Source organism: Camponotus vicinus, unplaced genomic scaffold (assembly GCF_025532165.1).
Source record: "Camponotus vicinus isolate PSW18456_S1 unplaced genomic scaffold, iyCamVici1.0 SCAF_10, whole genome shotgun sequence".
NCBI classification, from domain to species: Eukaryota; Metazoa; Arthropoda; class Insecta; order Hymenoptera; family Formicidae; genus Camponotus; species Camponotus vicinus.
Genome location: NW_028141946.1, coordinates 7,334,178 through 7,446,669, shown reverse-complemented (window position 1 = coordinate 7,446,669; position 112,492 = coordinate 7,334,178). Strand labels below are relative to the sequence as shown.

Sequence of the window (112,492 nt, the reverse complement as noted above, 5' to 3'; positions counted from 1 at the left end):
CTGCCTGCCTACCTACCTCCCTGTCTGCAAGAAGGAAATTGGAACAGGCGTGGGAGAGAGAGAGAAAGAGGGAGAGCGTCTGTGTGTGTCCATGTATGTGTGTCGAGACCTACTTTGCACCGCACCGCCGGTCAGAGAAGTTGCTGCCTGTTGCTACTGACGCCGACCATTGCGTACTGATTTTAGGCGATCGCTCGTTTCGAGCATCGAGCATCCGCGACGACAATCGATATCACTTTCGCTATGCGAGAGCTCGCCGGGTTAACAGCGAAATACGCAATTTCCCGCTTGCCAGGAATGAATAAAGCGAAGCAATTTTTCGGACGCACATTCCGCCGCAATTTGCATCGTGCGCAGATTAATCTCACATTTTTTTATCAGCTAAACTGCGTAATCTGACAAATTATATCGCGGATTAATCGGTCTAAAAAAATGTTCGAGTCATCACGTGTCGATTTTTTTTTATCAAGATATTTGTATTCTGCTGCTTTTATGTACTCGGAATTATATGAGAATATCCTGCATAATCGTCGTGTAAATTTTATGAAATATTATATCATTATGCATGCAAATCAAATTCATTTCATCATATGTTGCAAGTGATCTTTGTACTATTGTGGGCTGCAAAGGGCAATCTCCTACTCCCTCACACGGCTAAGCGCCGCAGGCATGATTGCAGCCACTTCGTCGACGTCACTTGTTACTCGGTAAGAGGATCTTCGACCCTCGTTTTACCGCATGATGTTCCCTAAAGAAACTACATAAAATCGCTCTTCTTATACGGCGGCCAACTTAACTCCTACATCTCCATGGCCGGAGATATGAACTGGGTTTATTACTTAAATATCGAGATCGATATAGGCCTCCTAAGCGACAAAAAAGTGCACTTTAGGCGATAGAATAATTTAAATAACTTTTGTATTTTTCTCTCAAGTAACTTACGACGTTTGGAGGACGTTATTTATTGCAATGTCATGTATCAGATATTTGTTACTTGAATAGTGGCTGAAGAAACCAAATTTATTCTTGCTAAAAGTTAAAACATTTTAATGGCATATTTTTATTCAACTTCATAATTTATTATGAGATAAATATAAATTTATTATGAGATAGATATTGTTGTTACAGAAAAATTTAAATTTTTACGTCAACTCTAATGCCAATGCAATTATGCGAGAGACTATAATATAAATGTCAAATTTAAATCACTCATTTGTACTATTATTAAATCTTTTGTCTGCAACATTTTATTTGTTTTTCATTGGCAATTTTAAATATACCACAAATCCCTGGGTAAATTATTATCGCTATCGGTGAATCGAAAATACTTTAATATTACGTTGATGCTGAATAAATTAATCCTACATAAGGCTTTAAATGCACAAATCGCGATGTTCCTAATTAATCAAAAGTTAAAAGTGTACAACTATGCACTAATTAATAGCAATATGAGTATGTAATATCATTTACAAATCGTCGAAAATCAATTCGATATGAATACTCTCGATACAATATCGGAAGTTGCTTTTGCTTTTTTGCGATTTTGATAACTCTGTAAATCGTAGAAACGCAAGCTGGTCAGAAATAACTAACTGAGAGATTTATAGACATATTTTTTTATACTAATGCGATAAATTTGTTTCAATTTATTCCTCGTTACGTAGTTCTCGTGTTTTAGCAAAATTACACGTATACGTCCCGTGCAATATTGATAGTTTTCAGCATTCATGGAAAATTATCGTATTCACGAATTCCATGGAAAGTAAATCGGAGCGTTTGATTTGATATCCTGTTGTTTAACGTTACTACCAATATCACATATCGCAATAAATGTGTTATTTTCCGTCACGCTCGAATAAGCCGAAAAAATGTGTCCGTAAATGGTGTACTCGTATAAAACAATGGAAAATTCATGTGAAATGTAATTTATCGAATACGATATACGATACATTGTATTAATTTATGCCGCTTGGGAACTATAACAAAATAAAATAATATTTGCTACATTGCGATGAATTCTTTTCATTGCTCTTAGCCTGATTATTTGTTTCCGCGTTTCCTCTTTGTTTTTCGTATGCGTGAAAAAAATTTTTGTCTCTACCAAAAAATGCATGTCCGGAAACATGTATCGGATATCACCGTATCGAGATAAAGATCGTTCTTTGGATTTGTATTTCGTTTGTATGCTGATATGGCACCGCATCGATCGTTCATGCTGTCACTGTTTTCCACCGACTCCTTTCGATGCTTTTATTACTTCTCGCGTGTAATTAAAGATAAACGCGTTTCTTCTCGAATTTTTATCGGACGAGAGGGAAGAAGGAATATAATTCTTTCTAATAAATAGATTATATAGTAATAAATAATAATAATAATATAATAAAAAGTTATAGATTATAAAGAATTTTTAATATTAAAAATAGAAATGAAAATTCTATCTTTATTTGTAAACATCATGTAACTGATTGTTTTATAACAATGATTCTACCATGAGTTTTTCTAATAAAAAAAGAAAAGAAGAAAAAAGAAATAAAAGAGAATTTCACAATGTGAATAAGACAAAAAGGGCGATTCAATAATTAAATGGAAGTCAAGAGCGTAAAACCCCTCTTGAGGTTTGCCCGAGTGTTCTGACATATGGTAGTACTTGGATTGATTCTTTTCCTGCTCGATGAGAGTCCACTATGCCAATCACTCATTCTGTCAATCTCGCAGCAGATCGCTCGATATTTCTATTATATATCCGTATACAAGAAAAATCGCAAAATGGCACGATACAGAGAAAAAAAGGAGATACAAAGAGAGGAAACGCGAAATAAGGAACAAGTTTTACCCTCGTGGCGATCAGATTTTTGTGCTTTCTTTATGTTAAATATATAATTTTCCTCCGGAAGATTACATATATATCGATTATTCTATAAAAATAGTTAAATTTTATCTATGTTTTTTTAGATTTAAGTTTTTCCAGATTTAAAGATATTTATTTTCTACTATATTTATATATATTGTCTAATATATATGATACTTTTTATCAAATTTAAAAGTATTTATCTATCGTATTAATAGTTTAAAAGCTGCTTAGTTTTAAAAATTTATTATACACATATTATACAATTATTATACATATATATATATATATATATATATTTGATACGGAAAGTTATATATACATATATATATATATATATATATATATATATATATGTATATATAACTTTCCGTATTATTCAAAAGTTTCTTTATATTATTAAGAATCTTTATATAAATTGTGTATATATATGAAATTATAAATGTGTGTATATGTGTATTATAATATATATGTGTATTGTATTTTTCTGCAAATTATAGCTCATGAAACGTTGCTATTTGTATTATTGCAAAAGTAAGCAATATCCTAGAAAAACAATTCAACGAAAATGTCCAGCTCGCTCGAAGGACTAGTTATATACGAGTAAGAGATTGATTATCCTTTACGACTACTTTTAGGATCACGGCACAACGTCTACAGGTTAGCAGCGTGCACTCGGCTGATGAAAAATCTACGCGCGTATCTTTATCCTTCAACATATCCAATTTCGTACATGCTGTTTTATCGATTTCGTTATTATTTATAATATTAAAGGAAAAAGCTGGAAAAAAGATCAGATTAAGGTCGCTTATCGGATTACAATTAAGGTCGCTTTTAAGTAGAGCGCTTTTTTCACAAGAATCCTCGAGAGAGCTATGTTTCGATGATTTTCCTAAAAATAAATAAAATAAGATAAAATTTTGTTCTTATATTTCAAATTCTCTTCTTTGTATTTTGTTTGGAAATTTTTATATCTTTATACTATAAATCTTATTGTTAGCTTGAAACTTAAAATCAAATACGCAAGTTTGTTCGCTTTACTTTTCTTTTCTTTGTGAATCTTTTTGCTTTGATTTCTAAAAGCTATTTGTAAATATCACATATTTCTAAATAATTTTCTCGTATCTTTCTTTTATTTTAAATATTTATATAATAATGTTCTTTTTGAATATTCACAAAAACATTTTACATGAGTAATATATATATTTATATTTATATAAATTTAATATATATATATATTTTCACTTTCTCTTTTTATCGTATTCATCGGATATCAATTTCAGAAATAGCAAAATTGTATTATCGCTTATATTTATACCAAGATAAAGAATTTTCCAAATCCAATTGTCTTGATATTTTACGTTCACATGAGCCGCAAATTTCAAGTCTTATGATTCCATTTCTCTCTCGTGTGTTTGTATCTCTTATCATATTTTGCACCGCATCTTGATCACAATTAAAAATAAAAAGATTGCTAGTGTACGTTATATTCGTTCGTTTTCATACAATTCGAAAGTGCATTCTCTAAAATGCCTATCAATTTTTAATGAAAATTATTCATAACTTATTCCGAAAGGTACTTGTCACAGATGTTCGCACCCGATTATTCATTGCTAGTTAGCTGACGTCGCAATAGGCTTAAAAATGCATCGCGATAAATTTTTTATAAATTTTGATAATATCGCGAAATTATGGTTGCTGGACATAAAACCATAAAATTGCGCCGAAGGGATGAAAGAGACAATGCGGTATTTTTTTGTCGATTTTATGATAGAGCGTGCAGTTCGATGCACAAAGTCGCGAGAAATGCATCATCTCGACTGCAATTCAATTTTGTAATGTATATAAAGCTACTCTTCTGCCCCGAAGGTGCTTCACGTCGAGGAGTAGCATCACTAACCACGTTAATATCGGTTTCTAGGGGCAATTGAGCGAGCTTCGCTGTTGTACGCTGCCACTTGATGATAGGGGAAGAGAGAGAGGGAGGCAAGGAAGAAGGGTCCATCTAAATATAACATTCCAGCGAGAGCTCGCGTGTATCGAGGTAAACCTGGATAATATCGATCTTCGAATTCGCGCTTGCAACGCACGGTACTTGCGAAAATACAATATCTACCGAGAGAACATGGAGGGAAAGTAAATATCTACTGTAGGTAGTCAGATGCTTTTCCGGCTGACGATGACAGCAGAAGCTGACTGTATGAGCAGAAGATTGCATTACTTGATTGCATAACTCTCAGTACATATTGAAAGTGAGAGTTTGAAAGTTTGAGTACTTGTACATATGTAATTGTATGTATCATTTTTGAAATTAAAAAGCAAATATAAAGATTACATAGAAAATGTAATAAAGAAAATATTAGAATGGATTATATTTTAATAGAAAGTATAACGAAACGAATAAATGATAAGAAGTTTATTATTTATTAATGTATACATTTTATTTTAATGTAATCAAGTATATCTTTTTTATATTCTTTTAAGATATATATGGTTCATAATAGCATATTGATGAATAATTATTAAAGTTTCGTGACATTAAATAAAATTGTGTAATAATTTATTAAGCTCAGAAATATTAGAGATAAATAAAACATTTTAACATGACTAAAACAGATAATTTTAATATATTGTGTTATGAAAATAATCATAAAATATTATTTAAAAAGGTTATTTAAAGAGATTACAATAAAAAATATAAATATATGAAAGTATCTTAATATGAAAAAGTATATATATACAGGGTGAGTTTTATTTCGTGTGTCAATCTTTTTATCATGCGGGAAATTATCGACTGCATAATAAATTGATCGGTACATAAATGTCAATTATTTGGATCGATCGTATCAAAGGCTCGAATATAATGTGTAAAATTAAAGCAAATTAAAAGCTGAACTTATGTAATATGTATTTATTATTATTATTATTATTAAAGCTACGTATTTATTATTATTATTATTATTATTATTATTGTACACATTATATTCGAATCTTCGATACGGTCGATCAAAAAAATTGACATTTATGTACCGATCAATTTATTATGCAGTCGATAATCTCCCGCATGATAAAAAGATTGACACACGAAATAAAACTCACCCTGTATATATATATATATATATTATTTCCAATATGTAAAGATTAAAAATTAATAATTACAGACATAAGAAAATATAAATATTTATTTCTTTTATTATCGCTTATTAAATTATACACAAAACTAACAATAAAATAGTTAAAATATTTTAAAATTAAGAATAAAAATATTCAATGATTTTTAAAATATGGATTTTATATTATTCTATTTTACTCTTATCACATAAATTAAATTTTAAACCTAAATTTTGTAGGACTTGACTTTATTTATGTATCTATATATTTATTATGATGTATTGTCAGTTCTCGATTGTCTGTACTTATATATATAAGTAATTATGATATAAAAACACAAAAAGTAATGTTTTATAATTTAATATTTATTATTTATATTTTTAATATTATATTACCTAAAACTGTTTATATATTCGTATTCTTTGATTTATAATAAATTATATTTTGCACTTTTATTGTTCAAATTTGTTCAAATAATTTTGTATAATCAAAATAATAAAATAAAAAAATCTTTAATAATATAAAATCTGTCTTCGTTCGTTTACTATTTTTAATATAGAGTTTGTATGTTAAATTATAATATAAAAATATATTTTTTTAATGAGAATATAATTTATAAAACATGGTAGTGAAGGATTCTCGATAACTATAGGAGCATAAAGATATAAAATTAATTATATTATGCACTGCAATTATAGCATTAAGTTTTATATATTTTTTATAAATAATATATTTTATCCTTTTATGGCGGTTGTATTAATGAATAAATTCGCTTATAAATATATAATCCATATTATATTATACCATACCATATTATGTATCATTATATTGTCATTTATAAGATTATATTTTATAAATATAAAACTATAATCAGATGATTTTAGTTTCTTTTGTAAAGAATTATAAAAAAAAGATAAAATTTTATAATAATAAATTAGAATAAATAATATATGTATAATAATTTGCACTGATATTTTAAAAAACATATTGCCCTTGTCTACAAATATAATACATTGATATGTTTTATTATAACAAATAAATATATATAGTCGAAATACAGATATGATAGAATTTACAAATATAGCAGACATCCGAAACCAATGATGTTATTATTTATCGATAGCGAAGAATATTTTCTTTTCTTCTGATGATAAATATGCGACGTAGGCTCATATTATGTGGCACATTATAATTATTATTCCTATCGTAATGCAATTTTTTCAATAACATAACGATATACCTAAATCTCATCCTATAAAAACCAATCTTATGTAATTTATTATGTAAAATGGCACTTCTTGATACAAAGAATTATTCAATTCAAAATTTCATTTCATATTCAATTCAAATTTCGTAAAACGAAATCAAATATAACAGAATACTCTGTGATATCATAATGTCAATATATCATTGACATTAAATTTAATATTTTGAGGTAAAAATTTATTTCCGTTGTAGAGATTTATTACAATAATTTTTCTACATTGATTGGAGAACTTCTAATGCTGTGAGATGTCGCTACCAGTATGTAAATCACATTTTATCTGTGTTTATTTTGTGTAATAAACAATCGCATTTATTTCTGATTCAGTTTCATCAATAATAAGATCTACATATGAATGTAAGTAACTTTATGGCGAATGTCATAAATTTCTCTTTACTTTCTCAGTCAATGAAACGAAAGTAATAGAAGGAATTGAACACAAAAAATTCTTTATTCCGAATTAAAATAGTTGAAAATATTTTTTGTAATTGTCATGCAATCGATATAATGTAATGTAATGCTCGCATTGAAGCTCGTTACATTTTTTCGAAAAGCAATATGCATGATATATTGCAGAAATTGGAGATGAGAACTTACATGTAAAATTAGGATGAGATTAAAATGACTTGCGATTTTTCTAAATCTGAGTAATATAAATTGACTTTAAAAAATAATGGATTAAAAATAAAAAGGGTGATTTAAAAAAAATTTTTCATGCACTATAGACTTTTGCATAGTTTGACAATAAACTGTAACGTATCATCGCATACTATTAATAATTTGATTTAATAAATAATTAAAAAAAAGAAGCAAACAATAGTAGATGATGAATTATTAATCTTTTTCTTTGTAATAATCTATTAAATATTAAAGTTACTATTTTCCATGATTTAAAACGAATTATTATTATTTAAAAATCTTTGATAATATATCACGTAAATTTTTTAATTTTACACTAGCATCGATTATAATAGAAAATATTATAAAATATCTTCTGTATCTAAGTATTTATTAAGAAGTTATGTCTGGCTTATTTTGATTATAACATTCATTAATATTTATCAATTATGCATTTTTTTCAATTTAACAAAACAAATTTTAAAACGTCTTCAAATAATATATATTTATTGTATTTTTAATAAATAGAAACTCGTTATAAAAAATATATTTTTTGCGGAAAAAACGTTAAAACCAATAAAATATCTTAACTTTAAGAGATTGAATTTAAAAAAATTAAAACTATAATTGAATTATTTATTTATTTTTATATTAGTGTAAAAAAATGCCATGAGATATATTATAATATATTAAAACTGAGTCAATTCTCACGATTTAACATTACAATGGTGAATAACCACTTGTTGACGCATATATTACATGTCCTCGAAAGGAAAAAAAAATAAAAACTCGAAAATAATTATAAAAATTCGTAGAACATCTATCTTCTTAATAAAATTGTATAGATCAGTCTCGTAATTTTAATAAAATCATCTATATTCCAATCGAGATTCCCTGCGCGATCACTTGTTACAGAAAAACGCATGTTACAGAAAAAAAATTATAAGAAGCTGAACGATGTATAAATCATAACAAAAAATCGAAAACTCCATCAACTTCTGAATATTTTTGCATAGATAGTTCAATTTTATTCATAAACAATAATTTATAAGGCTTTATAAATAAAAACTTATAATTGAGAACTTAAAATCAACATTTTGTAATATAAATAAAACAATTCATTGTGTGTGCATCATTATTTAATTATGTTTTAATAATTAAATTGTTTTAGTCTGTTTGTAACAATTTTGGAATTAATTGCTTCTATTATATTTTTTGAAAATTATCTTTCTTGTTAACAAATCGATAATTTTTCTTTTCATATTTGTGAGAGAGAAAGAGGATTTCTATTCCTAGATCAAAACGATATATTGCTTCTTTTGAATCCTCTCATTATTCTTCGCTTTGTCTCATTTACCTGGCACTGCTCCACGAAATGTTAGTATTAGAAACGTCACTCTAGCATGCACATGACGAATTACTAGTGCAATTATAGGGTAACTATACACGCGCGTCTCACATGTAGATTAAAAATAAGTTATCACGTCACGATCTGCTATTCGGATAAGAAAATGCGTGTCAAATTAATTCCCCTAATTTTTTATGCTCATGTGCGTAAATGGAGACTTAAGAGTGTTACACTTAAATAGGAATGTAAAAAGCATCCCGCTAAAACCATTTCGTAGAACATTTTATGAACGTTAAAATTTACGTAGAGATAAAATTTACACTGTTTTGCAGTTAAATATAGAACTTGAAAAAATTAAATGAAATTCATTTTCAAAAGTGTGTATATATATCCGTTATTTACAATAGTTTTTAATGAATATTATCACAATCATTAAATTTACTTTAGTTTGATTAAAATAGTATAATTGTTATGTTGTTAATGATTATGTTAATTTTAAAAATATAGGAAATTATTTGAGGAAATAATTTATATACTGTACGCATAAATACAAAATGCTTATTTCTAATTTTACATCTATCAACCTTAAAAAGAAGAAATACAGTTTCACATATTAATATTTATAGTAACAGATATTGATATTATTATCAATAATAATTTATAAACATTATTGCTCTAATAATAATATAATATTGTTAATTAATAAATATATCAAAATGTATTTCTTCAACTATTTTATTATTAAAAGACAAGGAAAGAAATGATAAATATAATTATGATATACATATATGCATGAGGACTTTATTAAAAGCTTTCAAAAATTAACGTAAGCTAAATCGACAATAGTAAAATGTATGAAAGACCAATTCCTAATTATATCATTGATAGAAAAGCCTAGTACAATGCTATCGAGAAACCTTCGCTTAAAATGTCGCGTCGGAAAGGAACAAAAAGAGGTTTCAGTCACCCCCGCACGTGTACGTACAATCCCCTTAATAGAGGCTCGCGACGCGGATCGAAGTCGTGCATGTCGAAGGTTCTCGAGATCGCATCTGTTCACGAAAGTGCTCTCACGTGATACCGCTGTAATGTCATACATCGCAACGTAATACATGTAATATGTACGATCCGTTGTATGTATAAGATTGTCCGTATCGGACGATCTTAATATCCGCGCTTTCAGTATATCGAATTCTTAAAACGAGATTGTGATGCGTTTATAAATCTTCGCGATATTGAAGAATCATAAATATTTTCATTATACATTTAATTGAATGTCTGGTTTACCTGGCTTGGAGCAAACATCGTGTACGTTAGACTCTCTTTCTTATACAGAACCAAATTAATTAATAAGTTTTTTATTTTTTATTCATTATTATGAATCTAGTTTGCGTGTTATTGATAATACAGTAATTAATAAGAGAATTTCCATGGATTTTTAATAGAAATGCATTCTGCGCATTTCGCGAGAATAACAAAGAGGCAGTGAAAGTTACAAAGATGTATTTGCTTCCTCAAGGATCGGAAATTTTTCACTGTATTGTAGACGCGTAAATATGGAGTGAAACAAATAGAGATAGTTACGTATACGCGCATATACATCAGTTACCCCAGTTTCTATAAATTGTCGTTTACATATGGATTCTTGGACTAAATTGAAATTGATGTTTTTCTCATCAAAAGTGAAGATGGGCCACCAATAATTGTCGAATTGTCGAGCGATTAAAAATCTGAAAATCTAAACTTCCTAGAAATGACAAATAGTTCTTCCTTTATAATTTCAAATAAATTTTAATTATCCCAATTTTTTAGAAAGATAATAAAATTTGCTATTAAAAAATTGTGAAATAAATTATGTTCAATCGATTCGTAATCACGGAAATATTGAAATTGATTCAAGAATTAAAAATTCGAATTGCTATGTAATTTTTTATTGCATCAATAAAATAAAGTCTCATCTTCTGAGATTAATTTTTGGCTACGTCTCTGCTACACATATCTCGTACTTGCGTAAATAGTTATTTATATATTCTAAGACTGTATTAATTATATATGTGATTACACTTTATCTAAATATATATATTTTAATCGAAACAATTTATTTCACTTCACATAAGTTTATTTAATGTCTAATATTTGTCTGTATATTTTTTTAAACATATATTTCAGAAAAATAAAAGATTGATTAAACTTGAAAACTTGTTTATAACTCATATTATCTGATGATTATAAGTGATATCATATATTTAATGATAAAGTTATATAAAAAAATGATTATGTGCACTTTTTTTAATTGGATTATCTACCTATCAACAACAATTACTTTTTCGAAAGATTTATGAAATTAGATTTATTCGATACGTTCAAAGATTGAAGATTATACACGCTCGTCTGTCGCATAATCATTGAATACATTAAGAATAAAAGTTTGCTCCTAGAGCATATTTTCAGAAATATGCGCATATATTATTAATATTTTTTATCAAATGCTTCTTGTTGCATGTATCACGTGGCACAGTTTTTCTCGCTGGCATAACGTATATAATTTATTAGATTTTGAAAGTGTGAAGAAATAAGGAGCGCGAATCTTACTTACTGTTACCAATGTACAAAGTTATTCGTATAATACAAGGTGTATGTAGCACAGCTCCGAGAAATATAAAAAGAGATAAAAAGAAACCACAGATCCTTCTTTCCTGGCAAACATTTTTACGACAAACACGCACCTCTGACGTGCGGTGTGACGAGGTTTTTCGTGCGCCAGACACTCGTAATTACATTTGCTTAAGATCCAATCCGATTAAAGAAAAAAAAAAAGAGAAAAATACAACTCCACTGGCGATGTGACCTTTCTTTCTCGAGGATGGCAAACGAGATTATCGAAGATTAAATATCGGGAATATATTTCGATAATAATTCGAGTTAAAATATATAGAATTAAATTAATAAAATTAAATTAAATCTCTTAAAAAGAAAGATTGTACGCTAATTTGCGCACAAATTTTTTTTAATCGATAAATAATACATATAATAATACATATAATTATACATATATACAAGTTTTTTTAAACTTCTAAATAATATACATAAAAGTGTTTTATTATTATATACATATATATTTAAAATTAGATTAATTAATAATATTATTGCGTATGTGTGTAATATAATTATATGTAATATTATTAATATAATTATAATTGTGAACAATGTAAATAGTTGATTGAACTCGAGTTCGTTAAACTGATTAAAACAATGCTCGTAGCATCGTCACGATTTGCATAATCGCTATCCGGAATCATCGCAACGTAACGCGATTCAACTTGACACGAAAACCGACGAATTAAAATCACACTGGAATGTCATTAAAATACGGCATGTTGAGTAGGAACGTTCACATTTCGCGGTAGTTTGCATTATTATAACCAAGCTCGGGGATTAATTCTCAAGCGATGACATCTCAGAATGGAATATCAACGAATATGTGTCGTATTTTTAAAAGAAAAATGATGGGTAAAATTTTTTCAAATAAATTTTTCACATCATTTTTCAAGCATGAGAAATTACAATATTAGTTCACTCTGGAGATGATTTACAATTAGATCGCAAATTTCGCCGTCAGAGCGAGATGTTAATTACTTAGCATGCCACGTATACCCTTGAGATACCTCAATTATTATTAAATCTATGTGATTTTACCTTGAGCCTCAAAAATATATTACATATACTATCATAAATCGATATTACATTTTATACATCGGTCAGATTTCGATACTTGAAAAAGGTAATATCGAACGAAAAGTACCGATGCGCTTACGAGAGATTAACGAGTTACATCACGTAACATAAATTGATTTCATGCAATTGTTTCGTCTGACCGATCCGCGTGATCGTTTTTATTCATTGTCTAATCCTGCCAGCCGATTTAATATTATTTCGAAACTATGATAAATTTAGATGTTTTTTTTTAAACAAGCTCACGAATCTCCCGACATAACGGAGAGAGATGCGTGCGGGCATGAAGAGACTTTTCGGAGGTATTTCGCAAGGTAGATTTTTGCGCTCGTCTCTGTCTCTCTCTCTCGCTTTATATCTCGTGCGACTGTATTGGATGTCGTAGGAATTTTCGAGGGCCGAGGTGACGGCGGCGGTGCTTCTTACGTTGGCGCGATAAAACGCGCTTCAAAGGAGGAGGCTGAGGAGCCTGGTGGGGCCCGGGATTGACGTCATTCAATGACGTCAAGCAGGACCGTGCTGAAAGCTCGCAGGAGCCATGCTCGTATCGAGCTGCGGTTGCGAGAAAGGAAGAGAAAGGTATCCTTTCGTCGAGTGTCTTCGGTCTTTCTTGTTAAGTAGAATGTGTAAAATATTTTTGCATCATAATATAAATATCGATCGATGATATCGGCAAAAAATATCAGGAAAATATTTATTTTTTACATATTTATAAGATAGCTTTACCTATGCTTTTTTCAGAGAAAAAAAGTTTAAAATTATAATATAATATACTGAAATTGTGAAGACAGTAGATGATGAATTTTTAATTTCAAAAAGAAACTCGAATCTTTTTATTTTTCTAATATAAATTCTCTCTCTCTCTCTCTCTCTCTCTTTAATATAATTTTACAAATAATAATTTTAATAATTTTATATATGTGTTTAGAGAATAATTTCGATAATTATGCAATGCAAATATACATCTACATGCACAGACATTAAATGCATAAATACACATATTTTATAGATTGTAAGAATCCCTAAGAATAGATTGCTGTAAATCACTATTAAGCACAGGAAACGAGCAGTATAAAACGAAGAGGTCAATACCGCGCCAATTTAATCGTCGTTTAAAGAAAATTGATATCTACAATCGCAACTAGCGTGTAACGCTAACTAAAGCGTCGCTTTTAATTCCAGCCCAGTTAATCCGCTGCTATTCTCGTTTCCCCCTACTCCCTCCTCTCGTAATAAAAAATAGAAGTTTTGAACAGAGCCGCGCTTCCGCTCGTTTCGCGCTTTGTTCCCGACATCGCGGGGGATTTATAGCGCTCTTTAGGAAAGTCTTTCAATCTCTCGCGTGCTCGGGTCGCGCTTTTTCGCGCGACAAGCCGCTCGAGTAATTGAACATCATGTGATCGATCTATCCGCGAGAGGCTGTGCTTTATTTATTCAACGCAAATCGAGTGTTTATACCGAGCCGATACTTGACGTCTCACGAACGAATCACGCGCGCGCGACCACGCGGATGCAACGTGCGGGCTAAAATTCTCCTAGTCGCTCGCCGAGCGTTTGCATTTGCGATGCGACGTCGCCGGGCACGATGCCGCTGTCTCCTCGATCGCGTCGATGTCAAGGCGATGATTCACGAAATTATTGCCGCGACGGAGCCGTGCGTTTCCTCGCAGCGGAAATAGCCGGTGATAGGCACGGGTGTGAATTCCGTTTGTTATTTTGCGAATGGGACAGTTCTAAAATCGTAGGACTAAAGACGTGAGATCTAACACGCGGAATGAGAAATTAGAAAGAGAAAAAGAGAGAGAAAGATAAAGAAAACGTCTGTTATTTAAATTAAAAAGAAACAAGCATCGTTGTATTATATTTTATACATAATTATATACATAATTTACTACTATGCGATTCTTGTACATAAGATGGAATAAATTAAAACAATTAAGAGATTATCTCTTAAAATGAAAAAGAAAGAATTTGGATAAAAAATAAATTCGAACTAATACTAGAACATATATGTAATAATAAGAAATAATACGAAGAATAATTATTTATTATTTATTATATTTTTTTAATTATCTCTTCTTTAATTATCGAGATACATCATAAGTAACTCTAATTTACATATATTAATTTGCATATATTTCTTTACATTTTAAATAAAAATATAATTTCATCAATTATATTATATATTATATTATATATTATATTATATTATATATTTATTTTTATATTATATATTTATCTCATATATTTTTTATTTTTATTAGCTTTAAATTGATAGAAATAAATTTCTAGATTATATTTTTTGAGAATTTTATATTAAAAGTTTTTTTTTTATTGAATAAAAAATTCATAGTCTCTTCTAATAATAATATATTCCCATCGAGATAATATTTTTCATATTTTCATATAATTTCGGGAAGGAATTAAATATATATGTAAAAGTAGAATGCACACAAATCAAGGTACATAATGTATATGTATAAATAAGAAAATAATATAGGAAAATAAGAATGAGAAGAGAATAAAATGTGTATCAAATACAGAGTCTGTCATACATCACGCACGGATGCAGTTAAAGGTTAAAGAGTGCGAGCCTGTTGAATGAAAAATATAATAGCTCGCGACCTCGACGTGCAATATTCATTCCAAATTGCCTTCGTAAAAAATATAAAGATGACGTGCAACGAGAACGTGGAAGGCGAACACGTTCATGGTCGCGTTTATTACATAATAATAAGCTGTGTACTTGTGACAGTATATATTACATCAGGCGGAATAGACATTAATAAAGCTTGATTGTTTCTAACATAAAAAACGCTTCGTATTAATCAACTTATAGTAAATTGTGACAATCACTCTAATTTTCTACCGTTGCTAATTAGAAAAATAATCTGCGTCTATTTTTTGTTCCTCGCAATAAATTAAATTATAGACTTAAAAAAGAAACAAGATTGCTTGTAAATGTGTTACAAATATTACAACCGCTAGAGAATATCTTTGCTCCATAATAATTTTATAACAGCAAGTAGCAATAAGTATATAAAACAAAATATATTTTTTTATTACATAGTTATGTAATCAAGGGCAAGTATCATAGAAAAAAAATTTCTTTTTGTTTAAATTTATATTAGTATTATTATTTTATTTTCTTGGTTTTATTATTAATTTCTCATTAAGAAAACCCAAGTCTCATGCATGAGTTGACTCTTATACTAATATCGTTATAAAAAGCGGATGGACTCGATTCTTTGTCGATGATTCAATTACACAAGGTATTTCTCGCGTGCACGTGTGCGAATGTCACGTTTCCATGATTTGCGTCTATTTTTTTTTATCACTCGTTATCATAAGTTTGTATTATACTCTACAGACTTAGTTTCATCGTGACGCACTCCGCACGCATTTACGCAAAAGATACATCGATGCGAGACGCCCAATGTCGCTCAGTCACATTGCAAGAATATTGAATATTCATACACAGGTTCGAATTACAAAACATACTATTAAGCACTGCATATTTTATTCGTGACTTTCGAACGACTCGATATATTCGAAATCAAACACAAAGTCACATTTACAAATTGATCTTAGTTCCGTATATCGTTTGATACTCCTGTATTTAAAATATATATATAAACAATTTGTGAATAGTTCTTTTCTGTTAAAAAATTTTAAATGAAACTTTATATAATGACAATATTTTCTGCAAATATATAATAGATTCTTTTGTGTAATTTTCTCCTCATTTTTAAAAAATATTTTACAACAAATATCTTTCTAATCAATTTTCGAATTTAAAAAATATATTGTAATAAATTCCATAATTTTAAAAGTGGCTGTAATAAATATGTAAGGTATAAGTACTCCGAAAATGATAAATATATGTGTGCGTAAGTTACTATTTGCGTATAAATTGCACGCACCAAAATGAAAATAGCGACCGCACATCGTAGTTAAGTTCAATATCAAGTTGATACTTCAGAGATTAAGTTGTAATTTTACGTGTGCGTCATTGCTGACATAATATAGTGCTTCGAGTCACACAGAGCAAGAAAGTGCACGCGATATTACGAGCAATATTATACCGAAAAGACCGAAATCGAACGTGACGAAAATTTCCGACGTTGTTTGGAAGGAATCTGCGAAGAAAATATCTTATCGTCGGTGAAGCTGGAGATTGCAGGGAAATGTTTACATCAAAGTCCCGTCTGGTACAGTAATTAATATCTCATTGCATAAATATTGACTGTAAGGACGGTTTACATTTTCATCGCATTACAGTTTAACGATTGGCGTAACTACTTCCTATGTTGGCTATTTTGCCTCATCGTGACGTCAAATAAAATCGTAAAGAAATGGTGTCCCCGCAATTTTTTATTCATTGTTATTTTACCACTAATTCCCTTTGCTAATTACCGTTATTTACTATTTCAAGATACGGTTATATGAAGTTTATTTCATCGATCAATACGATCCCGTCGCGTTAGAAGCTGACAATCTCTTCTCGTTTCGCGAGAATAAAAATTTAATTATATAACGAACAAAAACGGTTTGTCAAGCAAGCTCATTATTGGATAACGTGGTGAAAAAGGACAAGAAACGACCGCTTTCAATTGCATAATGCAATGTTGAAAGGCGGAACTATTGTATGGACGCGCGCTCTTGAACACATGCGGAGCCTCTTTTCCTGATTTACTTGGAGCGAATGTAATTGAATCGAGCAAGCAAGCAACAAACGCAGCGTTAGACCAAAAGATTCTATAGATTAAATTGAAATTTCACATTGGGTTTCATCTTTCTTTCTAATTCGCTCTATAATTTTTCTCTATTTTTAATGAATCTCCTAAATTCGACTAAATCGTTTTGATATTTGTGGCAATTTCCGGATAATTTTTGACTTTATTATTAGAAAAAGAAAAAGAGTACAAAAATATATAATTATAATTGACAATTTTAATAAAATTAAAATCATAATATGTATATATAAATGTTTTACATAAAATTGATCCGGTTTGTTTTTTTATTTTCTATATTATGATATGCTTTTATATAGTTATTCATCATTTATAAGTTGCTTGAGAAGTTTTAATTCGCCACAGTTTAATATTTTGACGCGATAATTAAAATTACATATACTGTGTTCAGTATAATTTAAATTATATAATATCGTAATAGCATCTTTTTATATTATTAATTAATTAAATGCGGAATTAATTATACATCATTTTTTCACATCAATTTTCTTAAAACACTCGGTATTATATATCTGTAACAAAAGTTTCGGATGACACAGATATAGAAATAGGACATATCTCTGTATCTGGTCGGCTGTTTTGCGCTACTTTCGCGTAAAACTTTGCGGGGCATCAAAAATCGACAGATTCTCCCACGACTTCAGCGTCTTATTGATTTACCGACATACTCAAAGTTGCTCGCGTGCGAAATCAAGCCAAGAGCGACCTACGACAAATCGAGGTACGTGGGTGGCGAAGGATTTGATAAAGAAAGAGAAAGAGAAAAACGAAAAAAAAGAGAGATTGCGAAATTCAAGTTTTCGCATATTGACAAATATTATCTCATTGCCATCGTCCGACTTATTCATTTGGAATGTCTTTTTTTTATGATGAAAGTCAACCAACAAGGAAGTCGGTTCTCATGGTCTTTCCTTGGCATACTATCGATTCGTCCGACCATGAAAATTCTGATGTCGCGACGAAAAGGACCGTCTCGAGTCGCGACCTACGACAAGAAAAAACGTATGCGTCAGTTGAGTACACGAAGGACGAATTTCTACGCATAATAAGATGCGTGATTAATATTCTTTTATGTGTTCTTTTTAAATATTCTTTGAATTTTGAATAAATGGACGATATGCGTTGTTATATAAAATGTTTTTTAGAAGTGAGAAAAGTGAGAAAGCTTTTTAAGAGTGATGAGAAAAGTTTATTATATTTCATTTTTCATATCATAAAAATTGTTGAGAATAAAATAGCAGATATTCAGCAGATATTCAATAATTCAATTCTACTGTTTTCGAATTTAATTAATTCGAAAACAGCAATTATTAATTCGAATTAATTTTGTTTTTATTTCTATAGAAAGAAGATTATTAATTTTCCTCTAATGTTTCTTTTATAATAACTCGATAGTTTTCGAATATCTCTCTATATCCAGCTTAAATATCTCTCGACATTGCGATGCATTTTAAAGATGTATTTTAAATAAGAAAGGAGACAAAAAGAAGGAAAATAAATTTGATGAATAAATTATATATAAAAAAAATATTTTTTTTTCATTGTAAAAAATTGGAATAATAAAAAAATGCAGTGTACTATATTTAATGCATTTAAAAACACAATTAAAATTGGTGCAATATTATTAATTTGAGGAAAAATTATTATATATGCAACTTGATAAGAGAGATCGAATAACAGCGTATAAAAAAGAATTTAAAATAATAACTTATCGTAAAAGATTATTGTGTAAGAGAGATTTCTCTTTTTGAGAAATAAATCTTTCTTGCGTGTTGAAATTATATTACATTCGATAGAAACTCCACGAATAAAAAGAGTTTTAGAAAATGTATGGAAAGCATGGCTTATGGTTGCTCTCTGAAAAAAGGAGATTCAATATTCTACACCGTTTCTCGAAAATTATACGAAGCATTTGCAAGTAAATAGAATTTTCGAAACTTTGAGAGATATATATCTCGAAATATAATTTTGTTTTGTAAAATGTAGAAAGACAAATTGGGACGCGATGAGATTCAACTAGGGGAACTTCTCGAGTGATCGACCTCTGTGAAACTCACCTGAGGGAAATGTCATCTCGAAATAGAGCTTTATTGCGTGTTCGTAAAAACGTGACTGTGATTTGCGCGGATATAAAAATACAGAAGATATATGAAGCGATTTAAGCAGCGTCGACGACGCATTAGAAGCTTTCCTGACGAAAATGTACGTCTGACGTCAATTTTCTAAAAAAAGAAAAAACTGGAAGAATCGATTGAACTATGGCCAGACACGCGACCATCATCAATTATCTCCAATCTTCTTTGAACCGTTCCATCGACTTGACTGATCGGTAGAAAGAGACTGAGAGCAGTCTACAGTCTACGTACGTTTTAATCGCAATTATTTCATTAATTGGTAAAGACGTCAATTTAATTCTTTGAACACACATAGAATTTACTTCGCTCAAAGCGACCGCCGTCAGATGAAACAAACAAAGGTAAATTGCAAGAATTATTTGCATATACTTCTTGCTTCTGACGTCATAGTCTATTACACATTTGATTAGATATATCGAGAATATATTATAATATATTATTTTTAACGTAAGTTTTATCTAATACATGTACACAACATATCTTATTTTTCATTTCTAATAATTAAAGAAATAATTGCAGTGATACTTAAACTAGACACAATGTACACGTGTGCAGTCTTGCCCGACTTTGTAGACAACCGTTTCGCGTTCCGCCTCGTACTCGCTATAATTTAAGAGATTCACCGTTAAAACGGCGGAACGGTTCTTTTGCACGATCGTATTACATTCGACTCGTAACAGAGAACACCTGCGAATTCGATGAGATAGATGCCGAAACGTGTTTCGTTAAAATTGTATATCACGAAAACACACCACACTTGCGAAAAAAATTTAGAACGTTAATTTTTGGCATATGTCGAACGGCTAAAGTTGAACAAAATTATTATTTTACCGATGCAAATAATTTTGAGATTTATATAAATTTGAAATTATTGAAAACACACGCAAAGTTTCATAAGGAATATGTTTAATTGCTTGAAAATTCATGGACATCTTTTTTGGAAATATTTGTTATTGAATACGATACTTATGTCACAGCATTTCTCTTTCAACAATTATTTAATTATTTACATTACAATTATTTAATTTGTTATATATATAAAATATACTACTTTAGTTATTTATAATACAAATAATTTATTTGTGAGATAAAATATGATATATTTTTATAATGTATTATTATTATTTTTGATAGATATTACATTTTTATATAATATTTAATCTTGACAAATAAATATAATAGATATAGATTATAAAAGCTATCGATTTTCTAACAATAAGTTAAAAGTCTGACTAATTCACAGTTACATCTACTTAGCACGAGTGCTGCTTTAGTAATATACGGACAATACTTCATGTGATTTTTTGTTCCGAGAATTAATTGTAATCTTTGAGGCAGAGTGATATTAGTCTCTACGTCATTAAAGAATAATAAATTGCATCGGGATATAATATAAATATGCTTAAAGAAAAGATATTATTCAGACGTTATATTTTACAGAGACGTTTGCGAATCGCTCGATGCTTGAAATATTACCGGCAAAAGTCAATTGATGTCAATTAGTCCAAACGAAAAATACCATCGCCGCAATCATTGTAAATTATCTCGATCTTCCACGAAACGTAATTTAAAAATTGATGAAAGGAACCGAATTATGTGCATCTGTATGTGTATAATTTTCTATATATAAATCTCCATTCAAAATTCTCCATTATTTTCCTTTCTCTTTAAATCTCCATCTTATTTATCGTTTACTTAACTCTCGCATATTTTATCTGTGTATAATATTCTCGTACGTACTTATATATTTTGCTGATTTAATATTTTCGATATTTATGTTTTAATAAATATTCATATTAAAATTATCCTAAACCGTCAAATTGCATTTGCATAACTATAATTATAATTATCGGCTTTTTCGTAAAATTTGCAAGGATTTCTTGCGAATTTGATTAATTCGTTCCTGGTTCGAAGATCGGAGAGAAACTTTAAGTATAGCTGTACGTTATTCTTGCTTACTTTTCATACAAAAACGTTACGTCCTCGGCGAAATCGGCGTTATGAAAGTAGAAAGGAAAAATCGGCGAAGATGATGTGCGTTTCAACAACATGCCCCGTTTCGCTCTGATGAATGACACTTATGTTAGCGTTATTATAGTTTCTATTTCAGTCGAACGGATTCGATGCAGCACTGACGAACACGAACATCATAATACCGATCGAATCACATGCTCGTTTCCTTCAACCCAAAATACCCTATCTGATAGGAAAATAGAATGAATAATAAAATCTCCCCACGTAAATCACTGTTATTCTCAAAGCGCGTCATCAATATGGATTTATTACGCTACTATCAATCCACGGATATGACTATCATGCGACTATAACGTGTACAAAATGCTTCAGTATCTTTGATTTTACTATCAATAACAGATTCCTCGACCGATGTAAAAAAAATTGGTATTTCTCGATTAAAATTTATCGCCAAGTTAAAGATGCTTCCATGATTTAATCAAATATAAATTTAATTCTACGAGAAATTGATAAATTACATTTATATTTATAAACTATTATGCATAAAATAATACAAAGAATCCAATTCCATGATTTTAATAACTTGCTTCATCATTTCGTAAACAATCATTTGTCTTGCATCACGTAATATGATCGAATTAATAAGATTTATTTTAGAAGACTGATAAATCGCATTTATATCCATACACACATACACACATATATCTGTCAATTAAAATAACATTGAATTATATATAGCATCCTGAAACTTTCCTAAGTTTTAATGACAGTTTTATGAAACTTATACACACAGTTTATATTATCAATATTGCTGAGAATCAATAATAATCGTCGATCATGTGCGAGGACTCTTTAAAAGACGAGATAAACACGAGGAGAGAGAAATCGCGCTCACTCGCGGGAGCAAAACGAGACCGAGAGCCGAGATTAGCAATGTATGCGGGAACATTACTCGGGAAATACATATCGCGTCTCTCATTAGTCGTTCGAGAAAGTGTCTGGCTTTTCGCTCGGCGGTGCATTTTTCATTGTAAACGACCCAGAAATTCGCGGACGTCATACCAACGATTATAATCGCACAAACATAATCCGGTTATTTATAATAGGTCCCGAGATAAAATGCGCGGTGCCGTGCAATTTTTCAATATTAACTCGCTAACTATACGCAAGCCGTAATGTACATATTATGCAATCTACTCTTTATGTAAAGCGCTTCGGGAGGCCTTAGGTCACATAGGACAACGACGTTTTACATTCCATTTTATTGAACCGAAACGTCATTTTCGATCGCGAACTACGGGATTACGCATACATGACTGGTCGGTCACGTGCTATGTGCCGCTACTTGTCGTACAATTATATATACATCGAGAAACAATTAACGATGAGACGGACATGCCGCGCGCGCGCGTACGTGCGTGACGTCAATTGTCGAAGATAACGGCGCGCGGGCGCGAGCGATAGTAATCTCTGTAGTGGTGGGTGTCGGGTGCACCGACGTAGATTACGCGGTGGTGGAGGGAGGGGTGGGGGGAGAGCGGGAGAGAAGTAAAGTATGGGGAGGGAGCGGGGAAGGGGGGGAAACGAGAGAGAAAGAGAGAGAGAGAGGAAGCGAAGGGAGGGGTGGTTCGCTAAGAATGGCCGGGGTGACGGTGTACGAGGGGGCGGCGAGGGCGCCGACACCGCCGGAGCAGCACCGGGGGGGTGGTAACATGGCCGTCGGTCAGTCGGTATCGAACCGCCGAGCCGTGCGGAGCTCCCTACGTTGAGTCTCGCGCGTTGAGGCTCGCGAGAGAGAGCACGGCTCCGCTCAGTTTCGCTTCGTTTCGAGGTGGTGGACGGACCCGCCGGATATCTGGCAGGCGCGCGCGCGCGCCATGACGTCCGGCACTCACCGATGGCTCCCCGCGCACCCCCGGAGCACGTCCTCGTCGCCGTCGTTGCCGCTCGTTTCGTAAAACGCCTTCACCGGGCGACCCCCGTTCTCGCGGGCGATCTTCGATAATTCTCGAGCCAAGAAGGTGAGTAATCGAGGGAGAAAAAAAAGGGGGTTGCCACCCTTAGATCAGCTTCGCGCCATCGTCATTAGATTCGCCCGAGTCTCCAGTGAGATCGTCCGATTGCACCTGCTCGTCGGCGACCTCGTCCGACGCGGGGTTCTCTCTATCCAGGAGTATTGACGACGATCGATCTGGCGGTGACTCTTCTCTCGATAGGTAGGAGGTCGTTGTCGATCTGCGTGACGTCAGTCGAGGATATCTACCGTACTTGTTGCGGCCGGGCTTTTGTACTCCGTCGACGATGAATCCTTGACGCGTGTTCTCTCCTTGAGAACGTCCGTCGCTCTCGCTCTCCCTCTCTCCCCCGTATCTCTTCCTCTCTCCTTCTCTCTCTCTCTCCCTCTTGTTTGTTTCTTCTGTTGCGTCTGCGGTGAGATGTCCTTCCGGGATATCGCGCGCTCTGTCTTCAATGCTGGATCAGCCTTGCGACTCGCGTCAGTGTGACGAATGTGTGATAAGTAATTATCATGTGTTAGACATTCGCCGATATCGTTCGAGATACCTCGCAACTCATACGGTACAAAATAAAAAAAAAATACATCTGTAGGCGTATAAAAAAAATCTTACGCGCGACAGCAAAGGCAATAATTATGGACTTTAAAATCGTGCTCGTCAGACTTTGAAGTGGGACTTTATGAATTTTTATTTTTGGCGCTTGCGCGTCGCGTAATTGCTTGCACAGACACAATATGTTAAAAAAAAGTTTTACATATAATATATAAGTGTTGAGCAGGAAAAGAGAGTCATAAAGGAGACTGCGTAGAGAAATTAAAATTTTAGACAAGGAAAAAAAGACATAATTGGAAAAATGTCATGAAAATGTCGATAATATGAATAATGAGTGTCGTAATTGCAAAATTTTCATACCATGAATTTTCATATCATATCGTGAAAAATTACATTTAATTGCTAATGACTTCTTTTTCAAAAATATTATAACTATTATCTCTCTTTCTCTCCGCTGTTAGTTGTTTGTTCCGATCACTTTTATCTTCATGATTTTATCTTTAACGATTAAAATAATTAAGGAAAAAGCGACACTTGTTGAAAACACATTAAATATGTCAGAAATAACAGATTACAAAAAAATATTCCCCTCTTAAAGTATGCTCCGATTTTTGCAGATTAGTGATAAGACATTGGGAAGAAGAATTAGTTTATAAGAATTTGCAAGAGAGTGGAAAGAAACATCGACGTGAATATGGATACTGGACCTACACAGGGTAAAAAGCAAATCCGCGTGGGATTTTACGATATCGAAGGGACTATCGGCAAAGGCAACTTTGCCGTTGTAAAATTAGCTAGACATCGAATCACGAAAACAGAGGTACGTGTGCACGCGTTTCCTACCATAACAATAATTTCGATATTGTCTAAAGAGATGTGATTTTTTTTTTTAATAGGTGGCTATCAAAATAATCGATAAGACTCAATTAGATCCTACTAATTTAGAAAAAGTTTATAGAGAGGTTGAAATTATGAAGCAATTAGAGCATCCGCATATCGTTAAATTATATCAAGTCATGGAAACGAAGAACATGATTTACATGGTAAGGATGATGAAACTGCCACTAAACAGCTGTTGTGTTTTTTCAACAATGATGACATCATCATCGCTGTTGTAGGTGTGCGAATACGCGAGCAAAGGTGAGATATTCGACTACATCGCGCGATACGGAAGAATGGGAGAGCCCAGAGCACGTGCGACATTTGCCCAGATACTCTCGGCGGTCGAATATTGCCACGTAACGGGTGTGGCGCATCGTGATCTGAAGGCGGAGAACTTACTTCTCGACGCTCAGATGAACGTAAAGATCGCCGATTTTGGCTTCAGTAACAGATTTGCCCCGGGAGAACGATTGAGCACGTGGTGCGGCAGCCCGCCTTATGCCGCTCCCGAAGTTTTCCGAGGAAAGCACTACGCTGGACCCGAAATCGATGTGTGGGTGAGTTTCATCAGAGAAAAATTGTAAAAAAAAAAAAAAAAACAGATTTACATTGACTGCATATTTGAAATAAATCTCATTCTTGTAGAGTCTGGGCGTTGTATTGTATGTGTTGGTGTGTGGCGCGTTGCCCTTTGACGGATCGACTCTTCAATCATTGAGAGATCGCGTGTTAAGTGGCAGATTTAGAATTCCTTACTTTATGAGTACAGGTATTTACTTAAATATATTATACATTTTGTACATTTAATATCTCTATTAATATTTCTTGCTCACGCCGGTCGAATTTCGTATTAAAGATTGTGAAAGCCTAATACGCAAGATGTTAGTATTGGAACCTTCCAAACGATACACCATTCCACAAATTAAGAGACACCGTTGGATGGCGGGAACGGCGGATAGCATTTGTTCAGTGATCGTAACACGGCCATCGTCGTCTATTCAGGAACCAAATGAGCAAATACTTCGATTAATGCACAGCTTAGGAATAGACATTAGTCGTACTAGAGAGGTAAGGAAACATTTCTCGTGCTTCTATAGTTTTTTCTCTCTATGTAAAATTATATAAGAGTACATTTATCTATTTATTTCTAATTAAATCGTATTGTACGCATAATTTTCGAGATAAATGACAGCATTGTCTAGTAAAATCAAAGAGAAATTTTCAGTACATTATAATCACGCATATATACATATATATTGTTTCAATATATTTTAAATTATATCGTATAAATATAAATGTTATCTTTTAACAGTCCTTACGAAACAGCAGCTATGATCATCATGCTGCTATCTATTTCTTACTGCTAGAAAGATTGAAGCAACATCGTGTCAGCAGTACCATTAATAATACCTGCTGGTCTACTGCAAGAACAAAAGAAGATAAATTTAAATCGAGGTATAGACATTCTTTCACTGAGCACATTATTGCACATACATTTTTTTCTTTTAATAGTTTTATTTTAAATGTACCGATTTTTCATGTTAGAAAAATTTGTAACTTCCAATCCTACCAGTCGGAGATGTATGAAAATAATGTATGCCCCTCTTAACTAATCAATTTTTATTTACAGCGATAGCTTAGTGGGACGTTGAACTTTATTGATGGGTGACGCACATATTGAAGATTTTATCAAGACAGGTTGGATTGGAAGCACATATTGCTGTCACTTTATTTTTGGTAACTCCTCATTTCATTTTATTATCTTTTTATTTATCCTTAAATCTCTTAATTAATTTGATTTATTTAAAATCTTGATTTCGTAATTTTTATTTGCTTTGCTTTATTTGTTACCAATGAAAGCACATTCATTATTGGAATTATATGTTTTTCATTATTGGAATTATATATTTATATCATTGTGTGTGATCTCTCTTATATTTTTTCCATATTAATTATATAATACATTGATGGACATAATCTAAAAAAATTTCCTACAAATATATTTGATTATAAATCTACTTATATAATACTTTTAAGTAAACAAAATATATCGATTGTTTTAAATTCCTATATAACGAGATAAAAAAATATATGTCTATGGTAATTTTTTATACCTTAATGACATTTTTTCTAATTAATATGAAAGAAATATTATGATAAATTAAAGTTCATAGATGAAATGATGAGGAGAATGCGCTTTTAATGAATATTTTTTTAATGCTGCTTAGAATGGCGATCCATTCATACAATCATCACAAGAAGCCGCTAATGACAGAACAAATCGCTTCTTTCAAATATCAACGAGACGAATCTTTTCTTTATTTCAGAGCAAGGGAAGATACGGGTAGAGGGAACAAAAGATTTAGCTCGACGAGTTCCTCAACCGATGAAGGTTGTTGTAGCGCGGAGGGCGATTTGGAGGAAGGTCCGAGCGGCGACGAGTTGCGCGAAGCACAGATCAAACTTGAAGAACACCGATTAGGCCTAGATCACGATATCAGTCAACGAATTGACAGCCAGATAGTCAATCGAAGATTAAGTGACTATCAACATCATTTTGATAACCCGCTTATGGATTCTATTGATCCACCCAGTCGAACGACCCTGTTTATGGCGGGCGGCAGCGGTAGCTCGTCATCGGAACTCTTCGAGTCCAGCTTCGATTCTGGCTGCCCGCCAGATTATACGGGGACGAATTGTTTTACGAGCAGCCTACCGTCTTGCACGCCACCACCGCCCAAAAGTCCATCTCCCATCACTGGTAGAATATCCCGGGTCTCTCAAGGACGAAGAGCATCCGATGGTGGACCTAGATTACTCTTCTGTCAACAGAGCGTCGGCGACAGGCCGTCCAAGCAGAGAAGTATTCAAGGTATGCGTCGCGCTTGCTCTTTAATATGCTCTAATTGAGGAGACTGTCTGATGACATGTGGAGTAACGCAGGAACAATAAATCGTTTTCAGATTCGGGAAAAGCTCGAGGTCACTTGGATCTAGTCCATCTTAGACCACCGTCCACATCACCCGATAATCAGCAGCAATTTAAGATGCGCGGCGATTCGGGCACGCAGCTGCAGCTTTTAGTGCAGCAGCGGATGTTGCAGCAAAAGCGTAACTTGTATCATCGGCACAGAGGCGGCGGTAGTCCGACCCCGATCCCAGTTTCAACTACCGGTAGCGGTACCAGCAGACGCGTCGATCACGTACCGAGACAAGACAGCTACAAGCTGGCGCAACGAACCCAGATCTTGCCGCCTCTCTCTCAGGGACATGTCGACAGAGACTTCGATAGAAGCAGGAAACGGGACGAGGAAAGATGGAAGAGTCTACCATCCCGATTGGCAGCGGACTGTCAATTAGCAGAGAGGTCGCTAATATGGAGCCAACAGGTAAATTCATAAAGAAGTTACAGTGTAAGGATAGAAAGGCTAGATCAGGCAAATCTATGATTGAAACGACATGTATAGCTATTGGTGAATTTTTTATAATTGGACTGTGATTTCTACACATTCTCTAGTTGATGGAAATAAAATTAATCGATACGTAATACAAAAAGCTAGAAAATCCTTGTACATAGTTCACTCAATGTAGAAGATAAGATTTTTATTGAGAGTGTCTTGACATTATTGTAAATGCTTTGCATACATTTACAATAATGAACCAATGTACATAATGTTATTTAGTACCTATATAAAAAATGTTATTTAGTACCTGCGGTTTATTAGCACAATTATTTATGTTAAATGCAAATAAATGATTATTTTTCTTTAATTTGGCAGTTATCTTTTATTCTAGTTTGCCTTATACTGCATGAAAAAACCAATCCTTAATATGAAATTACTTATATGTGTAGTTAGTAATTTAAATTTAAACGCACTTCAAGCAAAAAAAATATTTAATCAATTAATTATGCATAAAAATTATTATTGTATAATCATACGCGTGATGGATTTAATTTTTACATGAAACAAATATTCCTTTTTCAGTGCTACACATATGATTAGAATAAAAAATCAGATTTTTACATCTTTCCACATTTGTCGCATCAATGTAATTAAGCAATTGCGTGTTTTTGTACACAACACTTATATCCTGTATAAAATACTTCATTATTATTATATAAAATTGGAGTGTGTCTATATCCCACAACGCTTCCATATTATTTCGCTTAGCACATTTTGTATTCTCATGTGTATATAGATATAAAGATATAGAAAAGAACGAAATTGTATAGACCATGTTATAGAGATATTAAATAATTGATGTAATATATAAAATATATTAGGTGGGCCTTAGCGGGGGCGCATCTTACTTACCACCGGGCAGTGTAGGTGGTTTCTTGTGGCCCACTACCAGCAATCCACATTCAACCATCTTCGAAAATGTAGGGGATCCAATGGAATAAGCCTCCGCTCTATCATTATTAGTAATTATCTCGAGATCTTGCGTATGAAAAGCCAATTGAATTGCATAAACTATTACTCTCAGCAGTATTCCCTCCCTTAGTCTTTCCACGTTGACTTTCATTAACATAGTTGCATATCATTTCGCATCGAATAGAGAGAAATATTAAGATGTATATTATATAAAGAATTTAGTAAAATGTTCATTCTCATCTGTAATAATTATAATACTTCTTTACATACTCAAGATCTCCGATTAGATGTACGGTACATGTTACTGAATGCCAAAGATTTACACTTGTGTGCTTTTTATTGGTCCGAAACGTCGGTGCAAATCAAGTTTGACAAAAGCGCATTAAACATTGTATAAAATGTCTCATATATAAGTTGTTTGCTACAATGCTGTTTTACAAAGTTATCGCTATTGTACTGTATGTTTCTCTGCATGAATAAATATACGGAGAATACGTATATTTAGCATTGAAAAAAAAAAAGTTCTTCATGCAGAGTAATCTTTGTCATACAGTAACACGTGTACCTGCCTTATTAAAATGACTGATATTTTATCGGTCAAATATCCAATTATATCATAGACTGATAATTAAAGCGAAACACCAAGTTCAGTTGAAGAGCGAGTGGCATATGACTTGTTTTACAGCATCCGCTATTGAGAATGCGAGAGAGAGAGAGAGAGAGAGTGAGAGAGTGAGAGAGAGAGAGAGAGAGAAATTGCAAAGTTTCTAATTAACAAATTTGCAAATAGATTTAGAAAGCTTGGAACCTTTTCATTTTTGGAGCCGTTCATGTATACAAAATCAATAACAAAACAATATGTATCGCAATTTACGCAATATAAATCCTTAGAGGATATTCTGTACTGCCAATAAGTGAGAGACATATATGAATGCTCAAGTCGTCGACGAGATATTATAAATATGTTGTAGAGTAAGATATGAAAAACGAAATATCGACGACACACAAAAGACAAGAGCAACATACTGAGATATAATTAAAATTTTTTTAGCAAAGCAAAACAAGTACTATGCCACTTTCGTTTTTCCATTGATTTAATGGAAGAGTGGAAATAAGACGCGCCGGTTAAAAAGATTAGAACATCGTGTTTTCTCAATAAGCGTTCCACTGTACAAAATTAGAGACGTTTTTCTCTTCCACTCTTCATAATGGTGATTATAGGAGATAGAAAATAATAACAGAAAACAATAATATTAGCAGTAAATAGTAATAACGTGTATCAGAAGAGTGCTGCATTCTGAAAAAGATGTTTGAATAAATGATTTATGTGATCGATTTCCTACATAAGCATAAGTTAACTAACATTTTGTATACGTTATCTCTTTCTAGAAATATTTATAGCCATAACATTGCATTAACAGCTGCACTACTTTTATACAAGTGTCTTTCATAAACATCCACCGATACACTCTTTAAATATGATTTCTTCTAAACAGAATATTTTCTATTTCAATAGCTCCGTTTTATGAGCTTTTCGCATAATTATAATTATTAGAAAATGTTGAAGAGAGAAACAATAAGGCCGTTTGTACGTTTGATATGAATACAGCACTTAAAAAAAAACAATATATATACACAGACATATATTATTAGAATCTAGTAATCTAGTCAGTAGTAAGCAATACCGGCCGCGCACAACTGACAACGATTTTACTATTCGAATTTTTCGCTATTTTTTACCCGACAGGAAACAATCAAACTTCGCTCAAAAATCTTTTAATAAGTAAAACATAACTGTTAAGTTAGCCTAATCACAAATTCATTATCCGCAAACGGATTCATCGACACGCAAGATATCCATGAATCTCAGGAATTGAAAATCAACTTTTGGCATTACTTGTCTTTTTTGGACTCGTACAAGTCCTTTGGATTGCATAAGACAAAAACCGGTACAACGTAAGCGTTGTGTTTTATAATAGCAATAAATTAATTTCACTTGTCCGTTGGAGCATTTGCGTAAACTACATGACTCTCGCGGAAGATTTTGCGACAATTATATATGTGATATATACTATTGTTTTATAATATATAAGCTATATTGTTTTAGATAAAAATGTAATATGTTTAGAGATTATGGAAGTAATTATTTGCTATCAAGCACTGACTGCCATATAGACTTGTCATAAAAAAAAAAACTGATCTGAGATAGGTCGCTTATATATGTATACAATATAACAAATTCTGTTTTTCTCATGCTCTTAGCAAAGTGTGCACATAATATCACTTTTAACAGTCATATACGATAGTAAGTAGTTACTTTTTGTAAAAATTGCAAAATTGTGAACGTATGTATACATGCGAGTTATAAATAAAACATATACAGACTGAAATCCATATTAATCTGACTAGAGTATATTCCAGATTCTTTATTTTAACATAAAAGAGAGAAAAATATACACTTATACATTAGAGAATCATAAATACTAAAAAGTAAAAATTCTTACAATGGCTTCTTTTCGTCAAAAATATCACAGCCTGTTTTGCTGGCATTGTCCTTAGCTTGTTTCGGCGTAAGCTTTTCATATTCGCTAGGATTCAGTGGCTCTCCTTTCTCGTCCAACTGATTATTTGCAAAGTCTTCTTCTATTTTTTTAGAATATACTGCATCAAATAAATCTTGTGCAGTAAATTGTGGTTCTGTAAACATCTCTACTTTGTATGACACATATGGTTTCAAAGTGAATCCTTCCAATGAAGGAACAATCAATTCAGGAATCATCTCTGGCACCATAACAAATCTGTCATCTATTTTGTATCCAATATCTCTTGTACCTCTCTCTATAAAATTTATAATTAGTATATGTATGTGTTGATATTTTATTATCTTATGTGTATAATATCTCTAATTTTTCTACTACATGTATATTATAAATTTATTTAATTATTAAGAGACTGCAAGTTTCAAGTAATCAATTTCTTTCCAAGTCATTAGTCTTTTTGTAATCTATTTTGCATATAAAGAATGTACTTTACGTGTGAACTCATATATTTTATTTTTGCATGCATTTATTTACGAAATAATCTCATGAGAAAAAAGATGAAACCAAGTCTGCTTCAAATAATAACATGTTAACTCACTATCTATTGGTATATCAGGATCTGGATTTTTCGCTTGTTGCATTTTAAAATTACGACTGCCTCGTTTATTGTACAGTAGGAATTTTCGAAAATTTCGCTTCCCATGACAAACGCAGGAAGTCGCGATACCACGTCGCAATATCATACACGAGGATGCCATTGATGTCTGCTGGTTAAACAGCGAATTGATAAATACATTGAACACAATTAAATTTAAAAGTTATAGTCTAAGAAAACTATTAATGTTTTTTCAAGAATTGTAGCCTAATATCGTTTAAAAGTAACATTGTGTAAGAAAGGTTAACTTTCACATTGTCAAAGATAGGTCAACTTTTAATTGTCAAAGCATTCAATCGTCTCTGACTTTAGTACTCTCTTTACCTCTTATTAAAGTATATCCTGTGTACTGATGGACAACGTTTTTTTCTTCTCCGAGAAATAAACACTGAATTAAAACTCACGCAACATACTCCACTTAATGCCCACGCTAGCACCACGCAACCGCGAGTGGAGGGGGTAACAGTCATATGAGCGATTCATATGCCGTTACCCCCTCCATTCATAGCGTGGGCATTCATGTCAGAGACTAGAGAGAAGAATGAGACACGTAATAGAGGTGTCATGATCCTCTTTATTAGGGCACATTCACATCTTGGCAGAAAAGCAGAAACCAATCAGAACTCGCGCTGGTAATCACAATTTCTACTTTTTGCCTATCTAATGTATTGCTTACACACTGCTTATTACCTGCTTTTCTGTCAAGGTGTGAGTGCGCCCTTAAATCCTGCGATCTCTGATTTAGACAGTGATGCCAGAATTGCGTCAAGTTGATTAATAGCAGTTAATAATAATAAACAGACTCGACGTTGTCACGTTGCATATATCTTAAACATCTTTTTAAGAGAAAAGAATATATATATAAATTTTCTTTTATAGACAACTATTTATTTAAAATGGATGATCGTAGTAAGCAATTGATGGAAGATGATGTATTAGAAACAAAAAACATATCCAAAACGAACACGTAAGTGAAAATAAATAAATATATTAATATTCTTCCTATATTTTTATCAAAGAAATATTCTATAAATATAAGAATGTTAAATTTATTTCAATATGTTTATATGTACGTACAAATGACAGAAGTGCATCTGTAAAAAGCAATAAGGAGAAAGATGTCAAATCTACAAATTACAGTCACTCATTTTCTGATAAGTTCAAAGTGGAAATGCAAATATTGAAATTATCTGAGGAATCTGAGCAACAGCTTTATGATAGTCTTATACATATTTATGGAAATGTAAATATATATTTCTATTTATTAAACAAATACTATTTATGTTTGTATTGTTCCTTAATTGACATAATTTCTCAATTCTTTGCAGAATTTTAAACTTGTTGATACTGCAGATCTCGAGGACAAAACATCAAATTTAGACAAACAATATTGGATGGAACAAGGTAATTTAGTTGTCAAAGGAATAATAGATTATTCTTCTAAAGATACTACACTAAAGACTCAGGATCAAATAACACAACAATTTGCAACATCTAAATTAGAAAGCTATGGGTACTGTTTCAAAATAATATATTATTATATACTGTTTAAAATAATATTATTGTATCTCTTTATATAATATAAAGGTTATATTTCTTATTTGCAGTTTTCATATTTCACATTGTATACAAGCTTTAACATATACAAAAGGCAATTTGGGAAAATCTTTAGAACTGTTATTTTACAAATACTATGGAATTGAAAATATTCAAAAAAATAAAAATCTTGATATTCCGGATGCTGCTGAATTGTTAGAAAGACAACAGGAAGAAAAGGTAGCACTCGAATCAATTTATGGTGATGCTTTTTTGGAAAAAATAAAAAATTCCATTTGGACAGTACAATTAAAGTTAGATTATTTAACAAATGGTAAACAAATTGAACCAGTAGCAAAAAAACCAGAAGAGAAAAAGCCAGAAAAAAAAGTATGTCAACTTTTTATTCATAATAAGTGCAGATTTAAAGACAAGTGCAGATTTCTACACCAATTACCACAGAAAGTATCCAATGTGCCAATTCTAAAAGATTCATATTTCACGCTAGAGATAAGATTTCCTGAAGGTATACATTCAATTAATTATGTTAATTAAATTATATTATGTAGTTAATCATGTTAGAATTATTTTAAGAAAATAACACACCCATATGACATTAATTAATAAAATTGTAAAATTGCAATATTTTATTTTAATTACAGGGTGTAAATATCCCTATGAACCACCGTATTTTTACTTTTATAAGAACGATGAAATATTTCCACGTCTAAAATGTCTCAGGATAGCAAGAAGATTGCACAATGAAGCCTTGTTATTATCTCTTGATGGCATTCCGTCAATATTTTCTATAATTTCACTATTAGAAAATGAATATGAGATAAAAACTTATTTGGAGGAAGATAAGGAACAATTTTTGCATCAGTATGAAGCATTGTGCCCAAAGAAACAGAAAGAAGAGAAGGAAGAAGAACTGGCTAGTCATTACAAACTTGGTAGCACCAGTAAAAGAAACAGAGATATCTCCTATGAACAGATTATTGAGGAAGATGATTTGATAGAAATAAGTTTTAGGGATAAACAGAAAAATCCTAATTACATAAAAATGCAGAAGACACGAAAAAAATTGCCCGCTTGGGTTAAAACAAGTGAAATTTTGGAAATTATACGTGAAAATCAGATTGTTATCATTTCTGGCGAAACTGGATGTGGCAAAAGCACTCAGGTACATTGCAGTGTTTTTTAAATTAATAAATATCAGAATAGAAAAAAAAAAACAAAAAATTCAGTGAAAATGTTACAGGTACCTCAGTTTATTTTAGATGACTGGATTATTAATAGATCACAGTCAGAGAATAAGTCTCATATTAATATAATATGCACTCAACCGCGAAGAATAAGTGCCATAGGAGTTGCAAAACGAGTGGCAGCTGAGAGAGATGAATCTATAGGAAATACTGTTGGATATCAGATACGTTTGGAGAGTAAAATGTCTAGTAAAACACGACTAACATTTTGCACCATGGGAATACTGTTGCAGAGATTATCGGGGAATCTCGAGTTATCAGATGTGACTCATGTTATAGTTGACGAAGTGCATGAAAGGAGCGCCGAGAGGTAAATGCTCTATATTTCTCTCTTTCTTTCTTTGATTTTTACTTATATCCTATTCTTTTTTCCAGCGATTTCTTACTGATGCTTTTAAAGGAATTATTATCAAAAAGACCGTCTTTGAAAATAATATTGATGAGCGCAACGCTTAAAGCCGACATATTCTCCTCGTATTTTGGAAAAGTACCAGTTCTAAATATCCCGGGAAAAACTTTTCCAGTCGAACAGATTTTCCTTGAAGACGCGCTCGAAAGAACCAAATATGTTCTCGAAGAAAATACTCAGTTCACTCGTAAGATCAAATATGATTGGGATCAGTTTGAAATCGATTTGGAAATGGCTAAATTGAAAATCAGCGAATTGTGCAACGACGCACCCAAAGAATCTATTCAGGACGAAAATTTGACGTTGATGCAACTCATCAATAGATATCCTGGCTGTTCCAAGCAAACGTATAAAAATTTATACATTATGGATCAGGAGAAGATTAATTTTGAATTAATAGAAAAGACTTTAGAATGGGTTGTTTTCGGAAAACATGACTATCCTAAAACTGGTTCTATCTTAGTAAGCATTTGTATTTGCCTATTTATTTCTGACAAATATATATACACATATATTATATTTTTTGTGTAATATTTTCAGGTATTTCTACCAGGTATGAATGATATTCTTGCATTGAAAAATCAATTACATTATAATAATAATTTCTCGCCAAAGAATAAAAAATTTCTTATTGTATCCTTGCACTCGAGTCTTTCTAATGAGGAGCAAAATCTTGTATTTAAGAAGACCGGAGATGTACGCAAAATTGTACTTAGCACAAATCTGGCTGAGACATCTATAACTATAGACGATTGCGTATTCGTGATCGATACGGGAAAGATGAAAGAGGCTAGATTTAATTCAAATCAGAATATGGCAAGTTTAGATACTTGCTGGGTATCACGAGCGAATGCTGTGCAAAGAATGGGTCGTTCTGGTCGAGTAATGCCCGGAGTGTGCATCCATTTGTACACTTCGTGTAGGTATGTATCTTGTAGCATTCTTGTTTTGAATTAATAATCCATAATATGTACATGTATAATATAATAACAGTGCATATATTATAATTTATAGATTCAAATATCACTTTGCTGCTCAACCGATACCAGAAATACTAAGAATTCCCCTAGAACCACTACTTTTACATATTCAGCTTATGCACAAAGGGAAAAAAGTGGATTTATATGAGATATTAGGTAAGGAAATTTCTCTGTGTTTTTATTTGCTCTGTATATATTCGTTATCTATCACAAAAATCTACGCCTTTTTAAACTTTTCCCAACAGGGAAGATGATAGAACCACCAACGATCGACAATATTAGGAGCGCGATAATACGTTTGCAGGATGTCGGCGCTTTTAACTCGGAACCTGTATTAACGCCGCTCGGTCATCATTTAGCCAAACTACCTGTAAATGTGCGAATCGGAAAATTGATACTATACGGCGCCATTTTTTGCTGCTTGGATTCCGCGCTTACTATCGCCGCATGTTTGTCTCATAAAAGTCCGTTTAACGTACCGATCGATATGATAAACAAGATCGATCCTAAGAAAAACTTCTTTACAGCCGAATCGGACCAATTAACCGTCCTTAACGCTTATAAGGTAAACATTAGAAATAAAGTTATTTCTAATTAATCTAATAATTTCGCTTGAGAGACACATTATTTATGTAACTTTTATTCTTCTGTAGAAATGGTTAGCCACGTGTTCACGCAGTACTTATGCTGGTAAAGTATTCGCCGATAAAAATTATTTATCCATACAAACATTGCATCATTTAGCGGATATAAAATATCAATTTTTGGAGTTATTAGTATCGATTGGTTTCGCGCCTATCGATTTACCTAAGAAAAAACCTAAGATTGACAATATCTTAGAGATCACTGGAGTTGAATTAAATGTCAACAATGAAAATTACAAGCTATTGCAGGGTCTTCTCTGCGCTGCATTATATCCTAACATCGTAAAGGTTTTCACACCTGGAAAATCATTTCAAGCGCAATCTACTGGCATGATACCAATGCGGCCCAAACCAAATGAATTAAAATTCAAGACAAGACACGATGGTTTTGTCAAGATTCATCCATCATCTGTGAATTTTCATGTTGGACATTTCATAAATCCGTACTTAGTATTTCAAGAGAAGTTCAAGACTAGTCAAGTTTTCATTAAAGAAGTGTCTATGATTCCAATTCTGTCTTTAATATTATTCTCTAGTTATGAATTACGCACGGAAATGCACGATGGAAGGTATATGCTTTCTCTGGATGATGGTTGGATAATGTTCGCGATGGAATCACACAACGTAAGATTAAAATTGTCATGAAAAAATAAAATGTTTATTTTTAATATGTGATAACTTTGTGTTATACATTTACAGGTGGGCCTACTTTTGCAAAGAATGAGAATAGAATTAGCAAAATTATTAGAGCAAAAAATGCAAGATCCTCTATTGAATCTTTTAAATCATCAACAAGGCAAAAAAATTATATGTACAATTGTAAATATAGTAACAAAAGAATAATAGGCAAGAAAAAAATAGTAACTGTCATTACAAATGTTTTATAAACAGACATGAGGCCTTAAGAAAAAATAAATATTGTATTATATATAACATATATACATATATCATGAAAAGAGAATTTTGATATAATCTGTACAGAAGCTGCTATTTTGACTAATATAGAACATTTTATTTTTTATTAAGGCAATGTATTACAATGCTTCTAACTTTGTCGATTTAGCAATTAGCCAATTTATATTCAAAATTTGTGTATATAATTGCAATAAAAAAAAAATATATTGTACCTGTAATAAAAAAATATCGTTACCAACAAAAATTTTTATTTTAAAATATTGGGATAGTTCTTTAAAAAAAGTTCTAAAGTATCTTTAAATTTAATTATCTACTTCTCTCTTAATTATCTACTTTCTTTTCTTCAAGCGTTTACTTATTACCGTGATTATTTGTTTTGTGCGAAAGAGAAAAATCTCATAAACATATATTACTTCCTATTCCTTACGTATAAAAATTCTATATATTAAATAATTCTATATATACGTACGGAAATTTTATTCGTAAAATTAATTAAAAACTATTTTAACCTACGAGTAGAATTTCCAAATGTCTCTTTCAATATCTTTTATCATGTGACCAATTTTAGTTTTATCATACATGTATGCATCTATGAATGAATAAGTGTATGTATGAATGAGCCTTTTTCTTATGCCATATTGGCAATCTATATATTGAAACAAAAATCTGTTCTGTATTATGTTACATTTTCTCTATTCAATGTGAGATAAAGTTTTGAAGAAAAAAAAAGAAGATCGAAAGAAATATAGAAAATTGTAAGAGACTTATAAAACTAATAATTCAATTATAAGTAGATATACAATAATTTTATAAATAATTAATTTTTAAGAGTAGAAAATTTTATAGAAAGAATTTTTATAAAAATTTTCCCAATTTTTTCTTACTTCAATCATTCATAAATCAAATTAAAAATTTATTTATTTATTTTTTATATCAGATTTATATACAATTAATATAAATAATAATACTTACCATCACAGGTTGCTCCGCCGGTACAGGATGCCTCTCCTAAGCCTGCTCTTCCTCTCAGATCATCAAGGTTGCTGCGTCGATCTATAACATATAAATAGAAGAGTTAAATTGTAATAACATTCAAAATAATTAATATTTCAAAAATTATTGTATACAGAAGATTTTATATACGATGCATATAATAATAGCAGATTAAATAATAAAAGGTAAAATAAAATAATTCTATAGAAGATAAAATAATTCTATAAATTTTAGAGAAATAACTATTAATAATTCTCTAATAATATTGTAAAAGCTTATATCTTTACAAGATTATAGATTTTATATAAAAATCTTTTTCTTTAATTCTCTCTTATTTAAATCATATAAATAAAAAATCAAATTAATAATTAATATTATTTAATTATTCTCTTATTTTAATTAAAATATAATTATTATATTATATATATAAAATAAAGTAAATATTTATTTAATTTCGACAAAAATATTTAATAAATATTCAAAAATGATTTAACAAATATTTGATAAATATTTTACTACATATAAAAATTATTAAATGTTTCATTTATTAAATATATTTTACATATATATAAATATCTTAATTACAATTCTCTCTGTATGTGTGTTATATTTTTGAGATAAAATACACATTTAAATAATGAATAAATTGTTGCTAGTCAACTGGAATAGTGCAGTTTACTGTACCTGTGGCACTTCCGCCGGAAATTGCCTCGCATCAGCGACGAAGTAGAGGAAGATCACAAACCCGCACTCTGTCGGACGAACTTTGGAAGTTGATTCACAGAAAGTTTCGCTTTCGAAACACGAATTCACGGCGCGAAACGCAAACGTGTTAAAATGCAATTTCCCTATGCACGTAATAAATAGAAGATTACAGAATATATTATTACTTTACACATTTAACACTGCACACGCATAATGAGCGAACGAGACGAGCGACGACTTTTGACGGTCACGCGGAGATCGTCGCATATATTATTGTGCGGCCTACACAATATCTAACAAAAACAAGCGTATTTCGTCGCTATTACTTTTTTTCAATTTACAACACGCTAATATACGCGAGTTTCACAAAGAAACAGAGCTCACTTTCGCGTATCTAAGATATCGAAATCTATACCCACTCGAAACTGCCGATTTCAAACCCGGGTACGCAGCGCGGATCGCGATCGACGAAACGTCATTAATAACGAAGATTCGCGACACTCGATACATTCCGACGATCGCCCGTTACTTTAACCGACACTCTCGACAGAAATTTGCACTCGTTATACACTTGTAACGGATAAAATTCGCGATTATTGACGGAACTATCGCGCTCCGTGCGCGAACCGGCACGAGTCGTTGAAAGTGTCATGGCGGTCGAGCGGACATGCGCGCGGCGCGCGGTTGAAAATTTCGTTGCGTTAAAAAACTTCGCGACAAAAAATCGAGTGAGGAATCGTGATGAAAATAAAACATACGTTCTAGTTAACTGTTACGATTAATGACGTTTTATTTTCGGTATTTTTTACAAAGATTTTAAATGCGGATACACGGAAATATGTAAGAAATTTGAGAAAGATCTACATACGTACAATTTGAAATTGGCGCGTATATTTTATTTGAATAATTGTAACACAAGTACAAATAGAATATAAATTTAAATTATACAAATATATGGAAAAAATAATACAAGAGTATATAATAGCGAGAGAAATGGTCATCTTAATATATTTGTTTTAAATTTTTTTTATGAAAATATTTATCTTAATTTTCAAGTTAATATTAGCCTCACGATATTTATACAGGGTGCCCCAGACCACCCGTACACCCCTTTTAAAATGAAAATAAATGGCTTTTGTCAAAAATCGCGAACAATTTTTAAGTAAATCGGGTACGCTCTATCAAATGGTGATATTTTCAACTTTTGATTCCGACCGGAAATACGCCATCCGGATCGGAAGTTGAATTTTTTTAGGGGAACATGGTACTTTTTATTACAGATTCGAATTGTACGTAAAAAAATAAGAAACTTTTGTATCAAACGTTTTTTCTGAAAGTGCCTCTGTCAATCTTAAAATTGACCTTGAAAGTAACTGTGATGATCTTTCAATAATTAATATTTCTATTATTATTACAAAAATCGTTACATGGAATAGGATTTCTTTATTTAATTTACTGCGCTCTACCTCCTCACAAGTGCGTGAGCTCATGCTCAGAGACACCCTGTATAAATAAATGTTTCCCGTCCCGTCTTCTCTCTCTCTCTCTCTCTCTCTCTCTCTCTCTCTCTCTCTCTCTCTCTCTCTCTCTCTCTCTCTCTCTCTCTCTATATATATATATATATATATATATATATATATATATATATATATATATATATATATATATAGATATATTATACAAAATTAATTGGAAAAATTTAAAGCATTGATCGTATATATATACGATCAATGCTTTAAATTTTTACAATTAATTTTGTTAATTAAACAATATACAATTTAATCAAAAATCGATTAAATGATAGGAATTCAAATTATTAAATAATCACTTCGATCATTGCGATCTTTATGGATAATAATTATTATTTTAATACTTAAAATCACAAATATATTTCATCCGTGTTACTTTATCGTTCTACTTGACAATTTAAATATAATTTGGATTATAAGAGAACACGAAGTAAGACAATCGAATTATATATATGCAAATAATTAGTATAACGAAAGGCTCCGTGATAAATTGTTTAATAAATAATCAATTTTAATAAATAAATTAAAATACTACTATAATTTAATATTCTGCGTATATTTTAGCGTATATTTTATAATATATAAAATATTTCGGCAGCGAATTATCGATAACACGGTGTTCGACTTTGGCAATATAAAATGTAAACAGTAGCGCGCTATGTTACGGCTTTGTCATCATTCGCACGGTGACTCTCGAGTAATAAAGTAGCGGTGAGAAACTCTTCGTATATTGTAATTTTTTTACTAAACACGATTACGATTAGTATCGAAACATAATTTGCTATAAATATTAATAAAAATTAATTAATTAAAAATTAATTAACGATATAAAACTGTATCACAACGATAAATCTTTATCGAATCGCAATCATTCATTACTGTGAATAAAAATTAAAACAAGGAATTTGTAAAAGAGAATAAATAAATTAATTATGTTATGATATCGATCATTGATGCTTATTATAATATTTCTTTAACAATATTAGAATTAACAATATTAGAATTAAAATATATTTCGATTAATGAATTAAATATTCTGAATCCTTGTTAATTAAACAATATACAATTTAATCAAGAATCGATTAAGTGATACGAATCCGAAATATTAAATAATCATTTTGATCATTGCGATCTTTACGGACAATAATTATTATTTTAATACTTAAAGTCAAATATATTTCATCCGTGTTGTTTTATCGTTCGACTTGACAATCTAAATATAATTTGGATTATGAGAGAATACAAAGTAAAACAATCGAATTATAGATGCAAATAAATAGCATAATGAAAGGATAAATTGTTTAATAAATAATCAATTTTAATCAATAAATTAAAATACTTCATTAATTTAATATTCCGCGTTAATGTACATTTTATAATATATAAAATATTTTGGCAACGAATTATTGATAACATGGTGTTCGACTTTGGCAATATAAAATATAAACAGTAGCGCGCTATGTTTCGGCTTGTCATCATTCACACGGTGACTCTCGAGTAATAAGATAGTGGTGAGAAACGTTTCGTATTGTATTGTAATTTTTTTACTAAACACGATTACAATTAGTATCGAAACATAATTTGCTTTAAATATTAATATAAATTAATTAATTAAAAATTAATTCCCGACATGAAACTGTATCGCAACTATAAATCTTTATCAAATCGCAATCATTCATTACCGTGATTGAAAATTGAAACAAAATATACATAAATAGGGATAAGAGACTTAATTATGTTATGAACTTTCGATCATTGATGCTTATTATATTTCATTAACAATATTAGAATTAATTATATTTCGACCAATACCTTAAATTTTAACAATCCTTGTTAATTAAACAATGTACAATTTAATCGAGAATCGATTAAATGATAGGAATCCAAAATGTTAAATTATTGCTTCGATCGTTGCGATCTTTACGGACAATAATTATTATTTCAATACCTAGAGTCACAAGTATATTTCATCCGTGTTACTTTATCGTTCCACTTGAAAATCTAAAAATAATTTGGATTATGAGAGAATACAAAGTAAAACAATCAAATTATAGATGCAAATAAATAGCATAACAAAAGGCTCCGTGATAAATTGTTAAAAAATAATTAATTTAAATCAATAAATTAAAATACTTCTATAATTTAATATTCCGCGCGCGAATATTTTATATTACAGAAAATATTTCGGCAACGAGAGAATTATCAATAATACCGTGTTCAACCTTGATAAACAGTATCGCGCTATTGCTAATACCTTACACGGCTTTATTATCATTCGCACAGAACCTTGAGCAATAAAGTAGTGACGTTCCATATATTATCAAATACTTTCTTTCCATAGTCGACCCTGGCGATATAAACAGTACCGCGGTAATGTTCTTGACTTACGATCATTCGCTCAGTGGCTCTTGAGCAGTGAAGTAGTGATGTGAGACGTTTCATATATTATCAAATTCTTTCTCTAAACACAATTGCAAGTGCAACGAGGAACTTTTCAAGATTTAAAATACTTCTATAATTTAATATTCCGCTCGTGTATATTTTATAGTATATAAAATATTTCGACGAATGATCAATAACATAATGTTCGACTTTTACAACGTAAAATAGCGTGCTATTGTTTGTATGTTATGGTTTTGCTATCATTTGCTCGGTGACATTCGAGCAGTAAAATAATGGCAGTAAAACATATATATATATATATATAAATGCTTTGTATGTTAATTAATTGTTAATTAATTAACATACAAAGTAAATTAATTGTAATAAATAATCGTTTAATTAATCTATAAATTGAAAATCTTTTACAATTTAATATTTTCATGTATATGTTATAGTACGTAAAATATTTCGGCAACGAATTATCAATAACACGGTGTTAGACTTTGGCAATATAAACAATAGCGTGCTATTATTAATATGTTACGGCTTTGTTATTATTCGCACGGTGACACTCGAGCAATAAAGTAGTAGTGCGAAACGCTTCGCATATTGTCGAATTTTTTTCTAAACACGATTACGATTAATATCGAAACATAATTTGATATAATTATTAATAATTAGAAATTAATTAACTTATGATAAACGACGAACGATAACTTATGATAAAATTGTATCGCAACGATAAATCCTTATTGAATCGCAATCATTAATTACTGCGAATAAAAATTGAAACGGGAGTACATAAAAGGAGATAAAAGAATTAATTTTGTTATGATCTTTCGATTATTAATGTTTATTAAAATATTTTCCTTAACGATGACCAATTTAAATTTTCTTAATCGGCAATCACTCATAGAATATTTCAACGACGAATTATAACAATAACATAGTATAAGTCGACCTAGGTTGGCGATATAAACAGTATCGCGATAATGTGTTTGACTTACGATCATTCGCACAGTAACTTTGAGCAATAAAGTAGTGACGTTTCATATATTATCAAATTCTTTCTTTCCATAGTCAACCTTGGCGATATAAACAGTACCGCGGTAATGTTTCTGATTTACGATCATTCGCTCAGTGGCTCTTGAGCAATAAAGTAGTGACGTTTCATGTATTATCAAATTCTTCCCTTACATAGTCAATCTTGGCGATATAAACAGTACCGCGGTAATATTTCTGACTTACAATCATTCGCTCAGTGGCTCTTGAGCAGTGAAGTAGTGATGTGAGACGTTCCATATATTATCAAATTCTTTCTCTAAACACAATTGCAAGTGCAACGCGGAACTTTTCGTGTATGAGTGTAAGTGCAACGAGGAATTCAAATGAGTGTAACGAGGATTGAAGTGCCACGAGGAAAAAGCGAAGAAAGCAAAAGAAAAAAGGAAGTCTTGGAAATGGATGGATCAATAAGATATGATGTAAGTCATTAATATTTTAATTATTCATCACATTCATTATTTATTATATTGTTACGTCCCCACGTCCCATCCCCCTGGATGTATTCGCCACCTGTTGAATTCTTTCGGCGAGAAGTACGTCGACGGAAGATCATTTTCGCGCGCGTTGTCAAGATGTTGTTATAAACAACGACGATCAAAGAGTTTGACAATGATCCCAGCTGTCAAGCTGTGCGGACGCGCGTCTATCTGTGATCCGTTTTACAATTATTCTGAATTCTTGTATGTTACTCGTGGTTTATTAAAGTTTTTATATCTTAAACCGCGTTATTATTTGCGCGAGCGTCAGCGTGTGCCGATCGATTGTGTCGCGCGAGTTCGATATATATCGTTCCGCGAACGCAACAATATATAAATTATTTATCAATAGTATTTATTGTTGTATAACAACGATGGTCAGCTGAGTGGAAGAATAGCTGTCAAGCTATCCGGACGCGTTTTACATTACGGGTCGTTATCGCGAGATTTCCCCTGTTATTATTCATTGTTTGTGTATTCTGTGTTTTTAATTAAAGTTCTTAATTTCCATTAAAAGTATGTTGTTATTTTACGCGGTCCGCGAGTGCCCGATTGTGTTGAACGCGCTTCGATATCTCAAAGTCGCCGCCGCGGACGTAACAATATATTCAAAATTTACATATTTCTCGTTTGGTTTTATTTCTTTAATTGTGATTCAATAGTGACTTTAAATTGTAACATAGAAAAAATAGAAAAAAAAAGAAATTTTTTTATTCATCATATTTTTTAAAGTTTATATCTAAAAAATATAAATTATTTTGTAATTACTAACAATTTATAACATTAAAATATATCTACTTAAAAGTAAAAATTAATTGCGCGCAATAATTAGTTTTAAAATCAATTATTTTGAACATTGTTTTATATAATAGATGTTCTCTTATTCTTTATATTTTTATTTATCGTTTATATTTGCGAATTTAAATTTATGTACTATATTACAAAATAAATTTCAAATTATGTATTATATTATATATAAAATTATATATAATATAACCCTCCCATGGGGTACACCTTGTCGCGGTGGGAGGGCTTAGTACTTGGATGGTGCCTTGAGGTTTATCTTAAATTTTTCTATTTATGATAAATCTTAAGGAGCCTGAAGGGGAAGCTAAGTACCCTTTCGCGTCGTCGGTGCCGTCAACGTGTCGCGGACGGCGACGTTTCGTCACCGCGTTTTCGTGTTTAGCATCCTCGCGTTATCGCGTTATCGCGTTTTCAAAATCCCAATTTCGTTTTTGTCAACGAGTTTCTCCTTCCGACGCCAACTAACTGGGATGTTTCATCGAGTTGTTGCTATGCAACGTACTCGCGCCTTGTGCATCGTGGCACTTGGTGATGCCGGCCGCGCAGAACGTATGTCCAGTACGAAATGTGCATGGGCGCGCGGGTTCGAGCTTCGCGCTCGATCGGCTTAGTGATGGACACGCTCTGCTTCGTCAATTGATTTGGCCCGAATCGGTTAGAACTCGATCGATTGTTCGGAATGGTCGTTAATGGGTCCCTTCTCTTTGCTCGTCTACAGCCACACGCACTGCGTGTGTTAACCCTGTCGAGACTCTGTCGAGTGGATTCCCCTAGGCACGATTTTCGCTCGGTAAAAGGGGTTGCCTCCCCATTTTCTAAATTGCTGATTGTTAGCATTTAAAAAATGTGGGTATCCTCTTCTTTTACCGTCTACCAGCCTTGTGTACTGCGCTAGTGATATAGCATCCATGCGGGTCACCTGAAATCGTGCTTAGCGGGTCCAGGTTCGATACGAGATAGGATAATTATGCGCGAAAAAGAACTGGTGAACTTCATTCGCCTCTATTCCGTCAATCGTTTTGTCTTCTTTCCGGTTCGGGCCTAATCTTTGCTCGTTGTATCGTTGCATTTCCGACCTGTTGGCTCGAAGTTGATTCTCGTGAAATGAAATGGGATTTTCGCTCGTACCGAAACCGGGAGTGTCGTTGAAAGTATATATATATTAAATATATACATCGCGCGACCAAATTTTTAATCGTACCGAAATAGTGCGGGAGTGCCGTTCAGTATCGCGCGTAAAATAGCGAAAATAGCGATATAAAAATATCGCTCGTGAGTGCGGGAGTGCCGTTAAAAGTATCGCGCGTCAACAACATGAGAGGAGGAGGAGGCCTGGGAGAGGCATCTTGCATCGGCGGAGCAACCTGATGGTGAATATTTATTATTTGTATAACAATTGTTATAAATCGTATGCACAATAATTCGGTCTTATTATTTAAATGAATTAGAGAAAGAGAAAATTAGAGAGAAAGATTTTTATAAAAGTCATATAAAACTTTCCATTTAAAAAACAGTTTCAAAAATTTATAAAATTTTTCCACATGTGTTTATCTCTGCTTATTATTTTACACATCGGATATAAAATTCCGCGCGATAAAAATTTTTTTAAATATTGATTGCATTTTGTGAACATTAATATAAATGAGTTTTATATTTGTATGTTATAGACAACGTAGCTTCGAAAACAACAACTCCGCTGTTGCGCATCAGTGCCGGTGAGTGAGAAAAACTTTTATTTAACTTTAAGGTAACGGATTCGTAGAGATTGTAGATGTAGATGTAGATGTAGATGTAGATTGAGATTGTAGATTGTAGATTGTAGATTATAGATAAATCCGTTGCCTTAAAATGGATGAGCTAGGATAAATTAAATTAAATAACTTTTAATAAATTCTTTCGAAATGCTTTGCATCCATTGCGAAAATATATTGAAGTATTAATTAAAAAAAGAGAATCAAGGAAAGAAAATTTTTTGTAAAGATTTTGTCTAATTTATTAAATAAAGAACACGCATTAATAATTTTATCAATTTTATCAATTTTTGATGCTACTTTATTCTTATAACGCGCACTTATTTTATTCTAATTTCTTATAGCTCATCCATCGTAGAATTTGTTTGTAGATATTGTTTTTTTAAACTTCACTTTAACTTAATATAAAGCCAAATGATTAATTAATTAAATAATTTGTAATATGATAAAAGTCATACACACACATTAATTTTATATTTTATTAGAAAATATAATATATAGAAATTTGTAGTAATTTGGCTTTATTTCAGTTAAAGTAAAGTTATATTCAAATATTTAACGAGCGATCGTAAAATCGAGCGATCATTACGATGAGCGTGTAATGTTTACGCTCATTTGCCAGTAATTAGTCGGCAAAAGAAGGAATGTTTATCTCCTTTTTCGATCTCTGATTAGAGATCGAGCGAGAAAGTGGCCAGGATCAACGAAAAGTAAGTTCAACTGGCCTGAAGAAAAGCTTTACGTACAATAGTACGTAATGTCGGACATTTATTCACGCGATTAGGGTACGCGGTTAGGGCACACGGAAATGTAATTAGGGCACGTAATTAAAATATACGTGATTAGAGATAGGCTCTCCTCGAATAATTTCACTTAATCGAGAAGTAGGATTGTTAGGATTATTAGGTGATCATTAAGATTTTTTAAATTTTTCTTTCAAGAGAAAGAAGTAGAGGATTGTTAGGGCTATAATGTGATTAATTTAGGTGATTAATATATTATGTATTTTTTAAAGAGTCAGGAAATATAGGGTTAAATAATATTAGGGAAAACGGATTAATAAATATTTCAATAATTATATTATTAATATTAAGAATTTTTAGGTCAATATTTTTTTAAGTGTTTTTTTATAGGTATTTCATTTATTTGAGGATGAAAATTAAATTGTTAACACAAAATAATTTTTATAGTATTTTTATATTTTTAATACGAATTTTTTTGCAAATTTTATGTATAAAATATGAAAAATTTAAAATACAAATTTATATATTAAGATATTTTTTTAGTTTAATATGGATAAATTTAGTATATTTATGATTTTATAAGCCATTTTTTTAAATATAGGAATAGAAAGATTTAAAATAGATAAAGAATGAGTAAAATTTATAGAAAAAAATTTATTATTAAAATTTATGAAAGGTTTTAATTTAAATAATATTTTTAAATAATAATTTTTATAAAATTTATATATTTATATATTTATTTATTTATATATTTATGGTTTTAATTTAAATAATAATTTTTACAAAATTTATATAATTATATACTTGTATATATATTTATGTATATATTTAAGGCTTTAATTTAAATAATAATTTTTATAAAATTTATATATTTATATCTATTATAAGAGTAATTTCATTAATTGTATTTCATTAATTATATTTATATAAATTTATCTAAATAGCTTATATTATTAAAGTTTAATATTGAAGATATTAAGAAAATTATTTTTTTCAGATATTTATGAATATATATTATATATATGTGAATAGAAATTTAATTATATTATATATTATTTTTATAATGAAAATATAATGTTTTATTATAAACTATATAAATTAAAATTTTTGTAATATTCCTTTCAAGAAGTAGGATTGTTAGGGCTATTTTAGGTGATCATTAAAATTTTTTAAATATTACTTTAATGCTAAGGAAAATATATTAAAATTCCAATAATCTTAGGGAATCATCGCTAATCAGTCTTGTCTGGACTATGTAAAAATTTTTAGTAAATTTTATATTATAAAATATTATACATATATTTTGGACATTTTCGTGTAATAAATTATTCCATGTTATAAATTATTTTGTATTACGTTTCAAATTATATTATATTTTACATTAACTTGTGTATTAAACTTTGTATTGAAAGAAAATAAAAAAATAAAATAAAAAAAAATTTTTCCTCCTCGACGGTATCTTCACCTTAACGAAGGCATTTGCCGGGTGAGGGGGTTTGAGTGCTCTAATGAACCTGAGAGCTATGCCGGCGGTAACGTACACCGATATTCATATAGATTATTCTTATATTTAAAATCATCTCTTAAGTGCTTAAGATTTCATTCGGCTAATAAAATGATCGTATAACATTTTCAAGCTTTACTTAAGATGATCTTAAATATAAGAAGATTATGAATATCGGTCGTAGTTACTGGTAGGGTTACCCATGCCGGACAGGTCAAAGGGGAAGAGTCAGATTCGTTCCCTCCTACAGTGAAGTTCCCGACGTTCAATGGATCACTTAACTTTTCTTCGCAGATTGATCTTGCGAAATCTGATGAGAAGCAAGATGTTAATCGTTCTCCATTTTTAAGATCGCTCCTCTTTTTATCGCATATTACTGGTATGTCACCCGCGTATTTGATGGCTTCGATTATTATATTATAAAAGTTATACGCAATTGAATATTTAAAATATTATCGATTTATTTACTCGTCGCGTTTTATCGTGAATTTTAAATTGCGATTTATCTTATAAAAATTCGCAAATAACTCGGTCGGTGAATTGTATATCCGCAAACATTACAGACCTCAAACTGTCTATCGAAATATCTTAGCCTTTGTGTGATAATAATTATTTCGCGTGCGTGTCTATTGAGGACGCTTCAATTATCAAATTACAAAAATTAATACATGTCGCAATTGGATATTCCGAATATTATCGATTTATTTATTCGTCGCGTTTTCTCGTGAATTCAAATCGTGATTTATCTTATAATTTAATCGTTGACTTATACATCGAACCTTTGTTTATCTTTCCACGTCTTTGAATATTGTTTTTAATAGTTCGCGCAAAATGCGTTAGTAGTGCGAATATTTTTTTCTACTATTTAAAAGACGATCAATATTTTTATTAATGACTGTTTTAATCGCGATTATTTACAAATGTGTGATAATTTGAGTGATAATAATGTATCGCGCACGCATCTTGATGATTTCGATTATCATATTATAAAAATTTTTCATTTTATCTTATTTAACTAATCATGCGCGAGATAGGTATCTTATGTGAATCACGGCGTTCATATAAAGTTGCGTGTTAATCGCAAATAAATCGGATAGTGAATTTTATATTCGCAAATATTTCAGACCTCGAATGTCTGTCGAAATATATCTTCGCACTTATATGTGACAGCATAATTATATTGCGCGCGTATCTATTGAGGACTTCGCGATTATTATATTATAAAAATTATACGTATCAAATATTTCGTGTATTATCAATTTATTTATTCGTCGCGTTTTCTCGCGAATTTTAAATCGCGATCTAACTTAATCGCTGACTTACATCGAAACTTTGTCTATCTTTCCACGTGTTTGAATATTGTCTTTTATAGTCTGCGCTAGTAGTGCAAATATTTTTTTCTACTATTTAAATAAACGATAATTTTATTGATGATTAATCGCGACTGTTTAAATCATTATATAAATCTTATTAAACTCTACTAATACATCGACAGTTAGAGATATAGTTAGATATAGTTAAATTATTAGAGAGGGATTTTGATAAAATCATTCGTTCCGTTATTCTCTATTAAACGTGGCGAACAACGCGATTTTTCAATTATATGTTAATTATATTTAAAATTGTAAAGTCTTAAGATTCATTTCATTTCATTTAACTAATCATGCGCGAGATGAAATATGTATTTTCAATATGTATTTTTTTAATCGCGACATTTATATAAAATAGCGTATTAATCGCAAATAAATCGCAAATAAATTCGCAAATATTACAGACCTTAAATGTCTGCCGAAATATCTTCGCACTTGTGTGTGATAGTAATTATATCGCGCGTGTCTATAGCGGCTCCGATTATATTATAAAAATTATACATATCGCAATCGAATATTCCGAATATTGTCGATTTATTTATTTGTCGCGTCTTCTCGCGAATTGTAAATCGTGATTTATCTTCTAAAAATTCGCAAATAAATCAGACAATAAATTCTATATTCGCAAATATTATAGATCTCAAATATCTCGAAATATCTTCGTATTTGTTTGATAATAATTACGTCGCGCGCTGTCTATCGACGGTTTCAATTTTCATATTATACAAAAATTATGCGTATCGTAATCGAATATTCCTAATATTATCGATTTATTTATTCGTTATTTTTTCTCGCGAATTTTAAGTCGTCATTTATCTTGTATTTAAATCATTGATTTATAATCGACGCTTGCTCTATCTTTTCGCGTTTTGAGTATTGATAACCTACATAAAATGCGCCAGTAATGCAAATACTTTTCTCTACAATCAAAGAAACAATAAATAATTTTATTAATGACTCTTTTGATCACGATTATTTACGTTTAAACGTTATTTATATAAAATTAATTTCTATTCTTAAATTCTATTATTGTATGTCAATTATTAATAATAAATATCGCGTAATTCATCATTGCTAATCAGTGTAGTTGTTTGGACTATGTAGAAATTTTTAATAAATTTTATATTATTCATATATTTTGGATACTTTCGTGTAATTCTTTGTAATAAATTAAAATTGTTTTTAAAAAATTAAATTGAATTTAGTTTTCAAAAAGTTTTAAAAATAAAATTTAAATTATCAAAATTATTTCCAAGAAGATTAAACAAATTGTATAATTATAAATGTTCAAGATATATTTTAAAAATTAAAAATATATCATATATATGTGTAAATTAATATATAGCTATAATATTAAGTCCAAATATTAATGCTATTAATATCAAATTATTTATGTTATTAAACATTTGAATAAATCAAGTACATATATTTGATATTGATAACATCATAAATTGTATTTTGTAAATTGTAAATAGTTATAATTGTATATTAATTATAATCTAATATTGATATTTTTAATTATTGACATAGTTTTGTATAAAATACAATTATAACTATAATTATATTACATGAAATTGTATTTACGATTGTAAATTACGTGAATACATTCTTATGTAAATTACACGAAAATTTACCGAAAGTATACGTATAACGATTATATAATATTAATGTAAAAATTCGATGCTAAATTAATGATCGAATATAAGCTTTACAAAATTTGACGAACGCCTTCGTTATAGAATCGCGAGTCAATTATTATAAATTTCATGATATGCTTTCCGTTAGATTTATTTATTTATAAATTCCATATCGCGCGGAACTGAATACTCATATTCATAAAATAAATGAATAAATTATGATTGCGAAAATACCGTGCTTCTTCCGCGTTCTTTTCAGGTTGTTTTCGCGTTGTTTTCGCGTTCTTATACAAAATTATTGTTTTAACAAAAGAATTTTATCGCTGTCCCTCTCGTTAGATAATATTCCTAAATATTGCTAATTAAATATAAAAAAATGTCGAATAAGAGTGTGAAGATTCGATGTGATAAGTCAACGATTAAATATTAGCTTTACAAAATTCATCGCGATCACTTTTGCTATTAAAGAATCGCGAGTTAATTATTATAAATTTAATTATTTGTTTCTTCAGTTATATTTATATTTACGAATTTTGTATCGGAAAATATTCATAAATAAATTAATAAATTACGGTTGCGAAAACACGGTGTTTTCCCGCGTTCTTTTCGCGTTCTTAGACGAGATTGTCGTTGTTTTTTTCGTTAAGTAAACGTTAATGAAAGTTGCCTGGCTCGTACCGCCGAGGAGTCGAAACGATTTTCATCATGGAGAATTATTTCTCATCGGTTCTTGTCAGATCCATTCGCGACGTCTAGTTCAGTGCCCTGTTAAAAATTGAGGATTTCTATTGTAAGATCCCACAATGGCTCTTATGTGGCACGCGCATTTAATGTGTTGAACGCACATTGCGTCGTCGACTTTCCGTCGTCGGTGCCGTCAACGTGTCGCGGTCCGCGGCGTCTCGTTACCGCGTTTTCGCGTTTAGCTTTCTCGCGTCATCGCGTTTTCGCGCTTTCGCGTTGGACATTTTTGTATAAATCCCAATTTCATTATTTTTAACGAGTCTCTACTTCCGATGCCAACTAACTGAGATGTTTCGAGTTTACACACGTTGTTATGCAACGTACTCGCGCTTCGTGCTTCGTCAAGTGATTCGGCCCGAATTGATTAGAACTCGATCGATTGCTCGGAATGGTCGTCAATGGGTCCCTTCTCTTTGCTCGTCTACAGCCACACGCACTGCGTGTGTTAACCCTGTCGAGGAGTCGAGTGGATTCCCCTAGGCACGATTTTCGCTCGGTAAAAGGGGTTGCCTCCCCATTTTCTAAATTGCTGAATGTAAGCATTTAAAAAATGTGGGTATCCTCTTCTTTTGCCGTCTACTAGCCTGGTGTAGCATATAGCAACCGCGGGAGGCATAATATGTCCGGGCGGAGCACCTGAAATCGTGCTTAGCGGGTCCAGGTTCGATACGAGATAGGATAATTATGCGCGAAAAAGAGTTGGTGAACTTCATTTTCCTCTATTTCCGTCAATCGTTTCGTCTTCTTTCCGGTTTGGGCTTAGTCCTTGCTCGTTGTATCGTTGCATTCTCGACCGATTGGCTCGAAACTGATTCTCATAAAAGAAATGGGATTTTCGCTCGTACCGAAACCAGGAGGGCCGTCCAAAGTATATACATATTAAGTATATACATCGCGCGATCAAATATAAAAATTATATGTATCGTGATCAAATATTCCGCATATTATCGACTTATTTATTCGTCGTGTTTTCTCGTGAATTCAAATCGTGATTTATCTTATAAAGATTCACAATTGACTCGGACAGTGAGTACTATATTCGTAAACATTACAGACATCAAATTGTCTGTCGAAATATCTTCGCATTTGTGATAATAATTATATCGCGCGCGATAATAATGCCTATTGAGGGCGCTTTGATTATTATATTATAAAAGATATACATATCGCAATCGGATATTCCGAATATTATCGATTTATTTAGTCGTTGCGTTTTCTCGGGAATTTTAAATCGCGACTTATCTTATAACTTAATATTATCTTAATTTAATCGTTGACTTGTACGTCGAAGCTTTGTCTATCTTTCCACGTGTTTGAATATTGTCTTTTATAGTCTGCGCTAATAGTGCAAATATTTTTCCTACTATTTGAAAAGACGATAATTTTATTAATGATTAATCGCGATTGTTTAAATCATTATATAAATCTTATTAAACTCTACTAATACATCGACAGTTAGAGATATAGTTAGATAGTTAAATTATTAGAGAGGGACTTTGATAAAATTATTCGTTCCGTTATTCTCTATTAAACGTGGCGAACAACGCGATTTTTTAATTATATGTTAATTACATTTAAAATTGTAAAGTCTTAAGATTCATTTTATTTCATTTAACTAATCATGCGCGAGATGCAATATTTATTTTCAACATGTACTTTTTCAATCGCGACATTTATATAAAATAGACATTTATATTAATCGCAAATAAATTTGCAAATATTACAGACCTTAAATGTCTGTGGAAATGTCTTCGCACTTGTGTGTGATAGCAATTATATCGCGCGTGTCTATTAGGGCTCCAATTATGTTATAAAAATTATACATACCGCAATCAAATATTCCGAATATTGTCGATTTATTTATTTGTCGCGTCTTCTTCGGAAATTGTAAATCGCGATATATCTTCTAAAAATTCGCAAATATATCAGACAGTAAATTCTATATCCGCAAATATTATAGATCTCAAATGTCTCAAAATATCTTCGCATTTGTTTGATAATAATTATGTCGCGCGCTGTCTGTTGACGGTTTCGACAAAAATTATGCATATCGTAATCGAATATTCCTAATATTATCGATTTATTTATTCGTTATCGTATTTATCAGTTTTCTCGCGAATTTTAAATCGTTATTGATCTTGTATTTTAATGTATTTTGACTTACATCGAAGCTTGATCTATCTTTTCGCGTTTTGAATAAAATTCTATTACGTCGATTAATAATAATAAATATCGCGTAATTCATCATCGCAAATCAGTTTTGTTTGTAGAACTTTTTAATAAATTTTATAGTATACGTATATTTTAAATACTTTCGTGTAATTCTTTGTAATAAATTATAAAATTTTTAAAAAGTTAAATGAAATTTATTTTTAAAAATGTTTTAAAAATGAAATTTAAATTATCAAAGTTATTTTCAAGAAGATTAAACAAATTGCATAATTGTAAATGTTCAAGATATATTTTAACATGTTATATTTTATTTTAAAAATTAAAAGTTAAATATATAATTTACAGATATATATGATATGTAATATTAAGTCCAAATGTTAATGTTGTCAATATCAAAATATTTATGTTATTAAACATTTGAATAAAACGAATCCATTTATTTGATATTGATAACATCATAAATTCTATTTTGTAAATTGTAATTTGTAAGTAGTAAATTGTGTTTTGTAAATTGTAAATAGTTATAATTGTATATTAATTATAATTTAATATTGATATTTTTAATTATTGACGTAATTGTGTACAAAATACAATTATAACTATAATTATATTATATTAAATTGTATTTAGGATTGTCAATTATATCAATGCATTCTTATGTAAATTACAGGAAAAATGGTCGAAAGTATACGTATAATGATTATATAATAGTAATTTGTTAAATTAACATATTTGTTTCTATAGTACATATTTTTGAAATATTCATAAAAGAGTAACTATTTATATATTCATATCAAAGAATCATTAATAAATTCGGAAAATTTTTATATGAAATGTAAAAATTCGATGCTAAATTAATGATTAAATATAAGCTTTATAAAATATGACGAACGTCTTCGTTATAGAATCGCGAATCAATTATTATAAATTTAATGATATACTTTTCGTTAGATTTATCTATTTATGAATTCCATATCGTGCGGAACTGAATACTCGTATTCGTAAAATAAATGAATAAATTATGATTACGAAAATACCGTGCTTTTTCCGCGTTCTTTTCGCGTTGTTTTCGCGTTCTTATACAAAATTATTGTTTTAACAAAAGAATTTTATCGCTCTCGTTAGATAATATTCCTAAATATTGCTAATTAAATATAAAAAAATATCGAATAAGTGAAGATTCGATGTTATAAGTCAACGATTAAATATTAGCTTCACACAGAATTTAACGATCACCTTCGATATTATAAAATCGCGAGTTAATTATTATGAATTTAATAATTTGTTTTTTCAATTATATTTGTATTTACGAATTTCGTATCGGAAAATATTTATAAATAAATTAATAAATTACGGTTGCGAAAATACCGTGTTTTTCCCTCGTTCTTTTCGCGCTCTTAGACGAGATTGTCGTTGTAATGAAAGAGTCTTATCGATGTTTTTTTCGTTAGGTAAACGTTAATGAAAGTTGCGTGGCTCGTATCGCCGGGGAGTCGAAACGATTTTCATCATGGAGAATTATTTCTTATCGGTTTTTGTAAGATCCATTCGCGACGTCTAGTTCGGTGCTTCGTTAAAAATTGGGAATTTTTATTGTAAGAATGGAACTAATCCCAGGTTTTCCTGGCAATTTCCGACAGCAATGGTTTCGGTAGTCATTCAACGACGAACGTCATACGCTTCTTTAAAGTCGAATTAATTTAAATAATATATATTTAGATGTGAGAGAAATGCATCTATTTTTTTCTTCTCGTTAAAAATGTTCTGTCATTATTAGGATTGGTATTATTATTGTTTAATGCCAGAAAGATTTAATAGTAGATTAAATATGGATATAGCGTTGTGTATAAATATCTATTTTTCAACTAATTTCATATTGTAATTAGTTTTTATTAACTGTTCGATAAAAATGATTACGAACGAATATATTTTATTAATTATTAATTAATTATTTCTAGGTACTGGGGACATTAATATTAGTTTTTAGTTTCTTTTAAGAAACTATTTGCAGGTATTGGACATCCATCGCCATTTTAGAATATTAATTTTTAGATATATACCATTTTATATATATGTATAATAAAATACATGTACAAATTAACGTATCCAAAATATTTTTATAATTTTTATTAATATTATATATTATATATACGCGAAATTATACATGAATGTTACATAAAATGTGCGAATACTTAAAAATTTAGAGACGAATCGAATGGGTACCCTTATATCAGTAAGATATTGATAAAAAGAAAAAAAAATTATTAATTTAAACGTTACAAGAATAAGAATCTAGATAATTAATCTAGAAATTAATTATATATTTAAAATTATTTCATTTATTTTATTTTGAAAACTATTCGAATTGAAATTTTTTAAATCTTGCTGTTATCGGGTTCGATTCGTCTCGCGCGCGCAAACGGTACCCCAAAATTATTGTGTTCGCACATTTAACACAAACTCCAATGATGCATGGATTTTATTATTTATAAATATAATCGTTCGTAATCACATTTCTATAAAAAAATTGCTATATCCATTTAATTTTCAATAAAGAAATATATTTCTTAATAATGAAAGAACATGTTTTCTGACGTGAATATCAATTTCGTGAATTGAAAATAATATCGAGGGATAATTGTCTTTGATTTACTGAAATCATTGCTATCGGGATTTACTGAAATCATTGCTATCGGGAATAGTCCGGAAGATCCAGGATTCGTTCCCTTCTACGATGGAATTCCCGACGTTTAATGGATCACTTAACTTTTCTTCGCAGATTGATGTTGCAAAATCTGATGTAGAAACAAGATGTTAATCGTTCTCCATTTTTAAGATCGCTCCTCTTTTTATCGGATTACCGATCACTCACGTATCTGCAATTTAATATTTTGAATTTTATCGATTTATTTATCGTCTCGTTTTATCGCGAATTTTAAATTGCGATATATCTTATAAAAATTCGCAGTAATTCGGTCGCTGAATTGCATATTCACAAACATTACAGATCTCAAATGATTGTTGAAATATTTTCGATTTTCTATATTTACGTGATAATAATTATATCGCGCACGTGTCTATTGAGAGCTTCGATTATTATATTATAAAAATTATACGTATCGCGATCAAATATTCCGCATATTATCGACTTATTTATTCGTCGCGTTTTCTCGTGAATTTTAAATCGCGATTTATCTTATAATTTAATTGTTGACTTATACATTGAAGCTTTGTTTATCTTTCCACGTCTTTGAATATTGTTTTTAATTGTTCGTGCAAAATGCTGGTAGTGCAAATATTTTCTTTTGTAATTTAAAAGACGATCGATAACTATATTAATGAAAATCATTCGTTCCGTTATTTCCTATTAAACGTGGCCACAACGCGATTTTTAATTATATTTTAAAGCTTATAGAGCTCATTTCTTCTTATTCAGCTAATCATGCGCGAAATAGGATATGTATTTTATTCTCAATCGTGAAATTCGTATAAAGTCGCGTATGTATTAATCGCAAATAAATCGGACAGTGAATTTTATGTTCATAAACAATACGGATCACAAATGTTTGCTAAAATATTTTCGTCTGTCCACATTTGTGTGATAATAATTATATCGCACGCGTGTCTATTGATTCGATTATTATATTATAAAAATTATACGTATCTCGCAATTGAATATTCGATTATTGTCGATTTATTTATTCGTCGCGTTTTCTCGCGAATTTTAAATCGCAATTTATTTTGTAATTTAATCTTTGATTTACATCAAAACTTGTTCTATCTTTACACGTTGTAAATATTTCTTTTCATGGTCTGCACGAAATGCGTAGTATTTATTATTCATTATAATGAATAATAAATATTAAAAATATATTTAAAAAACATTCTCTGCTGGTTGGGAATGTAAATACTTTGTTCTACAATCGAAGAAATGATCAATAATTTTATTAATGACTCTTTTGATCATGATTATTTACGTTTATACGTTATTTATATAAAACTAATTAAATTCTATTATTCTATGTCGATTATTAATAATAAATATCGCGTAATCAATCATCACTAATCAGTCTTGTCTGGTCTATGTAAAAATTTTTAGTAAATTTTATATTATACGTATACTTTGGACACTTTCGTGTAATAAATTTTATTTTGTATTAAGTTTAAAATTATAGTTTATATTAAATTTGTATTATATTTTGTAATACATATTTCTAATGCATTGTATTTTATATATTCTGCATTAAATTTTGTAATATATATATTTGTAATGTAATTATTATTACATTACATAATTTAATATTTTGTAATGTGTTTTTTATGTAATTGCAAATTAATTATAATTTACGTTGTATATATTATAATTATGTAATATATATTTTTTATATGTATTATATATTCTCTGTTTAAGAACTCTATTAAAAAATAAAAATAAATAAAAAAATTTTTCCTCCTCAATTTTTCCTCCCCTGTATCTCCGCATTAACGAAGGCATTTGCCAGGTGAGGAGGTTTCAGTACTCTCATGAACCTGAGAGCTATGCCGGCGGTAACATACGCCGATATTCATATAGTCTATTCTTATATTTAAAATTATTTGGACAACGTATGGACACACATACATACACATATAGGTAAGTAATTTATAAAAATTATTTTTATAAAAATTATTATTTATCATATTTATATATTATTTTCAAAATAATGATTGTTATACTCTGGTGCTACCGGCATTTCGTGCACATAGCACGGAACAAAATCAGAAATTGTGCACATTATATATTACCCTCTGAGAACATTCATGGACTTTGGCTTTATAGTTGATGTCCACGTTTTCAATGTCCATAGAGGGAGTATCGCTTTCAGGGATCACCTAAAAACAGACCATGACCATCTCTCAGTCTTCTCTCTGCCTTTGCGCTAGCGCTGTATCTCTGGGCCTGTTCTTTTTAGCTGCACTGCTGCACTAGTGCAATTAGTTAGAGTGAAAGAAAGTATGTTTGTCTCTTTCCAATTTATTGCACTAGTGCAGCAGTGCAGCTAAAAAGAACAGACCCTCTGAAAGCATGCACCACGTGCACGTGCAGTATGTAATAATACTGTGTCAAAGCTGAATTTAGAGCGATTATCAATGGCTTCTGACGTGAAATACGGTAATGACTTGTTGATAAAAATTTCTATTCATTCCACACTAATCGATATTATTCTGTGAATAAGACTAGAAAAATTGTTGATAATTAATCATAATTAATAATATGAGTCTTATTGATAAAAATATATTGTGTCAATCAATGTTAGATATATGTAAAAACATGTATTGTGTCTAGTATTAACAAATTTTGATCTATACACAAACATTGCAATAAAGTTATTTTGCATTTGTTTGACAGAAAATGGTAAAATATCTTCTCTTAGCATTATTGCTCTGGAATATGATAATTCTAATTCAGATGTGGAGGAGACAGAAGTAGACACTAACAAATCTGAAAATCAATACAAATTTGAAGAACAAGACAAATCTGAAAATCATTACAAATTTGAAGAACAAGACAAATCTGAAAATCAAGAAAAATCAGGAGAGCAAGATAAATCTGAAAGTCAAAACAAATCGAACAATCAAGATACTATACCAATTCCCGAAACTTTGCAGTATCGCACAATTGAAAAAAATATATTATCATCTTGCGAGGAAACTGATAGTGATGATTCTATTTGCAGCTATGATAGCAGCAGCAGTAGCAGTAGCAGTAGTAGCGACAGTAGCAGCAGCGACTACGACTCAGATGATATTAGTATCAATAATAACAACAAGTACTATTATGTTTCTCTAAGAATAAAATTATGACATACATATATTTAATTTTTTTTTTAATATATAGAAATAATAAACACCTGATATATATATATATTTTTAGGGAGAAGAAAGGAAATAAAACAAGCATAGTAAAAAAGAAAAAACAAATAGAAAATGAACTTGATGATCTTCCGCCAATAGAAGATTTAAAAATTAATGTTCCTGAAGTCTTATGTGAGCTTCTGGGTGAAGTAAGCAATATATAAATGTATTTAAACATAATTTTATAGAAATGTAGAAGCTCATAAGATAAAATAATATCATAAAATCAATTATAATTCTTTTTTCATATTTAAAAGTTACATTTTTGTCATTGAATTCAGGTAGATAAAATAGTGGAACAATTGGTAATTGTAAAACCGAAGCCCAATAAGCCTACACTCCATATTGATACAGTTTTATTTATGGAGAAAGGAGGAAGAGCACTCGGTAAAATATTAGATGTGTTTGGTCCTGTGAGCGAAGCGAATTACTGCATTCGCTTCAATAGTTCCGAACACATACAAGAAAACAATATTAAAGTGGGCATGCCAGTTTATTATTGTCCAAATACGCAATATACGTCACTAATCTTCCTACATGAACTACATAAGTCAGTATTTTGAAAAAATATGATACGCAGTGTATACATGATACTCAAGTGAACAATCTTTACTGCAGACTGAATATTCATGATGCGATGGATGATGACGAGCTACCGGAATTTTCAGACGACGAGGAAGAGCGAGCTTACTACGAAATGTTAAAGCAAAAAAATAACAAAGATAATTCTGATGCCGGCACATCACGGAAACGGCAATGTCTGTCGAGTGAGTATTTCTCGAGCTGTTAATATTAATTGAATGACTGAATAATTACTATTGATCGTTCTTCAGGTTTTACTCAAAATAAGCCAACAACTGAATGCCAGTCGAATCATCTATGGAACAGAAATGCCAAATTTCAAAGGAAGAACCAGAAAAGGCAACAGGCATGGAGAAATAATAGTCACTTTAATCTACCACAGAATGGGCCATATTCCTATAACGATTCTTGGTTCCAATATCAACATCAGAGTAACATGCATTGGTCGCCTGTCCCGAGAAACATACATCCCATGTTCAATGGACCAAATGCGGAGTACAGACCGTCATTTAATATATCAGGCTTGTCACCAGTACAGCAATTACAATTCTCGAATAGCTCTAGTGACGCGGAACAATATTCTCAAGGTGCTACACCGAATTCTCAATGCAATAACATGCAATCGCAATATCCGAGGATTCCGTTCGGCGCTTCTCCGAGATTCAATTCTACATTTCCATCCTTTCCGATGAATTATCCTCAACCTCCCAATGCATCATTTTCATGTCTAAATATGCCTTATCCATCTGCGCGACCGCCAATGCATACAAATGCTCCTTGGTCATCTTTACCTCCTCCCCCTCCACCTCCTTCGACAGATTCAACAATCATTGATCGAGAGTCATTTTAATGTAATTTAATTTAATATTGTCTTTATATTTTTTTTACAATTATGTAAGCTTAGATCAGTTTCTAAATGACTGTAAATAAAATACAAATTTACATATAAGTATTTTGTGATAAGCGTGGAATTAAAAATAATAATTATAATTATTTAGCAGATAAAGATGGCACTTTCCATAATCATCAATCATTTGCTTTATTAAAAAGTCATCGTTTTTTAATTTATTTACAATAGGCTCGTTTAATTTCTGTTCTGCTATTGCAATATCATTTTTTATCTCTCTGACGAGTTCCTCTGAAAAAATAAGCAACACAAAATTGTACAGTAATCATAAATTATGCAAGAATGATGATTAATGATAATATTTTTACCTAAAGAAGAGAAATCTCTTTCTGGCCGTATATATCCAGTAATTATTACTTTGATCTCTTTGCCATAAAAGTCATCATGGAATTTATGTAACAGATGAACTTCCTGCAAACAATTAAATATACTATTTTAATTTATGATGATAATAAGGTATAAAACAATAACTTTGAGAGGCAATTTAATCAATGAAAATTTCAACTTCTTAATATTATTTTTCGCACCATTGACTTTTTCTCATTGTTGTAAAAAGGATTCCATCCTATGTTGGTGATCATTTTATAAACTTGCCCATGCAAGGAAGCCCAGCCGTAATAAATTCCAGTATTTAAATCTTCCGGCAAATCGTTGACTACAGATTCTGAGAAATTAGCTAATATAATTGTAAAAACAAAATATTAATTCTTTTATACATTAAGTCCCAATATAAATTTTAACCGTGAACATTAATAGCAATATTTGGATTAAACACGGCGCCATTGATAAGATGTGGAGTGATATACATATATATATGTTTTTAGATATTTTCTGAAATTTAATATTTAATTAAAAAGTGTAAAATATACAAGAGATTAATTGCTATTAAGGTTCAATTAAAAATTATAAAGACATACGGAAAGATAATTTTTTTACATTTCGAATAAAATAAATATTTTTTAAAACCTTTTGAGGAAAGATATAAAGTGCAGGAGGTGCAATTTTAAAGGAGATAGATCTATTGATTTAAAATGCATGTAAGCGTGGATTGTTGTGAAAAATCCTAACCTGGAACAGGGTAATACTACGTATATAACGCGAACGTCAGTTGCAAAATAAGTGAAGAAACAAGATTGAAAATTACAAATATTAAAATTGTAAATGTGAAAATTGTTCGGCTTTTGACAGCAGAGAGAAATAAATTACCACATATCATTATACATCTCGTTATTTAGTATTGATATAATGTGATGAATCCTCGCGCAACATTTTTTTTTTCTTGAGGGTCAGATCGTTTTGACTTCGATACGCATTTGAACGACGATTTCAATGTACTCTTGTCCTAAAAAAATAAGGGATACCCATCGGAATGCCGAGCGCTTTAGAGCCTCTACCGAAGCCTTTGATGACAGTTCCTGACATAAAGTATGATAATGCCTTGCTGCCCATAACTTTCGTTTATTTTGCACTAATCGGTGTTATTCTGCAAATAAGTCGGAAAAAGCTGTTGAGATAAACTAACGATAATTAATATGACATATGACGTGGCATATCCTCATAGAATATATGACATATCAGCACGTTCTGTTATCCGATGCTAGATATTTGCAAACGTATATCATGACCAATCTTAACAAGTTTTAATCTATCTCTTGAAACATCGCATAAAATTTGTTAGATTTTTTAGAGAAAATTTGAAAGACTAGCATTTGTTTAAATTTTTAAACTAAAATCTAAATGAAAGATAATAGTTTGGTGTTTTAGCTATATCTAAACAGCAACACTATGTTAATGTCACAATTTATGTTTTTAATTATTAAAAATTGCAAGCAATCTTTTCTTCAATCAATTTCTTTGTTAATCGATATACTGATACAATAAAAAATTATTTTCTTGTATGAAAATTAAACTACAATTTCTAAAATTTTAAATATCAGTTAATTTAAAATAAATAAATTTTAAAATTAATTTTAAATATTATCAATTGAAATATCACATTACGTAATAAATTACATCTATATCATTACATAAAAAAATCTATCGTTTAATTATACATTTAGTTCTATGTATATATACTTAATATGATTCAATATACCAAAGTCTTACAAGCATTTGCATACTATGGTTCATATTCTGAATCCTCTTTTATCGATAAAAGTGCCTCTAAAAGTGGCTTATAAGTCTTCTGATTGGCTATAAGCCACTTTTAGAGGCACTTTTATCGATAAAAGAAGATTCAGAATATGGACCTATATGTATACATTATTAAGTTATTATAAAGTATTTTTTTGTCGTAAGAACGTACCCGATTTCTTTTGTAATTCTCTTTATTTACTATAAAACTATGTTTTTAACAAATTGCAAGAGAATATATATGCATACGTATATATGAAATATTATTGATCGCTTGAACAATGTTTAATTAACGAATGAATAATTATTAGACAGAAGACAACAAAATCTGTTTCTTAAAACCGACAGATTTCCTTGCGCGATATTTTTTATAATGATTAATATGTACATAAAGGAGGATAATTTAAATTAACATAAGTTTTTTAATTTAAATATCACATATATATATAGAAAATCTTGCAACGACCGAGATGCTCTTATAGCAAAATTATCCATAAAGATTTTACATCTATGCGATACTGATCTTTCTTTTCTTCTTATATTTCATTTCTCTCGATTCAGTTTGCGGCACGGATATTGTGTAATACTACAATCATGCATTCATTTATCACACAAAGTGTGGGGTAGCTTGAGATAATTTTTTTTGTGTTTTTTTTCGTTTTTGAGAATTCTATGTATACATATATATATGTATGTTATCGTAAAAGTAATTACAAAAATCAAATTGTGAATTTGCTAATAAAAACAAAGATAAAATTGTCTACATAAATACGGAAAAAATTAAAAGCAGAATATAATTTTTTTTAAAATTAAAAAGTTGTTCTTTAGTCTAATTTGTTGGTTCTTCAGTTAATAATTATACTAAATAATCATTGTGCTCAATGTTGATATATAAACTTAATCATTCGAGAATAAATAAGCATTATACATATATAAAAAAATTTGATATACTATTATATCTATTTAGAAAATAAAAAAAAAGAAAAAGGAAGATTGTTAAAAACAAAAAGGCGCCGAAAGTTAGCCAATATATTAATGAAACGAGCATGTTTTAGAATTCAAAAAAAAGAATGAAAGAAATAATTGTATTATTTATATCGCAATTATATTATATATCTCACAAATACACGAAACGCAAGCTATAAACGAGCTTGCATCTCCTTTTGCCGGATTTAATCGAGGATTTTTGAATACACTTGATCTCAAACATCACGGATATAACGAGCATTTTTTACTCTTATATAGTGTATACAAGCGAGATATTATAGTTTTTGATAAACTTTGATTCAAACTCAAAGATTGAAACCGTGATATTTATTGATACATTATGTGTAATTTCAATATAAATATATAATATATAAAATATATAATTTCTTGAGTTTTCTCTAACATTGTAGATAAGGAAGAATATATGCAAGTGTCATGTTTTCATGTTTATGCATGAAAGTTTAAATCAAGAATTGAAACCAATATTAATATATATGAGATACTATAAATCCCTTACGCTACATTTCAATTGCCACAAATAAACATAGAGATCATTTTTGTGTTTTTACATCGAAATCGAAATTATACCACTTTCAATCCTTGTTTGAATCTCTATATAAAAAAAATATGTAATATCGCAGATGATATTTTTATCGTGCTTTACACGTATTACGTATGAAAGAACTCTCACGATACGATGCAAAGTTAACGTGTCTTTATTATGTGTGTAAAATGACCCGGCAGCTCTATATCATTTTAACAACGGCGTTATTATTATTATTATTATTATTATTATCATTATTACGATTTCTTTTCAGCTTTCTATTAAATCAGGCTCGATTTAAGCTTTTGCAGGCGCATACATTCACATTCGCGGAGACTATCTGATTCGATGTCTTTTCGAGTTGCTGCATGCGGCGAATAAAAATTTGTTTTCCTTTTCTTCCTTTCTGACGAGTCTTTGATGGTCTTTTCTAGGAAACGCGCGATTTATTTATTATCAATCTAATTTGGAAAGCACAGGTTTCCAGATATAGATTAAACAGATTCACAAGGCATGCCATCTACTACATTATTACTATTACCCTACTTTCGTGTCATTATATTCATCTCATTACTAAAAATAATATAACTAATAATTATATATAATGATATTTATATCACTAATTAATGATCAATTAGCTGAAATGGCCATCCTCTTGTGAGTAGGAATAATTAATAAGTAAATAATGTTTAAATCTATCTCTCTCTTCATAGCTTTAATTTCTAATATTTAATATAAGTGCTTATCGTATCTATGTTCAACAAGGTATCCTCGACAATTATTAACGTAACAACTTGCCAGCAGCGCAAGGACTAAATGTATCTTAATATTTCTCTTCTTCTTTTATTTTCCTCCCTTTCATCTCTTGTGGCCGCAACAGTATAATCTTTTTTTAATTAATCCCAAGGTCAATGAGTTAACAACGCAACATGTTATGCAAGCATTACTGAAATTCTGTAATATCGATTATATTTGGCAAAGCGACATGTAACCTCGCTTATTTTTGCTGTTTGCAGTATATAGGCCCCACGCGCGGAGGCATATTTTTTTTCGTGAATGCATTCCACAGGCATCTAGGCACAACAGATATAAAAGTAGTACACTCAGAAGTATTCAGATATTCTCGTAGCAATCTATTATTTTTAAAATAGCACTATCATATACATCCTAAGATTACGCGCACCAGCGTATATCCTTTTCCCTTCGTTTCATTTATTCGTTTCTCCTTTAACTACAACGAGCCTGTAGTGTTAAAGCAAGTACGTATATTTATATATGTATATATCATTTGCACATAAATGGAAACATTATTTGCAAGATTGTTAACACAACAAGCTCGCATAGCGCGCATAGTATGGGTTACAACATCGAGCATACGTTTATATCTTCGCGATCACATTCCCGCACACACAATCTCTCTCATCAGTATATAAAATCTCTTGTAGAATATACCAAATCCGTTACAACCGCAGTATCCGTAATCATCTCGTTTTACATACCTTATCCGTGTATTATTTTATTGTTGAGACGTAGCAAGAAAGTAGCATCCCAAGGTGTCTCCAGTGTGATGGAGATTCTACGAGTAGTGTATTTAGAGCCCTTTTCGTTTATCGTATGCATATCTTATATAGCAATGTGATTACAGTTCCACTCGCAGCTGTAATTTTCTTTTTCTAATAATGAAGAAATAAATACAACGCATTTCTACGAAAAATGAAAGTTTCTTCTGTAAGCTTCTATGATATCTATATACTGTCTCTTTGAATCGCATGATACGCAGCAGGAAAAAGTAGGGTTTTCTTTTTCTCTATTAAAATAAACAAATACAATGAGATACATGCTAAAATAATAATACGGTTATAGATTTCGCACAATGGGATTCTTGTTGCTAAATTGTTTGCGTTCTTATATCGCCGTTTTCCCCTAGAAAAAAAAACTAACTTCCGATGTTACTACAGCAAAACAAAGGATACATGGGAAGGGTTTGTGGTAGAGACTAGCAATTATTCGGATCTGGTGGCGTGACAAGGTATTCATCGGCGCGTTTATGATCGGACAATGCCCGCATTGTATACGAATCCTGCGGTAAATCGCTCTTCCTTCGTAAAAGCGGCTTTACTTTGTTTACGTTTGTCATTTTCTTCGCCTGTATAGCGAAATGTTCATTAGAAAAAATACCGAAATTCTTAGCCTTACACAAATATAAATTCATACCTCATTAGCTTTAGCTTCGATTTTCTCCAAAGTAAGCGGAGTTTGATCCGTATCACCGTCTTCATCGGGCGGTGAGCTATCTATGTGCTGTGGTGACATATATAATGTATTATTCGTTGTGCTTTTATTTGCCGTATTATAGTTTGGATGCCTCATAGCGAGCGTTTCCACGCGCATCCATGCTTCATCTCGATCTTTCATGAGCTTTCGCTCCCTTTGACGCTCCTATCAAATGTTCAAAACAAGAAAAATAGTTTATTCTAGTCTATTATTTAATCTTTTTATAAAATCAAGTCAATGTAAAATTATATATATGTATATTTCTGAGATCATAATTAAATTCACATTTAATGTTCAATACACTAAATCGTCACTTTTCATTCTATATATATATAATTTTTATTTGATACTAAATATCTGTTTCTGCGATTTATATTTTTTCAATACATACATACATACATATTGTGTGTGTGTGTGTGTCTATATATATATATATATATATATATATATATATATATATATATATATATATATATATATAGACACACACACACACACACAGACACAGCGTGTCCCACCTAGAAGTGGCCATCCCCTTTTATCTTTTAAAATAAAAGAGATAGATCATAACAAATATATATAAAATTAAATGGCTTGAACTGAACTTTATTGTGAGTATAGTGATTGATTACAAAATTTATCTGTATTGAAGAACGGAGAGATATGCATAATTTTTTTATAATAATGTAGATATTTTGATATAATAAAAGGTGTAGCGCTGTTTGAAACGAATATAACGATGTATGATTTAATGTAAATATTTTACATATTATACGAGATTTTCTGGCTTGAAATATCGCGGGCGACGTCCACCATTTCATTTTCGGCCCTGCGATATAGCCAACTTCTGACTCGTGCATTAGAGGTTGACGTATGTCATGTTGTCATTTAATCATGATACTCAGTGTACGAAAAATATAAATAGAAAGCTTATGAATCAATATAATTATGGGACATTTAATAAATTATATGACACATTGGCATAAATCACACAAACGTAAACTTTATAAATAACAAAGTATAGCTTTTTTTTGTGAAATACTTTTTACTAAACATAAAATTTTGATAAATCTTGAAACAAATAATTTTTAAAAATTGTGTGACTTTAACATAATTTTTATTATTAATATTTTAATTAAATTATTAAGATTAATAAACGCGTATACATATTTATTTATTTTGGACATAATATAATATTTTAGATATGGATATTTTATATCCTTAGATGAGGATTTTCTTGAATAAGCAACCTAACAAGTTCAATTAAATCATTATTACGAGGATGTTCTGCATAATGTTGACGTCTTGCAGCATTACTCTCGTGTTCTAATCTTTCAGCCAATCTACATGTAAAATATCGAATTAATAATGTGAAATATGTATAATCTTATAAATGTGCAATGTTTAGTTAAATTTTTGAATTTTTATTTTTTATAAAGTTATTTGTTACCTCCGAAATGATTGTCTTGATGGTGTTGGTATATCATCAGGATATGTTTCTCGGTACATTCGTACCGCAGCTGTACGATTAAAATTAGCACGTATCAAAATTCTTCGCATTCTATTAAATTTATTATTCGCATCCATTGTAATATAAAAGGGTTATAAAATGAAAAAACATTTGAAAACATAAAATGGATATAAACATTTTAAATAAACAAAAACATTCTTTTAATAATGATTTAATGGAACTTGTTAAGTCCTTCGTTAGATTTCCCCATTTCAAAAAAAATCCTAATTTGAGTGTGAGACAAAAAGCCCGACAAACTAAGATTAAAACTTTAATTAAATTTCTATTATTCTGTACATACAGTTTATCTTTTAAAATAAGAATATCAAAATCTTCAATGCATAGAGTATTAAAAAGCTTGCAACTATACCGTATCATTTTGAGGATTATCAGCAATTAATTTTAAGAGATTTCGAAAATCGCAGAATATTTTGTACATAAACTTAACTACAAAAATTAAAAGAAGATCCAGACATTTTTCGGCGAGTATTATTTATATTATGTTATATTAGACTTATTATTATATTATATTATATTTATATGTATTAGATATTATATTATATTGAATCATAAGCTTTCTATTTATATTTTTCGTACACTGAGTATCATGATTAAATGACAACATGACATACGTCAACCTCTAATGCACGAGTCAGAAGTTGGCTATATCGCAGGGCCGAAAATGAAATGGTGGACGTCGCCCGCGATATTTCAAGCCAGAAAATCTCGTATAATATGTAAAATATTTACATTAAATCATACATCGTTATATTCGTTTCAAACAGCGTTACAACTTTTATTATATCAAAATATCTACATTATTATAAAAAAATTACGCAATTATGCTCTCCGTTCTTCAATACAGATAAATTTTGTAATCAATCACTATACTCACAATAAAGTTCAGTTCAAGCCATTTAATTTTATATATATTTGTTATGATCTATCTCTTTTATTTTAAAAGATAAAAGGGGGTGGCCACTTCCAGGTGGGACACGCTGTATATATGTATATGTATTGAAAAAATAAGCCATCAAACATACCTGATAATATTGTGTTGTACATTCATCGAATACTTTTTGATTCATCTCCATAAAAAGTTTCAGAGCGTTGTAAATTAAACCGTGAATTGTCTTGTTCCAGTGGTTACGAGAGTTTCTATAAAAAGCTGGATACATTATCGGTAAGATGACGGAGTAATTGTCCGATATCAAGGACATTATGTATTCGTTATTCCAATAATAGAGAGCCCTTTCTGCCACCTGAAAAAAACGAGCAAAGCACATGGAACGTTGTACAAAACAGGATAACAAAATTGTACGCTTACCTGAAAATGCGGTGACGACACACACTTGGCTAATTGTCTAAACAACGGATCCATGACTTTTTGGAATTCAGCTGGTTCGATGACGTCTAAGATCTCCTCAAGCTCGTTCAAGAACATAACTTCTTTAGGGGAATGTGTTTTTGGCCAGAACTTTAGCAGATTTCTAATTACGGGTTCCGTTAACGACGGATCCTTTTCCAAAAATTGAACGACACAATACGCTAGTTGTGGATGATACACGGATAATGACTTAGCCTTATGCAAGGGTAATAGGACTTTTAACAAAAACACCTTGTGCTCTTCCTTCAACGGTAGAGCAAAGCCGTTTATAATACTGCGAAAAACATACAGAACAATGAATATAATTTACATATTTGCGCATCATATTTTTATTAAGATTATCATTACCTTCCTAAGATTTCAAGCAACTCTGCAATGCCATTGTGATGCTCCGTCTCGTATATAAATCGATAGAAAACATTATTTATCTGTTTCCTAATGTATGCTCTGAGGCCCAGGAATTTTCCATAAATCCTATGGAGGGTTGTCTTGAGAAAATCCCTCTCTCTCGGATCCTCAGAATCGAACAATTCCAAGAGCTGTAGCACAAATTTTTGATCTATATAGCGCCTCGCTATAGATGGCTGGAAGTCCTGTGACTCTAGCAGTCGCAAAAAAAATTCGTAAACAAGCTGTAAGTGCGGCCAAGCTGCCTCCAATGTTGGCTCGTCCTCTTCCGGATCAAATTCTGCGCCGTTAGGATTTGATGATGGAGGTAGCGTCCGGAATAAGTTCACTGCAAACTGAGGATTTTCATGGTTTTAGTAAAATTTTCAATTTTATTTTCAAAGTTAATTTTATTTAAATTATGTTTCCACGTCTTTTTTGAAAATGTAAGACTATATAAATGTCAAAAATATTTTTCATAATATTAGAAATATTTTATATATATAAAATACTCATTCACTGTACATTATTATATTGTGTGATGTTATATTCTTCATAACATATAGTTTATTTCCATTTTTAAATCAAATTTTTTGTAATTTATATAGTTTCTTGCACATTTTCAATTTTCAAAAGATACATGTGTAATTTGCGAAGATGCTTGTACGCGGAATATATTAATTATGTTGCTTACCATGTTTACCGCCTCGGGATATATCGCTTCGGTAATAACATTTTTGTTTTTGGTTACATACTCGACCATCTCGTGGAGGGCAGTGCGCTTTACCTCCTTCCATTTCAAATCTGACAAGGGATCGGACTCGAAGTCGAAGAGGACGCAGCATTGCCGTAGCTTCTGTATAAAAAGTTCCTCTCGTTCGTTTCCCTGTTGCGTTTCTGAAATCAGATAACCAGTGATTAATAGGTCACGCCGTACTTGGCAGCTTTTACGATAAACACAGCGCGATGGATGTATCACGCACCTTGTCGTTATTAATCATATTAGTCTATATGAATATCGATGTGCCAATACGACGTAAGCATATTCGAATATATTCTTTTTGCATCGCCTGTTTCTTTTTCTCGTTTGAATATTTTGCTGGTGAAATAAATAGCTTTTCCATTTGCCTTCTTGACATAAATGAGAAATGATTCTTGAACAAACTTAAATCCCGATAATTTATGTTTCATACTTCAGCGTCAAGATATTATCGACGGAAGTACAAAGTTCTTATTGACGAAATATGATAGAAATCGACAATTTTATCTTGATGTTAAGTAAAATTGTGAAAATGTCGCATATATATAAATATGCAGAATATTAATAGTCCTGGTTTTGAAACAACTTTATGATCCCCAATGGAAGCAAAGTTAGCTTAATAAAATATTTTTGATAATAGTAGGATGATTATATCTGATATAATTTACCATTGATAGAAGTGAAGCACGCGATGATCGATATTCTATTTGCTTTTCTTTGATCTATATAGACAGTTATTGTAGATGTTAATAAATCTGTTTTATTCCTCACGCAAAAGATACGTTATCATAAGGTTGTTTTTATTATCGATATTTGCAGTCGATATTTATGCAGTCGATATTTATGCAAGCTTTAATGGCACATTATAATAAATGCGATAAATTTTTTATCTAAAATCTTAAAAATAATCTCGTTTTGTTGATTAATCAAGCAGGTTTTGCAGGAGAATCGATAACGACCTTCAAAATATCGTGACTGTTGCCGAGAGGCATTATTTATCGCCTACTATTCCTGGTGGTTTCCATAATAGAAATAACGAGATCGATTGCTGGATTTATTACGGTTCGACCATTTCGCGGATGTGTCTCATTCTCAAACAATTTTTGTACTAATTAAAAATGGATTTTATAAAAAAAATAAAGAAAATTGTAAGTATTATTTATTGAAATATAATTCCTCATTACATTAGCAAATCGACAGTGTATTTAAATACCGTATTAATTTTGGAATAAAAAGTTTGAAAATTAAAATGCAAATTTGAAATAAAAAAATTTTGTAATTATTAAAAAATTTTACATGCAATTCGATTTAAATAAAAGTAATTTGCAAAACTGATCCAAACGACGAGGAGAGAGATCTTTACCGATTAGAAGAGGTTGCAAAGGTTGATAGTGCAGCGCGAAGGTAACCGGGTAACCCTTGTTCGAGTCCTGAGGTAACACCGTCGCCAAGGCAAGACCCTGATGAAAACTGGGACTTTTGGGCAGAGCACCGCCCAGAGATGGGCTAATTCCACCGACATGAACCATCGCGCGATACACTATGTATATAGTCAAGATCGCGTTACGATTTTACACTCGCACCTTATTCATTGGCGAATCTCTTCGAATACGTCGAGCTGAGCAGCACAAAGATCCGTTTCTATACCTTTTCATAACAATTTGCAACACTTTATATTCACATACACATACACACAAATACATTTGCCAGGATTGGTCTTCTGATATGTCAAAGTCGCGATCAATAATAATGTTCCCTTCGTGATTTTACTCTTCAATTTCTAAGACTAAAACAATTTTTGTTATTATATATTGAGCTCTTGTAAATATATATGTTACTCTTTTTTTATAAGAAAATGTAATACACTCTGTTAAATTTGCCCTCGATCTTTTCTTCGACTCGGACGGAAACCAATTTCCGGAGAGTGTTTATATTTTTCATTATCCACTTACTCGACGATATTTTATTAGGCCACGACAATTGTCGACCTTTAACGAATCACTTTTACTAGTTTCTCTTATGTTATTTTTCGCATTGCTCGCGCGTGGTTTTGTTTTGCCAAACCATGCAGAAATGTAATTGTATTTCAAGTAAATTAATCTGAATCGCGCGCTTGTTACATACGTTGCAAGAATATTTCCGCACAAAGATTGATAATTTTATGCCAGTAAATATAACATTAAATTATTGTGCACAAAAATTTTATAACTGTACAAAGTAATATGCAATATAAACACGTAAGGTTTGGCAAAATATTATTTTCTGGTAAAAAATGAACTTGATTTATTTTATAATTATTTGTATTCTAATAATATATATTAGGAGTCCATGGCTATTATAAGTATCTTATTCAGAAAGATCAAATTCTCAATAATTTATAAACATGAATTTTTTTCTCGTTAATTTAATGATGATTTTATCAAACTTTCCATACTGTTTCCCGTAAAATTTCCCAAAATTACAAAATCCACGAATCTTTAGTTTTATATTTTATAATTATACACATTATTTCGCGTAATATATGAGAGTATTGAATATTCAATTTAAATATATTATTATTTTTTTATAAAAGTCGTTATATTATTTTTCACCAAGCTTGTTCACAAAATTATTTTTTCAAATCACAAAACTCACCAACTTGTAAATCTTTTAAATAACAAAATTCACTTGCTTTGACTGGAAATTGTCTAAATGATAAAATTCACCAACTTTTGACCGGAATCCGGAACAATTGACCGGAAAATTCCTTTAATTTCACAAGATTCACCAACTTTTTAAATCACTAGAGAAAACTATTAATATCTTAGAATTTTCTTCACTTTCTCTCTATTATTATTTTTTAATGCAATTGTTCAATCATTTCCAAATATTTTTAATATTTTCCATAAATTCCATCCGCCTGGATTAATCCATCTTTTCCAAATCAGCGTCTTCGAAGCCTTCTCGAGCTTCAAAAGTCGATCGCGTCCGCCCTTAATCAGATTTTCCCACGGATTCGTAATAACAACCCCACCGACAGCACCCGGCGTCCGTTCGCCGCTAATTCCCGTCGTTGTTTAACGTTCGCAACAATCTGTTGCTTCGTCCGCGCCAATCGATCGACCAGAGAAAGGCGAGCCTTCTCTCTTCGGGGTGTTCGCGCTGCGAGGCCACCCCTATGAAACACCGGCTAGCACTAGGCGGCGCATTCTCGCGGCTCCCCGGAACCCGGTGACCGCGTTCGTGAGATACGGGAGGTGGGGGGAGGGGATGATCGAGGGGGTGGACGAGAGAGGGCGACGGCAGGGAGATTCGCCTAAGTGGCACCGGCGGTCAATGAACTCGCCGGTCCTCGCCAGGATCTCGCGGGTCATCTCTCGATCGGTCACGGGGTTGATATACCCCCCCCCCTCCCTCTCCCCCTGTCCCGCTCCTCCTCGTCGAGTCCTCTATGCAGGTAGAGCCGTGGAGCCAGGTGGAGCTCTCGCGAGGGTGCGAGCGCCGGTCTCGGCGCGGTTGGAGGAGAAGAGATCAACAAGGGATGCTAAAATGGCTGGCGGGGGCGACGCGACTGTTTACGTTGAGAAAACGGGGAACCAGAATCCGAGCGCCTGCGCGACCCCCGCGGCACGCAATCGATATACTCTGACGTAGGAAGCATTCTCGCACAACCTCGATTGACCGGCATTATATTGGGAAAGGACAGGAGGACCGAATTGTCGTTCTGTTCTCTTCATCTCTCCTCTCGTTTTCGCCCCTTATTCATCTCTCGGTTATTTGTTTGATCATCATTTATATGTCTCTGTTAATTTGCTCGCTTTGCTCTTTGCTCTGAGATTAATTGTCTAGTGGTATAATTATGTGTAGAGTTTCTTGTATAACGATTTCTTCATATCGTCGATTAGGTTGATTTAATATTCAAAGTTATTTACAATTGCATAAGTATCATACGTCATGCGTAAAGAGATATGTTCGTTGTATGACGTGCAAACTTTGTTTTTTCATTTTTATTACAATATAGAATACCGATAACACAAATGTAAAAAACATTGAACTCCAATGTTAATTAGTCGCTTTATCTAACGGAAATAAACGGAAGCATTTTCAAATGAGGTAAATCTTATTTTTCATATTACAAAACGAGCGTGTATGCTTTATTTCTGCATATTATTTAAAATAATGTTTTATATAAATTTGCAATAAAATTATGTAAAGCATTTTACCATTCTATCTAAACTAAGGAAAATAATATTAAAACATTTTTTTAAAATGTAGAATTTACGAGACGCACAAAAATATCCACGCGTAAATATGATTTATATTATCTTCATTTAAAAACAAGCTTCAGATGTAAACAAGAAATTGCAAATATAAACAATAGAGACCTATATCTCAGGTAGGATACACTGCCAAGCTTAGAGTTAATGCGCATATTTCGTGAACTATTTCACGGTGAATGGTGAACTTACCGGACAACAGCGGCAATTTTTGCAATTCCCGATTTTTCGATATATTGAACCTTGAGCTGCTTTGCCGTTTATCCTTTTTAATTACAGGTCCACCGGGTTGATACTTGATTTTATTGATGAGCGTAGGTGGAGGCGGTGCATTGCCCACCGGAGGTCCCCCGGTCATCTTGTTTGCCTGTGGAAGATAAAAAAATATTAGAAATAGATAAAAAATTTGCAAATAGATAATAATAAAATAAACAGATATGTTACGATAATTAATTTGATGTAAAAAAACCTATTATTTTGATTAATGAAAGGTCTTTTTTATTAATCTTTTTCAAACTATTTGTACTTTTGATTGGAAGTTTGTAGATCTGCAATATTCCCCATAAATATCAGTAGATGTTTAATTAAGGCGCGAGTAATTCATTGTAAGCTAAATCAAGCAGGTTTAATGTAAGTTAAATCTGAACAGACCGCCGATGATTAGCGGATTTAATCTGCGGTAACTCGTCTTCTTATTAATTCGAGTCGACCGCAGGTGAACGATCGATCGCGAGCGATAGCACACCGATCAGATTAACGTTACATAAATGGAACGCGAGGAAGCGACGTCGACCTCCATGTACTGATAATCCATACGGTATGATGCGTAAAAAAAGCTGCACGTATACGTGATCTTTTTATATTATAACATTATATTATATTAATATTATATTATATTATATATTAATATTAATATTATATTATAACAGAACTGGAACTGCAAGGTGCCTACATAAATTCATATTCAACGCGATGGAACTGTTTGGACCCAATGTTTATTAAATTAATTTTTCTTTATTAGGAAAAAAATATCGAAGCACAAACAATTTATTAATTGTAATTAATTGATGAACTTTTCGCGAGTAAAATTTCCCGAAGTACACAATAATATTATAATTTTTAAAATGGAAATATTAAATATTTAAATATTTCTATTTAATGCTTTGTTTTGCTGACATATTCATTATCGAGTGCTGACAAGAGTGAAATGAGAGAATACAAAATTTAATTAAATTTCTCTTGGAAAAAGCTCTGAAATAAAATTTTATTATATATACAGAACATATATATATTACATGTTTATACGATCACCGATTATTTTACTCGTTAACAGATGCGGCCGTGAACTTTACGAAAGAGAAAAAACACGTGAACAAACAGCGTTCCTTTTAATCGTCTTTGATCAGAGTTACAAAGTGGGTTATTCGAATGAGCGAGGAAAGTCGCGAACACAAATGCCTTGCTTTACCCTGGATTGCGGCTAAGTCGACCGAACAAATGAACCCCGTTGGCATCCCATAATGAATCCAATCAGATACCCTTCTTCTTGCATGGCGGCTTTATTACAAACCGACCGAGGTAGTTACTAGTTACACGAGCTTTCTTCGCTCACTTTCCCGATCGTTCCGCTTTCGAAGTTTTCGCGCGTAACATCGAATATCTAATTAACAATCACCGATTTTTTTCACGGTATTACTGACACGCCGGCTGTATCAGTACTAAGGATCGGTATTTCGTAATGTGAATTTTAACAAAGCTGTGTAATTTATTCACGAACTTATATAATTTCAAAAATTAGAGAATTATTAAGAAAATTAATTTATTATTAATTTCAGTGAAATATGTTTCTTTTTTTTCTCAAAGAATTAAATAGCTTGAAGCTTGCTCTCGAAATATTCGACGTTGTGCGAATACACGATAAAACATTGCGTAATCAATAAGGCATCTGCGTAGTATTATGGCAGGTAACATGGGCAAATTAAATGCATAATAAAGAGGTGTTACTAAAGCGCAACGTGTGTCCGTAGATAGCGAATAAAAATAGATGCAAATCACGGTCTAATGAACTATTACAGAGTTTACACCGCCACTCATTGGAGTGAATTTGTTTGCTGTTATATCTTCAAAAGAACACGCATGTGCGAACACGTATGCTTGACGAACAAAGAAGGCAATACAATGCATCATCTCCCAGTCAAATCTGGTATCTACTGCTGTAATAATTGTCAGAGAGAGAAAGAGAGAGAACTTAAAAGATGTAAAACCGTAAATGAGCAATATGCACAAGTTGTTTCGTGACGAAGTGATGTAATAAACTTCTATCGGACAATGCATTATCTTTCGAAACGTTGAAAAGCTTATTATCCAAGAAACATTAAAAGAAACTAATTGTCCATAAAAACATTGTTTTCAAAAATGGTATAATATAAATAATTAAATTATGATTAAAAAAATTAGAATTTATTAAAAATGATATATAATTCAAAATATAAAAATATTCAACGTTATATGTATGTGAATATATGATCCTCTTAAACAATTTTTCTTAAAAAATTCTAATTTATTAAGGATAATTTTCAGTTTATTCCAGTAATAAAAAAATAACCGGGATATATATATTTATTGATTTGAATCAAGAATATAATAATTTCACCGTATTTACCTTGGGCAATATAACGTGTTAATAAACTGTCATTCTTTGCAGCGTATTGTGCTTTGAGGTAAATTAAATCTCGCCGATTGATTGATTTCACATACAAACAAATAATGATTTAAAATGAATGCTTTTACACGAGAAAAGATTGATCGGTATTAAAGTTCACGGTCAAAGATTACAAGCTATTGCAGATTCTATTGTAACAAGAATTCCCTCGCTCGAGGGAACCGGGGGACATGCATTTCGCATCTTTTATCTTTCTAATGGCGCTTCTCATTTTCATCAGAAGCCATTCATTATTTCGAATGAATGCGATGCCAATTGCGATAAAATAGAGTGATTATATGGGAGGCTCTGTTTTATGTAAAGCTGCTATCGTTTTCGATTTTAACAAGACAGTTGATTAGTATTAATATGTCGATTTCGATTTCTTGTCTTGTCGAGCTGTATCAGCAGACTTACTTCTTTTAGATATATCATTTTTTTAAATGAAATAAATACATCGTAAGCAATACATCGTGATATTCTCATGAAATTATAATTGTAATAAAATTGAAATACGAAGCTATGTGTGTGTAATTTCTATTTGTTATTGAAAATATAAGTTGTATAATATATTCTTTTCTCAATATTATTGATATTTTCAAATAATATATAAAAATAAGACAATAAAAATTAATAATAAATTTAAAAATAGAAATATACAATGGTAATGCTAATAATCATTAAAATTAAAAAAAGTGATAGAAAAATGATAAGAAAAGAACTATCTTCATACGTAATATGATTAATACTTGATTATAAACTGAATTATGTACAGATCCAAAGTTCAAATTAACTTTTTTAATTTAATATGTCGACCTATTTAAAGACAAGGGTTAAAACAAGTTAAAAGAAGTCGTCGATCTTTGCTCTGATAGACTCATCGATTGGAACGCAATAATCTCTGATACTTGAAGTGTATTATGATACGAGATATTTCGTACTTTTATGTTAATGTTATTTACGTAATGCTCTTCTTGACGTCGCTATAGAAGTAATGCGCATTCTCGATATCGATTGTACATACTTATCTATAAATACTTAATCCCGCACAATTAAACACTGACGTGTTATGCTAAAAAATTGTTATATATCTTTAATTATCGTATCAGTCACGTTTGAAGTATACGCTGATATATAAATATTGAAAAAGATATTGCTTTTCAATCTCATCGCACGTTAAATCGTACAACGAATAAAAAAATTATCTCGCCGAAAAAAATTAATGATAACACTTTGACTTTATTCAATAATGCCTAATAACAATATTCCAGGCAATATACGTAATTATGATATATAGCGTGAATGAATAAAAAATCGAGTCCTTTCTATGACAAACATTGCATCTATTCGACAAATATTTCTCTGAATATTATAGTGTGAATTAAAAGATGCTTATTAATTGGTGCGAGTGATTATATTATAAATGCAGAAAATAATTATAGCGAAGTTAATATTTTATTTCGTTAATAAAGAAAATATTTTTTTTTCAAAACACAAGCATTATAGATAAAAATCCAAACTAATCTATGCAAAAAAGATATAGTTGGAATAGTAATATGAGATAATGTAATAAAATATTCAAAGAAAAAATATATAAAAGAACTCAACATTTTTTGAGTTTTTACTCTACATTTTTACTCGATAATAAATTCATCATAAATGTCAACGAATTAAAAATTTGTCGAATATTCAACGAGCAAATACGCATCGTTCGGAATAGACTCCAAGGGAAACCTGCCTTTTTCCTGAACACGTTCCCGAAGGCGAGACTGCTGAAGGTTTGCATCTTACTCTGCATTCCAGTGCGCGATATATATCCGGAACAATGATCCGTCCAGGGAAGGAATAATTCACTATCGGCACAGCACAGCAGTAACCCGCCCCAGGAAAAACGGTCTTGCGGCGTCAGGACGCAACATGATTCTCGCATTCACGAGGTCCTCCCTTCTCACGTGACGAGAAGAATTTCAATCACACACAGCTGTCGAACAGCCGATTCACCATTTCACGATCCACCGGGAATATCCGCTTTCTTCTCGCCGGCACCTGAGAGTGCATCCCCGAATGCATGCCTAGGAATATTTCGCGAAATTCGAGGAAAACGCTGTGTCGGCTTTTCTCTTTTTTTTTAAATATATTAAATCGATTCTCTCACGGTTGATATCGATATGAAGTCCAACGTAAAGATTTTATTTCTGAAAAAAATCGAGGAAGATGCGACTTGCATTATTAGACTGTACACAGTCGATTCTCGAGCTACATTAGAATCTCCATTCAGTTTAAAATATTTATAAGACAAGTTCTTTTTTGAAAAGAAAAAAAAATTCCGAGTACAATCATTGAAGTGGTAAACTGTGTCAGCGATTATAACGGCGGATGTTACACTGGATCTATTTACGATGACAGTTCTCTTGCAAATAATTTATGCGCGAAAAGGCGGACGTATGTATAAAAATAAGTCCATGAAACAAAATGTCTGGGCGAGAGAGAGAGAGAAGGGGGGAAGGGAGGAAAGAGAGAAATAGACTCCTCTTATCCAAGATTAGAAAAAGCCGCCGCAGTCTTTGCTCCGGCATTTTGCACTCGCGAATATTTTAGTCGACAATCGAGAGTGATGAGAGAGTAAATATTATCCTTCTGTCGGTGGTGATCACGTAATGTTTTGTAACCCAATATTTTCGAATACCGATCTTTAGAAGACGCCTGACACGACGTAATTCACGCGGAATTTTTTTTTCTTAATACCGATAACGTATCGCCCCATCTTTTCGATATTATATTTTTTAAATTAATAAAAATATTCTTTAAATTTTATTTTTCAAGCTAAAAATATTTTTCAATTCAATTTTCTCTTATACATCGATTATTGAATAAATTCTAAGATAATTTTTTGTGATCGTACTAATAATATAATTATTTTTCATATTAATTTTATATCAATTAACTCCATAATAACGGTTCGTTAGTTTACTTTCTCTCGGCATAATTTACTTCATCTTACGACGAATAATAATAACTTCTTCAATAATAAATAAAAATACGTACGTTTCAAATGAACGTAAACTTGTCTCGAGTCTTGTTTATCTTACGCTCATACAAAAAACGGATTAATTCGAACCATTATCGAACGGAAAAAGATCGCGATTCGCGAGAACGACGCTAAAGCAGGCGCGTTTCCTCCGGTCTCAAGGGAATTCGCGGCATCCCCGTGCGCGCGAGAGGAGATATAAATATTCCCCACGCCGCCTGTCCAGCGCGGAATATTCTCGCGAACTGATCTAATCGCGACGCGCACAAAAGACGGGCTGCACTTGGGATTACGCTGCTCGCGGCGCGCCGTAAAGGAGAGAAACGTTACCTTCCCGTCGTCCGGTTTTCATACGAGAAATCCTCGATGGCACTGTTTTCTCTCGCGCGCGCGAGAGAGTTTCTCCGGGTCGGAAACTCGTCCGTCGCGACGCCAGCGATTTGAGGAAGAGAGAGAGAGAGAGATGGAAAAAGAACGAGAAAGAGAGAGAGAGCGATATTTACAGACGATAGACGACAGTCGAGGTGAGCGAGAGAGAAAGAGAGAGAGAGAGAGCGAACGCGAGCGTCGCCGACGTCGCGACGCCCAAGATACGCTTCGCGGAGGCGGCGACGGCGAAGGCGACGGCGACGGCGACGGCGATGGCGATGGCGACGGCGACGGCGACAGCGGCGACGACGGGAGCGCACTGTCAGAGGCGAGCGGCGAGCGTGCACTCGTGACCGAGAATCGCAGCCAGCCGCTTGCGACACTTTCGTATACACACATCGTGGCTTTTGGCGAGCGTGATCGGCTCTCGCGGCACGCCGCCGTCCGATCGACGCCGATCGTTCAAGGCCGCCACGTACGACCTTAACCCTCGCGCCAATTACGAGGAATTACGTTTCATCTCGAGCTCAGATTAGGATGTGTACATACATTCGTATCTATGGTGTCTCGGTCATAATCGAGGTGAGAAGAAACGGAGGAGGTTTCGACTGCTCTTTCTTGCGATTGCGAGAAAGATGCGCTCGCTCTCTGGGGAGGAAAGGTGTACAGAGTTAAAAACGAGATAGGGAAAAAAAGATGAGAATAAGTCGCAGAGGCTCTATCTTTTCATTTTTGTTATAAAAAGAATTATTATTTATATTCTTGAGAGAGAGAGAAAGAAAAATGAGTATTGCCTTAGCATATGTTATTGTCTTAGCTTTCTTTTAAAATGTAGTAATAACGAAAATGTGGAAATCTTGCAGCGCTCTATTCTTTTGAAATCAAGAAATGATTATATTATAATTTTAAATTATATATAGAAGTTAAAAAGAATGAGAGTTTGTTGCAATGGAGTGCTGTTTGAAAATTTATAATTGAATAAATTATAAAATAGCTCGCGTATAAAATTGTGTTATTTTAAAAAATCCAATAAGTCGCATAAAAAAATTACTTTTGTAAATAAATTTAGCAATCAATGCAATCTAGATGAAATGTTTATAATAAATAAATGTTTAAGTAAGATAAAAATTATTCGAGATTTGATGTTACGTAATGTATTTACATATCGAGTACATTATCATGTGTTAGTTGGTAGTGAAAAAGTTTTTAGGATTAGAATGTGATAATAATGATAAGTGATTCTAATTTATTGATACGTATACGTTATACTCTGTAAGTTTATATGAATGACAATACTTGTTAAGTCTGCTTTGTATTTTCTGACATACATATAATCTGAAGAAAACAAATTGTGTCCAATATTTTCTTTACATACGATACGTCTCACTTACTAAATTTCTTTAATATTTCTTATCTTCAATAATGCACTATTATAAAATCAAATTACGATAATATTTAACAAATTACGATAACAGTTAACATTGCGAAAAATAAAATTTTAAGACCAACAGATGGCAAAATTTTATTTTTTACATCATATCTCGAGTTTCACGTTACAAAATTGAATTTGTACTGCCGAAATATTTAAAAATAGAATGCACGGAGTTGTTTTCGATGAATGGGGACAAGTGGACTCGAAATTTGTACGAGAGTATTCGTCGCGGCAAATAATTGCCAATAAACCTCTGACACGCATCCATATCCGATGCAATATATCGTTACATACGGCGTTAACAGAAATACACGTCGACAGAACAATTACGAACGCGGCGAGGTCTTTTGTACACGTCGCGGGCTCGCTTTCCTGTCATTCGTTATTCCCTAACAATGATGATGAAGCGGGTTTAAGCGCCGCGTGACGAAACGACAATGCCCGGTTACTATTTCTGAATACCTGTGGGAGGTGTAACATATGCACGCGTCGCATACACGAGAAGCGCGTACAGGAAGCGCGAGTTTGTCGTAGCTGCATGTGGTTATTAGCAGGTAACAAACACGACGCGTGCCCATTATGCATTCTGTCAATGAGAAAACACAATAATTAAACACATCTTAAACATCCATTTATCCAATTCGCGATAGAATTCTATGTACAACTTTTTATCTCCTGTAAAACAAGAAATTTACTGATGTTTTTTTTTAAGCACTTTTCTATTTTGGATTTCTATTTTAGATTTAGATTTAATGATATGTCATAAGTGTAAAGGAATAAAGAACGTTACATTTGAAAAAGTAATACGAGCATTAAACAATAATATTGTCAAGTTAAATATTCAATTTATTGATGTTTTTTTTTAAGCACTTTTCTATTTTGGATTTCTATTTTAGATTTAGATTTAATGATATGTCATAAGTGTAAAAGAATAAAAAAAACGTTACATTTGAAAAAGTAATACGAGCATTAAACAATAATATTGTCAAGTTAAATATTCAATTTGCACGTGCGAAACGAAGTGTCATACGTCAAAATTGCAACAATCGGTTATTATATTTAAATAGAAATAAATATCCATACGAAAACAACAATAGTTATATGTAACATTTGTACGTTATGTAAATTGTTTTCTTGTACGTAATATGTACGTAGACAACGGATGATCTATCTCAGAGGAGTTATCACATAAAATGCGTGTAATGACTGTTATTTTTTCTACTTATTATCAATTAATTTGTTTTGACGCGTTTCATAATTTGACGCAATGTATAAGAAAAGGAGTGGTCATCGATTTCATTTAAATCAGATGTAATTCAAAATTGCATGCAAACAAAAACATTAAAATCTCAATTCACGATCTAAGAAAAACATTAATAAATAAATTGAGGAATATTGTCGACAAGGTCGATATATTAGTGACAATTAGCGCGTATTACTCGACAATATTATTTACTGTAATTTCCTTTCAATGCAACGCATCATGATATTACAAATGATACATCCATTAATGTGCTTCTAGCACATCAGCTGTTTCTGACACATCTGGGTATCACGCCATTATTGTACATATACGAGTAGAAATTCTCAATATCTCAATCATACGACGAAATATTTGTATATCGCTCTATCATTTTCCTGGACACCGACAATTTTCACACAGCTAATCGATTATCGCGATTCTTTGACATCGCGCAATAGCCTATCTGCAATTTGTCATCGCGTTACGGCGACGTGACAAATGTACTCGCACCCCATCATTACACGTCAACCGAACGAACAATTGTGTGGGAAGTGACCGCTTATATCGCGAAACGAAAGTCGATTGCGGTTTCACGGAAACCATAACTTTTGGTCAGTCTGGTCGATTTATATTTATTTTGATCTTGGCCTATTTTCACGAAATTCCGAGATGAAAATATGCTGTCAAAAATGACTCTTGGATCATCCTCGAATCCTTAAAAATGTACGTATCGATTTCGAAGAGATGAGCTCTTGTTCAATCTTCATTATTAAATATTTTATAACAATATTCGCGGGAGTTTTTATTTAATTTTTAGGTCATATCGAAAAGGTCATTTAAACTCTTCAATCCCCTCCTTTGGTTGGCTTTTATTCGACTAAAAATTAAGTAATAAAAATAATTTTTATATGCTTATCCGAAGCACCTAAACATTTTTCTATTCTTTTACCAATCAATTGTTGATATCATTTGTTTATTTAATATTTAATAAAATAATACAAATTATATATTTAGAGCCAACATATATTTCTTTCCTCGGGATTAATAAAGTTTAATCAATCTCTTCATGATTTTATTATCATTTAATTGTTAGACTTTATATTTCTTTCAGAACGAGCATGTGTATTTCTCGATCAAAATTCTAGAGAGGAAGCACGTCTCTGTATTACTTTCCTTTTACTGCAACATGATTCTAGAATTCCAAGCTATTTCCGTATAGTCTGTGTGCTTCCTCATATTTTTCTATATACTTTTAAACTCTCTTGGCTCAAAGTCTTGCTATTTTTGATGAAGAGGAAGCTAACTGCGCGCACATTATACGGGGCCTCCCGGTAAGTCGTCGAAAAAACGGCCGCGATACGAAGCCTGGAATGCGCCATCGGTATTGACTATTATTAGCCTGCTTTCTATTTGCACGCCGCTCAAAATAGAAAAGACGCTGTTCTCCACACTGTGGTTAGTTTTAGCGAGTGGGTAGGGCAACCGATGAGGTTTTTACGTATGATCTCATTAACGAAAGCGTATTTATTGCACACACACGTCGCAGAAGTTTATTTCTACCAAAAATAAATACAATCAAGCGACAAGAAAAGTCACTTGCTTTACCCCTATTAACTTGGCACCTCCACCATGAAAAATCGAGTTCGAATATAGTGCATAATTAAGTGCTAATTTGTTGCTATAAGCGCGAATTTGTTGCTTCTACCGATTAGCAGGAAAATCATATTAAAGGTGGGGATGGTAGCTTAATGACAAGCTAGCACCCCCACTTTCGAAAAACACTTATAGAGAGTCGCAAATTAAAAAACAAATACACTAGAATTTGTTGCTAATTAGTTGCTCGAAGAATATTGTTAATTACTTATTTTTAAAAATCGAGATTTTACGCTTATATGTGTATGATATGTCATATTGGTATATTTTTAAAAATTTAATATTTTTAAAATCTATTTGCAGTATCTTTGAGCAGAGAGACTTGCCATTAAGCTACCACCCCCATCTTTAATATGATTTTCCTGCTAATCGGTAGAAGCAACAAATTCGCGTTTATAGCAATAATTTAGCAACAAATTAGCACTTAATTATGCACTATATTCGAACTCGATTTTTCATGGTGGGAGTGCCAGGTTAATAGGGGTACTTGCTTTCAAATTCTGATTGAATCGTCCCCGATACGAAATAATAAAGAGATTATCATATATATATATATATATATCCAAAAAGTTAAAAGTGGTTATGTATAATTTTTGCTATTAATAAAGAGTATTTTTAAATGAATGGGTTAAAAACGCAGAGAAATAATTATGTAATAATTTACGTAATAATTTCTGTCAAAAATATATAATTTCTATTATTCATATGTCAGTATACTTATATTTATTACAATTATTGTTCTTAATTTTAATTAAATCTAGAAACGAAGTGACTGAAGAAATTGACAGGGTCGTCTGTCTCTTAAAATTGCGCGTAAAAATGTCACGATATAACAGTTGCACGTGTACACGTATCGATATAATATTATAAAGTGTTCGTGCGGCGCAAATTGCATCACTGAGCGAACGTACAAATGCAATTTCCACTAGCATTTTCTGTCGCGACTTGAAGCCAAAGAGAGAGAGAGAGAGAGAGAGCTGTCATAATTCGTGTACGATACTTATTTTAAAAATATGCCGTGTCACGTGCATCGCAGATTATCGTCAGATAGATCAATGTGCGAAACGCGCGCGAAATTCCCGCGTCGTTGTCAAATCCGTTTCGCTTAATGCAAAATCGTATGCACGGACCTGAGTGTGTACACTTTTTTTTCGTACACATCATCTTGGCGCGACCAATTAAAGTTTAACACACGGCTCGCGATCACGTGGCGGCGGATACGGTGTCAAATGGCAGCGTAAATATATATGTAGCAACCATGCGCACGTATCACGTGTACGTGTGTCATGTACAACGCATGTTGGCATCGAATCAATGCGCGTTTAGTGCCATTGATGCCTTTGTAATCATCGACGGGGGAGAAAAAAAATTGTCAGGAGCAAACGGATAATTCTACGATTTTACGTTTGAGAGATTGATAGAAATTATTTCGTCGGCTCTTTTTTCCTTCGAATAATTATTTTGCATCAACGAGATACTGAAAATAATAGCGTGAGAAACGCTATAAAATGTTAAGTAAAAGTTAATATATAATCCAAATATAAATTAAATTTAATAAATGAAATTTTTTTAAGTAGAAAGTATAATACTTTCTTCTTTCTGAAGACCAACGGAATAAGCAGAGCGAATCTCGCGTTAATAAATATTTACGTAACGTCACGTTACTGTTACGTGCAAAACACGCGATATTGATTATGTATCGATGAGATGCGAAAGGTAAAATTAGTATGCGATTGACGATCAATTTAACATTAATAAAAATGCAATTCGCAAGTTATTCAAAGTAATTATTCATTCTTAATTTCGTAAAAAGATAGAGCAACTCTCTTTTAATATGAATTCTGCACAAATTTCCATATAATCGCATCACTTAATAATCGCATCAGGTGACGTACATGATTATGAGGAATCTAATTGATCCAAGTCAACCTGCTATAATTATGATATCAAATTTTAACATGGAAATATTAATTCGCGATCATCATTTTTTTTTATCGACACCAATTAATATTAACACACATGGGTGGCCGTGCTTCTTGTAACATTATACGGCGTTCGTTACAAGCCTTTGACAGATGCGCCATCTAACTTGAAACTGTTTCAACCCCGATGCGATAACAATTTTTATCTGGCTACTCGATGAATAACATCAGCAGTTAGATCGCTCATTGAACGATATCAATTATAATAAGTGCTTCATTATAAACGCAGGCACGTTTTCAGCTCGTTGTCAAAAATATATTTATCGCTCAAGTGTAAAAAATCATGGTCAAACGCGAGAAAAAAAGTGTGACAAGAAATATTGTGTGTTATTATATATATTAAATAATTATTATATATTGTTAATATATATATATATATTAAAAAAATAGAGATCATGTGTGGATAAGATCTGTAAGATATACATATATTAACAAGTTAGATAAATTAAGTCACTCGTTTCTCATGTCAATTATTTTTCTTATAAATATCATTTTTTCACATGTTTCTGACAATATTGTGATTAAGCATTTGATAAATCTGACAAATGATATAATGTTTAAGATATAAATGTAATAAACTAAGATATAATAGCTAAATTTAATGAATATTTTTCCATCATTATTCAATTATAGTATCTGGAATACTTCATTTCAAGTTAGAGAGATGCAAAATATTAGATAAAGTATGTGTTGCTTGCGATTAAATATTCGTTTCTCTCTAGAAGAAATTATGCAATTGTAAAAGTTATATGTTATAGATATTCTTAGTCATAGTTATTTATAATATTCATGATTATGCTTCATATTCATCTCAGCTAAACATTTTACATTCATATATATATATATAAAAAGTTAATTTCATAGTTTTTGTATCGCATTCTATATTTTTTTACTACACTCTAGATTTGTTTCTTTGAAAAATTACATCTATAACATATAATAATACGCTATTTGATATTAGTTACATAAATGTTCTTTTGCACAATCATATCGCTATAATACAAATCACAGACAAATAGAGAGATCAATAAAAGCATATCGCTGCAAAGAATAAACTGCTATTATTTGTTAAAAACTGATACATTAGATATCTTTCATCGAGACCAATATATTATGCTGTGTAACTTGTGCCAACGTAGAATAACTTTCTTCAACTTCACCAAATCTCCCTTGTGACACACCAGAGAGCCATTAAACCCAAGCAAACTCGAAAAACTAAATACGCATATATGAACTAATGCATGCACTGGTAACGTTGGTGCAGACAAAAGGCAAGTGAAAAAAGATGCAAGATGTCGGGATCTTCTCGGCCATGCGGCCCGAACTGTCAACGAGGAATGCGCGTCGCGATGACGTTTCTCGCGCAACGCGTTCGCCAAAAGAATGCGTTACGTCTCATGAGCACCAAGCAGCCGCTCGCGGATACCGATCCACGTTGACAGAAGTTACGGTGTTACACGGGCAAGAGAAGAGGACGGCGGCGAGAAAGGAGACGAGGGGAGAGGAAACGGTGGTAGAGAGAGAAAATATAACCTCACCTCGTCAACGGCGTCGACGTCCTTGCCGTTCTTCGCCTTGTCCTTGCCGCTCTTCGCCGTTTCCTGGAACAGAAGCGGAGTGAGTCTCCGGTCGTCGTGCACGAGGTCGCGGGCGAGACGCCGCGATATCAACGCGCGAGCGGATTAACAGGAGCTAGGAAAGAGCGGGGGAGAGAGAGAGAGAGAGAGAGAGAGAGAGGAAACGCGTCGGGAGGAAACGAGGGAGGAAAGGAACGTCGCGCGTGCGAGAAAAATAATCATACCATTGCGCTCGTTTCGGGCGCGTGGCCGAGTGAGCTGCAGCGCGCGTCGTCGTCGTCGTCGTCGTCGTTGTCGTCGGCGACGTTCACGCGTCCGAGCCGAGCCGAGACGAGACGATCCGTGCACGGAGGGATCGCGCGGCGCGATTAATCCCGGTCGGTGGCGAGTCGAGCCGAAGTCGAGTCGTTGTCGGAGAAGCAGAGGGCGGCCTCGCGCGCGGAATCGAGATCGGGTCAAGAAACCGGAGTCACGCTACATCCTCGGGTGGCTGACGAGGTCCGTTCGCCCGTCGGGGTTGTTCCCCCGATCCCTCTCTCGGATTCTTTCTCCCTTTCTCTCTCTCTTCCGACTCTGCGTCTCGCTCTTTCTCTCTCTCTCTCGCGCGCGCGCCCGCAGCGGAGACACCGTTCTCTCCTTCTCTCTCTCTTCCTATCTTCCTCTCCGCGTCATCATCGCCGGGTAGACCGAGCGTTTCACGCGCATAATAAAGTGTTTATGTTTCGACGACGACCGATTACAGTGGTAGACGTACCTTGTCCTTCTTCGAACGATTTGACATTTCACCGGCGGTATCGGGAACGCATTGATCAACGGCACTGCCTTGGCCAATCGCGCGTCTCGACGAGTCGCCCGCGTTCGCGAAGGTCATTGGCTGACGCGAACTCGGAGTCGAGCGGCGATTCGCGATCCAATTCACGAGAGTCCACGAGGCGTCTTGAAGAGATGCATACTTCATGGAGTTCGCGCGAAGTCACTAGCCTAGATTTATTCGCGGCGAATTTTGAAATGTCGCGCGCGGTTTGAAGATAGGATCTGAAATTTCGTCGGTTATTCTATTCAGTCTTCAACTTCAAAAATTAGCGTATTCGCCGATATATTCATTGATGTCTACAAGGAAACTGCGTTCATTAATTTGCTCCGTTAAATTGAAAATCAATTTATTCAGTTTTGCTGAAAGGAATTTCATCTTTTGCTTGATAATTATGGTAAATAATCTTAAATAAAATAATACGATTTTACTTATATATTTTTTGTGAAAATAAAACTACATAGGCCAAAGCGACAACATGCAAAGAAGCTATTCAAAGATGGGAGGAAAAGACAGGATTAATCGCGAGCGAACAAAAGGAGATAATTTTATCCTTCCAGTGGCCTCCAATCGAGAGAATGGATAATAATTTGGCGGCGTTAATTAACGTCGAGTTTGTTGTCCTTTAATAACAATAACATGTAACTTTATCCAAAGAATGCATCAATTAAGTAATTTCCTTAAAACGTTTGCAGAAAATTATCTTTGTCAACAAATATGATTGAAAGGATCAGTGGCATTAATTCGTTGAAATATTTGAGGATCTTATCCCTGAGTAGAAACAATATTAAAACATTCTCAGGATTAGAGGCGATTGGGGACCACTTGGAGGAATTATGGATATCTTACAACTTGATTGAAAAGATCAAGGGTGTTAATGCTTTCAAAGCACTCAAGGTCTTGTACATGGGCAATAATCTGGTGAAAGATTGGGCGGAATTCAATCGTTTGCAAGAAATACCTAATCTTCAAGACTTGTTGTTCATCAACAACCCTATATGCGAGAACATGGACGTGGAATCGTGGCGCGCGCAAGTTATAAAACGATTGCCTACCTTAAAAAAACTCGATGCAATACCAATTGTGTATGCCGCGTGTTTCTTGATGTATTATTTTTTACACTGCCATGCGATGTCACTTTTAAATATATTGTAAATTTTCTTTCTCTTCCAGCCATGCAGGTGAAGATTAAACTAAACTATTAAAGTAGAGAACATTAGCTAGAATGGGTTTGCTTCAATGGAAATAATATAAAATTTATATTTACATGATGCAAGTTAGTTGGACAATAAAATCTTTGTTACAATGGCAATGGTGATTTAAGATGAAAAGTTTTGTTATCTGGCCATTTTTCAGATATACTTTCATCATACTTTGTTCTTCTAATTTAACACAAGTTTAATAGTTTTCGACTTTCATGTCGTTGAGTCCAAGTTCTTCATTTTGCTCGAAACTTCTGTCATACTTTATAATCTTTAATCTATCATCAGGTCCATCATCGGAGAGACTTTGTACATAGCTATTTCCAGCCGGATCATTTAAAACTAGAGTCACTTCTCTTTGACCATCTAAAATCTCTTCTAAATGAGCGATGAATGTCTTCATCCTCTTCCCAGTGTCCAAATCACTGCTATCTCCGGTGAAAGCCGTAGATGAAGATAACTGTTCTTTTATCGCTGTTATGATCCCTTCGACAGTTGTGAATCGACCACCTAAAGTAGCTGGACCGACTTCTAATTCCAATTCGGGTATCTCCATGTCGCAAGTTTCGGATTTCAATAAATCGCGAGTGAAGTCCTCTTTGCCTGTTATCGTAACTTCAATTCTAACTCCTTGAGGTTTGATTCCCCCACCGTTCTTCACCTCATTAGTTCTATGACCACAAGACTCGCAAAGCGTGGCCATTATAACAACCTCTTTGAAGTGTGGTATATCTTAACATTGTATTAAGGAAAAAGTATTATAGTGTTTCTACAATTTAACATTCCGAATAAATTAACATTCAAAATAATAATACATGCAAATGTGTCTGTGCATATTTATAAAGATCAAAGGTTACATACAATCTGTTTTAGAAATAGCAACATTTCTTGTAATGGTGCAATATGCTAAAATAAGTATTGTATAATTGAAAAAAGATTTTATATATAAATTGTTCTCTGGCTTAATGTTCTTGTTATATTTGTAAAAAATATAGAATATAAATAAAAAAATATACTTATATATAATTAAAGGATACTTGTCAGTTTCATATTTGTTTCACAGGGACTGTTGCAATCCGGGCAATTGGTGGGAAAGGACAACACTTCACCTTCAATTTGTTCCAGAGTATATTCTCCCTCCTGTATTGGCTTGAGCAAAGCATCTTCATTATCCAAGTAAATTCCCAGTATACAATTCTGTTCTTTTGTTCTTTTAAAATATGTTATATTACATTGAGTATCTTTGATTGGTGCTTTTGGATTCTCCACATAACTATTTCCCGAAATATCTTGAAAGATTATAGTGAATGGCTCGTCAAGTACTTTCAGTGCATGTAATTTGCTGATAAATAGATCTATCTCAATTGCAGTGTCTGGGAATTCTTCTCGACGTCTCGACTGATCCTGCTCCAAAGCTCTAATACTCCTATTAATTATTCCTTCTATCGTTGTAATTTCTCCCTTTTGCGATTGCGCAGGAATCTCAAAGTCCAAGTGGGGAATATGAATGCTGGTATAATCAGATTTAACCATTATACGATTCAGATCCTGTTGTGTTGCAACTTGCAATGTTATTTTGACACCTTTCTCCGCTATCTTCCCACCATTTTGTACCTCGTTATTTTGATAACCACAGTGTTCGCACTCGAAAGACATGAGTATAACATCCTTATAATGTGGAATTTTCGTTAACAGTAGCCTGGTAATCCCCTGATAAATATTCAAAACAATCATTTAAGAGACGTGCATCATAATCATAAAGGATACATTTTCGGTTATATTAGATGAACTAAACACGATGTTCGCTTACATTTTTCCCGCATTCCACGCATAAGCTCTCGATCTTCGTAATTTCCGGTTCTAAATCGTTAGCAGAGAGTTCACAAAAGATCGGTTTAGCCTTTTTTTCACTTGTCGTCTGTCTTTCCTCGGCTGCCATTTTGAGGTTATGTCGCGTAAGGTCGTCGCACACACACACACGCGTACATAATTATCGACTGTCATCAAATCAGTTATCGATTGTCACATTATCGACCAAAAGATTCAAAACTTGTTGATTCAAAACTGGTTGTCTCGGGAACGAGAGAACAACGTTTATCGTTATTCGCGTCAAATTGTCATCGGGCAAGTAATTTTATTAATCCTGGGGATCCAGGACGATTTGGATCTCCGTCTGGTGCCTCCTCTTTTAATTTCTGTCGGCGACTTCTGTCGATTTCCCGGTAAATTCGGGTCGCGTGGAATTTGGCGCGCGCAGGCGCGAGCGCGCATGCGCACGCGATGTAGCGCGGAGGTTGTACGCGCGGTTTGTGTGTGTGCGCGTTCTCGTTAGAAACTTAGGGGTATCTCGTGATTTGCAACAAAAATTGAATCGGATCGACTCATCCCTGTCTCGTGGATGTTGTGCACGTTGTCTCATAAAGCTGGGTCTTGATGCGGATCGAATCGTCCGCCAGGATGGACAAGAGGTAACGCTTCTCTCGGCTCGCATCGTCGCGAGGTTATGTTTTTGTCTAAACAGAATGATTGGTAATTATACAGGTTGTCAGAATCGTCAGGAACGCCGCGTCAAGGACTGCAGAATCCCTCGAGGAAGAGTAAAAGACGCTCCAGTCGTAGGAGCAATCCACTGGATACGGTACTGGATACCTGGAACGGTCCTCAGAACAAGCAGGATGGTAGCCTGGTGTCGAGTGTCGAGTACCCGACGCAGATGCTGTGGCAGTCGGCGAACGTGCCGCAAAACGTGGCGGGTAATGGGCAACGTCTATTCGCCGCGATGTCCGATCCGAGTGTCTGCGGCTATTCGCCGCTGCCGGTGACGTACACTATGCAGCCCGTCTCACTGCCAACAATGTATAGGATGTATCAGCCGATGCCGGTGCCGAACGTTAGAACTGTCCACAGTAGACGCAGACGTCACTGCAACGAGCATTTGGCAAACGTTTGTCCTAATGCCAACAATAATGTCGTTAACGGATATAGTAGTCTGCAGGAAAATGGAAGACTTGAGGCCACTATGCATATTGCTCATCAAAATGGAGACTATGCCAGTCTACCATCTACCGCCAATAAAGATAGTGGCATCAATAGCGATGAATTGAATTCAGAACAAAGAAGATATTCAGATCCTGGATTGGGACCTCCTGAGAATTCATCTCATTCAGACAATTCTGATGATTCTGATAGTATCGAGAGTGGAAGTTCTGTAACAACAATTAGCCGTAGTAATAAGCTTGTCCTATCGCTCATTGAACAGGTTTGTATTTTTCTTTATTCATTTAAATGTATATTAGAATTAAACACAATATTGTTTAAACATAATATAGACATGATTATACAGTTTAGTAGAATATTTTATATAATATTTAATAGAATATTTTTTTTATATACTATTGAATATTAATATATAATCATATATGTAAAATATATTTCATTGTTTACTAATATATTTTTTTTCCCCAATATGTTACAGATGACAGAACTCAAAAAATGTAACAGTCAATTGTTCAAAGAACTCAGTGAAACTAAATCAAATGTAGAAAATATAAAAGCAAAATTAGCACAATGTAAACACAGTACTCCTACAGATTACCAACCTGGAATGTTAGCAGGTAAATATAATTTTAGTAATTATATATATACATATATAGAGTTTATTTATATTAAGTACATATGATCTTAGTAATTTTATATGTATGTATATGTATGTATGTGTGTGTGTATATATATATATATATATCAAGTAATCTATATATATACATAGTTAATATATTAGGTAAATACACACACACACACACACATGTATGTATGTATGTATACACATATATAAAATTAATATATATAATTTTAGTAATTAGTTTTATAAGATATTTTTTTATATAGAACAACAATTAATTACATTACGATTTCACGATAAACTATATTTATATATTTCTATAAATTACATATTATATGTTTCAGGACTTATAGGTGAAATTAGAGAAGCTAATAAAAATTGTGAAGAAGGCTTAGTTACAAAAGTCAAGATTATATTGGAAGAGAGATATCACCAACAAGCAAAAGAAGTGGAAGAGCTTAAGGTATGTACTTGAAGAGTAAAAACATTTTTATATATAAGTTTTTTATGTATCATGTAATTTTTTTCAAACACAAGAAGACAATGGTGACATCTTGGTGACAATTTGGTTGCAATATAATTAAATATTTTTCTCGTTTTCTTAAATTAATGTAATCAAGAAAAATAATTACATTTTTATTAAACTAGATATAATAGGTATATCTTTGTATAATTTACTATTATGTTCTCTAATATTATATTAGTCAAAAAATAATACTTTATTAAAAATAATACTTTATTTAAGTAAAATAATAAGTATAATAGTATTACACATAAAATTTTGAAATCTAAGATTAGATATTACTTTTTTTCTCTTCTTTATCTTTCTAAGAAAATATTATCATTATTAATCTGATTATTACTAAAATGAGGATATATATTTTCGAATTATAAATTATTGAAATTATCAAAATTATCAAAAGATTGTAGTTGGAGTTAGATAATCGAGATGTCATCGGGCTGGCTCGGAGAATGTGGGAATAGAAAACAAAAGCAGCGACTAAGAGAACCCTTTTTTTTCTCATGCCGCTCGTGTCTTCTTGCGATTGAGATACGGTAATATGAGTACTCGGTTCAATATTTTCGGCACTCGCTCTTCCGGGTCACGATCATGGACGTAATGTTTGTACAGACGTTTCTACGTTCTGTTTGATTAGGACAGCCAGGTGATTGTGGTATCTATCGGTCCTTTTTCCAACTTTCCTTTTCTCGCTTATCGGTTCATATGCGATATTCATACAATTGATTTTGTTCTCGCTTATTTACGTATTTCTATATTTATATGATCCTGTCAATTATCTTTAAATCAATCCCAGTTGTTTTTTATAAGTGAAACGCTATTCTTTATGTGCTTTATTGTTCTATCTCTTTCTCTTTTGCTGTTTTCAAGAACTTTTAATAGTTGATGTTTTTATCATCAAAAGAGATACTGTAAAGTTTTTTTATATTTTTATTTTTGTAACAATGTATATGGATTAAATGTTTGATACCAACAGAAAGTCATGCATGTGAATAAATCAGAATCACATATGTATCTAAAAGAGAATTAATTTTCTGTAACATATTATTTGCTATTTTAATGAAATAATCGTGATATGCGTTAAAATGTGTATTGTACATATTAGCACAAACATGCAAATGTGTCGTTTATTACATACATTTGCATATGTGTATTAACTTAACAACATAGAAAGAAAAATGTTATCTAATACAAATTGTGTTTTTTCGTCATAACTGTACAAACGTATAATCATCTTTTATTACACTTTCAAGTTTTAGTAACATTGCGACAAATGTAAAATCAAATATAAAAATATATTGGTTAAATATACAATTATTTTATTCTACTAAATAAAGAAATTTAATTGAAGGTATCATGAAAAAGAGAGAGAGAGATAAAGAGTTTCTTTGATACTTTTCAAAAAATTATAGATTTCTCTAAGGTCTGTTTTAAGAAACGCATTAACCGATTATAATTTATTACACGACTTGACTATTGAGAAGGAAGACGACAAGAGAGAAGAGGCAAAGTTCGTTGATTCGTAGATAGAGAGAGACAGCTAATAAAGTCGGCCGATACCGGAGAACGCAATGTAGACATAATACGAAATATCCGTGACGCGCTAAAAGTGATTAGGTTTCACATAAGGGCATCCACAGCGCGGGCAATGTTGCAGAGGCAAAAGAGAGAGAGAAAGAGAAGACGAGGGAACGGGGCGGGGACCGTGAAGGGATGAAAGAGGGGAAGGGGCATCAGTCGGGTAGACGAGGAAGAGCGGAGAAGGACGGAGCGCACTTAGCGGCTGTCAGGGGCCTCTCCCTTGGCCTCTTTTTCCTCTTTGCCGTGTCTTCTCGGGTTTCAACCATCCATTAGCCTCATCAGCCGAAGCGATGGCCGCCACCGCCATGTCGCCTGCATATTGGCAATCTCGTAATTGAACCTCCGGGACCCTCCATGTCCATGTAAATTCTGCCGCGCGTGAGAGCCGATCAAGGTTGCTTCAGAACTCCTATAGCTCTTTTTTTATTTATATATATACATATATATATAAAGGGTGTTTCTTAATAAGTGCGAAAAATTTTAGATGATTCTTTGTTGAAAATTAAGGGGGGTTTTTCATATAAACATTAAAAAGTTCTAATAAAAAATTGAATAGGGGTTGCTAGTTTCATCCCCTTATAACAATACGGGAGGCTGGAGAAAATATTAATAAATAACCTTTTTACTAGTGGAAAATATCCACCTAATTTCATTTCTTTAACTTGTTCCAAATTTGAGAAAAAAATAAAAACCTAATTTTTACCCCCATTTTTGGAGGAGTGTAACTCCACAGAGAGAGATGTAGGAGTATATGTTTATATGAAAAACCTCCCTTAATTTTTGACAAAGAATCATCTCCTAAAATTTTTCGAACTTATTAAGAAACACCCTGTATATATATATATATATATATATATATATATATATATATATATATATATACATATATATACATGTACACTGATGGACGTGTTGGATTTATTTTTAAACACCTTGAAAATAAGTGATTTAAGTAATTAAAGATGGGAAAATATTCAATTATATTCGACAGTTAATTACATTAATTTTGTTACATAAGTTAAAATTAAATTAAGTTTATGTATTTACAATATACAGATAATTTATATTTGTCACGATAAATATTTGATATTGTAATGAAAAGATTCTTAGTAAGAGAGATGAAAACAAACTTTTGATAAAACTTTTAAAGGTACATATGTATCATGATTAGGAAGATAAATTCGATTTTATTTGTTCTGATAAAAATTTCTTCAAGAAATGTCCATGAACTTATTGACTAATCTATTCAATGAACTCATGTGTTATCTTACGATTGTCTAGGAATTTAGATCATCTAAATAACGATAACTGCTTTTTTCAAAGCATTTTCTTTAATAACAAATTATCATCAAGTTCTATTTGTTGTGTGATTTTTGAAAAAATTACTAAAATTTTTTATGTTTGTTTTTGTTACAGGGTCAATTGTCGAAGTTGACAAAGGAAAAGGAAGAAAGTGATAAACGTGTCGCGAAACTGGAGGAGGAACTGGCAGCGTTGAAGCTGAGCGCGACGTAAGTAAGCCTTTTAGCTTTTGTAAATATTTAAAAGCTTGCTTTAATTCTTATTCGTATTCGTTTTGTATCCTCGACGCTGTTTCGAGGATGATGTATATACATATTTGAAACGCGCTATAATGCATAGAGAATTCGCTATCTGATAAAGATCGTCGAACAAAAAACCTGATTTTAATTTTGCATTATTTCCCCGTAATTGCCTCTGATTTATTTAATCGCTATTTATTATATTCGCTCCCCGCTCATGATTCTCACACATAGGGGCAGATATAATCTTTCTCGTTATATTTGTTTACAAGTAATTATCACCTAATAAACCGTGTACATTGCAACATTATCCATTGTTTCATTTATTATTACTGAACGTTGTTGAAAATTCAAATGTATCGCATAAAATATATCTGGCAATAGCTTCGTGATAATCTAACGCTTTCTAAAATCATGTAGCTAAGATAAAATGCAAGTGAAAGCCGTGATAAATGGTGAAACGTTCTCACTTCTGAATAAGTCTTCGTATCGCTATCCACGATGATTTCTTCTCTCGATTCATTTTGATCGTATGTTATGTTATTTTTTTAACATCTTTCGCTCCATTTTTGGACGAACACAGTCTCTGAAATTAACTTACATCTAATTCACACTCATAATTCCGATCGAATCGACTCGCCGTGTTCACGATTGACGTGAAAGTTTTGGTAAAAACAAAAAAAATCAATTCTATTCGCATTAGCAACGAGGGCCGCGAGATCGCAGCCTTCGAGGAGGAGACCCTGGCGCTGCGACGGGAGCTCCAGGAGGCGCGGGCGTCCAGGACCTTGGCCGAGAACCACGCGGCAAAGTGCGTAAACTTTGCGGTATCCACATCTGTCACGCGTGTAACTTTCGATACGCCCTGTATAACCAGCACCCCCGTGCGTACCGCTCTTTCCGACACTTGCTCCTTACCCCCCGTTTTCCCGCCCGCAATCTCGTCGCACACTTCCTCCGTCCTGCGTTCCCGTTCTGCGGAGGTAGCGGCTCTTTTGCTCGTCTCCGAAGATGCGAATTATTGTCGAAACTCTGAATCCAGATCAGTGTCTCGCGATCTCGCGCAAGACTTTTCACAGTTGGAGGACGAAAACGAGCGGTGTTCCGAGACAACCTCGACGCCCTGTCAAACCGCCCTGACTTGCTCGAATGAAGACACCGTGAACGCGATTGAAATCGAATCTCGGGACAAGATCAGAAATCAGAACTCAGGACCCGCCAATATCGCGACTTGTTTAGATATTTCGTCGAAACCGAAGGATTATCCGGCGTCTTTCAATCGAAAGGAAGCGTGTATTGTTGAAAAAAGCGATGGCAAAGTAAAATTAATCGAGGAGGAAACGAGACACTTGACGACTGACAGCTCATTGTCGGAGGAACAAACTGGCGATCAACCTCGAGCGAAATACGCGAACGCGGAGATGACATCGGTAATGGAAAAGGATGAAGCAAGAATCCTCGCATCGCCGAGCGTTCTCGAAGAGCAGAAAAATTTGCCAAGCGACACGACGACGAGCAAAGTGAAGAGCTCGATTAATCACCTGAGTTGGCAAAAAATGTGCACGTTTCACAATCAACGAGGCAGCTTTAAGAAATCGCGACGGAAGAACGGCAACTTGAGGAGATCATTTAGCGAGACCGACAAGAACCCGCGCCAGGACATCAAGGTCGACACGAGTCCCTCGTGCTCCTCGAGCGAGACGATCGGGGCCAGTCGCGACACGATGAGCGAGAATAAAGGTTGTTGCTCTCGCAACGACGATCGCATCATCGAGGTGCCGGACGTCGCTGTGGTCAGTGGTGGCTCCATCGTGCCGAAAAACCTCTGCTCGACAACCCCGATCTCCAGAACCCAAAGAGCACCTTCACGCGCCACCTACACCACCGCCTATATCTAAGTTACGTACGCGCGGGGCCCCGACAAAAAAAAATAAAGAGCAATATCACGCTATTCTCTCACGTCGCCGATATCGGGGGCTTCAAGGGGCTTTTTACTAGAGGCTACTACTATGTACATGTCGAATAGCACGTAGGTCTATTATTCACTCATCATGCATGCTTTTTCGTACACGCTCGACGTATTTACGCTACACGCTTCAGGGGAATTACGTTATGCCAATATCGGGGAAAAATATATAAACTATATATAATAATATACAAGTTACTTAAAAAATTTATTTTTTGAAGTCTGAAATTTATTTTCTGCAGTTGATTATTTTCTTTTGTAATAACTTGATAACAATATATAATTTCAAATATATATTTTGTCTAAATAATATATATATATACAGTTAATTAATGACATAGATACTGGAATAACGTAATTCATATATCGTGATAATTTGCAGCATTGTTTTTATAACGTTGCATCTTAAAAGAGAAAGAGATCTGCTAATTGAAGATAGCAATTTTTATTCCATTATAATTGTATTCCAAATATATATTCTTTATACAATATATATTCTTTTTACTTTAGTAAAATATTCTTTTTCACGGAAAGAAAGGTAAAGAATAATAATTAATATTAATGACTAATAACTTTTTGTTAGATCGACATAGCAATTGATCCAGCTGATATTTAAGTATGCAGACATTTTAATTTGTATTATCATTATTTGTTATATAAATACATATGATTATATAAATTTTGATACATGATTAATTTATTATGTGTATCTGGTTACTTATTAGATAGCTATAATTATCTAGATAGCTATAAATATGCATTAAATATATGTAAAAAGCAGATATGTATAATAAATACTTTTTTAATGAATTGTAGAATATATCTTAATCATATCAATGTTAAATATTAAATGCCTGATTGTTATAGCAGAATTTTAACAGCATGTTTTTATTCATATATTATGTTTTTTTTTTAATTTTATAAATTTTTAGTTTTATTTTTAGTTTCATCAATCTTAGTTTTATTTATATATTTTTTTTGTGTATATGTATATTGTGCCATATTATGTATTGTAATATAGTTTGATATAAAAGTTAGCGGAATAATTGCTATTGCCATAATTTCTGCATGATTTAAAAATTTTACGTTTAATAATCTTCAGTTAACTCGAATTTATATTTATGTTATAATCCTTATGTATGTTATATAATTATATGTTATTGTATAAACATTTAAAAATCATTTATTTTTAAAATTTCGTTAAAGTTTTTACTAAAAATTGTTTTTCTCTCTTTCTTTCTTTTTGTTAGAATAAGAAAGTTTTAGTGTAATTCAGGTTCGATTCAATACATATGATATATATAATTTTAATTCAGAATATATATATTTCATTGTATATTATTTTTAAGATAATTGTTATTGAGGAATTTCTTATAATAAAAATTTTAGCGAAAAATTTAACTCAAAGGTAAATTCTTACCAAAAGTATATTTCTTTCACTCACTAATCATTTAGGGGAAAAGCCGATTCAATCAAATATTTTAATTGCAATTAGTATTTTAATTGTACTTTAGTTGCAAGTATTTTATTTGCAATGTTATTATGGTAATAATAACTATGGATTGTGTGTGTGAACATTTGCTGAATTATCATATACATCTCTTCCCAAGATCATCTCGTGTAAGATCAATCAAGACCATTTCACGCAAGATTATCTGCATAAATTGTATCGTAAATGCAATCCTGCTTGCATGATATTCCTTCTGTTCCTCGGAGATCCTCCATCATATTTCATCTCTTGGAAAGATTTCTCCTAGCACATCTCTCGTTTGGATGGCAAGCACCGAATTCGCGTCATTTTCTTCTGTTTTTAGCCTGCAGCATGGCTTTTCGCTGAAACTTTCGCTTTGCTCGCTTCTAAAGAGATTCTTACATCTTTGGCTGAATTAACGGTGCAAGAATGGCACCCAAGCCGGCATGAATGAATATAACGTGACATGAAACATAATTTGTCAGAATGGAGAAGCTGGTGAAGATACTGCGTAAAAAGGTGAACGGTCCCACGGAAGCCATAAGCAGGATTCGCGACGTTCTGATTTCCGAAGTGTATCACATTCCTGAAGGTCTGGACAAGGAATCGATGAGTCGAGTGGCATTATCATCGTCATCATCGTCGGAGGATGAGGAGGAAGTGGAGGACGATGATGAGAACGACAACGATGACAATAATGATGATATCCACGAAGGAAAATCGGACGCGTGCAAAAGTGATAAAGATCCGCCGATCGCGAGCGATTCCAAGGCTCCGCTCGTGATCGATAGTAATATAAATTTATCGGGACCCGTGACTGATCTCTGAGCATGTGTCGGAAGTGCGATGGTTACCTCATACATGTTATGGCGTTTAAGCGATTCTATGAAATTTTGGGCGATTGTGTAAAATCACTAGGTATTGATAAGTATTCATATTATATTGAATATTTAATTGAATCTTAAAACATCTTTTGCAAACTGTGTTTTCTCTTGAGATATTATTGATGATTTTATGAAAGCAAATGTACGAAATTACTTTGATTCGATAAAATTGTCAATTGTTTGTTATATTTTATAGAGTTAAATTCTTTTTCGACTTTTATTATGGTCATTGATACACAGTCAGTGATTTTACAGATTTGTCAGTGATTTTATAAAAACGCAAAATAATCACCTTTGCTCCGTAATACATTAATCATAAGTTTCTTTTACGTAATTTGTTCGCGCGTTGTTTAAATGCTAGGATGTACTTTCAAAGATATTCTATCGATTGAAACGCTTTATCATTTGCGATTTCACTCGTTATTCACGATTAATCGTTACACATCTTCAATTCCGATCCATAGAAAAAAAGAAACTGTCATTCGATGTATCATCGAGATTGTTAGGATTTGTTAAGTAATTTGTAAGTTAATTCGTATATATTTTCGGAGTAATTATTTATTGAACGCTGCTTTATACGATTAAGCGCGATTATATACGATTAAAAATTCGTTGGACATATCATACGTAAAATATTTTTTTGCGCACTTATAACAATTGTTTGGAAGTGATTGCAGCGCAGGATTGCAATAGAAAGATGATTTATAATATAATAATAATTACTTTGTGCTTTCTTTGTATGATGTAACGCAATTTGAATGATTCCAACGCGCGATTGAATAGTTTTCCGAAATGTGTGGCTTTAAAAAAAGAAAAAACGCTATGTAATTATTGTAAATTATTTCGCATGCTTGCAAATTTATTTGTTACATGACAAATGTTACATTAATTTAGATGTTTTTGTTATATTGCTTTTTCTTTTATTATGTTTTGGATTTTTCCTTTTGTTATTCTGCTCTTCTCACTAATTTAACTATTCCTCTTCCCCTCTAATTTAGTCCCATGTCGAGACATGACTGGACATGACGTAATGTTTATAGTGGTTCTCCGCATAATTTTCCAAGCATTCTTAGCAATGTATGATTATAATCAGTAAATTATTTTTTCGAAATATTTCTTCATAAATATATTCCTTCAAATAATATTGATAATAATAATAATTAATGATTACATAATAATAATTGATCCATTAATAAGATTAAATTAAGCACGCAACTTAATTCTCTCTCATTTGTGGAGAATAATTTGGACCGCGAAGGGATAATTTCATATCTTATCTATTATCATATCGTATTTTATCTTATCTAATGCTCATTAGTACCAATAAGCTTACCTGACAATCATCCTGTAAAAATATATTTTTCTGGATGTAATACGGAAAGTATAACGTGGGAAACTTTTCCTATTTATGCCTTTCAGCAATACTTGATACAAATTTTACGGATTTTATAAATGTTAATCGATTATGTATTGACATAAAAATTATTCTTTAACGTATTTAAAAGCAATTTGCTAAATTATTTTCCTTTATCTAGAATCAATGTATTGTATCATTCCGATAATATATTTAACAAATTAAAATTATTCGATATACGTATCTTTACAGAAATCTTAATTTCGTATTTGGCAATAGTTATATTATTATTTTTTTAATAGTCATTATATATATATTTATTAAAGATTGCAGGTAGATAAATATTTTATACCATACAAAAATTTAAGCAATTATTTTATAACAGTACTTATATATATATTTAGTTTCCAATATGTAGAAATATATCTCTATAAAAATATCTTTTTAACTCTATGTATAAAATGCAATATGCAGACGATATAACTACTGTGAGCTGCAATTGAATTAACAAATATCGTTTGATTGGCACAATTTACTTTCCCGAGTGATTAAACGTTCACAATGCTATGGAAACATATTAGAATTAGGAAAATTTTGACTGAGACTGCTGATATTAGTAGCTACGATTTTATCACTCTGATTAAAAAGATCTTTTTTCACCTTTGAATCATATAGACTATCATACAGTGTTGCAATAGGGTACATGCAAGTTTATTTATATCGTGTCTTCGCCGATATCGTTTATACGTAGACGACACACATATTTTATAGACATTCTGCAATTTATTACGACAGATATTCCTACCAATATATATCCCGCAACTGGCAATAAACATAGACGTAGTTTTATGAGTGATAACACGCTCTAATCGCATATTGTATAAGCAGATACCGTGTCATATTTTGTATAACTTTTTGTAGAAATCGGTCGAGAATAAACGCGATATTCATCGTGTGGACGATTATTGAGACTATAATGTCGTAACAAAGAATAAGGCTTAGATATAACATAGCGTCGTTATAATTCCGTGATGGGCAATCGTTTATCCGTTTTACTTCATGTAGATCGGTAGAAGTTAATTTGTACTAAACTTGTTCCGAACGGGGTAATCATAAGTTATTGCTGCGATAAAGTAAACCTATCCGAACTTGTTTCGGTAAGGGTAAGTATCGCACTATATCGCAAGTTTCATATGTGCCTCCAACTAAAATGTAATATTCATTTATCTCGCCGTTGATACACGTTTCGCGTTGAAATACCTCTGCGTTCTGTGGAAAATAGTTGGATTAAGATGAATTGACAAGAATTTATTCTGCGAGATTGCATTTCCAATCTTTAAAACCGAAAAGTTTAATTGTGTTAAAAGAAATATACTAAGGAATTAAACAAATAACTTTTAATTTTTTTAATAGAGTGTAGTGATATAATTGTGTGAATATAACTCAATTTGCAATATAAAGTAGTAAATTTATTGTATTTTGATTTTAAAAAATAAATTTCTCTTAAGAGAATTGAAAGGAAAAATAAAGAAGAAAACAGAGAAAGAAGTAAAATAAATTTTTCAATAAATTAAAAATTTTTTAAATTAATTTTTGAGATGAAAATTCACAATTTTGTTATACATTAATTCTTTTTAATTTACTATTTTTTGCAGAGCAAATTTACATACTGACAAAATCTGACTAAAATTTTACATAAATCTCGATCTTTTATCTATTTATTTATTCATATAATGTGAGGGAACTAAAAAGGCGTTTTCCAAATGTTTCGAACGACTTATTAATTTAGATGCATCTAACAATAAGCCATTCGCAATATTACAATATGTAATGTGTATATGATGCAACTATCCTCTCTAACGAACTTAAAGTGCCATTAGAATCGAGCATAGCTCAAATCGTCGTTCTATTTTCGATTATTGCGATTTTGCGAAACGTTATAGGACAGCGTGGAATGTATCAAAATAATCCGAATAAAATTACATGTATACAAAATTTATAATTTAAGAGAAGAACTTTGATTATTAAATTATATAATATTTATATTAATATATTATAGTATATTAATATAATATTATATTATATTAATATAATGTTCATGAATTTAATTACCTTACTTTAGAAATATCTTGATAAACTTAAGAATCCCATATTTATCAATTTTGTACATGTAACTTTGTTTCCGATATTTTTTGTTATCACCTTATATTGTTGCTTGGACCCAACTACTTAATTATTGCGTCACAAGATTTCATAAAAATTTAATTTACGTTAAACGGAATAAATAATTTTCAAATTAATTTTTCGATAACTCGTGCAGTTTTTTTCCGAAATTTATTTTTATAAGAAATTGTTAATTCTTTCCCAACTCTTATGCACGCGAGTTTTTCTATATGTTATTCTGAATAATGATCTGCATTGATGAACTACCAGATCGTTCTCTCATTTTTTTTTCTGATGGCTCTATCAAAAGTGTTTTCCTACTCGTGTTCTTCGCTTATATACGAGGTATCCTCCAAGTGTTGTGATTAGAGGGACCCGGAAGATGTTATTCTTGCGTATGGATGTTTATCTTTACGCGCTGCGCAGCCTCCCACGAAGATCGAACTGAAACAATAAAAGGTTCAATATATCGATAACGTAGATATTGCTTAGATTCGGTTCGCAGATAAATGAGCAAAGATAAATAATGCGGAAACACAATTTATCTTTCTGATTTTATTGCATATTATTTATTTCAAACTTTTGACAGTTTTTTTAAACATTAATTTATCATCCAACGGCGTTGGACCAATTTTTAATACAAAAATAATAAGCTTTTATAGTAATCAAGATAATTCAGATACGGTTGACGTTGATAAAAATTAAATTTCTGTTCTATTTCTTTTTAAAGCAGTTTATTATATATTATAATAATTTTATAAAAATTATATAATGTTTATTATTTCTATTTAGCAAAATTTCACGTTGCTATATGTTTATTATTTCTATTTTATTGATATTTAAAGAAAAAAAATTATGAACTTTTCAATATAACATGATATTCCATGATTAAATCAACAATTTCGATTGTTAAATGCAAGGAAACAATATATATACATATGTAATAACTAAAACTGAAAGAATATTCAATATAAAAAAAAGATTTAATATACATTTTAGAAACTTTTTATTAGAATAGAATTTATCTTTTTATTATATATATAATTATATGTTACATCATGGATATTTAATTGCAGGGCAGAAATTTTTGCACCTTCTAAAATCTAAGATCCTTCAAAACTTTCAAGGAAAGGATCTAGCACAATGTACCGTTTTCCTAAATCGATTATTGTTTTATGACAGTTTTTCCCTTAGTTTCAGTTTCCTTCTCTTTCAGGTTTACCGACTAACTAAAAATGTCGGTTTTCTACCACCAAAAAGGATATATTAGAGGGTATATTACCTGCTATAGAAGACTTAGAAGTACTTATCCGATTTTACTACACCACCTGTGCCGACATTATCTTTATTTTTTGGTTTTCACTTTTCTTATTTCCTCTTAAGAGATTCAAGATTCTTATTCATGCAGTAATATATAATGGTAATATTCCTTTTAACAAGAAAATGAAAAAATGTTTTGTGTGTAGTGTGAAGTGTCTATATATATATATATAACATTCTATCTATCGCACATTTCCGGCCAATATTATTCATTTTTAATCATCAAACACTATATTCTCTAATGATTAAATTATATTTCCAATTATATTGTTCAGTCTTATAATAATATTGTTTTAATATTATTATATTTAGCAAAATTTCACGTTGCTGTATTTTATATAAAATGATAATTAATAATATTGTATTATACGATATCCATCGTTTGTAAATAATTAATCTCTCGATAAACATATTACAAAATTATTCGTATTTTATGAAATTAATTAATCTATTATTTATTTTCTGCCTATTATTTATTTTCTTATAAAATAATTATTGATTCTTTATAAAAATTTGCCGAATTAATCAGCATTGATATGTCATATTAATGTCATTACGGATTATTACAATTATATGGATTGTAATTCTATATGTATATATATTGTATTTTATTATTGAATTTTATATCCTTGATTATTTTAGATGCAACATTAATTAAGCGGCTGAAAAATAATTCTACTAAATACAATATATTTAAATTTTAAGCTTTTATACCTAAATTTTAATGATTTTATTCCACAAAACTCTGCTTGAATTATCTTTATATGATTTTAACAATTAACATTGAATACATTACCTGCGAAACTAATTGAATAAATACGATTATGAAAGTCTTTAAGAAGTTTATCATAGTTTTAATCATATTACAACATGTCAAATTATCTATGCTTTGATAATTTCGTTAAGGACAAATGACTTCAATTCTTTATGAGGAAGACTGTCGTATACGCGGTAATTTGGGACACTCCGTGTAACAGTCAACCAATTAGAACCGACGAGCGGCTCGAACATATTTCTAGAGATCGTAAAAGTCGTAATTATGGGCGACGATAACGCGCGTTCTCGTTACTACAACTCGTAATTTCTCGTTCCGCCTACTTCCGGTGTGGGTGCCTACGCCCGCTAACGCGACGATCGCTTAGGGAGGAAGAGAGAGAGAGAGAGACAGCACGACGAGCGATCGATATTTCGCGAGGCAGCGCTCGCCCGTTCGTGGGAGCGCGGGTCCTCGGATAATTGAAAGCTGCCGGAAAAATCGTGCGAGTCATCGCGGTACGAAGGTGGATCGTAGGGAAGGGAGAGGGTGGAATTATTAAAATTGACTCGACGGAAGTGGCGATTGGCCGACAGGGATGGCTGCGGCCGCTGGTCGAGAAATCGCTGCCAATTCGAGGCGTTTGATCGGCGCGACTCATCCACCACCTGCTTGTCTGCCTGTCTTTCAATGCTTTTATCGATCGACTTTGACTAATGCTACGCGACACGACCACGCTCGTTAAAAATGACCGAAACGCGTGTCCACTCTTAATATTAAGCGCGGCTTTTTCGGCTCGTATGTAATAATATTCTTCATGTAAGAAAAATAAAAAATTTCCAAGTTGCATAGAGATATACTTGGCGTTAAGTGTGATGTGAATATAGATCTAAATATCGAAATTCATCACGATATTTTTCGAAAATTATCTTTGAAATTATCTTCAGAAATTATCTTTGAAATCCTAGACATATCTGAAGATAAGAAAATATATTATTAGATTTCTAGTTGATATTTTATTTCATCTATTTTGGTTGTCAAATTTCATTTCTTACCTTCTTATTAAGATATAAACTATATTTGGCCATCCTAGATGTAAAAACAAAATGTTTTGAATTTTTACCCAAATATTTTAAATCAAATTTAAACGGACTCTAGCAGAATCTTAACTTGACACACACAGTTAATATATTATTTCACATTCAATATTTCTTTACCAAGACATTTAAGATTTAATATTTTCAAAAAAAGAAATAATAACCAAATTAA

General features: G+C 32.0%; 10 protein-coding genes across 23 annotated transcripts; 6 read left to right on the top strand and 4 right to left on the bottom strand.

The window, feature by feature from the left end:
• Positions 1-23,495: 23,495 nt before the first annotated feature.
• Positions 23,496-32,000, top strand: LOC145960179 (uncharacterized). Of its 2 annotated transcripts, none has more exons than XM_083079431.1 (10): positions 23,496-23,805; positions 24,969-25,171; positions 25,248-25,394; positions 25,470-25,790; positions 25,879-26,002; positions 26,090-26,301; positions 26,546-26,688; positions 27,561-28,105; positions 28,197-28,621; positions 29,518-32,000. In XM_083079431.1, the coding sequence occupies exons 2-10, from the start codon at positions 25,046-25,048 to the stop codon at positions 29,635-29,637; spliced, it is 2,163 nt and encodes a 720-aa protein (XP_082935557.1). In that variant the 5' UTR covers positions 23,496-23,805; positions 24,969-25,045; the 3' UTR covers positions 29,638-32,000. The 2 variants fall into 2 exon arrangements, with proteins under 2 accessions (XP_082935557.1, XP_082935558.1); XM_083079432.1 differs by lacking the exon at positions 23,496-23,805 and adding an exon at positions 24,342-24,361.
• Positions 31,999-33,281, bottom strand: Mrpl41 (mitochondrial ribosomal protein L41). Of its 2 annotated transcripts, none has more exons than XM_083079434.1 (3): positions 33,128-33,281; positions 32,747-32,915; positions 31,999-32,446 (listed from the first exon to the last, which is right to left on the bottom strand). In XM_083079434.1, the coding sequence occupies exons 2-3, from the start codon at positions 32,904-32,906 to the stop codon at positions 32,109-32,111; spliced, it is 498 nt and encodes a 165-aa protein (XP_082935560.1). In that variant the 5' UTR covers positions 32,907-32,915; positions 33,128-33,281; the 3' UTR covers positions 31,999-32,108. The 2 variants fall into 2 exon arrangements, with proteins under 2 accessions (XP_082935560.1, XP_082935561.1); XM_083079435.1 differs by having other exon boundaries at positions 32,747-32,912; positions 33,128-33,278.
• Positions 33,282-33,509: 228 nt separating this feature from the next.
• Positions 33,510-38,778, top strand: LOC145960178 (putative ATP-dependent RNA helicase DHX57). The gene is made up of 12 exons (XM_083079430.1): positions 33,510-33,770; positions 33,890-34,046; positions 34,132-34,316; positions 34,411-34,865; positions 35,002-35,522; positions 35,601-35,914; positions 35,980-36,475; positions 36,554-36,936; positions 37,028-37,149; positions 37,239-37,558; positions 37,647-38,261; positions 38,337-38,778. The coding sequence occupies exons 1-12, from the start codon at positions 33,700-33,702 to the stop codon at positions 38,478-38,480; spliced, it is 3,783 nt and encodes a 1,260-aa protein (XP_082935556.1). The 5' UTR covers positions 33,510-33,699; the 3' UTR covers positions 38,481-38,778.
• A 22,577-nt stretch (positions 38,779-61,355) lies between these two features.
• On the top strand, positions 61,356-65,034 carry LOC145960410 (uncharacterized). The gene is made up of 6 exons (XM_083079855.1): positions 61,356-61,582; positions 61,820-62,240; positions 62,345-62,474; positions 62,607-62,875; positions 62,944-63,092; positions 63,159-65,034. The coding sequence occupies exons 1-6, from the start codon at positions 61,561-61,563 to the stop codon at positions 63,755-63,757; spliced, it is 1,590 nt and encodes a 529-aa protein (XP_082935981.1). The 5' UTR covers positions 61,356-61,560; the 3' UTR covers positions 63,758-65,034.
• On the bottom strand, positions 62,800-65,525 carry LOC145960411 (riboflavin kinase-like). 3 transcript variants are annotated; one of them, XM_083079857.1, is made up of 5 exons: positions 65,396-65,525; positions 65,176-65,318; positions 64,342-64,490; positions 64,123-64,225; positions 62,800-64,045 (listed from the first exon to the last, which is right to left on the bottom strand). In XM_083079857.1, the coding sequence occupies exons 2-5, from the start codon at positions 65,261-65,263 to the stop codon at positions 63,879-63,881; spliced, it is 507 nt and encodes a 168-aa protein (XP_082935983.1). In that variant the 5' UTR covers positions 65,264-65,318; positions 65,396-65,525; the 3' UTR covers positions 62,800-63,878. The 3 variants fall into 3 exon arrangements, with proteins under 3 accessions (XP_082935983.1, XP_082935982.1, XP_082935984.1); XM_083079856.1 differs by having other exon boundaries at positions 65,176-65,297; XM_083079858.1 differs by having other exon boundaries at positions 65,021-65,524.
• Positions 65,526-68,178: 2,653 nt separating this feature from the next.
• On the bottom strand, positions 68,179-92,778 carry LOC145960702 (serine/threonine-protein phosphatase 2A 56 kDa regulatory subunit gamma isoform). Of its 9 annotated transcripts, none has more exons than XM_083080347.1 (9): positions 92,262-92,778; positions 91,999-92,061; positions 78,245-78,419; positions 73,731-73,933; positions 72,998-73,392; positions 72,590-72,923; positions 72,306-72,524; positions 69,693-69,917; positions 68,179-69,624 (listed from the first exon to the last, which is right to left on the bottom strand). In XM_083080347.1, exons 1-9 carry the CDS (start codon positions 92,262-92,264, stop codon positions 69,475-69,477), a joined length of 1,767 nt encoding a protein of 588 aa, XP_082936473.1. In that variant the 5' UTR covers positions 92,265-92,778; the 3' UTR covers positions 68,179-69,474. The 9 variants fall into 9 exon arrangements, with proteins under 9 accessions (XP_082936473.1, XP_082936470.1, XP_082936472.1 ...); XM_083080344.1 differs by lacking the exons at positions 91,999-92,061; positions 92,262-92,778 and adding exons at positions 82,492-82,948; positions 84,112-84,452; XM_083080346.1 differs by lacking the exons at positions 91,999-92,061; positions 92,262-92,778 and adding exons at positions 82,492-82,825; positions 84,112-84,452.
• LOC145960705 (dynein axonemal light chain 1) lies at positions 92,263-94,970 on the top strand. 2 transcript variants are annotated; one of them, XM_083080356.1, is made up of 4 exons: positions 92,263-93,245; positions 93,313-93,461; positions 93,544-93,933; positions 94,022-94,970. In XM_083080356.1, exons 1-4 carry the CDS (start codon positions 93,144-93,146, stop codon positions 94,038-94,040), a joined length of 660 nt encoding a protein of 219 aa, XP_082936482.1. In that variant the 5' UTR covers positions 92,263-93,143; the 3' UTR covers positions 94,041-94,970. The 2 variants fall into 2 exon arrangements, with proteins under 2 accessions (XP_082936482.1, XP_082936481.1); XM_083080355.1 differs by having other exon boundaries at positions 93,544-94,970.
• Positions 93,269-96,023, bottom strand: Zpr1 (zinc finger protein Zpr1). The gene is made up of 3 exons (XM_083080354.1): positions 95,861-96,023; positions 95,088-95,760; positions 93,269-94,782 (listed from the first exon to the last, which is right to left on the bottom strand). The coding sequence occupies exons 1-3, from the start codon at positions 95,987-95,989 to the stop codon at positions 94,247-94,249; spliced, it is 1,338 nt and encodes a 445-aa protein (XP_082936480.1). The 5' UTR covers positions 95,990-96,023; the 3' UTR covers positions 93,269-94,246.
• Positions 96,024-96,342: 319 nt separating this feature from the next.
• Positions 96,343-103,209, top strand: LOC145960701 (uncharacterized). The gene is made up of 6 exons (XM_083080342.1): positions 96,343-96,518; positions 96,592-97,309; positions 97,526-97,664; positions 98,014-98,132; positions 101,187-101,281; positions 102,015-103,209. The coding sequence occupies exons 1-6, from the start codon at positions 96,484-96,486 to the stop codon at positions 103,207-103,209; spliced, it is 2,301 nt and encodes a 766-aa protein (XP_082936468.1). The 5' UTR covers positions 96,343-96,483.
• Positions 103,202-109,001, top strand: LOC145960706 (uncharacterized). Its single transcript, XM_083080357.1, has 2 exons — positions 103,202-103,340; positions 105,234-109,001. The coding sequence occupies exons 1-2, from the start codon at positions 103,321-103,323 to the stop codon at positions 105,574-105,576; spliced, it is 363 nt and encodes a 120-aa protein (XP_082936483.1). The 5' UTR covers positions 103,202-103,320; the 3' UTR covers positions 105,577-109,001.
• The last annotated feature ends 3,491 nt before the right edge of the window (positions 109,002-112,492 follow it).

Excerpts from the sequence above, each read along its gene's own strand:
- LOC145960179 (XM_083079431.1), top strand. The coding sequence starts at position 25,046 with ATGGATACTGGACCTACACAGGGTAAAAAGCAAATCCGCGTGGGATTT. Across the intron at positions 25,395-25,469 it reads CGAAGAACATGATTTACATG|GTGTGCGAATACGCGAGCAA; the intron begins GTAAGGATGATG and ends TCGCTGTTGTAG. Across the intron at positions 25,791-25,878 it reads GACCCGAAATCGATGTGTGG|AGTCTGGGCGTTGTATTGTA; the intron begins GTGAGTTTCATC and ends TCATTCTTGTAG.
- Mrpl41 (XM_083079434.1), bottom strand. The coding sequence starts at position 32,906 with ATGGCATCCTCGTGTATGATATTGCGACGTGGTATCGCGACTTCCTGC. Across the intron at positions 32,447-32,746 it reads TCCTGATATACCAATAGATA|AGAGAGGTACAAGAGATATT; the intron begins GTGAGTTAACAT and ends TAAATTTTATAG.
- LOC145960178 (XM_083079430.1), top strand. The coding sequence starts at position 33,700 with ATGGATGATCGTAGTAAGCAATTGATGGAAGATGATGTATTAGAAACA. Across the intron at positions 37,559-37,646 it reads CCGTCCTTAACGCTTATAAG|AAATGGTTAGCCACGTGTTC; the intron begins GTAAACATTAGA and ends ATTCTTCTGTAG. Across the intron at positions 38,262-38,336 it reads TCGCGATGGAATCACACAAC|GTGGGCCTACTTTTGCAAAG; the intron begins GTAAGATTAAAA and ends ATACATTTACAG.
- LOC145960410 (XM_083079855.1), top strand. The coding sequence starts at position 61,561 with ATGGCTTCTGACGTGAAATACG. Across the intron at positions 62,475-62,606 it reads TATGTGAGCTTCTGGGTGAA|GTAGATAAAATAGTGGAACA; the intron begins GTAAGCAATATA and ends CATTGAATTCAG. Across the intron at positions 62,876-62,943 it reads TTCCTACATGAACTACATAA|ACTGAATATTCATGATGCGA; the intron begins GTCAGTATTTTG and ends TCTTTACTGCAG.
- LOC145960411 (XM_083079857.1), bottom strand. The coding sequence starts at position 65,263 with ATGGGCAGCAAGGCATTATCATACTTTATGTCAGGAACTGTCATCAAA. Across the intron at positions 64,226-64,341 it reads ACAATGAGAAAAAGTCAATG|GAAGTTCATCTGTTACATAA; the intron begins GTGCGAAAAATA and ends AATTGTTTGCAG. Across the intron at positions 64,046-64,122 it reads AAGAGATTTCTCTTCTTTAG|AGGAACTCGTCAGAGAGATA; the intron begins GTAAAAATATTA and ends TTATTTTTTCAG.
- LOC145960702 (XM_083080344.1), bottom strand. The coding sequence starts at position 82,683 with ATGCGAGAATCATGTTGCGTCCTGACGCCGCAAGACCGTTTTTCCTGG. Across the intron at positions 72,924-72,997 it reads TTGCTTGAAATCTTAGGAAG|TATTATAAACGGCTTTGCTC; the intron begins GTAATGATAATC and ends TGTTTTTCGCAG. Across the intron at positions 72,525-72,589 it reads TGTCGTCACCGCATTTTCAG|GTGGCAGAAAGGGCTCTCTA; the intron begins GTAAGCGTACAA and ends CGTTTTTTTCAG.
- LOC145960705 (XM_083080355.1), top strand. The coding sequence starts at position 93,144 with ATGTCTACAAGGAAACTGCGTTCATTAATTTGCTCCGTTAAATTGAAA. Across the intron at positions 93,246-93,312 it reads TCTTTTGCTTGATAATTATG|GCCAAAGCGACAACATGCAA; the intron begins GTAAATAATCTT and ends AAAACTACATAG. Across the intron at positions 93,462-93,543 it reads GCGGCGTTAATTAACGTCGA|AAAATTATCTTTGTCAACAA; the intron begins GTTTGTTGTCCT and ends AAACGTTTGCAG.
- Zpr1 (XM_083080354.1), bottom strand. The coding sequence starts at position 95,989 with ATGGCAGCCGAGGAAAGACAGACGACAAGTGAAAAAAAGGCTAAACCG. Across the intron at positions 95,761-95,860 it reads GCGTGGAATGCGGGAAAAAT|GGGATTACCAGGCTACTGTT; the intron begins GTAAGCGAACAT and ends AATATTTATCAG. Across the intron at positions 94,783-95,087 it reads AACAAATATGAAACTGACAA|ATATACCACACTTCAAAGAG; the intron begins GTATCCTTTAAT and ends TACAATGTTAAG.
- LOC145960701 (XM_083080342.1), top strand. The coding sequence starts at position 96,484 with ATGCGGATCGAATCGTCCGCCAGGATGGACAAGAG. Across the intron at positions 97,310-97,525 it reads TCCTATCGCTCATTGAACAG|ATGACAGAACTCAAAAAATG; the intron begins GTTTGTATTTTT and ends AATATGTTACAG. Across the intron at positions 98,133-101,186 it reads AAGAAGTGGAAGAGCTTAAG|GGTCAATTGTCGAAGTTGAC; the intron begins GTATGTACTTGA and ends TTTTTGTTACAG.
- LOC145960706 (XM_083080357.1), top strand. The coding sequence starts at position 103,321 with ATGTACATGTCGAATAGCAC. Across the intron at positions 103,341-105,233 it reads ATGTACATGTCGAATAGCAC|AATGGAGAAGCTGGTGAAGA; the intron begins GTAGGTCTATTA and ends ATAATTTGTCAG.